Source organism: Elgaria multicarinata, chromosome 5 (assembly GCF_023053635.1).
Source record: "Elgaria multicarinata webbii isolate HBS135686 ecotype San Diego chromosome 5, rElgMul1.1.pri, whole genome shotgun sequence".
NCBI classification, from domain to species: Eukaryota; Metazoa; Chordata; class Lepidosauria; order Squamata; family Anguidae; genus Elgaria; species Elgaria multicarinata.
In genome coordinates, this window is record NC_086175.1 from 82,029,683 (window position 1) to 82,173,861 (window position 144,179).

General features: G+C 40.8%; 1 protein-coding gene across 3 annotated transcripts; it reads right to left on the reverse strand.

Moving 5' to 3' along the window:
- Positions 1–27,844: 27,844 nt before the first annotated feature.
- On the reverse strand, positions 27,845–102,143 carry USP25 (ubiquitin specific peptidase 25). Of its 3 annotated transcripts, XM_063126750.1 has the most exons (26): positions 102,007–102,142; positions 83,717–83,794; positions 81,215–81,359; positions 76,571–76,694; positions 74,229–74,391; positions 69,316–69,402; positions 67,454–67,591; positions 65,154–65,230; positions 64,325–64,398; positions 62,570–62,718; positions 59,499–59,626; positions 56,231–56,326; positions 54,912–55,073; positions 53,292–53,497; positions 52,367–52,437; positions 48,470–48,698; positions 47,769–47,969; positions 46,948–47,081; positions 43,310–43,423; positions 40,063–40,158; positions 36,728–36,906; positions 33,751–33,829; positions 33,251–33,330; positions 32,252–32,375; positions 30,191–30,386; positions 27,845–28,455 (listed from the first exon to the last, which is right to left on the reverse strand). In XM_063126750.1, exons 1-26 carry the CDS (start codon positions 102,049–102,051, stop codon positions 28,283–28,285), a joined length of 3,348 nt encoding a protein of 1,115 aa, XP_062982820.1. In that variant the 5' UTR covers positions 102,052–102,142; the 3' UTR covers positions 27,845–28,282. The 3 variants fall into 3 exon arrangements, with proteins under 3 accessions (XP_062982820.1, XP_062982821.1, XP_062982823.1); XM_063126751.1 differs by lacking the exon at positions 43,310–43,423 and having other exon boundaries at positions 102,007–102,143; XM_063126753.1 differs by lacking the exons at positions 40,063–40,158; positions 43,310–43,423 and having other exon boundaries at positions 102,007–102,143.
- Between the last annotated feature and the right edge of the window lie 42,036 nt (positions 102,144–144,179).

A 144,179-nucleotide genomic window follows, 5' to 3' on the forward strand; every position in this document is an offset into this window, starting at 1 on the left:
TGAGGAGACACCGTGCACAGTCTGTCTGAGCATGTACAGGCCTACCACATAGATATAAAACAGGGTTGGGGAGGCTGCCATTCTCTAGCTGTTGTTGGACTACAGCAACAACCAGCCTGAGCTAGCATGATTAAGAATGATGGGAGGGCTCATCTGAAGGGCTACAGGTGCCCTAGGCCTACTATAAAAGGATGCCCCTTACAATATATTCTAAGAAAATAGATGTTCCAACTGTCAGTTCTCAACAGGTTACCTGAGGCCCAGCTGCTACTGCTTTTTGAACAATGAATTTATTTATATTTATTTATTTATTTATTTATTAGATTTATATACCGCCCCATAGCCGAAGCTCTCTGGGCAGTTTACAAAAGTTAAAAACAGTGAACATTAAAAAGTATACAAAATTTAAAACCATCAAAAACATAAAAACAACAGTATAAAAACAACAGTATCCATTTAACAACAACAACCTGGGATCGCTTTCCAAGATACCTGGGAAAGAGAAATACTGAGCACACCGCTGGATCCAATTGCCATAACTCAGCAGCTTGTCTGAGGCCCTGCTGCTACCTTTGGCTCCTCCCTCTTGGCTCTTCTCCTTCTGCAGTAGAAAAACCTGCAGTCTTGCTAAGAGGAGAGAAATGAACTATCCCAGAGGGGCTAGAAGCAGGCCCAATGGTATTGTCATTTTGTGTGTGTGCAAGCTGTTGGGGAACCTTCTGCTTCAAAAGACATGGCAGAATATTTTTTCTAAGTCATCGTATAGTTTCACCCACATGTCAGTATTTCAATAATGAATATATCTTTATTATTGCAGGTCTGGTAAATTATTTATGTGTCTTAGGGTGGTTTCTGTTTTGCTTTAATTTCAACAGGACACCAGAGTAAGTAATGAAGGGATCCCTAAGAACTGTAGCTGAGACCCAGTGCAGTATAATAGCTAGAGTGTTGCACTCCGAGTTGGGAGATCCAGGTTCTAGTCCCCGCTTGGCCATGGAAGCTCACTGGGTGACTTTCCGCCATTCTCAGCCCAATCTATCTCATAGGGTTCTTGCTGTGAAGATAAAATAGAGAGGAGGAGGAGGAGGAGAAGGATTTTGTATGCCACCTTGGGTCCTTTGGAGGAAAAAAAAGGTGGGATACAAATGAAATAAATAAAGAAATCTTTTTTGTGACCAAAAGTACACATTAGAAGCATTGCTAGCAGCTGCATCTTTTTTTTACTCTGGAGTAAGCACAGTGGTAATCCAAATCGAGACTGTAACTTAGTGAGCAGTGAGCCTTTAACCACATTTGAATTGGGGTGGGTGTGCTATACTTACAATTTATATATGCCAAATACTGATGCTTATTTGGTGGAAAGGAAGAGAAGAAGGGAAAGGAAGAACAAAGGAAGGCAACAATCATACATTCCAAATTCCAAATAAAAAAAATCAATAAAGTCAATATAACTTTGCTAATACATTTTACTTGTATTTGTGCTATTCACAAGTTGCTTGTTTTATTATGGTTTTAATTTTTGTGAACCGCCCAGAGAGCTTTGGCTATTGGGCGGTATAAAAATATAATAAATAAAATAAATAATAAAATACTTGTTTGAGTAGGATCTTGGGTTTCAGAGGATGTAGAGTTCCTTGCAGAGAAAACGGGTCTTAGAGGGTGCATCTCTGGATTCTTGTGGAGGTGTCACCAGGAAGACGGAGGGCAAAACCCAACACAGTGATGGAAATCTGGGAACAGTAAAAGTCACTGGGACTGGAATAGTTGAACATTAGGTACTGTTGACTATCTTTGGGAGTAGCCACACACACAAAAAGGGGGGAAATGAAATTCACATAGAGATTTCTTATTTTTATAAGTTAGTAAAACATTAATATTGTATTTATAAACTATTAAAAACCACGTGGCTTATGCCATGAATATTCAATATGAATATGAGCTTTTTGCAAAAGTTACATTTTAGAATGCTAGATTAATAAAGGACCATTTCACATAAGATGAATGTCATACAGAAAAGGTGACATGTTCCAAATCCCTCCAAAAATGCACTTGTCCACCCAGGCTTTCTCAGGTTTGCAATTAATTGCTCACACACTGCTCCCTGTTACTGATCCTTGTATTGGTTTGTATTCTATTGTAGTCGAAATGGTTTTAATAGTGTATTGTAAATGTGATTTTGTTTGTTTGTTACCATAGCAGAAATCGTTTTTGATAGTGGAATATTAATGGCTGTTTTAATATTCATATTTTAATATGCATATGTAAACTCTGCTAAGTCATTCTATTATATGTCAGTTAAAAGACTCATACTATCACATTGGAAGGACAAGTCAAGACCTCCCATAATGTAATGGATCGAAGACCTAATAACATTATCAACTTTTGAACGGGTGTTATATAGATGCAACTTGCAAGTGGATAAATATATGGAAACCTGGTCTGCTTTTCTTGAAACCTTTGTATAGCTCTCTCCCTTTTTTAAAATAACGAATGGTACACTTGATGGAAAATGGCGATAATCTTATATACGTAATGTGTAGGTTTCCCCCCATTTTCACTATGTATTTTCTGTTCTGTTGATATTCACAATAGAAAATTAAAAAATGTAAAAGAAAAAAAATAAACAGTACAAAAGTATTATTAAGAAAGAAAAGAAAAGAAAACAAAGAAAAGAAACCTCCCATGAGTGTGCTTGTTGAGAAGACATGCGCTCCCCACATACCTTTTTGCCTTCCAAAATCTTTTTTTGTTGCTGCCACCACCAATATAAGCAGCAGCAATTTCAGTGATGGCAAGGGAGGAGTTAGGCAATATAGCCCCCCCCCCCAACCCCTGTGTGTGGCCTGCTCCCTGGACTAAAGCATATTTCAGAGCATTTTAGAAATGTCCAGTTTTCTTTGCAGATTCTCTCCCCCCCCCCCCCTTGTGCATGTTAGTGGACATATTTTATTTGTAAGCATTTGTAAGCATGTCCAACCTCAAATTGCTTTCAGGTCTGTATTTGGGTCTGGGAGGTAAAACCCATAAAAAGGAAAACTCAGTCTCAACCATCCCTATATTAGACTGGCTCCTCTACATTATTGACCTGGAAGCCTCACCCCCAAATTCTTGCCTTCTGATTTGCCGACATGTTTTAATGGTGCCATTACACAAGCAGCCTGTGTCAATGTGGTTGAAAGAACAGAAGATTTCCATATAGCATTCCATACACATTCATCCCCATTTATGTCACATCTGGTTTCCGTCATAGCCTGGGTGACAAGCATGCCAATGAAAGGTTTGATACAACTGGGAGTTTCATAGCCTATAGAATAACCAATATTTCACACCTAGGTTGCAGAGAAACTATTATAAAATGGATATTGACAGAGACGGATTGTAGACGCTGTAATATAATCTCACGGCTTTGATGATCTCAAACCTCTTGAGCATCATTTCACAGTTTATGGTACAGTATCATCACAATCCTTCAAAAGAATTACAGCTTTGCAACTAATCTCTCCCTATCGGTTACACGATATGGAAGCCATGAAGCTCAAATACAAAGAGGCTATAGTATGAATGATGGCACTCAGGTCTCCCTCCCCACCCAACAATATTTGTAAGTCTGGGAGTGATAAATGGCACATGAGTTATAAACGAGCAACAAGGTCAGAGCAACTGAAAGGGGGAGTTCAAAGAAAAGTCACAATTTTACGGAGTTCAAGAAGAGGCCACAGACTGAAGTTGTTCAATGCTGCTTGATAAGGGCAGGAAGGAGGACACTAAATAATAAAAGACAGTGAACTGATGAGCAATAATGGCTTGTCACTGATAAATACTGCACAAGTTACATCCACGCTTTTCCTACAGAGGTAGACGAAAGAAAGCAAGGAATTCTACGGGTGTGCAGCATCATTTGAGAATACTGCTCATGTCTACTTTAACAGATGCATATGGTTGGGAACCCACCACCGATTGTACTATATACACAATCAAACAGACTCATGCAGAACTTTCATGCATGACAACGCACATGGGACTTGCTACTTCTGCTCCAATACTCAGTGTATCAATTGATATGCCAGGGATAGATGAATGATTCTATTTACTGTCCATGTCAATGTTGCATTTATTCAACCACTAGCTGATATACCTGGTGTTGCTCGGGCCTCCTAAGATATATGTCTGCGAGGTAATCATCTTAAAGTAGTAGGCCAGTGCTAGGCCTATGAGTTATCTTTTAAACTAATTTGTTTCTTTTTTTCCTCTCTCACCCTCACAACAACCCTGCAAGGTAGGCTGGTGCTAGGCTTGTGAGGTAACTTTGAAACAAATTAAATAGTTCTCTCTCTCTCTCTCTCTCTCTCTCTCTCTCTCTCTCACACACACACACACACACACACACACACACACACACACACACACTGCAGGCCAGGGCTACCTTAATGGCTCGCTCAACCATCTTCTGCTCAGAGCTCTTGGCAGGTGATGGGAAGCCTCCGAGGGTGACCGGGTTGAAGACCTGCACCTCCCTCAGCCTTTGCTTCTCACCCAAGTGCTCCAGCAGGAGGCCGTACTGAAGCGCCAGGGCCGGCAAGTCTGGTTGAGCCGGTCCATGCTGCACTGCGCTATTGGTGCTGGCCATGAGGGAGCCAGCCGGCCAGCTGACTGACAGTTAGCTTAGTCATTGCTGTTGGTGATAGGACCAGAGCTGCACCCTCCCACTTCCAATGGTGCCAAGCGACCAAGGCAGCCAGCCCCAGGAAATCTCCTTTCAGGCCCAGGATGGCAAGCCACTTCCAGATGATGGTCGCCAAAGCCCGGTAAATCTTCCCTCCCGCCCAAGGCATGCTGGGAGTTGTAGATGCAAGCCTAGCTCCCTGAATAGCATGTTAATCGCAGAACACCATCTGAGGTGTGGTGGGAGACAACTGGAGAGCAGGCCTTCTTCGTTGTGGCACCCTGCTGATGGATTCCTTTTTCCCAGGCTGGCTACCTAGTGACTGCATTAATTGCTTTCCAGTGCCAAGTGATTTTTTTCCCCCCAAGGCCTTTTAACTTGATGAGATTTTTTATGCGATGGTGTTTTTTTTTTCTCTTCCTGTTATAACTAAGCCACAACATTCCAAGACAGATGCAGGAATTACTGAATAAAGTTTATGATTTTTATGTAAAAGCCTGACTATAACATTGAAACAGAAGAGTGAACTGGGGAATGATTGATAGCTGAGGCTAGAATGGAATGGTGAGCAGGGTTGAGATAGTGACCTTGTTTGCTAACCCATACTTTATTTAAAATCAGCCACTCTACATGCCAGTACTACACCTCCCAGCATGCCTTTGGCAGCCCACAGGTGCCTGCATCCACTGAGACATCAATGTTGTTGCTGATGCTGCTCCTTGATAGAGCGCTGAGGAGTAGCATCGCGAAGGAGGGGAGGTAAGCGGCTGTCAGTGGATGCGCCCAGCTCAAGACAATCCTGCTGGGACTGCCTCGGCCTGCACTTCTCACCTATCAAGTGCTCCAACAGGAGGCTGTACTGAAGGATTCGTGTGTTCCAATCTATATATTAGGCTGAGGAAAACAACAACAGACTAAGGCCAGATCTACACCTTGTGCCAAGTCATTACGAATGTGGAATAAAAAGCAGGATATAACCCTATGAAAGCAGTATATGGAATGTGGATTGTGCCCCAACAGTTATAAGTGCACTTCAATACCACTATAAAGCAGCAGTGTAGATCTAGCCCAGTTGAAATTCTCCATCCATCCATATGCAGAGACAGAGAGAGAGAGAGAGAGAGATTAGAGAGGTACGAAATTTGTTAAATCCATTCCATCTGCATTTCATGGATTGTCAGGCATCTTTCATTCCATCATCTGGTCATTGATGGAATTGGATTATTTTTAGGGGTGTACAAGAATTTTGTTCCTGTTTGTAAATGTGTACTTACAAAAACGTGCACCTACACAAATTTGCATTTGGGCAAATCCCCCCAAAAGGTAAAACTGCAAATCTGCATGGGTCAGAAAAAGCTGGCCCACTGAGGAATCCACAGTTCAGATACATAGAAACTGGAACCCATTTCAATCTTTTGTGGATTTCTCGGATATCCCTAATACAGCTATAACAGAGAGAGACTTCCAGCACATAGAAAAGTAGAAGCGTGGAAAGAGGATCTAGCCTAGACATTGTCCTAACATATGTGTCGCGCAAATGTATTCATATTCCCATATATTGTCTATCAGAGGACAATATATGAGTTAACACTTCAGATTGTGACCTCTCCTACAAAACAAGTAATTGCCATTGCTTATGGCTCATAATTTTGGACTGTGCCTATGGTGAGATTAAAAACAGATTAGCAGTAAAAAGGTTTGATCCACCAAAAAGACATCCTTTGTAGGTCTTCACTTCACATACAGCCATTAAGAGTTGAGGCCATCTTTGTTCAGTACTCATCTCCCTCTATTATTGATCTTAAAGTCAGTGTGCAAATCCTTGCACACATGGTTATACAAAAGGCTATTCATGATGAGATAGAGGTAGGAGGAGACCCAGGTTCCATTTTCAACAAGGGCACAGTCAATTAAAAACAACTTCTGCAGAAGTTCTACACATTTAAAGGATAATTGTACAGAATTTCCCAATGAATATAACCCAACCTGCATGCTGACACGGTCATCCAACATCACAGAATCTTTCAGAAACAACGTCATCTGCATATTTCTATAATAGTGTCCCTGGAAGCTGGGTTACTCTCACCCCGTCCCACGGCTTCACAACATCTAACCCGGAGGTTCTCAAATTGTGATCCATGGACCATGGTTCATGAGCTCCTTTCAGGAGGTCTGTGGAAAGGTTACAAAACAGTTGAGAATATCTGCATTTGGCCCTGCATTATTTTTTTCTGTTGATGGAGATAAAGAGGGAATCTACACACAGTCTTCGGGGTGCCTGGAGTGCGGCTGCAGTGCGCCCCGAAATCGATGCTGTAGACAGTACCTTAACCGTTCCAAGAAGAGGCGGAGGAGGAGGAGGAGGAGGAGGCCCCGCATCGCCCCTTGCAGGGACGGGGTGAAGAGTTGCTGGGCCCGGCGGCTCCACCGGGGAATCGGCTGCGTCCTTGGTGCCGCCCACCTGCCCGCCGGCCTCCTGTTGCCGGCGAAAGAGCCACCCGGGCCCACCCGGGTCAGAGAGCTCGGCGGAAGAAGCTGCCGCCGGCTTCTTCCAACCAACAACCAACAACAACCACGGCCAACAACCACGGCACCATCTGGAAACCCCGTTACTTCGTGTTTGTTTTAACAGAGTTGGATTCTCCCTCTAAGGTAGAAGTTTCACGGGGGAAGGAGGAAGGGTAAGCAACACTGGTGAGACCCTTTTTGTTAACCCTCTGGACAAGTGGCTGTTAAAATCATTAACTGCGGAAGCTCCATGAGGTCTCTTATGCCTCCCACCCCACCAAGGGCTGCTGAAGGAAGGCGAGCTGGCAGCTGCTGTTTGCTCCCCCACTCCACCAATAAATCTTCCCTTTCCCTGACAAGAAAAGGAGCTTGGGGGGGGGGCGACCCAAGGCTGCAATGATACACACACACACACACACACACACACACACACACACACACACACACTCACACTCACCTGGTAGCAAGAGAGACCCATTGAAGGCAACAGGATTTACTTCCAAGTAATGGATTACAGGATGACACCCCAATCCTAGCCACATTTACCAGCAAATAAATACCACCAATTTCAATGTGTGGAGGGGGTGCATAGCTCATTTCCCAACCCAGTGCATAATTTCTATACAGAGATGCTAGCAGACCCTCCAAAGTGTGTCTGGGAATGCTCTCCCATCCTATACTCGCCCTGCAAGAGTATTGAAGTCTCTTTATTCAGTGTTGCGACATGGGGGGGAGGGGGGAGAGAGAAGCACTCTGCACCTGCTCAGAGGCGGTGGCATCTACCCCTGGCACGACAAAAAACAATGTTAGGGATAAGCCCATGCACAAATTCAGCCCAGTCCTGCCTGGCGCCCCCACCCCCAAATCAGTGCGTATGGAGGGCACCGGTTTGTGGTGCAGAATCATACAGAGATAGTTTAAGCCTGGGGAGCTCCTGTTACAGCCGCCACTCCCAGCATTCCCCCCTCCCCGCCGTGCGATTCCCACGGGGGAATCTCTGGTAAATGAATTTCTCTCGCTCCCCTCCAGGAGCCGCAACCGACCGTCTCCTCCGACACCTCCACATCTCCGGGAAAGCCCCCCGCCCGCCCAGGGCGCTTTGCAGCCTCGCGGTGCTACTACAAAAGCGGGGCGCCGCTCTTTTCAGCAGCTCTCTTGCTTCCCGGGATGCCGCAGGAGAGATCAGGGTACTGTCTACATCATCGATTTCGGGGCGCACTGCAGGCGCACTCCAGGCGCCCCGAAGACTCTGTGTGGACAGGCCCAAAGGCCATTTTGAGCAGGGCACATACCTGCATAAGATGGAATCTTCATCATTTACTACCCTCAAGTCCAAATACAGAAGCAGGATGGATGCTGAATCTGACCTGAGGCTAATGCTGATAAACATGACTCTTTATCTCTTTGCCCTTCCAAAGGAGGTTAGTTTCAAACTACTTAAGGATTTAGAATTAAGAATCAGACTACTTAATACCTGGAGAGATATTGAAGCAAACACCTTTCTACTCCTTCTATTTGCAAGGGTATTCAATGCAGCATTCCTCAACTTGGTGCCCTCTAGATGTGTTGCAACTACAACCTTCATCATCCCCAGCCATCATGATCAAAATCAGTTGGGGAAAGATGAATGATGGCAATATAGAGTGAGCCATGAGCAGAAGATAGATCTGGATCCAATGATGTAATCCTGGTAGGTCAGCAAGGATTTCGTTAATGAAAGGAGCAACAAAATGAACCCAATCCCCCTAAATTACACTGGTTAGGGTAGCTTAGGGTAAACAGGATTGAGTTCTTGGTACTCAAAACGAATTGCTGTGCTCAGAATTTTGTAATTCTAAGTGTATGTCTTTTGCATCGGGCTCTGATTGATGGATTGCTAGGCACTAGTAAGAAAACACCAACAAAGTAGGTACCACAAGTCTGAAGTCCAGCCACTCCTACTGGATATGACAGAATGCATATTGCCATTGAACCAAAACTGGAAAATAAACAGTAAGCAGCAGATGAGAAGAATTTAAATGATAAATAAACCACAGATATAACTATACTATGTGGGGAAAAGCTTGCTATACAATTTGTTAGTATGTGGTCAACTTCCCCTATTACCTCTTGCCACTTAAACGCAATAGAGTTTAAACGCAATAGATACCAGTTTCACAGAAGAGAGATTTTAAATCATCTGCAGGACTACAAGTATTCACAACAGACACAGACACATGCACAAACAAAAGGCTATTTTATAGATACCTCAGATGAGAAAGTTCACTGCAAAGCATGCCAATATATCTTCATGTAACCTTTTAAAAACTGCCCTTAAAGAGCACACATTGCAAATCCACCTGGAAATTCTCTCGGAGAACACTTTCTTACCTTGTGAGCAGCCGCTGAATTAAACCACAATCTGAGAGCCTCTCTCTATTTCTCTTTATAAGACAAAGTTATCCCCCTTTCAGTTCTGTACCTCTATGTTCTCTGCTGACCTAATTTTGTCTGTGATAAATGCCAGAGTTCGACTGGAGTCACTTGAGCTGCTGTAAGAGAAGAATGGAAGTCAAAAATGAATGCACTCAACATTCCTCCTTTGACAGATTGCTTGTCAAGAGGCTAAAAGCCTTGGAAAGCTGTAGGTGAGGTAAAGCATTATAATAGCCATCCTTTAGATTAAATTGAATTCCAGTTTTCAACTAATTACTCCAGACTCCAATAATGAAGTTAAAGCTCATTCAAATTGAAAGGTCTAGCATTTTACTCCAGCCTCAAGCATACTACATCAGGGAGTTGCCTTTTAAGGTGCTTGGAATAGATCCATGGAAGCCGCACAAAACCCATCAAGGTTCAGACTGTGGTTTGGGCCAGAGACTGCCTAAGTGGCCCTGGTCAATGCTCTGTGTCTAGAGATGGGCAGGGGGTGAGTGCGGCCTTGGTCGTTCTTCTGAGAATCTCAGCAACTTTTTGATACGACCGATCATCAAATCCTTTGGTAGGATGGTTGTGAGAGAGTGTGAGACCTCACTTTGGGACTAGATTCAGGCTTAATGTACACCAAGCAGGATATTGCACAATAAAAGTGGTGTGAAAGTGGTATATAAAAAGCAGGAGCCACACCAAGCAAGATATAGCACTATGAAAGTGGTATATGGTATGTATCAATGGGGCCCAACAGTTGTCAGTGCACCTCAATACAGCTATAAAGCAGTAGTGTGGCTCCTGACTTTTATATACCACTTTCATAGTGCAATATCCTGCTTGGTGTTGATTAGGCCCCAGACCCGGTGAATGCTGCTCTATTCCAAGGGAGGGCCAAAGGCAAAATAGGACAGGGCCAAAATGCCACCATATTTTAGCTTACAGAACTTACTACCAGTACCTAAGCTTTAGGAGCAGCCTTTCAAGCTTTTAGAATGGGGGGAAGCATGCAAAAGTCTGGAAAACACCAAATATACAGTGATCATGAGGATAGGATCATGGCTATCTGGGGAATACCGGGGTTGGATTGGGACCCCAGGCAGGCCAGATTTGACCCACAGGCCTGAAGTTCTGCAGCCCTGAAGGAGATTGTGTAACAATGCATTATTGTCCAGAATAGAACTGAAGTAGGTATTGCCTTTCCAGCACTTGCAACCTGTCTCATACCAGCTTAATTTCTCCAAGGTTGCTGCATCATGTACTTTCAGACCATACCCTAGTTACTAGGGGCTAGTATATAGAATGGGTGTCATCAATATGCTGATTTAATCTCATGGAGATTAAAACTCTTTTTTAATCTCCTGGAAGCCCTTTGTGGCAGCATACAGAATTGGCTGTGGGCTGAATGGTGGAGAATACATTGAAATTGAATGCCTGTTGTGGAAAGGATGTAGGCTGGAATGGTGGGTTTGCCTGTTCTTGACAGAATCACACATCCCTAAGGAATCAGGTCCATCAGCTGTGGTTCTGGGGCTTGCCTTGGAGCAGGAATCACAGGCCCTGGCACTTGCTAGTCAATGGTTTAACAACTTCAGATTATTAACACGCACAATTCCTTCTCTTCTCTCACTTCGGCCATCCAAAGGCTACTGTAATGTTCTCCATGCAGGGCTGCCTTTGAAGATGGTTTGGAAGCATCAGCTGAAGCAGAATTCGCTGGCCTATCTTATGTCCACAGAAAGCTTATTTGATATTATATGTACTGTCTGCTACTCAGCTTCTGGGTCTAGTTTATGATGCTGGCAATTACATTTGAAGTCCTGTTCTTTGAGTAGCACTGACGCTTCATGCCCCAAGCAATGCATCTAACAACATTTTTAATACCCTTCATAGGTGTGTGCAATGGGTGTGGTGGGTGTGCCCAGGCACACTCTAATGTCTCAAGCAATAAGCGCTGAATTGAGGGGGCCACTGAGTGGGGATCCAGAGGGGGATCCAGACGCTGCAGCAACAGTCTTCTGGCTTCCCTCCAGCTGCTCTGGCACCATGCTGAAGTACTACTGCCTTCGAGAGAGCACCTTGGCCCTCAGCAGCAGGAGCGAAAAGGAAATGCTTTGCTCGGCGCCTCTTTGCTTGGAGCTGCACTTCAAAGAGGCCAGGAGGAAGGGCCACGAAGGCTAATATCGCCTCATAAGCCCCTCCTTTGGCCAAGGTCACCACAAAGTCCCACCAATGCTGGGGCTTGAGGAGCGTTTCCTCATCACCCCCCTCACCAGAAACAGCTCCCTGCCTCCCCACCCCCGGCAGTCAGGCAAGCTGAACGTGGAGTAGGGCATCAGTGCCTAAATGAATAAAAATGTCCTTTATGACTGAGTATTCAATAAATGTTCACCTTCTTTAAAAAATATATATAAAAATAATCCCTGGGTGCACACCCTAATGAGATATGCTGCACTTTCTGTCTAAAAGTAAAGCTTTCTATGAGGTTGGGTAGCACCTTCTGCCTTTATTCTGCTGCAAATACTGACTTGTGATGGATTTCTTTTTCTGGATTTGGCCCGTTGGTTTTATCTGTTTATGATTTGATATTTTATTGTACAACGCTTAGAAAATTTTAAATAAAAAGTATATAATATATACACTTAAAGTAAGCTTTATTTCATTGTTTCACAGAGTGCTGGGACACACTCCAAAGGAAAGTTTCTTATGCTGCCTTCATTATTATTTTTCCCACCCAATATGAGCCATGAGCAGAAAGAATGGCACTGGGTTTTTTTCCTGCTGCATAAAGAAATGCTACAATCTCAGTTAATCAAAATATATCCAAGTACTCAAGTGGTAGGAAACACCTTTTCCAAAATGTCAGGATGTAGCTGGTAGTCCATCAAGCCATTACAATTCTAAGGAAATTGCTTGACAGGAGTCCCAAAGGGGTTTTCGAGGCCGTACTCTGTTAGTCGAGGGTCTATCTAGTATAACTCAGATAAGAAAAGATTGCTCCTCAATTCTGCACCAACATTTACATTCTAATCTGAAGTTGATTCTATATGTTTATCTTATTTATAATCCACCCACTTTGAAAAATGACACATTTCCAAGTCAACTTACAAAACAAGAGACTGTGCTACCCATGTGGTTTGCATACACCGGCTGTACCTATTTGGCATAACAACGGAGGCTCTGCAACAAAATGTTGCCTTTGTGTAACCCTTCTTTCTCACACAGGAAGTTGCCCAGTTATGGGGCTTGAGGAAGGATTTCTAGGCAGCCTTGAAGGTACAGATCAGGGTTAGGGTTAGGGTTAGGGTGCCCTCCTTATGCTAGCAGGAACCACTGTTAGCTAAACAGGAAGCTAGGACTTGATAGCACAATCCCGGAAACTAGTCCAAAAAGCTTCCAAAAGCGCTTCCTGTTGCACTAGTGGTCATTCCCACTAACACAACATGATTGGGTTGGCAGGCTGCCAGTGATGGATGCTGCTTCAGATCAGCTGTCAGCAAGCCTGATCTACAGCTTTAAAGCCCTTTCTTCTCAGGCAGAAGGTTACCCAGAGCAGGAAAGCCTCCACACCTGAGGAAGGACAGTCCTACCTGTGTTCTCCCCTTGCTCCTTGCTCCTCCTCTGTCCACTCCCCAAAACACACATGGGCAATATTCTGTTTATTTGTTCTTTTTGGGTGGTGGTGGCAGTGGTGATGTACTTCTCTAAACTCATGATTCCCTCTTGTGTGTGTGCCTGATGCCAATATGGCTACATAAGTATTGGCACTCAAAAACTGAAGATTGGAAATAGAAGGAATGATAGCATAGATCTATGTGTGCAAAAGGATGTGCAAGTTGATCTGTTTCCTTCATTGAAGCTACTGGGGTCCTTACCATAAGTCAACTACCAGACCTGAGCAGGATATACACTACTGCTTTATAATGGTTTATAACAGTGGTGACAACTGTTTGGGCCCAGGACACATTCCATATACAATTTTGAAACTGTTTTCAAAGTGTTATATCCTGCTTGGTGTAGATCTGGCCCTGGTTTAGGCTCTGATCTGACCCATAAGGCTGTGCTTAAACACCCCAGTCAGGTATCCGCATTTTTGATGTCACAAATTTGCAGCCTTACTAATTACCCAGGGTGAGAAGAAACATACTTAAAATAAGAAGTTTACATAGGCAAGTCTGCAAATCAACTATAATGAAACAAGGTCAATCGAATATTGGGGCATTAATTCCTCCTCACAGCTTTTAACATTGTGAAATGTGTTTAGAAAGAAGAGTCAACTCACCCAAGAGAGTGAATTTGCAAGTTTTGGGGAAGGTTTGGTTCTTTGTCAATCTTTCAGGTTGTAGTGTTTTGGTTGTAGGTAGCATTTTTTTAAATAAAAATCACCAAATTATGAATTGACAAAGAATTCACCATATATCCAGCAAAATATTTCTGAATATTCTCAAACATTCTCAAAGGGTGCATTCAGAGAGATATTAAAATGTCAATATTTAACAAGACGTATGAATCTTCACCTTCAGTTTCATAAGCACCCATTTCTTATGAAAATCAATATTTAAATGTATTACAGGGCAATAAAACATTGGCAGTGAGATCTGCAAACAGTTATTAAAATAGGCACATCCATTAAACTGCAGGTAGATTCATGTAATAAAGATATTTTTGAATTAAAATACGTTGCCATAAATCACGGTCTTCTTGAATGTTGGGCAAGCCTAATAGATTTCAAACGCTTATCTGGCTCTTATAATATTTTAGATAAGACTTAAAGACTCCAAACAAGCCAGTGAAATTAAGAAATCTGTGAAGAGAAAACAGAATTTACTATAATTCTGTAGAGGGGGAACTAGAGTCCTTATTTTTACAGTGTGATATGAATGCATACCAAATAGTGCATCAAAGCAACTACTGCAATGAGATGTTACCATAAAACCATTGAGCTAAATGTTCATTTATATAAAAAGAAAAAACTTGATTACAGGAAAGATACAATGCAATTCAAATGAATATCTCTGAATGTCTTCTCCAATGTAGAAGCATGGACGCTTTCAAATGAAGCAATATTCAATCTTCTAAGAAGTTTATAGCAAACTCCTAAGTTCCCCCACCCTCACCCTCTCCAAAGTTCAAGGGATTTTGAAGCAGGAGTGAATGCATGAACCACTGCTGTAAGACTTCTTATATCTGCCTCTCTGGCACTTGGAAGGAGGTGACATGAGGTAAGGAGTCTAACTTGGTACCTTTATGACCTGGCACTGTCAAGGGCCCATAGGTGCCAACACCTGTGTCACCCCCTGCCCACCTATCCTCCTAGCTTTGTTTTCACCTCACACAGAAGGGACCTGTCAGACACCTGCCATTTTCAATTTCCAACAATACCCCCAGAGTGATGCTACATGGCACATTGTGAGCAATCTAAAATGGCAACCATCTCCTTGCTGGCCACTGCTGTCAGTAATTCCTGTCAGTAAACACATGGGGATTGGGATGCTGATATCAGGGAGCCAGCAGACTTGGCAGGTGGCACGTGCTAGCCCTGGCTGTGACACCTTCTATGCTGCAGGTAGGAGTCAATTGTTGCTGTAGGAGCTGGACTTCCAGGGTTAGTTCTCTTCCCAGGCTACAAGATTCACGTAAACAAACCAAATCATTTTGGTTGTGTATCATTGGGACCCTTTAAACATTATCAAAGCCACATGGGAGCAATGCGTAGCTGTAGTAACACTTAAGGCTGCATTCCTATATACACCTACCTGGGATTAAGGCCTAATCTACACCAAGCAGGACATTGCACTATGAAAGTGGTATATAAAAGGCAGGAGCCACACTAAGCAGGATAAACCAGTATGTGGTATGTGTCAATGGGCCCCAACAGTTATCAGTACACTTCAATACCACTAGAAAGCAGTAGTGTGGCTCCTGCCTTTTATATTTGGCTTTCATAGTGCAATATCCTGCTTGGTGTAGATTAGGCCCAAGTCCCATCAAATTCAGTGGCACTTTCTTCTGAGTAGACATATAAGATTTTACTGAAAATGACCCAAACACATGGGTGGGGTCAGGGCCGGCGCTACTATTAGGCAAGTTAGGCAACCGCCTAGGATGCAGACCTCAGAGGGGCGGGGTGTGTGCGTGTGCACGTGCACGTGCGTGTTCGTAAAAGCAACACCAAGCCCGTCTGTGCCGGTAAGATATAGATTTGAGGCTTGGCTGGTGTCCCTCCACTGGGTGCACACACCACACATTTGCCATTTAATTAGGTAGTGCGCTGCGCAGCTCACCCACCCCTTGCTTCCTGGAACCCAGCAGAAGGTCAGGCGTGCTCAGATCCCAGCAAGCCAAGGCAGTGGTAACTGCTCCGGCCCCCTTTCAGAGGCGGCAGCAGAAGCCGGAGAGCCCTCTAGGGCTGTGGAGGGAAAAGACACGCCCACGCCCCTAGAGAAAGGGTCCCTGAACAGAGCCTGCTGGCTGCACAGGCTTGCTGCTCTTCTGGCCAAGCTTCCTGCTCCTGCTGAGGAAGGCTGTTGCTGTCGTGTTCCTCCCCTCGCAAAGAACCTAGCTGCCCACCGTTGGAAACAGTCCTATCGGGCAAGGCAGTTCTTAAGAATAGCAGCCAAATTGCTCGTTCCAAAAGGGCGCCATTCTTCTCCCTGCCAGAGGGTTCTGCGCCTCTTTAGTCCGCTGCAGCTGCCAACCAGCCCAACGGAGAGGGGAGCTGGTGCAAATCCATCCATTACCTTCTCAGATTCCAAGCCTTTGTCTACAAAGAAAGAATAAAAAGAAAACTTTTTTGTTTGGCTTTTAAAGAGGGCTTTGCTTCCTCCCTCCCCTCGGCTTTGTGTGTAGGGATTGGGGGGAGGACATTGTATGAATGCTGATAGTACAGATTTTAAAATATAGACACACAAAAATAATAGTTACTTTTAAAAGAATCCATTCAGGGGTGAAGAGGGGGATTCAGCAATTTATATGGAAGTCCATCAAACCAAAGAAAAAGGCAAATATCCATTTTTCTGTACTAGGTCTCTCAAATTCTCAATGTAGGGCCTATGCTTCAAATAGGGAAGACAACCGTTTCTGTTTTTAAGCAGGGGATGGGGTAGGAGGGAAATGTAGAGCCCCCCCTTTCCCTTCTAAAGTGTTGGAGGAAAGGCACCACTATGAAAATGCCCCCAATATTTTTCCTGAGAGGTGCAACTAAAATGATTAAGAGGCTGGAGCATCTCCCCTACGAGGGAAGGTTACACCAACTGGGATTGTTTAGCTTGAGAAAAAAAGGAGACTAAGGGGAGACATGATAGAGGTGCATAAAACTATGCATGGTATGGAGAATGTGGATAGGGAGACATTTTTCTCCCTCTCTCAAAATACTAGAACCCGGGGTCATCCCATGAAGCTGATTGATGGGAGATCCAGGACAAATAAAAGGAAGTACTTCTTCACACAATGCATAGTTAAATTATGGAACTCACTACCAATCTGGATGGCTTTAAAGGGGGGGTTGGATAAATTCCTGGAGGCGAAGGCTATGAATGGCTACTAGCCCTGATGGTTGTGTGCTATCTACAGTAAGCCTGTGTGCACCAGTTACTGGGGAACATGGGTGGGAGGGTGCTGTTGCACTATGTCCTGCTTGTTCATTCCTGGCCGACGGCTGGTTGGCCACTGTGTGAACAGAGCGCTGGACTAGACGGGCCCTTGGTCTGATCCAGCAGGGCACTTCTTATGTTCTTATGTTTCAAATTTTGTGCTTTTTATTTTTTCTACAAAACATCTGTTCTTAAAAATCAAAGTTGGCAATTTTGGGGGGAGTGTGTGTGCAAGTAGCTCGCCTTGCCTAGGGCGCAAAATATTCTGGCACTGGCCCTGGGTGGAAAGACCCAGGCAGCTTGTGGGGGTAAAAAAGGACAGTGGCTGCTATGCGGCTAGGATATAGATTTTAATACACCACCACCACCCAAAAAAAAAACTTGCCTAGAAATGTGTAGAGAGCCCCAGTAACAATAGCAGCCTCATAATAAATAGCCATTCTTTAAAGAATTAAATTTAAAGAATGCTGTCTTCACAGTTAAGGCATCAGTGTATACAAATATGCACTCCATTCAAAATGTGTGGGACTTGCCCATATGTAAACTGGGCATTGGCAATGTAAACAATTAAGTAAGCAAATAGTACAAAATATCTTGAACACACAACACACTTTCAAGCTGATTAAAAACCAGTGAACCATTAACATTTCCATATAAAAGTAAAAAAAAACATCCCAACTAACTTTTGTATTTTCAGCTGCGTACACATTGTGCATGAAAGGATTTCCTCAGCACTCTGGCTAAGCATTTAATGTTTCTTTTCAATGTAATTTTTGATTTAAAATTGGAAGATAATAGTAATAAAAGAACAAGCCAACCTGATAACAAAGAATGCTCTTTGCTCCATGTCCTTGGTATCCCCACCCCCACAATATTCTATTAAGCCTCAGAAGTCCAAGACAGAAGCTGAAAATAACACAGCGCAAAACAATCTTTACAATCCACTGCACTGACACTGCAACCCACAGCCATGTGGTAGTGCTTAAAACATATTGACAGTCTTCTAAAGCTTTTTGCCTTCTCCTGTATATATATCACACCATTGATTTTTCTCTTTTACTGAACACCCTCCATCACTTTATAATGAATGGGCATGAAATCCTGTAGGAGTCAAAGAGAACATATTTCTGCTAAGGAACAGACCTTGGGCCACACCCTCGGCCCTACTAAGAGAGTGGGATGGATGTCAGTGGGCCCAACTGGAAGCGCTTTACTTTTAAACGTATTAAAATCAATTAAAGGCTGGATTCTAATTTCCATTAAAGATATATCATTGAAACAGCTCTCTCTAGCACAGGGAACAATGTGACCAATTATTGATGATGATCTATACCTCATCTCCATGATAGATGGTGAAGAAACAAATACATTTCTAGCTCTACTTCACAAACAGATCTTTATAGCACATACTTGTAGATCACTTTCCTGGGTGGAACAAGCCATGACATAAATGTGGCTATGGTGAACCATGTATCAGTCCTGTCTCGTTCCATGAAGAACACACACAGTACCTGCGATGCCACGAGCAATCAGACATTTGAGATGGTTCTCAAATACATCAATGTCGACATAAACATGACATGCTAGACCTTTGAATAGGCTAGTGAGAAAATACAAAAGCCTGGAACTCAGGGAAGCAGAGGGCAATCACCCTCACCCTCCTGCTCAAAAGAGAGAGCCGTAGGGCTGGAATCAAGACAAGAACTGGGACAGACTACGGCTAAGTGCCAAGGAGGTGGATCGGAACCAGACATAGGTGAGCACAATACATTTCATTAGGGAGTGTAACCAAGGATTTCTTTTTCTTTCTTTCTTTTTAAGGTGAACATTTATTGAATAATCAAGACACTGGTGCCCTCCCCTGCATTTGGCTTTTCTGTCTGCAGGAGGGACATTGCAGGTGGGGGACGGAATGAGAAGATGCTCCCCAAGCCCCAGGATCAGTGACACTAGCTGGATGAGGGGCTTATGGGGCGATACTAGCCTTCAGAAGTCCGCTTCCTGGCCTCTTTGAAAAATGGCTCCCAGCAGAGCAATTTCTTTTTGCTCCTTCTGCCTGCTTAGAGGAGTGAAGTCTAATGTTGCTTAAAGAAGCCTGCATTTAGTGTCTTGGACATTTTCCCCCCAAGCAGGTCTTCTAGCTATGTACTCAAAGATTCACAGTCAAGACCTGAGACCCCCAGACACAGAGAACAAAGGAATGTTTTGTGATATCTTGTCTCCCCCACAAAAGGTAAAACAAACAAACACCCCAAACCTTCTGAATTACAATATCCACACAAAGGATAGGTAAGGCTAAGTGTGACTTACTGTTTACCACAGGGTTGAGCAGAAGATAGATCTAAATATTATTTGGACTTCAACTCCCAGTATTTCTGATGATTGGCCATGCTGGCAGGGGCTTCTGGGAGTTGAAGTCCAAAACATCTGAAGATCTACCTTTTCCCCAACCTTGGTCTGCAGAGTCCTCCCCCACCACCCGCAAAAAAATCATGCATAAAAATGTAAGGTAACACCATACTTCAAAGACTGTCAACCTATTTTACATTTAGAATCTCTCACTCACTGACATTAAATAGGTTTAAAACAAATGAACAAAAGACCAAAAAGCTTTAGTTTAAAAACAAACACACACCAAGGGCATGTCTAAACCAGCCCTATAGCCTGGGATCATTCCTGTGCATCCAAATGCCACACAGGGGATCCCAGGAGCAGGCAGGGACGATCCCTACATTTTCCTAGGTTAACTCTTAGGTGTAGAAAGGGCCCAAACTTCTCTACCAAGGGTGAATTGAGTGTGGAAGCAAACTTGCAGAGTTGTCTCCTTTGGGATTGGAAGCCTCGTGCACAAAATCCAGCACAGAGTTCTTACAGCCAGATCTTCACATCCATCACTTGGAGCTGAGCACAGGCTTCCTGCTGTGGCTCATGGGTCATGTATGCAGTGCTGTAACATAAGGTCAATGCTTTCAGCTTTGCCACTGTTGGGTTATACTGCTGTTAGGGTAGTGACTAGCAAGTGGGCTAAATCCAGAGTTCCCTTTTAACCTGTGCCAAGTATAGTCATAGCTGACAGCCCCAACCATGTATTGGGATTATGGAAGTGTGCAGACTCTCAACCTGCTAGCACATATGGAATGTTTGGATTGGGGCCCGCAACTTCAAAGTAGTCCAGACTTTATGGAGTTGCTGCAAATCTTAGACATTCAGAAGAAATGAATATGACATTTCAGTTCTTTTGCACATATTTAAATGATGCTTCTGAGAGCCACTTCACTTACTACAAGTAAGAAGTGAAAGATGCACACATCCTCTTCCCAGGCATCAAGCCTAACTATTGAGCAGAATGCAACCCAGCTAAATTTCACAGGGGCTTAATCGTGGATATTGCTGTCACACATCTTCTTCGTGTGTGCTCTCTCCGTGTGAGCTCTAACTAAAGAAAACCCTACTTTTGGAAGCTGTCTCAGTGGCCACTGGATGTCAGTCTTGTTTCACATAAAAGAGCTTAAAGAATATTTTCATCAAGATCGGATAAAGGTAGACAAACAATTGATAAGATGTGGTCCAAGTGCACATTGAAGGAAGGATACAGTCTGTTCCCACTATATTGCTTTGAACTGGGTGTGCCTTTGAACATGGAGTGCCTTCTTTCAACTTTGGTTGGTGACCCAGCTATGCCCCTATCTGGGTAGGGATAACCTGGCTTCAGGTTACCTCCAAGTTAAATTACTGAAATACACTCTATGTGGGGCTGCCTTTGAAGACGATTCATAAGCTGCAGTTTGTGCAAAATGCGGCAGACAGATTAATAACAAAGACCAAGAGGTTTGAACATATAAGACCGATTCTGGGCTGCTTGCATTGGCGGCCTGTATGTTTCCAAGCCTGATTCAAAGTGCTGGTTTTAACCTATAAAGCCTTGGGAGCACAATACCTGACGGAATGTTTCTCCTGACTGGAACCTACCCATACAGTATGCTCAACATCTAAGGTCTGAGGGAAGCTCGGAGGACGGCAACAAGGGAGAAGGCCTTCTCAGTGGTGGCCCCCCAATTATGGAATGATCTACCCGACGAGGCCCACCTGGCACCAACATTATTATCTTTTTGGGTGCCAGGTCAAAACTTGTCTTTTGTCCCAGGCATTTAACAGCATATGTTGAGTTTTATTTGACCCCAGATCTATCTTCAGGTCTGGCCTAGAGCTCAAAGCTGTTTTGAAATGGATGTTATCTTTGTATGTTGTCTGTTTTTATGTTTTTAAATTGTGTACATCGATTTTTAAGGTTTAATGTTTTAATCTTTTGTAAACCATCGAGAGAACTTTGGCTATGGGGCGGTATAGAAATCATCATCATCATCATCATCATCATCATCATCATCATCATCATCATCATCATCATCTAATGTTCATTTAAGTGTCCAGCTCCATCTGCTTCCAATTGGTCACAGGTCATGAACAATAAGAGGGGGAATAGTCCCAATATGTCTAACCTAGAGGGATGTTTCCTTTCCTTCCTTTCCTTCCAAATTTAATTTTTTTAGATCTCACTGCTCTATGTTCACTTGGTGGCTTACAACAATTTTTTGTAACCATACCTGCCACCCCAAATACATATATTTTAAATCAAATATGAAATACAAGTTTTAGAGCACAATGCTATGCATGTTAGCTGGCGAGTGCTGAGAGTTGTAGGGCTTTTTCCTCTCTAAATATGCATAAGATTATGCCCTAAATAAAGGAAAAATAAATAAGAAATGCTGGGAGTTATAGGACTTTTTTTTCTGTCTCAGCATGCTTAAGATTGTCCCTTTAAAATATTTTGCGCCTGTCCAGACAACTCACTAAGCTATAGTCGGGCCACTAACTCTTTTGCAGCAAATGGACAGAGAGAATGTTTAAACTGTGCTTATGTAGCCACTATGGTTAGGAATGGTTCACGAGACAAGCTAAGCCATAATGTTTAGCTCAACCATGGCTTAACCACTGTGGCTTAGCATGTCGTCTGAACAAGGTCTTTATAATACTTTAAAATGGTATGAAATCTAGGCTTAATTTCCCAATGCCTTCCAGAAAAACTAAGGAGAGGAAAAAGGAATTACAAAGCTGAACATCATTTAGGACATAGTCAAACATTTCAAACCCAGGACCCCCTTTACCCCCATTGTGACACAAGACCCCTTTTCTGTTTTTTAATGTACTTATTTCTCCTTTCTATTGTGTTTCCCCTCTTATTACCCCATTTCCTTATCATGAAATCTTTAAATAAAAAATAAATAAAAATGAAGTGTGGTGATAGCTTTGATGCAATCCTTAGGTTGTGACCCTGGCAGCCAAGACTCCCCCCTCCTGTTTTATTCTAGAGTAAGTGAAGGATTTCCGAATTGGATCAAGACTATGGTGTTGAGGACAAGGGGGTCTATAACCCTTTGCCCTCTGTTGTGGTCCCAGTGTGGGCTTGCAATATATTGATCTATTTGCTATAAGTGATCACAATTTGACATTATAAATTACAGGCATAGTGGACTCTAACTGGATTGGGACAACAGCAAGGGAAAGAGACTCCACTTCTCCCTACAACCAGTGTTTTGATCCAGATCAGGAGCCCTGGGAAAGAAAGAAAGACTAAAGCTTGTGAAGGAAAAAGGTAGGAAAAGATTAAGAGAATAATGAGTCCAAAGTAGAGAGTTTGCTGAAAGAGAAACTAGAACATGCTCTGTCCCTGAGCGGAGGCAAGGTAGTGGCCACAGAGGCCAAGACCCAGGCAAAAAGCCAGGATCTTTAAAAATAAAGAAGAAAGATTTTGCCATCTTTAGTGGAACACAGATAGCATCCAAGGATTAGTAAAATATACTTTCTTCCATAAAGAAGCACATAAAAGAAAAATTAAGGCATTGCTAAGCAAGCCTTAGTAATTTGCTCAAGAGAAACTTGCCATGATTCCTTCAACCAAATTCAATACTGTTTCCCCTCGTCTCTCCCTTTCAGGAGTAAAGTCTGTGTGCAGCTCCCTTGTGCCATGAGCCACCCCAGGAACTTAGTCTTTGTTGGAGGAGAAGGGAGCCTCAGAACTGAAGATCCCAGAGTCTGCTGCAGGTTCAGGCTGGCAGAGCTGAGAGGAGGTGGGTGGTGGCCTGCTAGACGAGCCACACAGCAGAGGTTACAACTTGAAAACCCTTCCTGCAGGAGGGGTCCGGTAAAGGCCGGTCAGGCATGGCAGGAAACCATCCACGTAGTTGATAGGCAACTACCTTGCTTTGTTTGAGTAATTAAGCCTAGAGGATAACTCCTAGCATTCATAATCCCTTAAGGTGTGAAGAGGTGTCTACTTACTGAATTAAGCTTTTTGTGGATTGCACAGCAGACCTCTTTATTGCATCACATCTCAGTGGGAGGGCTTGGAATCATGACAAGTGCATAGTTAAACTATGGAATTTATTTATTGATTACATTTATATACTCCCTGGAGAAGGCTATGTGCTATTTCTAGTATCAGAGGCAATATGCCAATGGGCACCTGTTACTGGGGAACATCGGTGGGAGGGTGCTGTTGTACTCGTGTCCTGTGGGTGGGTACCTGGTCGACAGCTGATTGGCCACTGTGTGAACAGAATGCTGAACTAGATGGACCCTTGGTCTGATCCAGCAGGGCTCTTCTTATATTCTTAGGTTGGGACTGTAGGCTGTGGCCCTAATCCAGCTACAATTAAGATTAAGTCCAATAGGTCTTTAGTTGTTCACTGATTGTCAACAGATGGGACAACTTGACAAAGAATAGGTTATTCACAGTTCAAGTCCCGTTGGACTTGTGGTTTTTAATACATGTTATTTAAGCTAAAATGAGCACACACAAACTCTAATTTGCCATAGTGTTGTACATCATACACAGATCTGAATGTATTTTAAAGGCCACAATCACTGTATCAGGAAGCGAGGAGTCAGCGCACCTCTTTGCCAAAGCATAACGAGGTAGAACATGTGGCAGGGCTTATCAGGTATCCACCTTATTAGTATCATGAAAGCAAGGGAACTGGCTGGCTGGATTCAGGAGATAATTCAAGCCTTGTTGTGGGAGGCAATAATCTCAGCCACTTTAAAGGAGCCAGTTGTGTGTAGTGATGGGGGCAAGCTTTTAAAGCAGTAATGCTCAAATATGGGGACACATCCACTCATAAACAGAGCCCACCTCAAACAGGCCCAAACATAGGCACTGTTTAGACTCCACTCCTGTCCATCTTATCAGTGGCCTTTTCTAAAAGCTAAAAAGACTTACCTTGGGGGAAGGAAGGAGGAAGCAGTAGTTGCTCCCTTCAACCTATGTCAAATTTCTTTCTCACCTGGAAGTGGACTAAAGTTCTACATCTCAGCTCCTCTTTGGCAACAAATGTTGCAGATCTTCATTTCCCACTGCAGATTCTCACAGGTCCCCACTGGGAGAAAACTAGGTATGTCAAGTAAAATCCGCAAAAGAGTTCGAATTTCTATAACTCTAATCTGCAGATTCTGCAGTTGACCAGCTTTTTCTGAGTTGCACGGATTCCATGGACTTGCGGACCAGTTTTTTACTTTTTGGAATTTTATACAAATTTAGTTATAGAAAAATATATACAATTAAAAAACACCAGCCAAAATGCGCACTTGCAGGGGAGGGGAAGAGGGATTTGCGCATTTCGCAAGTGCGAGGTTGTGCAAGTTCAAGAAATTGGGAATAATCCAATTCCGCCAATTGGCAGACGATGAAATGAAAGGCACCTGACAATCCACAAAATACAGATGGAACAAATTTTACAAAATCCGTACATCACTAGAGAAAACGCTATGCAGGTCGATGAAAATGCCCACTACTGCTTCCGATTTCTCCTTGATGTTGCATTTTGTTTTTTGTTTTTTAATGGGGAAAATGGAAGATTAGCATGGCAGCCAAACTGAGGCTATTGTGGGGGGCGGGGAGGAGTAGATGGGCATTTGCTAATCTCTTGTCAACTGTGTCCATCTGGACTACAGTATTGTAGCAACTAGCAAATCTCCCCATTTGGGGCAAGTTTTGAGTAGATGGTAGCTGAGAGGAGTCATGGTTCAGGGTGAGAGCACAGGCTTTGCATATAGAAGGTCCAAGGTTCAATCCCTGGAGATCCACTGCCACCCTGTATAGACAATGCAAAATTAGATGGACCAATGATTTAACTTGGTATAAAGGAGCTTCCTATGCTCCTATTTTGGATTTGCAATGTTCTCTCTCAGAAATGGCTGAGGATCCCATTTGAGCTTTGTATCACTGCCTATGGAATATTTAGGTTGCTTCCGCATTATAGTCCTTGAGCATTGTTGAGATAATGCTTTTCCATAATGAGGATTAAAAAAACAAGGTTCCATCTTTCATAATACAGCACTATATTATCCACATAGCAGAGAAATTAGTATATTTTTTACTCAGAAGTAAGTCCTATTCAGCAAAGGTTATTCCCTCTAAATATTAAGTTAGTTTCCTATATAAAAAAGAAAAAAGAAAGCAATAATTAAAGACCACTGAACCTCGCAAGAACAGTGACAATAAAGAGTAATTAAGAGAAGTTAATCAATGGAATTAACAGGCTATTAAACAATAATCCCATTGCTTCAAAAAAATAAAGGGGAAGAATCTGCTAGGTAGGAAGTTTTAATTAAAGATACAAGAGCCCTGAAAAGCCTCACTAGCACATTTACTGTCCACTGCAAACAGTTTTACTGTTGGCATTGCAATTACAGTTCAGGTTTTGAGAGTCACAAATCAGATATGTGAAAAAATCATGACAGGAAAATATTTCAGTATAGTGAATTGTGAAGAACAGCAATTCCAGAGAAAAAGGCTACTGTGAAAACAACCCTAGTGTCTAGTCTTTGGTCAGACAATAAAACCTATAAGGCTCAGAGAAAAGCAGGGATGAGCCCCCAAATATGTGTGTGTGTGTGTGTGTGTGTGTGTGTGTGTGTGTGTGTGTGAGAGAGAGAGAGAGAGAGAGAGCACATGCTTGTGCATGTGTGTAAAAGTGTCAGATACAAGAGCTGATCACAAGCCCAGAGTTCCTTCAGAGAAGTCAGTTTTGCAAATCTAATATCTGTCTTTCTATTCATGTTATTCTCAAACCTCTAAAAATTGAAGAACAGATTCTGTAAAGTAAGTAAAGTGATTCATACCTATTTTGTCCCATGGGGCAAAAATAAAATAAAATAGATTTTTATTTAAAGAAGGTCTTTTCCTTTCCTCAAAATAGCAATTAATGTATTAGCGTATATAACTTGCTCATGTATATGGTCCCACCATCTTATCTCTGTTCTTTATGGAGAAGAGAGATTTTTAAATTATTATGTGCTTACTGGTATGTTTACATCTTTAAAAATATCAAATGCTTTGAATGTTATTGAAGTGTTTCCCCATTGCATAGTTTCCAAGTATTCGACACAAAATCCTAAGAGCAGAAGTGATTTGCAGATGTAGTCCTTGTACTCTCACTCTCTCTAAAGAATAAATATTCTTCATAATGTTATATGCTAATGGTAACACTTTACTTCTAAATTAAAAACCCAGACAGTTTTTCTGACTGAGGACTCCCCAACCAAACCTCAGCTAGTAAACTTCTGGACCCTGACATCTAGCCAAACATTATTGGCAGATATGAAACATTTTTAACTGACTGAGTGTAATGTTAAATAGAAACTTTTTTGCATAGGAAGAATTGGGAGTGATTGCAGTTATGAATGGTGTATAGTTTACAAATTTAAAACATGACTTAAATAGGAAAAGTAGTATTTTACTATATTGTGGAATCCATAAATTCAGAAACTTACAAAATCTCTATTCAATTCTTTATCAATTTACATTTTTTTTCTTCAAATAAACCTTATACCTTATACCAGGTATATCTAGAAACCAGTGAGAAGCCATTAAAATACCCTTTAGGTGGTTTTCTGTGATTACAAAGGTGCAAGATAACTTTTATTTCAGAAACTAGGTTTTTCCTTTACCGCAGCCCTGCAATGAGGACACAGAACGTACACACAGTGGGGAAATTGGGGTAATTTCTACTGGTCCTGCCACCTGCCTGATGTTTGTGTACTGACAACATTCCAATGTGGTTCCATTGTGCATTGGACCCCTCACAAACTAGAGACCATTTGGATTAAACCCTACTATCCGTATCTACACGCCTAACCACTCCACATTCAGATGCCATTTGAAACATGGACATCAGGCAGGTCTAGGGGTGGGACCACTCTGGCAGGGCCAACCAGCATTAACCTGATTCATTAGCCTGCAAACCGGTTGTGTTGTCTACATAAGATTTCAGCTGCTGTACTCTTTAGCAATCATTACCAGAATGTGACTTTACCAGAATGTTTACATTACCAGAATGTTACTAGAGTGTGACTTCTCTAGAGAATTGCAGCAGCCTGCAAACATTGTAAACTGGAGACACTGGAGTATAAGAGCCTAAGCCTTCTACATGCCGACATACTCCCAAGTATCCTACCTGTACATAAAAAACATCCCTAATTCTCAAAGGAACATGCCTACATTCCACCTCCTCCCTCCACGATATCTCATTATGCTGTACCTTTGTATCTAAAATATACATCTGTAATTCACAAATATACCTCTATTATTCACAAATATACAGTTCATTTGCAACCAAAGTAGCCATAAATAAAACCTTTTTTATTCTTTGATGTAATTTACAAGCTACCAGGTACCATGTATTTTACACTGGTCACGTTAAAATTGCTGCAGTGACAGAATGGCCTAGATTGAACAGAAAGCTGTTGATGATGAAGTGATCTTAAAAGCAAAGTAATACTGTAACAGGTAAGTGGCAAAAAAGTAGGTTTGCCATAATAAATCAGATTTGTAATGATGCATGAGTTCTGGCTGATAACAAAACTGAGTGCCATGCGATTCTCAGCATTATTGCCTGCAGTCTGGTTAATGTCTGTACAGTCCTCTTTCTTATCTTGCAGTTATTAAAATGAAAGAGTTAAAAACTATAGCAGCAACAAGCAAACCCTGTGACAGGAAGGCAAGGGTTAAGAACTAAAAAAATGTTTATACAGTGTGCTTAAGGAAGGTCTTCAGAGTTTATCTTCCATCAGCTGGAGTTCGACTGAGTGACGACATGATTCGGACAAATCGTTCACACAGTTCATGGGTGGAATAAGAAGGTAACTTTGGTGGGTCATTGAAACCTTTAATTTCTGTAGAGCAATCTAGCAATTTTGGCAGGAAGTCCGTCAGCTTTTCTTGCAAGTTAGCTGTAAATAAGATAAAACATTTATTTTATTTATTTGTAATTGGTCAAATGGACTTACATGTTTGTATGTTGTGTGTGGATGCAACTTTTGTGGGTTTGTAGGCAATTACAAAAAAGAAAAGGAAACCTGCAGTGAAAAAGGCAAAAACCATGTTGGGGATCATTAGGAATGGAATTGAAAATAATATTGCTAATATCATAATGCCCTTATACAAATCCATGGTGTGACTACTTTTACAGTTCTGCTATTGTAGAGTTGGGAAAAGTGCAGAAAGGGACTACCAAAATGACAAAGGGGCTAGAACAACTCTCCTATGAGAAAAGGTTACAAAGTTTGGGGGGGTAGCTTGGAAAAAAAGTTACAAAGTTTGGGGGGGTAGCTTGGAAAAAAGGACAGTGGGGGGCATGATGGAGGTGTATAAAATGATGCATGGTATGGAGAAAGTCGACAGGAAGAAAAGCTAGAACCTGGGATAATTGAATGAAGTGAAGTCAGAGAGATTCAGAATGGATAAAAGAAAGTACTTCTTCACATAATACATAGCTAAATTATGGAATTCCCAACCCAAGGTGTAGTGACGGTCACCAACTTGTATAGCTTTAATGTGGGGTGGGTTGGAGAAATTCATGGAAGGTAAGACTATTGATGGTTATATATTTATCCCCAGTATCTGGGGCTGTTTGCCACTAAACACCAGTTGTGGTGGGTGGGTGGATGCTTTTCCATTTGTGTCATGCCTGTGGGCTTCCCATAAGTATCTGTGGGGACAGAATGCTGGAATAGATAGGCTTTTGGCCTGACCCAGCAGAAGTCTTCTTATGTTTACTATCTTAACTCCATTTACTCTTAACTAGCAACAGCAGCAGCAACAAAAGGTCTTAGTAGAATTGTAGGATTCACAACTGATTCTTGTTGTAGCTGCATAGGTATTTCAAATCAGTCTGAAATGAGATTACTCTTTTCTGAATAAGGGTCTCAGAGACTGCAGCCTCAAGGTCTTGTTACTTAAATTTGGGATTTAAGATAGGATGCACCTCATATGTACATGTAGTAGAGCTACTTTTCTTTGATGTCAGCTCATGTGGTTGGGGGTACTGGTATGAATAAGGGGCAAATGGTAGGAATATTTCCAATTTAAACAGAACCTTTCTGGGAGGAATGATGCTAACTGTATGGTAAAGAACCATACAATAGGCCCCATGCATGTGGTTGCATCATTCACACACATCCCCCAACTGGGGAGGACAAGCTAATGTCACAAGCAAATCAAAACATCATAAAGGTAATGCAAGATAAATGCATAATACAGGCTTGGGCTGCAATTTTGAAAGCACAGCTGGAGAATATTCAAATGTAGTTAGTGTGACTATACCCAAGGTAAATAACTTGATGACTATATGCAACAGCTATCTCACTCAGGGCTTGACAACAATGACGTTAAAATCAATCAACATGCATTGCGTCTTATGATTATGAATGAATAATCTAGTACATTTTTAAAGGGGGTGTCACAACATGTATTAATAAATTGGTTTCAACCACTCAACTTATCTTCCGTTGTGCCATTTATCAACTTCATTGATATAGGCATTACTACCTGATGGGGGGAAATCCTCACTTTGCATTTTAATTGATATGTGAAAATACAGAAAATGCAACTTATTCAGATTTTCCATTTTAAATCATCTCATTACTGTACGTATGAAAGCAACAATACAATGAAAAAATGACTTACGCTCCATTTCTTGTCCAAGATATGAACACCATCGGTTTCTCATATCTTCTACAGCAACAATATCCTTTTCCTCTGTTTCATCCACCAACAACAATGGTAGACATGGGACAATAAGCTCATTCATAATTTCGAGCCCTTTATTTACTTCTTGATCATTTCCAGACTCAAACTGTGCAGCAGCACACTCATTTAACTTCTTCATAAAAGATAGAGAGAATTTAAAAACATAGTATTCATACTGTGTCCAAATCAAGTCAATTTTTCAACTGAATTTCATTTTTCTAAAAGTACAAGCTACTTGTCTATGAGAACCAGGAGCACCATAAGCAATGTATTTTCTATAGCCTAACTGGAAGCATCATGTGATTGCTTATTTATGTAAAACTGTGTTCTTACCAGCTCAGTATTCCAAATAGAGTGGCCATATGCAAAAAAGGACAAGATTCCTCAACCTTTGATAGTTGGGTAGAAGAGGGTATTTCAGCAGATGTAGCTTGTCATGCAAACTACACCTGCTGAAAATTCCTTTTCTACACAATTATTGAAGGTATGGAAGCCATGTTCAATTTTGCATCTAGCCAACCTAATTTCAACTAAGTCTGTCTGGATGTGATAGAATTCAGCAACTACTTTAAGCAAGCTAGCAATAATCATTAAGTACAGCTTCACACAGAAAGCCCTATCCTGTCAAATAACCATGTACATTGGCACTGAATCCTCTCAAATATCTTTTAGTGTAATAGTTCCTCAAATTCTATCCAGTAGAATTTTAGGATACTTTTAGTATGCTTTTAGGATGTTTTTATTTATTTATTTATTATATTTTTAAACCACCCAATAGCCGAAGCTCTCTGGGCGGTTCACAAAAACAGTGTAAACTATGTTTTAAACAGTGTATACTATGTTTTTAATCAGTATTTTATGTATTTTATGCTTGCTGTTGTTCCCCGCCTCGATCCGATCAGAGAGGTGGGTAAGAAATATATTATTATTATTATTTCTCTTTTCAAATCCTTGCAACAGGCTACTTCATTTCACATTGTGGCTGTCCTTTGTCAATATCGTAAGATAATTCATTTGTATCTGTTCCTTGTTACAATTGGTTTTGTTAGCCATATAGCACCAAGGCTGCACATCATTGTAAATGTGGCCCACTTAATTCTCTATGAAATACACAGCACAGGATGCACAGTTAGTATGTGCTGAAGTATGATACATTGGAACAACTGTAAGAGCAAAATCGTTCTTAGCTATTGAGTTGAGAATAAATGGCATGGTAGTATTAATTATGATAAGATGCACTTTTAAAGTAAGTTAAAAAAAAATACTATTTTTATTGATTTTCAAGTAAGGACAAATACAATAAACACACAGAGTAAAAGAAAACACTCAACAACAATATAAATGTTCCCACAGCACCACTATAAAAAAGCATGAGTGTTCATTCCTTCAATAAGCACTTGGTACAGAAAAAGATGCAGGTTAAGTTGGAACCTCTGACCAAAAGGATTCCTGAGTCATTGGGGGTCTAGGTTCGCCAGGATTCATATTAATAAATGTGAAAAAGTCCAACCAGTTTTCCACAAATGTGTCTGATGTTATTTCTCCTCTTGCTAACCTGCTATGTTGTGTCAATTTATCATTTAAAGCTAGTTTCCAAATCTTATCAAACCAGCGTTGATGGTCAAAAGGTCTGTCGCTTTTCCAGAATTGGGCAATTTCCCACCTGGCTGCAACCAGCAAATGGATGACCAAGGCTTTGGGAATAATGTTTCTATTGGCATTCCTAAAAACAGGAAGTAGAGCCAGTGCTGGATCAGTTTCTACTTCAACATGGATAATGTTTGTAATGGATTGGAAAACCCTTGACCAAAAAGTTTTGACCTGTTGACATTCCCACCAAAGATGAATATAAGTGCCAGGAACTGAGCAACCACGCCAACAGAGTGGGGATATATTACCACTAATATGGTGCAGTCAAACTGAAATACTGTACAGTATTTCAATTATGATGCAACAATATTGGCAGTATTAGAAAGGTGTTTTATGGATTCTACTTACTAGCAAACATTCTCTTCTATAATGGGACATCAATTCTTCATCATGCCCTCTATACAAGCCTTTTGAAGAGAGCTCCTTGTTCTTATGATAAGCAGAAATAAGGTACAGCAAGGCTTCCTTTAAACTGGAACACAAATTAAGGAAACAAAACATTTTTTTTCAAAGCACTAGCAAAGTCAGACACATCTGGCATCAGGAAGGAAAAGTCCACCTTTGAGTGTCTTGATGACAACAATGATTTTAGACGGAACTCAAACCCAGCCACTCTGCTTGACAAAGCAACACACTCTACGAGTCTACGAGCCCTGCAAGTGAGCACAAGCCTAGTGCTTGCTAGCTCTTCTATCTCTCCCCTCCCTACTTCCAGAACAAACACACTGGGACTCAGGCAAAGACAATCCACACCTAAGATAATGTAGTTCCAGATATCCAGTCACTTTTATACAATTTATATTAAATACCCATCAATATCTTAGTAATCAGCTTTTTGTAAGGAAAAAAATATTGTAGACTGTACAACGGAGAGAGTGATAGTTCGAATTCCTGGATCCGAGGTGGGAGACAGTGCTCCGACCTTGGACCCAGGAATCTGAGCTCCCTGCCCCTCCCCCACACCTGGTGTGGTTCTCTCTGCACAAGATGCCATTCCGAGGTCGCAAAGGAGACCTCAGAGATGAGGGGGGGGAGGTTCTGAGGGTGGGTGGGGGGACTGGGGAAGTGGGGATATGAGCTATCTCCAGCCTGCTTCCCTCCCCTATGTAGAACTCCAGCTAGAGGGTCAAGGACTGCATAGGATGCTGTCAGCCTTTGAGTTCGGAGGCTGACAGGCATCGGGATAGGATTGCACGTTAAATGGAGAATTCCAAAGTGTACCCGCTAGTCGTCCTCACACACTCACATCATTATTGATTACTCCCTGTTGTCTGTGTATGCTAAATACGCAAGCTCTGTAGTACTTATTTTGCTAAGACTTAAGAGGTGACTTGTGGATTCTCTTACTTCTTCTTTTGAAAGAGCTCCAATCCCACCATGAGATACGCAGTTGTCTCTCTGAAGTTTCTGTACTCTTGATGCCACCACTGCATGTTAAAGGAGAAAATGTGATTATGAAGGAATACTGAAAAACAAAACTTTACTCCTGTCATAGTGCAAGTTCAAGATAGTTTTGCAAATGCCTCTTTTAGACAGACAGATGAGAAAACCTCATATATAACTCTGGGTACAGAAATGCAACATATCTTGGATTGTTCAGTGCACCCTGGCTACTGACTTTGATTTTCGTTCCCCTTTTCCATCAAATATCACATTAAACTGCTCACAAGCTTAAATCTAAACGCTGAAGTTCCAGGCAACTGCAAATTCCCCATAAAATTTACAGATTCCGAGCACAAGATCATTGACTGTTGTTTTTCAGGGATTACTGTCTTTGATGGATTATAAAAGAGAATCTTTTACTTTACAGTATGTAAGAGAATATGTTTCAGACATAAAATACTAGCCTCATAATCTTCCATGCTGACTTCATCTGGCTTTATCATTTCAATTTTGGCTTGGGCCACTTTCATAATGTTGCGACACCTTAAGAAGAAAAAGAAAAAAAGGCATTAGTAATAAAAATCACCCTTTGTCATTCTTCAGAGCAAAAACATGACCTTTCTGGGTGGTAGCAGTTGTTCTAAAGTGGTAACGGCCACTTTCCAGAGATTTCCATCACATGGGCCTACCATCTCCTGGAAGGATTGTTTTTTTCTTTTAAACAGCAGCATTTCAAATAACTTTCAAAGTGATTTCTGACCACTTCGGGGCTTTATGTAGAAAGCAAGGGAGATGGGAATTCTCAGCAGGCTGCTGTTCCAAAGAAATTCATGTCCCCTTTTTTTCCCCGAAGAGTAGGCTTCATGCAGAAAAGAAAAAAAAAGGATTTGAACCTAGATCTTTAATGTTTATTTGCTTAGCTTCAGCAAGTGAATGGCCAGACATTGATTATGCAACATTAAATTAGTGCTGGTGGATTTCATTTATATGGTTTGACGTTGTGAACTAGCCTAATGCATTGCCTGAAACTCATGCTACAAGGATTGCAGGACCTCAGATGAACTGTTCTTGTATTACACTAGGAATGGGAAAAATATGCTATGTTTCCTTTTTTAAAACAACAACAGCAACAGGAACACATACATTCTAAAAGATGTGACTGGCTACGAAATTCCAGCCTTGGACAAGTTTCCCTGCTTAACAGATGTTTATGGCACTGATAGCCACTGTACCCCTTTCCCCACTAATAGGAAAGCAAAGAAACCCTCGAGTTGTTGTTCTTACACTTTCCCCAAAAACTGTTTGACTTTGCACCACCCGATTTGACTTTGCTTTTATTCTCTCATTTCATTTTTCTTAATTCTTCCATTTTTGTTACCCATCCCTCATTTTAGGGTCCTTCATCTTGAAGTGTTGCTTACTGTGAAGGACATAGCCAGCCTTAGAACAGATTTTAATTATCTGCTATCTTGTGATCACAAACTTCACAAGCTATTTAAAGCCCTAAACGGTTTGGGGCCAGGTTATTTGAAGGAACGCCTCCTCCCATATGTACCTACCCGGACCTTAAGATCATCTACAGGGGCCCTTCTCCGTGAGCCCCTGCCAAAGGAAGTGAGGCAGGTGGCTACTAGGAGGAGGGCTTTCTCCGCTGTGGCACCCCGGTTGTGGAATGAGCTCCCCAGAGAGGTCCGCCTGGCGCCTACACTGTACTCCTTTCGTCGCCAGCTGAAGACCTTTTTATTCACTCAGTATTTTAACACTTAATTTTAACTTAAATTTAAATTATACTGTTTTAACTCTGTATTTTAACCTTATATCAATTTTGCTGCGTGGTTTTATCCTGGTTGTGCTTTTTATATTGTATTTTGTATTTGTATTTTTAACTTGTTGGTTGTTTTATGATGATTTTAATTTTTGTGAACCGCCCAGAGAGCTTCGGCTATTGGGCGGTATAAAAATGTAATAAATAAATAAATAAATAAATAATATTCTCTGTTTAGTGATCTAAATCAAGGCATAGATTTGTATTTAAATGTACATATTATATCATATGGGCCCCACAGTCCCATCACTTTGATGAAATCGTAATACTTGCAGTTATAATGAAATATCACAAGGTGGAGCTAAAGCACTATTTTTAAGATATTATCCTACAGAAAAAATTGTGAGTTCTCCTTTTGGAAAACACTGATTCAGGTTTGTTCAGAAATCTATAGTTCAATGGCAGGCACATACAGTATGCTGATAGTTGTGCACTCCTGGGACGCACAATCATGTGAATGCATCTTTAGATACAGAGGCCTGCTTGAGAATGGGGTAAGAGAAAGTTTCTAGTACTACAAGAGTGGAGAGACTGCGGGCTTGAGTACTCTTGCTATTTCTTCAGGTTACAATAATTCCACTTGCCATGATGGAGCTGACAATGCCTTCTGGCTAGCAAGGTAAGTCACTGGCCACAGAGGGCCAAACCCAGGAAAATCCCCCCCCCCAATTCTCCTGTTCCTGAGCAGGAAAGGTTCAAAGAAGAGTGGACATTGTTGACTAAAGGTGCAGGAGGTGCCCACTGTGCAGCGGCGCCAAACCAGTTTCCATTGGGAAAGGTGGGCAGAGGAGGAAAACTAGAAAAACAGCCCCATTCCTACTGTAATACAGTAAGAGTTCATCTGAGGCTCTGCAATCTTTGTAGCATTAGTTTCAGGCAATGCACCACACTGGTCAGAGAGTGGGCAGATGCATGATTCTGCTCAGGGCCACTTGGGCGCCTCTGACCAGCAGCATGGAACTGGCTGCTCTCAATTATCATCCTTTCCTGTTGGGAAAGGCTGGCATGGGAAGGAGGTCCTCAGGGTTACTCTAACCCTTGTGGCCCAACATGCTGCTATCTCACAAGCCTTTCTGCTGTGAAAGGTCAGCAAGGGATGGGGATGGGACTTTCCCAGAGGTGCAACTACAATTTTTAGCTTGGCCAACAAGCCTGCTTGCAGCCTGTGGATTATGCTCCCTGGTCGACTGGATTCTTTGCTTCTAGACCAGTGTAGAGCTCAGTAGCTCTTCTTTCATGCTAGAAGTGTTACTCACCATTTTCCACATTTGCAGAAGGAAAGAAGTTGATTCCTTCAGTGAGTGCCAGTGCTGATGACGGCAATCCTGCCTATGGGAGTTTGTCATTTTGGCCGATTTTAAAAGGCTCAGAATGTGAAATAATTCACACACAAATGGGCACCCATAGCATAAAAATCTACAGCTAGAAATCATTGATATTGGTACAAGTCTGTTGGTGTGGGGGAAGCTATTTTTACAGAATTATCGTAGGGGAAAAAATAAGAACATGAAGAAGGAAAAGAACACACACTGAAGCTAATTTGTGTCGATAACATGCAAAGAAAAGGCTGAACTTCTGTTTAAAGCATTTTGATTCAGAGACGCTTACAAAATTACCTTTCGTCAAAACTCAAATTGTGATCTGCAAACTGCTCCAGCAATGTTCTCTCAATTATTTTCTTAGGGGCCTGATTTTGGATGAAGTAGACAATTGCATGATGCAAACGGTAATCACACTCGGGTGGCGTGTCTTCTTGGGCCAGTTTGAGCAACCGTGCATATTCTGATTTTATTGCCTAAATATGAAATAATGAACACATTAGCAATTAATTTCTAGCAGCCCAATTAGGGAATACCATAGCACATTAAAAGTTATAGGCCCTTCACAATTTAACTTATATATCAGTTTCAGTAATAACAGGAATATTCTCAGCCAGGACACTATTTAGATTCAAAAGGGATGATTCCATGCCCCCAAAGTATCTTGAGACTTTACTTATGCTATACGTCTTGCAAATAGGAGGAGGGATATTTTAAAGCTAAATAAAATCATGTTTTTAGAAATTGGTTATAATACGTGTCAGCATTTAGAAAAATGTCAAAATATATTTTAAGGTGCAAGACACAATATTAAACCATTTTGTGTGTGTGTGTGTGTGCTGTGTTCCCCTGAATTGCATTAATGATCAAAAATAATTCTCTCTAACCAACATTAGGACAAGCTGCATTTCCATTGTACTTAGGAAGGGGTTATCTGCTAGCAGTCGGTTGAAAAATGGGCAACAGAGCTGGGTTGAAAGCTTAAAATGGGTTGAAAGCATACAAAAGTACTTTAATATTTTTGAAATATTCAGTATTTATTTATTTAAAAAAATCTATTTTGATGCTTCTTGCCTGTCTCACTGGGAGCTTCAACATTTCCCCACTTAGATTCCCTTCCACAGGCTACCACATGGCAAATGTGTACTGATTGACAACCACAAGAGGAAGTTTCACTTAGCGGCCCAGTTTGCAAATCACAACAACCCATTTTTTAAAAATTGTGAGTTATCATGAACGAGGCAACGTGCTGGTATATGCTGCTCAATGGCTCCCGCCCAAACACGCAGCTAAATGTCCTAACCACGAACTCTGATTTGTCTCTCCCCTGACAAGCCAGAGGCTAACCATCATAAGCTATAACCTGGCTATTAATCTGGCTTGTTGGGGGAGAAAGAAGCCAGAGATCCTGGTTCACATGCAACATCAAGCAAACCACAAATGGAAGATCTGTGGTTTATTTAGCTGCTCCCACCTGCATTTTATCTCTACCCTGACAAACATGCTACCTCATTCACTATAAGCCACAATTTATTGTGACGTGCAAACTGGTCCAATGAATCAACACACACCCAAGCACACAAACACAATTTCATTCGTTTTCCCCTGAACTTTATGTTATGTGAACCAGTTTTAGAAGACACAGTTTTAGGCTGGGGAAAATTTGAGATTTGGAATCTGGATAGGTTGCCAACTTCAATGCAAACAGTGGACAGGGAGTCAGGAACATTGCACTAAAGGAGACGAGCCAATGGCCACTTTCAGATGATCATATCTTGGTTCAATACGCAGATCTATGAACAAGACTTTTGGCTCTGCACACAGCCCCTCTGCAGAAGCAAACAAATAAATCAGCAAATTGTCCATTAACTATGGTTTTTCATTTTGTCTAAACCACTTCAGTAATGGCTTCAAAACAAGCCAGGATGCAAAGACATGATTTGAAGTTGGTTGATACCCTGGCATATTCTAAGCCATTAAACATAGTTTCCTAGGTTGGACATAACCAGAAACTATAATTAACTGGAAGAGATTTTGGTTTGCTTGCTCTTGAAAAGGGGCTCCAGGCATGACCACGAGGTTCATTCATATCTCTCATTTATTAAGCTGAGACAGGCTCATCCAAACTAGCTCAAATATAATTGTTCCTGGAAGCAATATTTGCACTAATTATCATGTTTAGTACCCATTTGATATATTTTGTTTAAATCTGATCCAGATTTTAGAAAAAAATATAGGATCCATAGCTAATAATGAAAAAATGGCAAAACAATTGAACATTTGAATGTGATATTCATCACTGCCTATAGAAGGGGATGGGGGAAATTCCTTAAGTTAATTTCTTCAGATCCAAACCATGATCTTTATATTTCAGTTCATGGAGGGAAAGTTTCCCCATCCTCTCCTCCCCATAACCACCTCCTTTCACACATTATTCAGAAGCTTTCCTTCTGTGAATTTCTTAAGAGTCCAAACCTATGCATTTAAGATCATTCCAGAGTCTTTGGTTCCCTTAAAACAAGAACAATCCAAACTAGCATGTTAGAAAGCTACAGCACAAATATGGATTTTGTAATCCAACTTCCAACTCTACAAACCTCAGTTGAATTAATTGCCCTTCCACAAGTTACTTTATCAAGACATTTTAAGAATAAAGATTATTTTTTCATTGATAGAATAAGGAAATACATGCCAGGAAAGGGAAATATATCACAACGTGGCTCCAAGCAATAAAGCATGGATCTTTGCACCATGTGCCCAGTAAAGCATGGTGACTAGAAAGGAAATCGGAGTGGGGGCAGATATAACAGCTGGAATTAAAATTACATTATATCTTCTTCAGAGGGGCGGGAAGACAGCTGTAAGCAGGGAATTGTAGTACAGACCAAACAAGGGCTATGGTCCTGTCTAGTCATGAGCAGTATGACTTAGTAGCCATAACTCTTTCACTTGGCAGAGGGCAGCACTGATGTGCTAAGCCATCTCATAAGATTTCCTGTACCGAGTTCTTTTAGACTAGTGTGGCAACCGTCGAGCCCTGATCACACTTTTGCAACTCAAAGTGAAATCAACAGTGCTTCCAGACAAGGGGTGTGTGTGTGAGAGTGAGTGTGCAATCATGGAATTTCATTCATGGAATTTTATGGGAAATCCATACATTGTTCTTCAATTTGTAGCCCTCCCATGTTTTCCCATTGCCACTTCCATGTTTTTTCTTTCCAGAAAAAATAAATCCAATAAGGAAAACAACACCCACCCTCCCAAATAAAGAGCTGCACAATGTCTTTTGGTTGTTAGTGCTAGGAATCCTCCATCTGAAAGCACACTTAATTCACAAAACCAGGCACGATTTTAGAGTGCAGTTTAATCAAGGCACTGGCTGGGCTTGTAGAGTCTCCCACTGCATGTTACGTTTTTATCAATTTTATGTGGGAAAATTGATTACATTTGTTAAAGATTACATTTGTTAAAAAAATGCCTTCAAAAATCTTGTATGTCACCATGTTAATTTAGTTATCACTCTGGACAAAACACGTTTAAAATTTGGCCAGAACAAAACTGATCAGTCAAACTTGGAATTAGAGTTAAAGTACACAGACAATCAGAGGAAAAGTTGAAACTATTCGTTGTACCTGAAAGAACCCTGCTTCTGGGCCACACCTGTCATACACATTCGTGGCTTTACCTATTGCCATGATAATACCTTGCATGTTCGGGGTCAGCATGACCTGTTATAGGAGATTTAATATAGATGTATATTGAATGAAAAAAAAAATGTAAACTCGTGTCAATATGTGCCTTTACATACTCATGCCAGATACAGCAAGTGCATGCCTACGCTGCAATGACAAGCATTTCAGTGTTAAAATTTGTGCCCCCCAAATCACAGCACTCTTGGCCATTTTCACCACAGTAATTCTGTAACCTAGATTTACACTAGAATAATTAGCGGGAATATTTCAGGCATTTAAGAGGGGGGGGGGGGGAAGAGTTCAAAACTTCACAGACATGCAACACTGAGTCATGAAAGAGAGCTGTTGCAAAGTGAATTAGTAAGTCACACTTGTAAATGATCATTGGCTTCCTAAACAAGGTATGAAGTGGCCAGTTCTTCTTAGGTTAAATATGATTTCATAATTCTTATACTTGCAAATATTTATTTATTTATTTATTTATTTTATTACTTTTATATACCGCCCCACAGCCGAAGCTCTCTGGGTGGTTTACAACATTAAAAATAATAAACATTAAAAGTATACAATTTTTTTTTTAAAAAAAACAAAAACAGTATAAAAACAGTATCCATTTAAAAATAACAATTCTGGGGTCCATTAAAAACAAACTTAACGTTGTTAAATGCTGTTAAAATGCCTGGGAGAAGAGAAAAGTCTTGACCTGGTGCCGAAAAGATAACAACGTTGGCTTAGTTAATTAGTAGATTTTTAATGTGTATGCCTGTTAAACCACAATGTCAAAGGTACTTTGTCCTAATTTCATTCAAAGATAGAGCACTGAATACAGAATACATAAGACTATGACCCTATTCAGAAGACATGGTAGTTAAGCCAGAAAGCCAGGCTGTGTTCAGAAGACACCTTAAACCACAGCTTTAACCATGGTGAATAAAGCAAAAAGCCTTATTCACCGTGGTTAAAGCCATGGTTTAAGGTGTCTTCTGAATGGGCCCTATGTAGGATATGGCTATAGAACCATTTGATATAGAAGTAAAAAGCAGCGGAACACAAGATAAACCTGATTCAGTTCTATTTCAGAATCCAGTTCTTAACACAGGGAAGTGATCCTCCCCCATAGTTTATCTCCCTAGGATATTCCTCTGTCTGGACTGGAGGATTTGCTCCTTAGTTGTATCCTCCTCCATGGCTAATTTCTCACCCACAGGCTGTATGGAAACACATGGCAGGTCCTTGTTTATTCCGTTAGCTGACAGAATCTAGTAACCTGTCCTTTCCCTGTTTTTCTACTCAGCTTGTCTGTACATGGGAAACTCACTTTACTAAGTATCAGTGGACACTGAGGAACAATACTGCACAGAGCACAGCAAAGTTTTACACAGAGTCAGATAATTGGTCCACCTAGCTAAACACTGACTGACAGCCACTCTCCAGGTTTTCAGGTAGGATTCTCTCCTAGCCCTAGAGGTGCTGGGCACTGACCATGGGAAACACGTTACTTTAAAATGCTCATAATCGAATACTAATCGGCTATTTGGGTCTCTGTGGATCCCAGAAGCTGTTTGAATCATTTGCAAAACTACTTTTTAGCAGTCCTGTATTACACCGCTTGCCACGTATGCCTTAACAGTTATGGATTCAATTGTCCTGTGGCGTTTCCCCGCCTGCTGTTTTTCAATTTTTAAGAAAGTGATGTTTGCTAAGGCTATCAGGGTTCAAGTTATCCCTTCTGAAACAAATGTGTATCCCAACAACTTCTCAAGATAGGATAGGAAATATAACGTAACATTTTATCTTGATCATAAATTCAATTTTTTTGGTGGGTTATACCACTTTAAGAGCACTGAAACAGATTTGTTCTCTTTTTGTAAATAATTTTCTGTATGGGGGAAAAATGTTTTTACAAAGCACTGCAGTATTCTATTGGACCCCAAGACTACATTGTATTCTGGAGGGTAATTCTGCTCCAAGCTGGCTTTATCTTGATATAGGAATTAATACTCAGTGTGTCATCAGACGAGCATTTTATAGAATGCTCGTTACTGGGCATTCACAGAGTTTTGCGGGTCCTTTTCACGATGTCATCCGCCACTCCTTCTGCTCATTTTCCCATCACAAAAGAAGACCCGGAAAATCTGGCGGTTTTGGCTGTAGCGAAAACTGCCGCCATTTCCTGATGTGTGCAGGAGAAGCATTGGGATAAAAACATCCACTGAATGGACCACATGGTCGTTGTTTGCTTCCTCTTTCTTCCCCATGTGAAGAAAGAGGAAGATGATTGACCCTACTGTGGGACAGAAAAGCAACGGTCGGGAACCACTATTTCCCCCTGATCATATTGTGAACTTGAAAAAATGATTTCTTTTTCTAATGTTCCTCTGCTAACTCCCCCACTCTGACCCATATTAGTCTAGTGGGATACATTGGACTCCTTATTTACTACAAGCACAGTATTTCACCTCTGCAATTTAGGTTTCTGTTTTGCTTGCTCTCCTTCCCTCTCCTTCCCTGATAGCCCAACAAGGATCTTAATTTAACATTATGTAGTCCAATCTACTCATTTTTGTATTAATGCTTTTGGAATGCAATACCAATAAAATCTATTTTTTAAAAAAATAAAACGAAGTAAGCCATGCTGCTCCATAACAACAATTCCAAAATCTGCAGTCAGGCAATACCTTTTATTAGAACCAACCAAATATGCACAACATAGTGGGGAAGAGTGGGTTTTTTAAAAATAAAAAAATAAAATCTTGCCTGATGAAAGGATCTGGAGATCTCAAAAGTTTGCCCACAATTTTGTGCATATTTCGGTGGTACTAATAAAGGGACCATGGATTTGTTTTATTTTTTTATGTTAAACCAGAATAATTTTAAATCAATCATATCTTTGTTTCAAGCTAGAACCCAATAGCAGATTTATACTGTCCAAAAAAGAAAGGAAGAAAAGAAATTATGTGTGAGGATGACCGTAGTCAAAGTTAACTTCACACCATGCAAAAACATGCCATTAGGAAAGGTAAACAGCATCTAACAGTACTTGCTTTTTCAGAGCACAGTAAATCAGCTCAGGGAGGTGTTAGATAGGCAGAAACTAAAGTGCCACCATGTGCAAGCATGCCAAATACAGCAGCTGTCTTTAGCACATGAATGATGCAGAAATCTGTGATTAAGGTGAAGGTGGTACCTCATCATCATAACCCCCCTCCTCTGACTCAATCACGTAAGTCCCTACTTGAGGAATTGCCACCTCTACAACTTTCTGGTTAGGAGCTGTTGAAACTGGGGCACTATCAGAATTCTGTAGGGAAAACAAAACAGAATATGAGGGGGGAAATCAGAAAGGCGGAAGACTAATCAGACTATCAGATAAATTGCTGTGAAAATAGAAACAAATATTACTGCTGCCTTCCTTTTCCCCAAAAAAAGCCAAGAGCAAGGGGTGGAAATGGAGATATGTCTTAGAAAATATTTGTTTTTGCCAACGCGTTTTGGACTTATGAAGTCCTTCCTCAGGGCAATTCAAGTAAGAGTATAATTTCAATTTTCTCCCTAACCCTAAGAGATCATTTTGCTCTGGAGAAACGCCAGCAAAAGATTAAGACTATTGAAAAAGTATCGTTACTCTTCTTTTTGAATTTTAACATCGTGTATCCATATTCAACTCCTGAAGAAGGATTGTGTATCCGAAACGTTGAGCTTTTTAGATACATGCTTTTCATAGCACCAGAGAATGTCTCTCTCCCTTTATTTGCCTTTAGTTGTTGTGAACCAGCCAAAGATCTTCGGCTATTGGGCAGTATAGAAAAGAAACAAACTCAGGTTGTACAAGCAACTATACGGATTTAGAGCAAGGCAACTTGTTTCAACAAGTTGCTTTTCGGTATAGCATGAAGGCTTGAGTAATTGGTATGACCAGTTATTGCTGCACCTGAAGTTACATTGACAGTTCTTCACCTATAACCTTTGAAATATCAAAATGACATCCCATCTGGAATGAAGGTTTTATCTTACGATGGGCATTCAGAGGTAGATGCTTCAGTGTAAAAATGGCACTCTGCCTTAAATTTGCCACTTGAAACGCTACTTCAGTTTATGGTCAATCCTAATAATTTGAATAAAATACATACATAAAAAGTAGACTGTTTGTGCGGCTCTTATTTTCCTAATCTTATCTAGTATTTTGTAGGGAAAAGTCTCAAGTGGAAATAAGAGTAATTAAACTGGAATGAAAAAGAAATTAATTTGAGACTTAAGAGCAAACGGGAGGGTGTAAGCCAGGTCTTTTTCATTAAATAATCAAGAATAAGGCTGCTTATACTGAAGTGTTTGAATCATTTTTACAATGTATTTCAGGTGTACACTTCACATCTATTCTTGCACTAATAAAAATGTTAACCATCCATAACCAAGATGAATTGTTTCAAAGGCTGTGTTTCAATCTCAGTACCTCTGTGGTGAATAGTTTGGAGCTTTTGTATGGGATGGCAAACATTTTGGGTTTAGAGTACTGCTTACATACCTTTAAAATTGGCTACATCATTATATGGTCTGCTGCATGAGTCCTCCAAACAGCAATATGCCTACATTAAATCCACAAGTTATCTGTCCTGTCATCAGTATTCAAATTGTGATGTGTAGCACTTGCACAGCGGTGCAATTTTTGAGGACCAGTGCTTCCATGTCAGGGCTGGCATGCATTGTTGCTATATGTGCAACCACAGAGGTCTATAAGGGCTGCTCATGTGGACATGTTTAAGTAGATGCCAGTAAAGAATAATGGACCAGCATTTATTCAGCATTACCTATCAGGCTGAGTCCATGTTAGCAACCTGGTTAGCAATCTGAATGCTTCATAGAAAAATGAGTGCGCATGTGTATATGTATATGCATGTGTGTGTGCATATGTATGTACGTATTTATGGGAGTTGGGCATATTTGCCTGTGTCTGTGTGCTTTTTAATCGCTGAATAAGCTATGCATCATTAAATGAATGTGTTTTAAAAGGGAAAGCATTCAGCATTCCTCACTGATAGCAAAATTTCACAAAAATGTTAACACCATGTGTGACATAACATTTTGGCTCCTTCAGAAAATCTGGATAATTTGATAAGCATCATGAGGAATTGCTCCTAGACAACATTCTTATTTGCTTATAAAAAACCAGCTCCAAAGCAACATGTAATGTCCCCCCCACACACATATCATTACTTTTCACAACCTAATACAAGCCACCACTGTTGAGCCACAGATAGATGGAAGGATAATGCTCTCTCTTTATAGGCAGACAGTCAATTAATGATCACTGTGGTCTATTTCTTGTGGGAACTTGGAACAATGCAAGTAACACAGTAGCAACATTCAGATTTTACAACAAAACCATGGCTTTGTTGTGCAGAGAATGCACCACAATGAGCCTCGGGCCTCCACCCCCAGCCCCTCCCTCAGTGAATGAGGAGAGGGAATTCAAAGCGGTTATTAAAATTTTAATACCAATCCATTTGTCATTTCTTTTAAACTAGTGTAAAGCCCATGTTGCCATGGACTCTAATAGTCCAGCTCCTTTCCTGCTTTTTTGCTCCTCAGTCCCCTTACTACAGAGAGGCTCATGCATAGTTAATCCCCCCTCTGAAATTTTGCATGTGGCGTGACCCCACCCCTTCCCTCCCGTGCCGATTGGGTAGAAACAGTGTAACTGCATGGTTGAGCCCAGGGCCTGCCTTCGCACCACACTGATTGGTCGAGTAGGGCTGTCCATAATCTCACTGGCAGAGAAGTAGCTCTGCCTGTTTGGCTCAGATGAAATTAATTGCTACTAAAAGTCAAGCTTTAAACTTTTCAAATTTTCAAAATTTTCTGCATGTCTACACTGCTCAAGCTTTAGTTTAAAATAAAAATAAGCAAAATTGGTCCAGTAGATCTTGAGTAATAACCCTCATGCTACCGTATTCTTATATAAAATATGGGTGTACTGCTGTTTGTACACACCAATAATAATTAACAAAACAGGTCCTGCCTACATTTGGAGGAAAAGAGAAATGAATGTGTACCAAACCTCCAAAAGGAAATTTTAAACCTTCTCCCCTTGTCCATGAAGGAGGGAGGAGGAGAAAGAGGAAGTGTACAAATCCACAGTGCATTCTAATAACAAAACATGGCTTGCTATGATGCCTGAATGTGATGCCTGAAGTTTTTTGTTGTAAAAGTAAGAATGATTCAGAGGACTGTATTCAAACAGACCCTCAAAGACTTCCATCAGCAAAAGGGGAACATCCCCCTTTCTATGCATACCTTCAAGAATGTCGGGGGACCCTCTTAAGTAGAGAATGTCAAGGTATTATTTCTCAACTTCACAGAATCTTACTGGATTAAAGACAACAGAGAACAGTTCCCTGGATTCTTGGATTGCTTAAGCAAATATAACATCATGGTAGTATGAAAACTATAAGAATAATTTTACTGCCAAAGTTGTGTTTAAAACATTAGAAGTAAATTAAACATGTAGTTATGGAAAAGTTCAGATACATATGATGTTTTTATGATTATTATGATTATAGGCAGTGAAAGAAACATTGTGAGAATATTCACACGAGCAATTTCCCCTGCTAGTTATCACATGGATATCCTCTGGAATGATGAAGTTGAATGGGCTTCAAAATATAAAGAACATGACAAACTGCAGTTAACTAAAAATTGAAATGAAAGCTTTTAAACTGCTCCTCCCAGCTGTGGGGGAGGAAATGGGGTGAGGTGGAGGAACTCGCTCAGGCACATCATGCTAACAGCCAATCCAAATAAAGGACACACATATTTTGCATTTTTTACCAAGTTCATAATGGCATCAGGACTCTTATCTTCTTGTTCAGTGAACGCTTTTGTGATTGCACGTATGGAATCTTCTTTCAATTGCTTTGAGATATCAGTCCTTGATGGTTGTTCCAAATATTCTGGTTCTTCTCCTTGAATGGTGGGAAAGGGAAATACAAAAGTGCAATGTCTATTAGGGACCAGACCAATAAGATTATTGTTAAGAAAATGTGCTCAGCAGGGATCAAGTTAGTGCAAATAGTTCACATGAACTTGTCCTACAAGCTCCTGAAACAAGTCCCTGTTGAATTATCTTCTTACACAGTGGGAACTGCTGCAGTGAAAACAACAAACAAAACTTTGGTTTTATTCCCACATTTAAGAATTGGGTTTTGGGTCTTATCAAGTGCAAAAACCCCAACATTATATAGCGCATCAGTATGCAACACAGCATTTTTATTATGTAACCATAGTTTTTATCTAATGTAATTTCAAGTGAAATTTAATAAGAGGGAGAGAGAGAAGCTGACAGCTCTATATTTCTGACCATACCTAGCTGCAAGTATAGAACTTAAGCATTAAAACTAAGGCTAGAAAACTTCTATTTTCCCCCAAAGTCATCTCAATCTAGCTATTTTTAAATCTTCTATTGGAAGCAAAAGCTGTACAGGGAGGAGACGGACAGCAGCCCTACATGTCAGGGTACAACCACAGCACTATCGTATTGGCATTAATTGCTTAACAGATTATCTATACTCTCACACTCCGATTCAACCAATCACAGACTGGTGTCTTGATGGAGAAGGACGAAAGGGTGACATAGTTATTCCCGTACTGACCTTGGGCAGCTGAAGGCACAGGCAGCCTGGGTGCCTGGGATGGTAATGCCTTTTCCTGTTGTGCTTTCAGAGCTATCTGTGCATCCCATTCTTCTAACTCTTTTCCGAAGCGCTTATTGTCTTCCTTGACGTAATCTTTTAAATCAGGAGGTAATGTATCCATTCCAACAACCATATGACCCGTTTCCTTGTTGAATTCCTCTGTTAACACCACAGAATGTGTGTGTGTGTAATACACATTAAAGAACATGAAAGGGGAACATGCACACAAAACTGGCCTGAAGTGCTTAATCTTGCTCCTGGCTTTCAATTTCCTCTGCAACCTGGCCTTCTCAAGCTACTTTCCTCTAGCTGAAGGTTCTTATGTTTATTTGCTGGTCAAGTTGTGGGGCAAAGTAGCCCACAAAAGTGGGGAAAGGTTTATACACTCCTCCTCACCCACCACTACAAACCCTTAGCAGAACCTTTTGGCATTATTTTTACATATCTCCATTTTTATACTCAAGAAGCAAGAAGATACAGGCCCAGCAAAATAATTATACGAATGTGTCCAAATTACAAAGCAGTAGTACTTTGTTGGCACTCAGGCCTACGTATGTGTCAGGAAGATATTAAGAATTATAATGTCATTTACATATTCACCATTTTTAATAAAACAATTCACGTGGAGACAGCAGCACTGGTTCATTGCATAGTATTACCTTGTATCAAAAATGGTTCTTTATCATTGATATACATTAAACAGTAAGCGCTCGCATTTCTATAACCACCAAACGAGTCACGCTCAAGCTCTTCCCAGGTAGATTTCGTCACAGAAATATCGTTGTACTTCATCCACCTCCTTTGGTAACTGTCATAAATATATGCCCAGTAGTGTCCTGCATTAGCCTGGCCTTCGTGAACTAATACAGCATGTAACCGATAAGGAACCTAAGTCAAATAAAACCAATGGATAACGATGAGTAAGTTCAGTGATAATTAATAAAAGGGCAATGAATAGAGAAGAGAAGAGAATGTGGGATTAATCAAACGTATTAGATAGAAAACATGGCTCATTGTAACACTTTAGTTGCATTTCCTTTCTTCCACTTCCCTAAAATACTTGCTCACTCTACCTGGCTCAGCTTTAGACAAAAGAGTGACAATTATCTTTTTCTATTGCCGTCCGGAACTTTTGACACAATTTAACCAAAACAACTGACATTTCTACATTCACAGCTCAATCTTATAACTGTCTAAGAAGTAGGACCTAGTGAGTCCAATAGGACTTAGTCCCTGGTTAAGTGTGCATAAGATTGCAGCCTCAGACAACATAATTTTAAAGTTTCTCATTGGAGTATGCTAATAAGTTATTCTATCATGTTGCAGAATTGCAAGGTAAATTCTTCAAGTGGCTTTGAAGTAAAGTTATACTCATCTGAAAAGTTATCTTAAAATACATCTACTGAAGTGTGTTTGTGCACACACCACTCCCTTCCCAATGGAAGTAAAAAAAATGTGTGTGGAAAGTTGTTATGGCTATGTATGATATAGGTTTTGGCCAGTGCATCTTTACTAGTTGGATGATACAGAGTTAGTTTACGCATAAGCTCCAGCATATAGGTTATACATGCAATAGAGCACAGGTTCAGGTTTCAGGCCTATTTGTATTTCATGTTAACTGTGCACCACAAATGTTTAATTGTGCATTATTTGGTGGAAAGACAGGAAACAAATGAAACAATATATAAAACAACTAAACAAATTGGGGACTGTGACAGCAGATCCTGTTTGTTCTATCAACAAGGGGAAAGGATTGGACAAAAGTGTCATGAATGGGGTTTACTTCTATAGGCATTTTCATATCTAGAAGTTGCTAAAAATCTTACACCTAGAATGTGTTATAAGGCGGCTAAAATCTTGTTTAAACTCTCTGTGAAACTCTGTGTTTAAACCCATTGCAAAGAAAGCCCATTCATATAACCATTGTTGTTTTGTAATATTTACTTTGCGTGGCCTCTGACGCAATAATGTATCTGAGTAGGCCTGAGATCTTGCTGTGTAGCAGTTTGCTTAGTGATGTTCTCAAGTGGGAGAGATAATCACCTTGAATATTGTTAGATGGCCCTGGATCAGATAAACAGACTGGCTGGGGGTTCTAGCTATGTGAAGATGGGCAGGTGAGAAAGGATAATTCAGGAATTCACAGTTAGGGGTTGAGTGAGTCTGTGGGCCTTCTGAATGGGAGAAGATCTGCTGGTTGTAGGGTGACCATATGACTGGATTTGCCCAGATTTGTCTGGTTTTTTGACGACAAATCCGGGAGGGGGAGGGGAAATCCGGATTTTTCCAATCTTCCCCAGCCAAAGAGCAGCTCTAATGGGAATTAACAAAAATGCTTATAACTCCATCATTTTTAAAGATAAAGACATGAAACTTGGCACGATGGCAGCACTTAGGTAGGACTTCAGTCATACCAAATTTGAAACAGTTCTGTTCATCCATTGAATTTTTAGGAATTTTTTAAAAATTGAGGTTTTAAAATTATTTCTTAAATTGTCATTTTTAAAGATAAAGAAATGAAACTTCGCACCATGATAGCTTTTAGGTACAGCTTTAGCCATACCAAATTTGAAACAGATCCAGTCATCCATTGATTTTTAGGAATTTTTTAAAATTTGAGGATTTAAAATTATTAATTTAAAAAAAAATGTTATTTTTAAAGATAAAGAGATGAAAGTTGGCACCATGGTAGCTCTTAAGGAGAGATTTAGCCATGCCAAGTTTGAATCAGATCTGTTCATCCATATATTTTTTTAGGATTTTTAAAAAAGTGCAAAGTTTTAAAATTATTGTTTTTTAAAACTGCTGGAGCCATATCCTTCAAACTTAGGTTGTCAAACCTCCTCTTTGGAGTGTTGCACATTGAGCATTTTCAGCCCTTGGCATTAAGGGGATCTCCAGACTTTAGGTAAGAAGTCCTGGGCAAGCAGGGCACCTTTCCTGTTGTAGATTTGGTGTGCATTCGGGTACCTGGAGCTCAGCAGAGGCAAGGCATCCACAAATCAAAATGTGGGAAAGAAGAGATCAGTCAAAGCAGCCCACAGGGCAAAACAGAATGGGCCAGAGGCCTTTTTCTCAAATTTCCACATCATGGGCGATGAAGGGTCATCTTTAGAGAAAAATTCTCACAAGGTGCCAGTAAGGTGCCAGTCGAGAAAGAGGCTCTCTTCTTTGTGGATGCCCTGTTGCTGCGAATGTTGGAACCTGGCATATCGTTGCTTTGCTTCACTACCACTTCCCTTCCACTTCACTTTGTACACTTGTGAGCTAGGCTCTGACTGCACTGCTGGGATGCAATGCAGAACATTTGAAATGCATACCAGAGAAAAATAGATAGATTTGTGGCTTTGGCTGGCTGGCATATCTCTTAGAGACAGAGTTAGACTGAAGCCACAACTCAGAGATGGCTGTAGCTGAGCCCTGAGAGGCTGCTGTACCACACAGAGCCTTTTTAAGAGTGTCTCAAGAGTCCAGTTTTGGTGCAGGCAGAAGCGGCTGGTGGTGGAGTTTTTTAAAAAAACAAGAGTCACCGGATGCAACCAAGCCATAAGCTGTTGCCCTACCCCCAGCCACAGGGTACAAGTGCACAGCCTGGCCGGACCGTTGAGAGACTCTGGCAGAGAGAGAGGGGGGTGGGGGATTATTTGAGGCTGGAAATGTTGGCAGGCTGGCATAAGGCAGAGAGAGGCTGAAGGAAACCCAGACACACCTATAGCTTGGCCCTGAGGCTGGCTTGCCACTTTTAAGAGTGCATCAAAGTCGTGCAGGAGGAGAGGAGGTGGAGGCGGCTGGTGGCAGAGGTTTTTAAAGTATTGGGCAAAAGGCAGGATATAATAATAATAATGATGATGATGATGATGATGATGATGATGATGATGATGTAAGAGTCACCAGACATGACCAAGCAATAATCTACAATAAGCAATATCCCAAGGCACAGGTGTGTAGCCTAGCTGGACCATTGGGAGACTTTGGGGGGGGGTGGGGAGAGAGAGAGATTGATAGCCTTCTCCTCCAGGAATTTATCCAACCCCCTTTTAAAGCCATTACAACTCAGATGAATGGTAACCCAGTAAGACAACAGGTGGAGCTCTGGGAGTCAGAAGAAAACTGTACCCAAGAGCTGGTCCTGATAGTGAATGTATTTGGCTGGGGTGGAGATTTAGTCAATTTCGCCTGAAGCGAAAGAAGTTATTAAGTGATTGGAGTAGCTACAATGTCTCCTTAAAAATTAACACTAAACAATGTTTTGGAAAACCTTCAAAGTAAATATTCGTAATCCCTTTGTGTAAAATATCTCTATAATGTAATAGTTCATCTGGTCTTTAGTTTTGATGCCCATCTCATGCTTAAGCCTCTTACATCAGGCTACTAAGAAGTTTTACAGTATTCTAACAAAACTGGTGGCAGCAGAAAATGTCAGCTTGTAGAACGCTGAGTTATAGTGGTAGAGAGTTCCTTAGGCACTGAAATATAAGCATTTGCTAGAAATAAGAAGTCCCATAGGTGGATGCATGACCCCTCCCACTAACAGATCATATGGAAATTGTACTTACCTGCACCATTGATTTGTCAGAGTACATTAGTTCAATTGTCCGCTGTATTCTAGATATGCTTTCTTGCAAGTCTAAAGTGAAGGAAATAAAGTGATTTATAAGACTCCAAGCACTGTCAAACTTGCCCCACATATAAAACATGAAAGTCTAACTAAACAACAATCATACAAATACCGTTTCCCCGAAAATAAGACAGTGTCTTATATTAATTTTTGCTCCCAAAGATGCGCTAGGTCTTATTTTCAGGGGATGTCTTATTTTTCCATGAAGAAGAATACGGTACACATTTATTGTTGAACAAAAAAAAAGGTCTTATTTTCGGGGGGATGCCTTATATTACAGCGAGAGGCAAAACTGGAAGTAGGTCTTATTTTCAGGGGATGTCTTACTTTCGGGGAAACAGGGTAGCTATATTACTTCAACATTTAGAGGTTTGGTCCATGTTCATGCAAGTGTTTACCTACTCCTGCCCTTTCCCAATGTATTAAAGCCCATTAAAGCTAAAACACAGAAATTGCTGCCATGTGATCAAAGCTTCCATAATGTTCAGTAAAAAGAAAATAGAAAATTGAAGTGAAAGCTTCAGCTAGGGGTCCATGTGTTTTAGCTAGCTTAGTAAGCAACCAAAATCTGGGCATGACAACTCCATCTCTCTGCTGAGAGGAGGAAAGAGACGTTGTCTGAGGATTAATGAGACTGTGCAGTTTAAGTCTCCTCCCTTACCCTTTTCAAAGTTGGGTAAGGAAGGAGATGGATCGGCCCTCTCATCCTGAGCCTTTCCAAAGTCAATGAAAGGTCAGTGAGTGTCCTTCTCCTTTTCCCAGGCTGCAAAGAAGGGTGGGGTCTTTTAATTTTACTAGTTACTCAGTCCAGCGGCAAGTACTTTTGTGAATTCTTCGCCTCAGCCCAACTTCCCAGCCAGTACCTCTAGTGTCATTTTCTACTTCCGTCCTCCAACGATGTAAACAGCCCTCTAGCACTGAAAGCTCCTCTTCCGTTATGTGTCTTGGTGCTGGATGCATTGGCAGATCTGGAGGGATCCGAGATTGTGTGAATGGCTTATGGATTACCGACCGTTGTGCAGGTGATGTGCTTTGTGTTTCTGTCGAAGGCCCCTGTTGCTCTGTTGTGCTATATTTGTTAAAAATGTGGAATGTTCAACATAAGCAAATAAATCAATACATCATTTGAAAAGTTACTACATACTGATAAACAGGCCTCTGAATTCTGAAATGACTGCGAATGATTTACAACTGGTGGGTATTTACAAATACACCCTAACAACCCTGAAAAAATGCATAGAACTTTCGGGTCAGTCTTTCAGAACCTCACGTTCCATGCAGTTCTCAACAATGATGAGGTTTAAATTGCCATGTGGTGTGTCAGGCCACCCCCACCCCTCCTTAATTTAGTGACCCATTCATGTTTTTATTCTATGTCAATTCCACTCCTATTGGAAAACTGGGGGAAAATGACACATATATTGTGCTTGGGGTTAAAGTGACCCTACCCAATGCTGCTTAAAATGACTAGTTACTTGTTTACTTCACCCAGAACCTGTTCTATCTATTTTCTATTAGAAAGGAGTGTAGACGGAGAAAATCATCGTGCTTCGATGGAAAAGACGACATGCTTAATCTTATTTGTATAGCTTTCTTGGAGTACATTTGATCCTGATATCAGACTGATAACAGACCATTTTTCTACTGATGGAGGGTTTAAAGGTGTACCTTGAGGAGTACAACGTTATCTTGCAGACTGCAAATTTGGCTATTGAATATTGGTGAGAGGAAGCTACAAGACAGACAACCAAGGACACATTTGTGTGTGTTTGTGTGCTATATTTATCTATTAAGCTCCCACTTCTCACATAATTGTGACTAATGTGTTATGAGGTGCCTGACAACTGTTTTTTAGTGAGTTAGACAAAACCACTCTGTGGACAAAAAGGTTCTGCTCCAAGAAAATGCCTCTACCTGATTTTGGGGGTTCTCTCTTCCCCTGGACCACAGTTCAAACCATTAAGCAGGGTCCCCAGTCAACTGTGTTTTCAGGAGGCTGGAGGGTGTGCTTTGGGAAGGAAGGGCAGAGAAGTCCACTTCTACCAGCCCACACACCGAAAAGTGGATCTAACTCTGTGTTTTGGTGCTTTTGATACCAAATCAGTGAATCAAAACCTATGTCTTGTGTATTGTGAAAAATTCTTATTCTTATTTATCAATGAATTTCTGGAATACTCAGTAATATAACTGCAACATTTAAAAAAATGCATTTAAGGAAAGGGGGGAAAAGGACACAAAACAAAAATAGTGTAAAACTTCCATATTTGAAGAGAAATAAGGGTTTTCTTTTCAGTGAGATTCTAGGTATCGCAAATGGATTGGTGGTACCAACAATATAAGGCAGCACATAACACCAAATTTTTTCAACTAAGTTTAAATAAATAGATTAAAAAACTTATACTTGGGCATTTAGTAAGAAACATATCAACTGCAATTAAGCAAATTACAACCAGAAATATTGAACACATACGAGGCATTATTACCTTGGTATTGCCTGTGTTGACAAAGTACCACTAGGGAGAGCACTAGTATTAAGATCCTCAATAGGAGACGTGCATACCGGCTTACTTGATGCAAACTCCAGTGCATACTGTAGGACATCTACCAAGGGGAATCGTTTAGGACCGGAACCATAGCTTAAATACCTGCCAAAATATATTAACACTCTCATTATACAAAAAATACTCCCCAGCACATTAATTATATTTTATAGGCAGTTCACGAAATTGTAGTTACAGAGAATAAGGCTTACTTAACACACTACACTGGCAGTGTGGTTGTAGTATGTAATAGAAGTCAAATAGCTTCCAGGTAAGTGCTTGAGAATAGCAGCTGCAGTATACATGTATTGGTTAAAATTGGTCTGAACCACTTGGGAGCCAGTGCACATAAATACATTGCCACAAAGGAAGATACCTATGGATCCAGGATAATGTGTGAAACTTAAATATGATTACAGATGTATTAACTAACATTTATTCAGACAATATCATATCATTGTTTATCACTAGGATCTCCAACATGGTGGTACCTTGTGTACCAATGTATCTGCAGAAATCTCTCTTGGCGCTCAAATATGCCCACCAACCAAAGAGGTTGGAGTCTATCAACTAACATCTGTTCAGGGGAAGGGATGTAGCCCAGTGGTACAGCATATGCTTTGCATGATAAAGGCCCCAAGTTTAATGTGCAGGTAAGGCTGGGAAAGAATCCTGTCTAAAATCCTGAAGAAGTGCTGTCAGACAACATTGACAATACTGAGCTAGATCAACTGAAGATCTGATGTGGTGTCAGGCAGCTTCCTATGTTCCTAATACTATAGCCCTGTTCAGGCATTCTATATATGGAGGTTTTCCACGTGAGCCAGAAAACAGTTTTTCCAGCGTTTTGGCTTGTTTGGAAAGCCTCCACAGAGAGCAGAAGCTCTCCTCTTTAGAATGTTGCCCTCCATGAGTAGAGGGTGAGGGACGCAGAAAAAGAGTGGGATGTGAATGGAGTACTTCTTCTTGTCACATTTGGTTTATCTGCATGCAGAATGCCCAAACAGAGCTAATGGGAAGCCCTGAAAGAATCCTGTAGAGCCTAAGCTCATATACTCTCATAACAAAACAAACTAACTCCAACTAAATATCACCTAGTCTAAATGAATTTTAAAAATACAGAATAAGTAAAGTAAAACAACAGAAAAGTAATACAAGTTAACATTTGGAGTGGAAAAAAAATACACAGGGGCAAAACAGATTTTGAATTTGTACATCTGAAATTCCCCATGTGTTGCATTTCATATCAGATCCTATATTACCGTTCTAGCCTCTGCTGCAATACTGTGAGGTATTCTTTAAGTCTCTTGATTTCATCCCGTTTTATTCGTGTGATTTCTCTGTTTTTGTGCATATATCTGTCAAAGCAAGGAGTGGTAGAAAAGTGATTGATCATGCATGTATGTGTGCACAGCCCTTAAAATTGATTAACAATATTATTTTGTTCTTCTATACCTTCTTGAAATAGGTAGTGAACATTCATAGCTGTTGCATACTGTCCAAATAATGCAGAACTTTATTTTGAATTGGCCAGTAGAAATGCAAAACCTGTGCATTTAGTGAACTTTCTGAAGCTGATAGAAGGCACCCCTGTTAACCCATAGGCCAGTGACTATGAGGTGGAACAAGAGTCACCCTGCATCACCTTCTGGGTACATCCTTACAGAAAGGACTTGGACTCACTGTAATACCATGCCCCGCAGTCCTATCTTAGTGTTGTGTCCCAGAGGAATACCATGGTTGATGGCGTTGAAAGCCACTGAGAGGTGTAGGAGAACAGGGTGGCACTCCCCCTTGCCCATTCCTTGGCGTAAGTCATCCACCAGGCCGACTGAGACTGTTTTTGTCCCAAACGACGCCAGATATGTGGAATTGATAAACCACATTTTCCAGGATCATATTCAAGAATGGTGGATTAAATACAGGGTAACTATCCAGAATCAAGGGATCCAAATTTCATTAAAAATGTTTAACCATTGCCTCCTTAATTGCAGTGGGAGCCACACCTTCCTTCAGTCTAGCATAAACTATCCATATGGTCCGGATATTAAGCCCAGTCCTATCAGATTTTAATATCAAGGAAGGGCATAGTTCCAAAGAGCAGGTGATGGGTCTCAAAGCACCAAGTAATTTGTCCACATCATCAGGCTGCACAAGCTGAAACCTATCCAGTAAAACATGGCTAAGTGGAACTATGGACACATCCATCTCTGACTCTGTCAAAATGCAGGTACCCAAATCAGAGTGAGTAAGAATGACTTTGTCTGAAAAATGTAATGCAAATTTGTCACAGCAAGCCTTCAAGGGTGCCTCCTGCTCTCCCAACCCTTCAGAGTGCAACATTTTCACCACTGAGAACACCTGTGGCATTCAGTAGATGCAATGGTAGATGCAATGGTGCCAGAGAAGTAAAGTACCATCATCACAACAAAGTAAGCCCTAAGCTGATTTTTCACCTATATTCAACCTCCCTCATTATAGTTATTTTTTTCTATTTGTGCTCTAGTTGTTGACTCAACCATTTCATAGCCTTCAGTTCCTCAGAATACAAAGGAAATGATACGGTTCTATGATTAGGCTGAGAACACTTAGAAGAAACCATATTGATGGCGCAAGTCAACTTCCCATTCCTAGCAAAGGCCAGGGCCAAGACAGAACTGCCTCCTAAAACTATAGGAAACTCCAATAGGCCTCAGGAAACCATTTGGATACATCAGCCTTTGCGGCTAGCCTTTAGAATTGATCCACTACCCATGTAAAGATTAAGAGTGGCCAACAGGTCACATTTGGTCAGATAATGAGCCGCCCATGACAATGGAGCTATTACTAGCTCCCCAACCCATCAGTCATTGTCCCGTAAACTAGTACAGAAAACCAAGTCCAATGTTTGTTCTTTCAGGGTGGATATTAATTAAGACAATTCTATGTTTGTCATAGTAGTTACGAAATCCCAAGCCACCCCAGACAAGGTGGCCTTGGTATGTATGTTGAATACAACCCTTGGGGTCCTCAAGACCACTTCCAAGACCACTTCTGTCAGCTCAGGATGGGAGATGGTTAGGCAGCGGGATGGATGGTACAGCAACAGAATCCCTGTCCTATCGAGTATGGCTGACTGTTGGACAAGGTAGTTGATGAGCGCAACATAATCCTTTTACCTCCACCCTGCCCCTGAAGCTGAGCTTGATGCAGTGCCTGATAACTACTTTAGGAATCACTTTTCTGGAATGCATTACTACATACTATCCAGCTTATGTTAGAAGTGGCTTTTAATCTATCATTCTGTCCTATCTAGAAGGTTCAAGACAGCCAACGTTACTTTTCTTTAATTAGCGTACTCCCAATGGATTTAATTCTGACCACTGGAGGGTGCCTAGCAGGGGATATGGACAGTATTATTTACTGTACCTTTCCTGAAGGAGAATTCATGAGACATAGTTCCAGCTCATCCAAAAAAACCTTTCTTGGCCAATATCACATCCAAACTATTTGTCTCCCTAAAGCACACAAGTTGTACTGAGAAATCTGAAGCTTTATGAAGACAATTTTAAAGTTTACACTCTAGATGTAAACTACACATGAACTTAGCTGTGCTAGAAATGCAATTATAAGTCATAGCAAAGATGGGGTGAACAAAGTTGTATTAAAACATTTACAAGAGTTATCTTTTATTTACAGATTTTAAAAATATCTTACATTATTGCCATTAAAAAAACAACCCATTACTCAAGCTTAAATATTATGTGTTGGAGCAAATTAGCCCCTCACGCCTACGGAACAGTTTCCAACAACAGAACGGGGAGTGGCATTAATTCCCGCTCCCCACTGCATCTCCTAAAATCTGCAGAACGTCCCCCAAACCACTGGAGCAGATTTTGGGGGTGTACAGCATGAGAGAAATGAAAGACACATTGCAGAAGTCCACTCATGCAACACTGGGTCTCGCTCAATATTTTTAAAAAAATGTGAATTAAGTTTCACACAGGGAAAAGAAGCAATATCATCATTTTCACCTAACCGGTTCTGGGAGTCATATATAGTAAAATATGTTTTATTTTATTATAAAACATATATTTAGCCTAATTAACACATTCTTGGCACACTTTTTATCGTTAACCTTGATCACTGAAAGTTCATTTCATTCGGAATACTTGCAATGCTTCCAGAAGAGCCCAGAAGCTCAGGCTTTGCCAAGTTTCTGACAGGAAAGATTTCCATAACTTTGAGAGGCTACTAAGTATACCTCTGAATATTCTCTGACTCTCAATATATATTAATTTTTGACTTTGCAGTGTCCACATTTAGTGATTTGCATCATTTTCACAAAGAAAGCTGATTTGTTTTAAGTGTAGAAATTCAGAGGTTAATATCAGTATTTGTGAACCGCCCAGAGAGCTTCGGCTAATGGTCGGTATAAAAATGTAATAAATAAATAAATAAATAAATGCTCTTTGTTAGTTCGTTAGTACTCTTTGAACATTAAATTCTAAATTATATCGTCCAGATATCAAATTATACAAGGTTCTGTACCTGTCCAGGTATAAAACTGGAGGGAATTCCAACTTGTTGTGTATCTTCTCTGGCCTTCCCAAAGCCTGGTTGAATTCGAATCTTGAAAGCTCAAATGTTAAGACAGGAGGAAGCTCAGTAAACCAGTGCTGAGAAAACAAAACACAGAACGATTGCATTTTAACCATATTATCTGTAAAAGAGCATAACCTTTCAACTTTATCATCCGAGTAAAAAACATACTTCAGAGAATAAATCAGCATAAACTTTCCTTGGCACATCATCTTTTACATCTGTGTTTCAAGTTAAATAAATAAATAAAATAATAAATAAATAAGATATATTTGCTTTCAAAGAATGACTCATATCTATTATTAATAGGCTCAATTTTCAATAAATGTCAGAAAGACAATTAAATACATGCTTAGAACAATGTTACTCAGAGGGTTCATACAGATCCAGAATGTAAAAACCACACAAGTTTAGTTACATTAAGGCTTGTGTGACTAATACATCTTGTACACTTCACACCACCGACAGGGACAAAAACACTGCTCTTAGGCTTTGCTTCTAAAAAGGTCTGTTATCTTTTTAGCCTTCTAAAGATCAGAATTATTTTATACCTCATTTTATAAGCACCGTAGTGCTGCTATTGTATGATTACATTCACATTAGTATTTAATCACATTATCCTTTGATTTTCAAATCAGATGGCATCTTGTCTCTGCTGGTAATTTGTAATTCTACAGCAATGAATTTCTACATTACAACTAATGATTTCCTTGTTTATTCTCTAATATTGAATGTAGTGCAAACTCCCTTTTGTTCAAAGATGAAAACTAAGTTGATTAAAATGCTAAAATAGCATAATATTTCTATCTTGAAATTTGGAAAAGCATTCCATACTTTTTTCTCTTTGCTTTATTCACGTATTTAATCCAAATTACTGACCTTGGAATATAATAATCAAAATGTGTCAGATGCATACAAATTTCAATTTTGTAGTGTCTGCTTTTCTAGAAAGTGAACAGATCTGCTCTCTTTATTCCAACTCACTAGGCTGAACTTTGGATGCAGTAATTGCACTGAGAAACTCTTTGGGAAAGATGTTATCCTAGAACCTTAGAGAAGATCAGGACAAAAAAAAAATGAAAAATGAAAAACACAAATGACATTATCTACAAAGAAAGCCCAAGAACTGTGGACAGATCTCTAGATATACGTGAGAAGCTAACTCCTATTCATAAGGGAATCCCATTAAGAAGCAAATGTATACATCTTCTCTAAGCAACAAAGGGGTTTTTTGTGTGGAAAAAAAAAAGGTTGGGTCGGAGAGTTCATCCAAAAAGATGTTTTGTTTTATTATTAAAATTGAAAGTGTCCATCAGTCTCAAGATGCCAGCATGATTGCTTCATGATACTGAAAGTACCTTTCCACAATTCAAGTTAAGTTTTGGAAGATACAGATGCAAGAGACATTTCCATGTCTGAACACATAGACAGGTGTAAAGTACATCCTCATAGTTTGTCAGTTTGACACTATAAAATCTAGAATTTTAGGGTCTGATGCTAGGTCCTATGTATTACAAAATGGTAGATAACATTTACTCATGTATGAACAAGGACATGACTCCATCATCTGCAAAAGATAAATGTTTCAAACCCCCTAATGTTAACAGCAACTTTTCTGAGATTATTATTATTATTTCATATTGGAGAGAAAGATGACAGTAACAAGTGGAGGATCCTGCTTAGCACCAGAAATAAATAAATATCTAGTTTTTATAACGCATTCCTACCTGGGCAACCTGTGCCTAGCAACAATCTCTTCCTGAAGATGACACTCATCAGGAGTGCAGAATCACTTTCAGCCCAAGGGCCAACTTCCATTTTGAAGAACTTTTGAGGGCCATATACCAGTTGTGGGTGGAGCGAAAAGCAAATTGGGCAGGGCTAAAATTCCAAAAATGGCAGCACAGTGTAGCTTAAAGCTCTTACTGCCAGTAAGCAAGCCTTAGCAGAGGGATTTCAACCAATGGGGGGACGGGGATGCACAAAGCCAGGAAAGCACCAAATGCATGTAAAGGGGCGGCCAGGGGAAGAGCATCCCTGAAGGCCAGAGTGGACACCCACCCACCCCAAAGGGTTGGATTTAGCCTCTGTGTCAGAGGTTCTGCACCTTTGCTCTAAATTGATAATGAAGAGCAAGCCATCTTTCCTACTTACTGGACAACATGTATAATCTGCTCTTTACTTAGACCAAAATAATTAAGTCTTTAAAGCATAACGTTTACTGTGTTGGCAACAGCTAATGTCCAGTCATCGCTCCAATTCTATTGCAAAGATAAATGGGATGAGAGCTGTACACTTAAAGTGTGTGTGCTCTAGAAGTTATAAGAACTGTAAACATATAGCCTATCCAGCACAGTTTTGATGTCTATTGACATTTCAAACAAACAGGTACAGTTTCATTTGACTGCTTCTCAATCTATATGGATAAAAGCAAACCATGGTATTCCACTCACATAATAAAAGAAAAACTATCCATAAAATTGCTAGGTGGCTATTATCACATTTGTTCAACGCAATTGCAGGTATTCGATGGAAAGAGACAATATATGTTCAACCACTTAAGATGAAAGAAACAAATTCAAAGGGAAAAAATGCCAGGGGAGGTGGATATTTCACATAAGCCTAGTACAGTCTCTTCCCCCACCCACCCCGAACATTTCCTCTCTTGAGAACATTGCCCTGCTGATTTCATCATTGCTTGAAAAAGGGTCATGGATTAACAGCCCAAGAAGAGGTATCTCAACCTCTGCTAAATATATCTTTTAAAAGAAAAACAAAAATGGAAAAAACTTCCCATTTAGAGCTCTGTTCTCTAAATATATTTTTTCAAATCAAAGGTGATCCAAATAAATATGTAAGAGATTAAACTTTTCCTTTGGGCTGAAACAGCATACAAGCCTTATCAGAGTAAATAAATGACCTGCCAAAACATTTTGCATTTGTGTCATCTATATTTTAAACTATGTCAGCATCATGGAAAGGATTACAGATGTCTCCAGAAGTCTAACCATATTACTCACCTCCTGGCCGGACTTCCCAGAATTTTCTGAGTGTAAGGATTCAATTTCCCCTTCAATCATGGCAGCTTCTAGGCACTCATGCAGATCTTTGAAGCCATTAACCTGAAGAGGGTACTGGCCAAACATCTCTGTATTTTCAAATTTCTTCCCTTATCAAAAAAGGGAGGTATTAAGATTTTAACAGTAAACATTCATATATGTGCACTATGAAAATGCATATGATTTCAGAGCAGTTTCTAAATTATCAAGTTTTAAACAAGCTGGTTAATCCAGGATACTTTTTGTTAGGGTCTCAAGTAGGTCAATTCCCTCTCTTTTCAATTTATAAAGTTATATATGTCTGCATACCTAGGCATTCTCCCCAAGAATTAGAAAGCACTACCTTATATTTGGATTGCTCTGTTTGGCTTCCAAACTAATTCTAAACAGACTCACCCACCTAAGTTTGCTATTAGAGAGAATAATGGTTCCAAGCTGATGAAGGCTGGGATCCACATATCTACATTAGGCATACTAAATGGATTGGGTATACCCAGTGAGATTAACATTTTCTTCTTGCTGATAACTGTCTTTTTGCTTTTTTCTGTTCTCAAACGATATACTTTTAGCAGGTTTCTGCTATACATTCCAGTTATTACAAATCACATTGATGGTACCACATAGGCTACCACAACATTGGTGTGAGGATTAAAAACCAAACACAGAGACATTTATCAGCCCTTCCTCTTAGCCATTTTCTTTTTCTTTTTTGCCTGTGTAACACTTGTATAGCTAGCTAAAGCTTTCAAACCTAAGTTTTTCTGAAGATACAATGAGAAAGAAATACTGAGCTTTAAAAGGTGCAATCTTATGCGTGTTTAGGCAGAAGTAAGCCCTATAACACCCAGCATGCCCCCATTCTGGTTGGGGCATGCTGAAAGTTGTAAGGCACAGGATTGCACCCTTAGTAATATAAAAATAACATGCATAGGATTGCATCCTTAGTAATATAAAAATAACGTGTTTCAATACCTACTGTTCTGAAAGTCACAAAAATCAATTATTAAGAATTGAGGGGTGGAATGAGGACGTAGGATATCTCAGTGATATAGCACATGTGGTTCATGCTTAAGTTCCTAGATTCAATCTCTACCACCATATCTAGTTAAAAGGATTCACAGCAGGGCTGGGAAAGCCTTCTGTTAGAGACTTTGGGGAGCTGTTGCCAGATAGACAGTACTTGCCTAAGATAGATGAATGGCAGCATATGGGAAATATTTACCCAGGTCCAGCAGTAAGATATATATTGAAGTCCCCAGACATAAAATCTCCACACATAGGAAAGCTTCCCTGCTAACTTCAAATGGGAAGGGCAACATTGGAGGCATAATGATAATATTTAAACAAGGATTCCATAAATCAGTTATGAAATGTTGACAAAGAACATTCTGAAAGAAGCTTAGGTCAGCATCCAATGTGACACCTACTAATGTAAATTATATTGCACTAATGTGAATGACTTCTAGCCCAACATCATTTGTGCACTGGATAGTTCCCTCAGTCTTCAGTTTAAACCATAAACTGCAAAACATTGTTCTGCTGGGCTTGCATACAGCTATCTGGAGTATAAAACATTTCCCATAGATTATTTTCAGCTTACTTTTACTCTAAACACGTACATGTTTTACTTGTACAAGCTATTTTTGTTCATCATTAAAATTTTGGTTAAAGAGAAGACAATTTAGCTACAAGAAAGTTCCCCCTCTAGAACAATACCTTCAAGAACTCCAACTGCTAGAAATCGCCCATAAAACAGCTCTACCATCGGGTTCTTTGGCTTCTCTCCATCCCTAAAATACAAGGAACATATTACGAATATAAGTGTGTAACACACACACACACACACACACACCTAGAGTTTCAAGAGCAAACTACTCACCACAAGAAAATGTTCATCAATACATCTTTTACTCTTTAAAATGCTTGCATTCAATAGAACTAACTTAAATCCTGTCTATTATACTTTAAAAAAACACAAAACCTTAAGCTATATTTAAGATAGCAAATAATTCTCATCAGATTTGAGGTTAATCTTTTTTAACAAACTTTATTATTTATTTAACCGATTTGCATTCAGATTTTCAGCCAGAGTTTATAAAATGGCATGCAACATCCATAAAACACAAGTACCTTAAAAGTATTCCATTTTAAGCAAGCAAACAATAACAGTGGTAGTCCTCCATGCATGGAGAACGTTTTATTCTTCTAAACATGGGGGACTGGAGCAATAGAAGTTTGGGTCACTGTATTTGTCATCAAGGAGTAGGTGCACCTGAACTGCCCTAGTTCGCTCTCTCTCAAGGCAGTTCTTACACAGAGGATGTGATGTAGGAGGGGAAAGGATATCATGGTGTTTCTGCCTATTTGCCCACCTCTTGGTTCTCTCACAGCTGCATCAACAGGATATTTCATCAGTACTACCCGTGTTGATATATTGTATCTTACGGAGTCCACTTTAGAACACGGAAAATGAAATGCTGAGGGGAAGATAAGACGAAAGCCAGATACCAGGATATACTGCTAGATTTTCAAAATGGCTACTTACTGTTCCTCTTCAGCTTTTATTTGGAAGGCATCTTCTAACCAGTCTAATAACTTATGTGTGAATTCACTGACATCTTGCTGTTGAAAGAGAGTGAACAAACACACATTTTAAAAATATTTATTATTTTAACATGGTTGTTTTTATTCTGCTGTTCACCACTCCGAAATCTTTGGATGTGAAACAGTATACAAATATTATAAATAAATTAATATTCTATGAATATTATAGCCATTATACTTGTGGAAGAACCTGATGCCACTAGGGCTAATATAGAGGAATCAACATAGAAAGGTTTTACTATCTGCCTGGGAGAGATCACTGCATGGCTTGCAAGTGTGATGTAATTGCCCACTAATCAAAAGGAACCATAGCAATCTCAAGGATAGCCTATGCCTATTATTTAAATTCTGAACAAATGGTAGTGTATGGTGACTTTTTCAAATATAGTGAACATTGCCTATTTAAATGCTTATGATACATGGAATCCATGAGGAAGTGAAAAAACCCAAATATCCTGGGTCTAGTGTTGATCAAATCCTGGGCTAAATCTAGGGACATACCCAACTTGATTGAGACATCAAGAGAGGCAGCCTCAACTGAAAAGGCCTGCCACTTCTGACACCAAGAGAAGGGACAAGTATTATCTGTGTGGGTGATGCAACCACAGAAAATTGTAGCAACAATGGGCCTCATGTAATTGTTTTGTCTATTCAAATGAATGCTGTTGTGAAATGGGGTAATTACACATTCTTTACTCACATAACGTGCATGCCATAGTTGCAAATTGGAGAGGAGCTGTGGCTCAGTGGTAGAAGGTTCGATCCCTGGCATTTCCAGGCAGGGTTAGGGGGAAAAATCTTGCCTGAAACCCTGGAGAGCTGCTGCCAGTTAGTGTCAAAAATACTGGACTAGACAGATCAATGGTCTGACTCAGTATAAGGCAGCTTCCTTATTACTGCCAATTCACAGCTCATGATTATGCTATTATGTAACCATTATGCTTATGTATGTGTGTCAATAGCACAGTAAGTTGTTTTAAGTTTTAAAAATACTGGTTCCCTCAGTCTTCAGTTTAATTTTAAAAATTAGAACCCACCGACTTTGCACCATGGATTATTACTGACCCTAATAATCTCTTTGCAAGTCATTGTTTTACTGAAAAAGGAAAGTTCTCAATGAAGGCTTTTTAAAGAAAGCTTGCAAATAACATCAAGCTTAATATCATTCCCCAGGTGTTTTATTGTTATGGCTTTCTTGAAGTACATTTAACCCCACAATTGGATTGATACATTATTTGCTTTTTTCTATCAATGGAGGGTTAAGATGTCATCGCCCAGGGGAAGAGCACATGCTTTGCATGCAGAAGGTTTCAGGTTCAAGCCCCGGCATTTCCAAGCAGGGCAGAAAAGAATCCTGCCTGAAACCCTGGAGAGCCACTGACAGTTCGTACTCACAGTACTGGGCTAGATGGACCAATGCTCTAACCCAGTAGAAGGCACCTTTCTGTGTTCCTAAGAGAGAAACCATGGAGGTTTCAGAAAATAGAAAATGCAGATTACACCAGTGTTTCAGTTTCATTGATAGCCTGATAAGATGGCTACAGTCACCCACTCTCTAGAACAGCTTTTCCCAACAAGGTGGCCTCTAGATATTTTTGACTACAATTCCTATCAGCCCCAGTCAGCATGGCCAATGATAAGAAATGATAAGAATTATAGTCCAAAACATCTTGAGGGCACCAGGTTCAGGAAGGCTGACCTAGAGAGTCCATTATCCTATTTTTTTAAAATCTAAATATCTAACAAGATAAATATCAACTTATTGCAAATAAGGATACAGGGATTTCATTGGTTGAGTAACTATTTTTTCCTCCTTGTGCAACGTAAGTATCCATTAATCAAATATCATTTAGTCTTGAAACCTTACGTCTGCTATTTTAAAACTACAGAATGTATAATTTTATTTATTTATTTTTGACATTTCTATAATGCCTAATAGCCGAAACACTCTTGGTGGTTTACAGAAATTATTTAATTATTGTAATAAGCTTATCTTTAAAGGCAAATTGTATTTCAGATTAAAAATAAAATAGTGCATATGAATTCCACAATGCAAAGAAAGGTGCAAAGACCATGCAATTATTGCAGAACTGTGTGGAATTTTTCACAGCAGGTAAGCATAGTCTATCTGATATTTTAGTGGACTAGCAGAACTTGCTATAGTTATTTCTCATTTGCATCATTTGTTCAATTATAATTTAATCATTTCTATTCAAAGTAAGACAGAAAAGGTAACATTACCTGCTGGGAGTCAGTAGATTTGAATGCATCTTTAAGGATTTCAACAGCTCTTGAAGGATCAACATATTTTCTTTTTGAGCCAGCAAGAAGTGCAAATAGGTATCTTAGCTCACGCATAAAAGGCAAATTTCTATTTTCCTGTATTTGAAATAAATTTAAATAATTAAGTTATTTTGCTTTTTCTGCTACTACATTATAACTCCTAAATTACTGAAGGGAAGTAATGGAGAGAAAGCACCAAGAATACTGTCCTATACCACCAACCATATCACCCTCTCCAAAAAGATGAAGTATGCTCTCAGAATTAATAGGATGAATAACTAAGGGAGCACTCCTATGGCTTTTAGACAGTAGCTCAGTTCAGACATCACTTTTCTCTATGCAGTGGGAAAACTCCACTCATCGCAACAGAAAACTCCACAGAGCCCAACGCACAACACAATGGCTGTGCAGTATGCAGTAACTCTCCTCTGCACAGCGTGGATATTCAGGATGGAGTGTGTGTGTTTTTTTAAAAAAAATCCATCATAGGGTAGTGTTGTTCCTCCAGACAACACATTTCTCAACGATGGTGTAAAAACTCTACCGTAGAGTTCTAAAACCACTGTAGAGGAACGTGTTGTCTGAACTGAGCCAGTGTCTGAGGGGGCATAGGATATTTCAGATTCCCAGCTCCAAGGTGGGAGTCTGAGGTCCAATCTTCCTCCCTCTTCCCCTAACTTGCAACCGGTTTGGAAAGAACCATGTTGTGCCTATTGGAAAGAACCTCTCCAATGTGGGGAACTTGACCTCAGGGAGGGGGAGAAAGGAGTAATTTCAGTGGGCAGAGAGAGGAGGAGACCGGAGAGGCCAGGATACGAGCTATGCTGGGGACTGTGCAACCTCTTTCCCTCCCCCTTTGAGATGCTTTGCAGGGTAGGAGGAAAGGGAGGCAAAGATCCCCTCCATCGCTCCTCCCACCCTGCACTGAATGTTCATAAGCTTCCATAGGATTACACCTTAATAGTAACCAATATTGAAAACAGATGGATTATTTAAGGTCAATTCCACTTCTCTTCCATAAAAAGGGTATCAATGGGCTGTGTAAGCTCAGCAATATCTATACTGTCAACTACTAAGTTCTAAGTAGGGCTGCATAACAACTGTAGGACCACAACTCCCCTCAGCCCAAGCCAGCATAGTCAATGATCATAGATTACGGGAGCTGTAGTCCAAAGCATATATCTGGAGAGCCACAAGTTTCCCATCCCTATTCTTCCTTAAGGAAATGCCCCACCTTCCCCTTAACTGCCTCAGGACTTTCATCTCAGGACTACTAGTTAGTTATACTACTATTGACATCTTGCAAATGTCACCAATGATTTGCACGATATCATTTAACAAATCACCAGCAGTGATAGAAAGAAAACTCAAACCTGTCTCTCAACCCTTGAAGTTCAATTCTGTGGTCTATTTTAGCTGCTGTGACACAGAGGCTTATTTGTAAATACCAATCATGGCATCTTTTCATAAGACAAATGGTATTAGACAGCTTTACCTAACTTGCTGTTCTATGCAAGGTAAAATGCCCTTGCTAGACTTCCAGCCAGCACAAGTTTGCACCATATCAGGACTTCAACAGACACTATCCAGAAGTTAGGATATACTCTGTTGTCTATACCAGGACCTGAATGTTAACCCAAAATATTAGCACATAGGGTAACTGAGTATAAGAATGGGATCTTAATCTTATTTCATAGATCTGACTGTTTCTCTGCCATTTCCTCCTTTCAAACTTTTCCAGAACTGGGAAGAGACATAGTGGGGTTTTAGGAATCAAGGCATTATATTACTCTATTGGCCGTGTGTATTTTTAGTTATACCTTTTGGTTTCGGGGCAAATCTTGGGCACTTGCAGGAGGACTATAATTCAAGACGAGCCTTCGGAATTCCAGCAGATTAAATAATGACTGAAAAAGAAACAGGAACTCTGTAGTACCTCTTTTAAAAGTAAACAATTGCAGCAACATACAGTAGATGTACAGATCTGATTTGAGGGTTGTACCCCATATGGAGTGCCTTTTACATTTTTGCTTTATTTTGAAAAGCTCAGATATCAAACTTTGAGGTGCAGATTGAGTGACTGGTTCAATGAAAGAACTCAGGCAAGTGTGCAAAGGACAGCAGCCTTAAAGAGTGAAGTGGTAGTGGTACTGACAGCTACTTCAAACATTACATAGACTTGCAGTTCTCCTTTCCTACATTCTAGTGATGCAAGGAAATTGAGACTCCCATCTTAATGAACTATCTTGAGGCCCACATGGTTTTTGAATCTCTACATGGATAAAGCCAACAAATTGCATTTCAAGTACTACAGAAGATGCAGGAAAGAAAAGGCATATCTTGCTCATGCTTTTGTCTTCCATGCTTTTGAGTGTGTGTAATATCCAAAGTGAATTCAAGGACACACAGAAGCAGCAGCAGCAGCAGTGGCCGCCGCCCAGTGACAATGTAACATTTAACATTAATATGATTGCTGCTGGATCAATTATTGCACATGCAGATATATTATTATGTTTTATTCAAACAGATCATCCAAACAATTTGCAAATAGGCAATCCTGCAGATGACATCAATCAAGGAATCCAACCCAGGTCACCACAATATTTTCCAGTTAAGTTATATGGATGAGCCATATCAATGAAATCTTTTCACACACATTTGATTACTACAGAATCTATTCTACTGATGCTTAACACAGCCTTCCCATCAGCCTCAGACAGCACAGCCAATGGTCAGAAATGCTAAGAGTTGAAGTTCAAAGCATCTGCAGGGTACCAGGTTGGCAAAGCCTTAATTAACATCTCACAATCCAAGCAGTAGAGGAATATAGTAATAAAAGGCATTTGTCAATCTGATAACTTTTTATTTTAGTGAGCAGTAAAGCATATTTCTTCCAGAATCTCCTAATTTACCAACACCCCATTTCCTTTCTCTACTACACCCTCTGATACTTTGTTGATATTCTGTTAAGTAAAAGATCATGGCTATTATGGGTTAGGGAAGGTGTATATATGATTGATTCACTGAAACAGTACAACTTTTTTTCTTTATATTTCTTATTGTAGAAACAAACATTCTGCCCAACAAATATAACATGCTTAATTTTTATTAAACATATCAGTGACCAACTAGTTCAGCTGCACATTGTACTCTACTCATCCTTATGTATAGGGCACCAAATTGTCTAGAAATACTGATTCATTCAGAACAAGAAGAATAAGGCAAGAAAGGGGAGAATGAAAAGTAATCTAGCAGCTGAGTGATGATCAAACTGGGCTGCTTACGAAAAACACTGCTCACTAGAATAGGCACAAACTTATATAATAGTAACACAACCCTGGGTAACAACAGCTTGAGCCTTGAGTATTAGAGATAACAATATGGACAGATGTTTTAAATATACATTTGTTTTCCTGACTAGTAAACAAGGCATGCCTATTCATATCATTACAGTTGTACTTTAATAACTGAAATTCAACTGAAATATTTTCAACTAATGGTTAAACTGAAATATCCTATTTAGAAGGGACGACTATTATTAATAGTACTTAGCATTTAAAATATTTAGATATTTCCTTACATCCAAGGGATTCAACTATGGTCAGTAGTTCCACAAACTAAAAAGGGAGACGTTAAGCACACTCAAAACCATGCTCCCCAATATGATATAGCTAGGCAGGGTAAAAGAGCTTCATGGGAACCTATGCACTACTTAGCAGGGGAAAATAGCCAACAAACTGTGATTCATGCCAGATGTTATATGCTGTCAACAGAAGATGAGTCACTGTTGTTAGCTATACAACTATGTCGGATAAAAAAAGATGAAAGGCAGTTAGAGATAGTCTAAATAAATAATAGAAACAGCTTTAAATCTCACAAAAGTTTGGAAGAATATTAATATAACCTATGTAAATTATCATTTTCGAACTTCATATTCAACACTATTGCTTATAAGGCATATTGGTAAAATGGAAAGAGTTGGATGTGGGATTACAAAACTCTACTCAGCTATGAAATTGGCATGTACAGAAGCCACATGGGATTAAGTTTTTTTAGAAGCAAACTTTTCATCGCACTTATTTCTGTTACCACATGGTGTAACAGAATGTTGAAAGCAACTTTGCTTTTCTGGCAGATGAGAATCTACTGACTGAACAAAAATAAACTTTTGGCTCAAGTTGCAAATGGTGAAAAACAAAGGAAACGATTCATAAAGCAGATATCAATAAAACAACACTTCCATTAGGACAAGTTTCCAAAGGGGAAGCTTGTAACAGTAGTGTAAGATTTGTTTTCGTTTTATCTTCGTACTATTCCACACAGTACGTCACTGATTAATGAAGGCAACATTACACTTTGCTGACCTCTATTTAAATGTGTCAGGTTTCAAAAGACCCCTAGGGAAAGCATGAAATATTGTCACACAGTTGATGCAACCTAAGGAGCCCATCAATCCTGTGGTTAAATAAATTCTGTAGGAGGTAATGTCCAAATTTATCCCATATGAAGTAAAGTTAGTTGAAATATAATCCACCCTGGTTGGCAAACAAAAACAAACATAAGAATCTGTAGTTCTATCACAACAAACTTGCAACACTAAACTTTTAAAAAATATTAGCAAGTTTCAGATGATAATTCTGCTTCAAATCTTTCCTATTTATGTGGTGGATAGCAGCCACTACAATGACTCTAGAAAGTATAAAGTTGCATATTGGTTGTAATTAATATGAGATCAAGATGTGTTTTCAATCCTCTGGGCCAAGATTCAGTTTCCACTTCTTAGAGATGCCCATAAGAGTATTTGAAATTGATAACTATTGAGGGCATTAAGAGAAAATAGGCTTTGAAAAATTCACCATCACAGGAGAAAAGGACTAAATTTCATAATGGGGCGGGGAGGACACCCAATATATCTACAACAATAGCAACTGTAGCATCACACATACAAGTGCATGCTGCAGTTCTATCGAAGAGTTTAAATAATTGCAGCCCAAAGTGGATGGAGAATAGGCCTTTACAAGAGTCCTATGTGATTTTCATAGAACAACCAAGTCATGTCACAGTCTGGTTGAAGCTACAGTCAAGCTACAACATTATGGTATGCAACAACAAAAAGTGCCTTAGGCATGTTTAGATAGGAAGAAGTCCTACAACTCCCAGCATGTGCCAGCTAGCATGGCTGCATTCTTAGAGTGTTATTTGATTATATTTACTATTTGTAAATGTATGTTCCACTTTAATAGATGCTCCCCAGCACAGCTTACAGCAATTATAACATACAAAAATTCTACTTTTAAAAACAATGCAGAAGTATCCTAAGATGGGAAGAACTATTTAAAATGGGAAATAGTATTTAGTTTCCAGTGGCTGACAGGTCAAAAACCCAGCAGAAGCAAAACAATTTAATGACATTCCTAAAACATTCCTTCTGAGCAAGTTGTACAAACCAGGAGCCACCACTAATGATGGTAAAACCTGACACAATAGGTGAGTTTGCAAATCACAAAATGCACCCCACCCCACCCCCCAAAATAAGTCAAAGCTACTCCTGACAAAAGGGATATTGATCCATATTGCTGAGAAGATAAAATAAAGTAAATAGTGGATAGGCGAATGTGCACACTTGCACATGACAGGAAAAAAACAAACCCCTTTGGGTAATGCCAAAGCACTGAAAAAGAAAAAGGTGCAAATGGTTTACAGACATTCCCAAGTGTCATTTCTGTATCAGTGGAGGGCAGACAGCACTGACGAGGGAGGAGAGAGGAAGCAGTAGCAAAATGGCAAAGAGTAGCCATGTTTTAAGCCGTTCTTGCTGATGGCCTTTTGGGAAATACCACTCACAATCCATTATTCCGGTTGGCAAGTCACAACAAGCCACCCTGAACAAAGCCATCCTGAACGACCCTACAACTAACCATGGGTTCCCAAGGTGGCTTGTACGTGGTTAATAAACAATGCTGAAGAAACTGCACCACTTTGGATGCCTTGATAAGCTACACTGAAAAAAACAAGGGTGGTAACCCAGCTTATCATGTCATGCGAACCAAGTCAATGTCAAACATAACAGGCCTGGGCTTCATGGAAGCTCTTCTCAGTTTAACATGGTCCCATCGCACATGCAAATAATCTTTTGGCCTTTTCGACCTTAAAAAAGAAATATTGTGTATGCTTTAGATTTTAACTGCCACAACTACTTTGGCATGAATCTTAAAAATTCTCACCCCGGTTGTGGAATGAGCTCCCCAGAGAGGTCCGCCTGGTGCCTACACTGTATTCTTTTCGTCGCCAACTGAAGACCTTTTTATTCTCTCAGTATTTTAACACTTAATTTAAATTTTACTGTTCTAACTCTGTATTTTAATCTTATACCAATTTTGCTGTGTGGTTTTATCCTGGTTGTGCTTTTTATACTGTATTTTGTATTTGTGCTTTTAACCTGTTGGTTGTTTTATTGTGGTTTTAATTTTTGTGAACCGCCCAGAGAGCTTCAGCTATTGGGTGGTATAAAAATGTAATAAATAAATAAATAAAAAAAAAAATTCAAGATATTGTAGGTGTAAAGAGTATGCCACTATTTTGTTAAGTGTACAAAATACAATTCTCTGCTTTTTCACATTCATCTCTACATATCAATATCTGTTTCAAACACTTTTTATTCATTATCTCCAGTATAAAGGTGCTTCACAAAAAGCAAAATGCAAATATAAAAATATATAAGGTATGAATTTACCTGTATAACTGCACTGAACCAGCATGTGTTGCCAACATTTTTCAATCCCACAGGGCAATTATCTTGACGTTTTCTATCATATGGATTTGGAGAGTCACTCCACACTTCTGGATGTGTCCTTTTCAGACTTGCTTTGTTTTCTGCTATGCTGGCTTCTAAAACTCTTAGAAAGCGAATAAAATAATGAGGATATAACGAGGAAAGTAAAAAGCAGCTAAAGAAATATTAAGACAATATCGTAAAAGGAAATACAACTGGTCTAAAAATGAGGATAGATTTTCCCAACAAATCATAATTTACGTATTGAGCTCATGATGAACAATACAATTATTTAGTAGAAATGCTATAGTCAAATCTGGCATTCTGACGGGTACTGCTTTATCCCTTCTCCAACCCAGAGGTAAGAATGGTATGTGTTTTGTAAGAGACGTTACAGCACCGTAGCTCACTTTCGTAGGGTGGGTAAGAGCCACCCTATTTTTATTTATTTATTTATTTATTTGAGGATTTTTATGCCGCCATTCAGCCAAAAAAGGCTCTCACGGCAGCTTACAAAAGTATTTCTTGACAGTCCCTGCCCACAGGCTTACAATCTAAAAGACATGACACAAAAGGAAAGGGGATTGGGAGAGAGGAGGAGGAGGGGGGAAAGGAAAGCAAATTCAGGCACTACAATCTTAGTTGGAAAGTTCAGCAGTTACAGGTGACAGCAGGAGGGAGGGGGCTCTCAGCTGGAGCTGGACCCAGGCATGGTGGAGAGGTGCCTGGCTGCTGCTTCCTCCCTCACTGGTGGCCTCTGCAGAGACAGTTGACAGCAGGAGGGAGGGGGCTCTCAGCTGGAGCTGGACCCAGGCACGGTGGAGAGGTGCCTGGCTGCTGCTTCCTCCCTCACTGGTGGCCTCTGCAGAGACAGTTGACAGCAGGAGGGAGGGGGCTCTCAGCTGGAGCTGGACCCAGGCATGGTAGAGAGGTGCCTGGCTGCTGCTTCCTCCCTCACTGGTGGCCTCTGCAGAGACAGTTGGTAGCAGGAGGGAGGGGGCTCTCAGCTGGAGCTGGACCCAGGCACGGTGGAGAGGTGCCTGGCTGCTGCTTCCTCCCTCACTGGTGGCCTCTACCCTACCTTTCCTTCTTAAAGCAGCCCGCTCTTAAAAATATTTCCTAGAGGGGTAGCTATGTTAGCCAGCTGCAGCAAACTCTTGTGGCAGCTTAAAGACAAACACATGTATTAGCACATAAACCTTGGTGGACTCTAGTGGTTTAAGGGTTTAATATAAATGTCATCATCCTTTAATTAAATTCTGTAAATTAATTGAAAAAACAGTTTTGATTTAAGTTAAAATTAAATTGCAATATTAATGTACTCAATGTTAACAATATTCAGAACACATTAGGAAGTCAATGCATCATAGTTCTTTAACACTTCTTAAGGCAGGACCATCAGTAATGTGTCAACAATAGAAAAGTATAGTGACAACTCAGCTACCTGGTGGTCTTAAAAGCAAACTAGGAAAAAAATAAAGCAACACTGGGGCAAATGGCTCTCCTGTTCACAGGATTATCTGTAATGTATACAGTTGCAAATTGAAATTCCCAAGTCCTATTTTCCTTTCATAGAACTTACTACTCCCCTTGAATATCATCTTACTTATAACTTAAAACAAAGCAAAGAGATACTGAAATTCTTCAGAAGAGTACATCAACACTCAAGCAGTATGAGCATAAAAGTGCAAGTTAAAGTAAGTCTGAGATGAACACAAGAACCTTGGAAAATAGGTAGAGGTAGAAATACCAAACAGATGCAACACACAAACACTGATAACAGTAGTCACTAGATGTTAGTTATTTCAGGAGCTATATACATACAGAGAAGCAAATTTCACACAGGCTGCCCATTGGTTTTGTTTGTTTAACTCTGCAAATATACAGGACAAATTCCTAACTCATTTGCCTACTAGAAAGATTTTTATTTTAAATTTTAGCAATATCAGTATAAGAATGCACCTTCCAATACATTCATATTTGTAAAGTGTAAACAACTGTGTTTGTTTTATTATAGGTATCTATTATAAGAACATCAAAAGGGCCCTGCTGTGGTTTGGTAGGGAGGAAACTTTCCATGAGCAAAGACCTTCCGTCTATTCAAGGCAGATCCTGGCTCCATCTCATAGTGCTTTCCTTGTCAGATGACTTGACTGCATAGGTAACCTGGCAGAGAGCAGGGTAGTTGCATGTTCCAGAGATCTCTTGTCTCTTAAGAGTGTGAATCACTCCCATGACTAATGTACGTTTTCTATATGTCTGTTTTACATGTATATTTCTCTTCATGAAAGCTGATTGCTTACCTGCTAATGGCTTGTTCCTCATCTGTTATTCCAGTCTCCCTGAATGCTCTGTTTGATTCCTCCAAACTGAGGGCAATTGCTCTCTGAAGATCATCTTTATCATCCCCTGTGAGATCAATCACATCTGAAAAGCAAAAACATCTTTCTTAACATTAAAAATGAAACAGAATGAAAGCAAGACCCATTGTGCAGATGACTCAATATCCACCAGCTTCTTCAGCTTATCAATATTTTTTTCTTGTCCCTAGTACACTAGCCTTTTATTCTTTTCCATGACTTGATATATTGGCCACATTTGATGATCATCTATGAATTCATAAGCCATGGCGCCATGGCTGTGCTTTCCTATCTTGCCGTACCTGCCATCACACACTGGCTTGAGCATGATCATCTTCATTTGCACTAAGCCAAAGTTCTGCATTACACCCAAACCAGGGAACTCTGGCTTAATGTCAGCTAAGAAACCAGGATAATAAGCCTGGCTTAGTAACAGGAAACTCTGCTCAGAATCTCCATGCTGAATCCAGAATGCAATAGCAGGAATGAATCGGAGGGAAAGACAAAGGGAGGAGTTCACCATCATAAACCATGGTTTATAAAACTGCAGATAATTATCTAAATGTGAGCATTGGGGGCAGGGGCAGGATTCATTGTATAAATGCATTTCTTAAAAAATCCCATGAAGTGATAAATCTGCTTTAGGCTGTGACTCTGTTCAGACATACATACCTCTTATCTCATTATGTAAAACAACTTCAAACTGTGGTTTCAAATAGTAATAAACCTGGTTTAGTCTTCATCTATTTCCCATCATTAGTTGAATATTTTTGAAAAGACATTTGTCCATATTTTAAAGCTTTTAGCAGGTCAATAGGTCTAAACAATTCTGGTTTCAGAAAATCCTTTCCTTGTTTTGGAGCTATAATTATTTTTGCTTCTTTCCATTTCTTGGAGCGTATTTTTGTTTTTACAGAGATTCATTTAACATATTTAATAAATGGGTGTACAGTATATTAATAACAAACCTTTATAATATTCTTCAGTAAATCCATGGTTCCCTGATGCTTTATTTTTTTTAATACTATAATTGCCCTATGGTGTTATTCCATGGTAACAGGACCCTACAGGAATTTAATATCTTGTGCAATTAACAAAACAGAGGCAATTTAAAGTAACAACTAAAATTCCTTCCTCAGAAGGTTTTTCTGAAGAATACTACATTATACTATAAAATACTGGGGGGAAATCTTGAAATTTATTCACTTCATCTCGGAAAGTTTATAATTCTGTCTCTATCCTTAACTGTAAAAATGATATTGCTATGTGGTTTTTGGTTTTTTTAAAAAAAATGGGAGAATAAATTCCTATTGGTTTTATTATTTTTAAAAGGTTTGTTGCTTTAAAAAATAAATGTTTTTCTATCACAATGCAGTTAATTAGATCTTCTTCCTCAAAGCTTCTAACTTCTTATAAATTATCTTGAAATCATGGCCTCATCTACATCAAGCTGGATATTGCACTATGAAAGCGGTATGTAAAAGGCAGGAGCCACACCAAGCAGGATATAGTGGTATGAAAGCGGTATATGGTATGTATCAATGGGCCCCAACAGTTGCCAGTGCACTTCAATACCACTATAAAGCAGTAGCGTGGCTCCTGCCTTTTATATACCGCTTTCCTACTGCTCTCATAGTGCTATATCCTGCTTGGTGTAGATGAGGCCCATGTTTCCTTGTGTTTCTGCTGCAGCACATGAATCTGTGCATTAAGTTTTTATATTTTCCCTTCTTTTTCTTTAGACAAGAAGCCATCTGGATAAGCTAAGAATGTTCCTGATCAGTGGTAGAGCACCTGGTTTGCATGCAGAAGGTCCAGGTTCCATCCCTGGCATATCCAGCTAGGGTAGGAAAAACTCCTGCCTGAAAACCATGGGGAGCCACTTCCACTCAGTGTCGACAATACTGGACAAGATGGACCAATTGTCTGACTCGGTATAAGGCGGCTTCTTATGTTCTCATGTACCTTAGAGATTTTCTAAATTGTAGTTCGACTAACCTCTCTAGATCTATTAAGTTACCCCTCCCCCCCTCAAATCCTCTAATTTATGAATTCGATCCTGCCTTACTTCATAATTTTGCAGTATCAAATTATCCAAGTGCCACCGCCATCCTGATGCCTGCCTTCAGATCCTGCTTTGTTTAGAATCTGGTAACTAATGTTTTGCAGCTCAGACATAATACAAAATAATTCTAAGTTAACTTAGGAAATCTTTAAGCATGGCATTCAGAGACCTGGTTTGCATAACACAGCACACACCATAGATTAATTTCCCTGTGGGGCCCGTTGCATCATGCTGGGCACCATTTTTTCATGGTGACAAGCTTGCTGTGGGTTGTTATGTTGTGTGAACCCAGGCAACAGAGGTTATTTGAGGTTTAGACAAACAGCCTACAGATGGAAATGGTGGCGTGGGGATGGAGTGCATGGGAAGAAGGTTTGCATATATTTTGGCTTAATGTGTCAAAATCATACATCCAAAGTGGACCACATTACATGGTGGACACAAAAAGCCAACATAGCTGCTCTGACTACATAAAAAAAACTGGTCATGTGCAAGCTCTGGTAAGCTGAATAGGGTCATACTCTCACAAGAGGGTCGTACTCAGAAATCTGAAAAATTGTGAATCATCAGGTCACCATGTAACCAGAAACTGCAGCTAACCAGCTTTTCACATGGTTGCAGCACTTCATCCATTTAGAGCCAGCATATAGAACTGCTTTAAGCAGCTAAAGCCACATAGTTTCAGTGCTTGTCTATCCTAGCTGTGTTCCAAGGAATTATTCTTTCATTTCCTTTATTTTAGCAAGAATACTATCACTGGAAACCAAACAATACTATCCATTGTTAAACATGATGAATCTGCCAAAATGTGTCAAGGCTAACCTTGACTGGCCTTCCCAACACATATGCACTTTTTTTCCTTTCCTTGTTCCTGAACAACAAGTTTTTCTGCAAAGTGGAGAAAAGTAGCCAGCGTTCCCACACCTGCTGCATTTTATCATCATCAACAACATTGACATGTGATAACCAAATCAAACAAAACAAAACCCCACACAGTTGAAAGCCAATTCTGGATGAACAAAGAGGTCTGTAGTAATACTCAGAACCAGATAATGTGCCGTGTTTCAAATTAAGTTAGCACTATATATGAATGAGAAAGGTCAAACTTAAACATTGTTGCATCACCATTACTCAATACTATTATAGTTTTGTTCAATTCTAGAACACATTAGCTTTCCTTTGAGTTTTAAATCTATGTAGCAATATTTGGCCAAATTGTCAGTTTTATATTACATAACATTTGCAAAGTTGAATACACTTGTTTTGGGACATAAGGATTAAAAAAAAACTACAGTTGGACTTTTTTATATGGATTCCTATTTCACTGCAATGAAAATGGGCCACAAGTGAGTGAGCCCATTTGTACCTGCATGCAGTAAGTCTTTTTATTAGGTGCCTAGGTACAAGCAGCAAATAGATAAGGGATATTCTTCAAAGGAAGCTTGCATATACACAATCACACACGAAGTAACAGCTGTGTAGAAAGAATGCCACATGTGACTAGGCCCTGAAAATGCAGCACAGCTATGTATTTAGATGACTTGTGATTTTTTTAAAGTTTCACTAAACCAAAAGTAGACTAAATAATCATGCTTCATTGCTTAATGTTTTAAAATAATTATCAATTTGAAGACATCTAATAAAGTATACAGATTGAGCTATAAAGATATTAGCTAAGTAATTTTTTTAGGATAATGAAATCCTAACTATCTAAATCTTAATAATTTCCAGAATGAGAAGTAAGGAATAGGAGTAGTTACCACTACTAATTATGGCACTCTTATGATTTCTTTGATTTCTTTTTTTTTACTTATTGCATTTATATACTGCTTCATAGCCGAAGCTCTCTGGGCGGTTTACGAACACCAGCCAACAATAGAGAACAGTAATCCATAGATGGGAACGTATTCCACAGTCATGGGGCCATGGCTGTAATGGGCCTTCTCGCTGCTACTTCTGTTCTCATTTTGTTGTATAGATCAAGGGTAGCATCCAATGGTGCCATTGTGCTAGTGGGAATGGCTACCAGTGCAACAGGAAGCTAGTTCTTCTTACAGCAATCTGAAACTAGCATTGCCAGGATGGGAAAGGTCAGCGGAGCTCCTTTCTGTGAGTTCATCTGACTTGTTCTGTTCCAGAAGCACTAATTTGGGCTACTTTCCAGTTACTGTAGCAAGCATGAGCTTCCTGTTGCACTAGCAGTCCTTCCCACTAGCATGACCTGATAAATGTTGGTGGACTGCCAGCACTGCATAGTGCCCCAAGCCCAGCACCTTGGAGGAGGCTTTAATAGACAGTCATTGTATTATCTATAGCATTAGTAAATTGTGTTTTCACATGAAGGCAAGCTTAAACAAAGAACTGGTTAAAATAATTTTTGCAAATAAAACCTCTGAAATTTGTAAGCATTTTTTTAAAAAAAACAACAACACCCAGTTCATCAGACCAGAGTGACAGCAAGGTTGTCTGACCAAGCTTTTCGTTTGGTTGGCTCTTCAGTTATACAGAAAACAGACACTTACTTGTATCTGCTTGGCTGCCTACACTGATGTATCTGTCATTGCCAGGAAGTGATGTTTGATAGTAGGTTGTCTCTTCTTGCTGAGGAATCTTAGCATTCTTTGCAGTAAGGAAAGCTACTGCTAACTCCAAGTTTCCATTGCTGTCCTTTAAATGTAACATAATAAACCATCAGTATGTCATTGTTATGACCAGCCAGTTTGTACGTGACCAGACAAGTCCAGAGAGATCCAACTGCCTCCATTGGCCTGTGTAAGCCAGGAGAGAATCGCAAAAAGTCACAGAACAGCATTGTTCTGCCATCCCATCCCACCACATTTTGCCCAGACTCCTCAGAGCCCAGAAACTGACATTCTTGCTTTGCCAAGGCACAAACCCCTTTTAAACAAACATTTCTTTCCTCAGAAATGGGTTACTCAAACCCAAGGGCCAGGTATCTTTCACAGCTCTATCCTATTTTCAGACGGCCTTCATCTACAAAGGGTGGTCTCCTATTCTCTATTCTCTTCTTTTATACTGTATGTTGTGTGAGTGTGTTGCAATGTGGTTAAATTTTAAACCTTATTTCTTTTGAGCCCAGCTACTTCGCACCACCTTCCTCTGGTCGACAAGTGGGAGGAATTGCTGCTGGGGCTTCCCATTGTTTCCTCTCCATGCCCACCTCAGCCAGCCAAGTCTTCTGGAAGATTTGGGCGACACATCTGTGATATGGAAGAAATGCCTTATTGCCTCCTTCAGTGTTGCCCTTTTCCTTGAGAGGAAACAGGAAGAAGCGGTGCATGCTCAAAGGAGATAGGAATTAGTGTGTGTGTGATAGCGATAGGTAACCCTATCTGGACATCTCCTTTTGTTCTTGTAATTGTACACCAGGACTACTCTGGTTTCACCACCTGCTGTTATTTTATTTATTTATTTATTACATTTATGTCCCGCCTTTTTCCCTCCTCTCCATTTTATGAGAAGACTCCATGAAACTCTCTCCTCCCACTCTTGCAAACTCATCCCAAACCTCTGTCTCCCCTCAATATTGTTAGGGCTCCCCATTTGCCAAGCCCCTAACTCCGCAACCCCCTCACACCCCTTCCCAGCCCATCTACACATATCTGTGGTCTAACCCAAGCACCACATCCCTCTGCTTAAGCACCGAGAGAACCTTATCTCACCAATATTCACTCTTGATTGTATCTAGTGGCTTGTTCTAAATGTTTTCTGCCAATATTTTTGAGATTTCTAAGCCTGTGTGTGAAATTGGGTCCTTTTGGCCAAGATACACTATTGCCAAAGTGAAATGGGTGAGTGTCTTGAGCATGCGTTCAAGTTGGTACATGAGTCTAGAGGACCACATTCAGTAACACTATTGCATACAAGTTTCTTGGGTAAATAAGAAGAATTTAAAGCAAAATTCAATGGTGAATAAGTATCTGAATTTTAAAAAACAGTTAAACAAGGTAGAAAAACCCAAACCACACACAAACCTTTATATCTTATGCAGGTGCTTTAGATTTTGATTCTACCTGGCCAAATTGTATAAAAGAGCTGCCTACAAATTATTCTCATTACTTGGAATCTGAATTTAATAATATTTATTAACCTAGTGCAAGTAATACTTTTAAAAGGTAGCTATATCTTCTGTCACATGTTTGGTCTACATGTGATGAGATTGTTGTTGTTTTCATTTTCACTTTCTTTCTCAAACAGTAGATCTGAGACTGTAGCAGTTTACAATTAACAAAAAAGAACTTCTGAGCAGCAAGGGCTCCCAAATGCTGAAGTATAGAGAGCCACCAGGCAAGATTTCTCCCCCAAGCCAGCCACACAGGCTGTAGACTTACACTTATCTTCCCTGTCCTAAAATCCAGTAACAGTGGTAAGAAAAGGTGCTGCCCACAACCAGACAGTGGTAGCAAAGTCTTGAGTTTAATGCTGTGTGTAAGCGGGAAGAAAAGCAACCTATCCATCATCTAATCTCACTGCCAAAGAGCTCTTTTTTGGCCAGTTTCACCTTAGAAAAATGGCCATGTGGAGACAAAGGCCAGCATCTCAGGTAGCCGGAAGTGATCATAATATCAAGCAAGCACTCCATAGCCTGAGAGATATCTAGCAATGGACACAGGAGATGTGGGTAGAACCACAGAATTTCTTATCCATGTAAACAAAACGCAAGCCAAAGGTATGTATTCTGAATTTGCATCTCAAACCACCCCTGACAGTATAGGTAAGAAGAGTTAAAAGGAGGAAGAAATTAAAAATGTGAACTGCAGCAAATGGCACATTCTAAAGTTGTCACCATTATATGTTTTTCATTATAAGAAAGTATTTTAGGGGAGTATTTGCATCAGAAGCATTTCCTCAAACCATGTCAAAGGACCCTTACATTTCACCATTCAGGCTCAGCCATTCAAATTCATCATATAATCTTAAAACAATTATACTAAACACTGCCAGACAAATACGTCCTTATTTTAGACATGGACAAACACAGTCATGTTTGAAAACCACCATACCTTCAAGGCTTGCTGCAGTACTTGGGTGTCATTGATACCAGTGATCTCTCTCAGCTGATTCAGAAACGTCTGTTGGTGCTGAAGGATTAAAGAGCTGGTTAGCATTGAAGCCAGTTTACAACAAAACTTTTGGTAGCAGAAAAAGAACACTTGGGTGGAGTTTTTAGTTCCTCTTTCAAACAACATTATCAGAGGCCATCCTGGGCTACAGGTAGTGAATATAAGCTGAAGGTAAAATAGAGGACTCCCTTGCATGAGAACTTAGGAATTAGGATAGAACAATAGTCAGGGCCAAAAGACTTTAAATCCGTATCCAACAGCTACATCTTTTTTCTTTCAGTTTTACCCATTTTTTAGAATAAGCACAGGGGGTCCTAATACTGATAAGGAACCTAGTGTGGTGGGTAGGGGGCTTTAAGAGCAGATTAGATCTCTGCCACCTACTCTAAAGGAAAAAAATGAAGAGAAAAAGACACCGTACCTGCTAGATACAGATTTAAAATAATACCTGTTCTGAGCATTAGTTTAATGGAATACGGTTCTATTCAGTCTTCCTTGCTCAGTGTGATAGAGCACATGCTTTGCATGCAGAAGGTCCAAGGTTCAATCCTTTGCATCTCCAGGTAGGACAGGAAAACCTCCTGCCTGTAACCCTGGAGTTACACTGATTGACACTGCCAATCAGTGTCAACAATACTGGGCTAAATAGACCAAGGGTCTGACGCCGTATAAGGCACTTTTGTCTCACCAAAGCAAGAAATAGTATAATATAAAAACATTTCCCACACACTTCCCTGCCATGATTGCAGTTATGGCTGTAGCCTATGCTATCAAATCACGGTTACCTCAAGATTTCCAAATTCTTATACAGAATGTTCTTGTCAACCCATCACCATGCATGAACTTTAATACTTGTATAGAAGCTGCATTCCCCCCCTAACCCCATGATAATACTAGAACCTCCTCAAATAGAAATACAAAATTATGCAATACAAGATTTCTAATACATATGTTTAAAACAGCAATTACATAATGTTACGGGATGAAATAAAACATGGTTAGCTGACATGCAAGCACTTAAAATTCGAATTTGTCTATCTTATTTGTAGAATTGCTTGCCATTTTATAGTACATTTTAAAACCTCATGTTTTGAGCAAGATAGCTCACATACTGGCCAGCTGCAATTTTTGTATTAGGCAGCTGATGTCACCAAATAGCCAGTTCTGGGAGGGTGGGGGGCAACGCTCACCCTACAGCCCTTATAAAAAGCAACTACAGTTAAGGCACTATGTGAAATACTCACTTAGTGTTAGGTTCTTACCCAAAGAATATCCGGCCATAGTGTAAGCAGTTCATTAACATAATAGCAGAGCTTAGCTACAATCTAAGTCCCAGAACCCAAGAGTTGCTGGAGTCACAGAAGGGATTTCAGATAACAAAGCAGGATTTTTTAACCTTTTTGTCTTTTGATAGGAAAAGAAAAAGGTTTACAAAGCAGCTTGCTACTTGATAACAGTGGTGAAGTGGGGGAGCGGCTGTTGAGTAATAGGGTGTATTGCTTCATGCGGATCCAAAGAGCCTTGGGCACAGGGCTTAACTGCTTGAAACCTATGGTCATGCTACCTAGTATAGCAGGTGTCTAAACAGATTTACACCTCACAGCTGATTTCTCAGATTTATATGTTTCGCAATATGTAATTAAACAAGCTTTCATCTTGAAAGAACAACTTCTCTAACCTTATTTGTACCAGTGTTTGGAAAATGGACATGAGTGCTCTAGGTGGAGTTATCTTGAGGATTACTGAACCAAAAAAGAAAAAAAAATGTAAAGACTCAATGTGTTATTCTGATGTCTTGTTTACGTGCCTCATGTCGTTATCTTCTTCTGTTCTCTGTATACGTAAGCTTTCTGTGCTTTGTTTAAATCATTAGTTCCTCCGGAACTGTTAGTAAAGACTTTCCCAGCATCTAGGCTTGCATGAATAGAAAGCACACAGCACTGACTTTGCAGCTTCCTCATTTTCATAGCTTAACATCTAGCTTTTTCTTCTTTCTATCTAGCCATGGCATTCAACTGTAATCCCATCCCCCCTTTTTTTTAATGTAAGGGAGGACACTTTTTAAAAACAATATGCATGTTTATATACAGGAGATAATAACCATTACCTGAACTGACAAATTGGCATGCAACAGCCAGGTAAAATGTTGACACAGCATGAATGCACCCTATGGAGTTCCATTCTCCAAGCTCAATCACTCTGCTGCCAACAAAACTCTGATTGTAGCTGTGGGCTGTGTAATGTGGACATTTATCGCTTCAGAACTGGAGGTACTCCAAACTTTCCCACATAGGTTGCCAAAAGGGAGTCATTGGATACTAACAATTTTCATTTAGCCGCAGCATGAAGCAGGTTCAGGACAGAGATAGAAAATGCCACAATGTCTTTAGGGCCTGAGTGCAGACATACCTAACACTGGAATACCAGTTGCTGGGAAATGATGGCGATAGAGTGCTATTGCCCTCACCTCTCTGCTTGTAAGCTTCTCATCAGCACCTGATTGGCGACTGTGGGAAACAGGATACTATACTAGAAAGGTCTTTAATCTTTTCCAACCAAGCTCATTTTATGTGCTTAACCTTGTACAAGTTTACTTCGATTCAACTACAGAAATAATAATGTCATCACTTTTAATTAATAAGGGAAAATAATTGAAGCTTTCACATATATAGAAATTTCATTATTGCATCTTCTATGCCATGATTTTAAATATATACCATTCATTGCAGCTGCATGTATAATATCTGGATAGCATTTTTTTTAATTTCCCCCCTCCTTGTGAGTATGGCAGTTTCTATGGTAATACTCTTCTGTCATTTTAAACATGTTATTCATGGTCATGTTCTGGAAAGATGCAAATGCAGTACAGTAGAAGAAAACTCCCAGGGTATGTGTGGCTTTTGGTGGATCCCTTAAGTATTCAAATCTAGATATCCTGTTTCATGCCTGCTGGGCACCTAGTCCACCCCAAAGAAAACCTATGTGACCTCTCCCAATCCAAATACAGTGATGCAGCTATAAGAAATTCCTAAAACATGAAAAATCAAATCAGTATGTTGATTTCTATCATCTGTCAGTACAACTGATAAGAGGAATTAATTGGAGTATTAATTACAGTTAGGTATCTTGGGGGGGCAATTAATGCAGTTCACATTTTAATGCAAATATTACCCAATTTTGCAATTTTGAACTAAGACACAGACTGAATTATCCTTCAAAATTCATACTTTTCCAAATTTTGCAATGCAGCTCTCCAATAAAAGAATGCATACACAAAATTAGGGGAAAGTGCATACATTTATGAAAATAATGCTCAAAATGCATTATATTAGGAGCATTATTTGCCAAAAAAAGGGTATATTAGTCAAAATTGCATACAAATATGCATGGCGAAATGTAAACAAAAAATATGTATGCATTTTCACAAAAACTTTTTGAAAATCCCCAAATATGGGAACAAACTGGAAAAAACAGGAACTAAGGGCCTTGCTAGACAAGGCCTTAGCGCACTTTGAGGCCCGGTTTCCCTGCTGTGCGTCCAGATGTGCGTCCTGAGGCCGGGGCTGCAGAACGTCTAGGAAGGTCCGTGGCTTTTTGCGGCTACTCACTTACCCGCGAGTAGCCAGGAAAAGCCACGGAATGGGCACAGCACTACGAGCGCTGTGCCCATCGGGCCGGGGGGATCCCGGGGGAGGGGAGATAGGGGGCGGAGGGCGACACACGCGACGGCGAGGGGGGCGGAGGGCGACACACAGGAGGGCAACACACGGGAGGGCGAGGGGGCGGAGGGCGACACACGGGAGGGCGAGGGGGTGGAGGGCGACACATGGGAGGGTGGAGGGCGAAGACGGGGATGGGAAGGGAGGGCGGATGGGGGGCGTAAGTAAAAAAAAAACCTTACCTTGTCCGGAGTCTTGGGCCACACGTGGCCCCTTTAACAAACAAACAAAAATGGCCGATGCTGCAGGGCTTCCGTAGTCCCTGCACGTCGGCCGTCTAGGAGGCGGGGCAGCGTGCACTAAACTTAGCGCGCCGTCGCCCCACCTCCATGCCGGCTTATCAGGCTGGGTCTAGTAAGGCCCTAAGTGAAACTTACATTGTTAGTCATACATCCCTAATTATAGTAGTCCACTGCACCCAGAAAATGAAAGCAGCTTACAGGTCCTCAGTACCAACTTGGGCCCACTGACAAAACGTAACAGGCAAAACATAGGTCAGACTTAGAGATGTGAACATCCCGGAAAAAATCAGAAAAAAGCAGGAGGTGGGGCATTCTCTAGGACCATTTTTTCTTTTTTAATTAACTTTGAGGCTTGTGTCTATAGAATTCACTGCCACAGTTTTTAATAACATTTTTACTTAGTCCTCACCACTAGGAAATGTGCCCCAGCTATATATCTTTTTAACTGCTGCCATTAGAATAACTTTTCTCTACTTAAAAGTAACTCAGTAGCCTGGTTCCTATGGTGTAGGCATGGGATTGACACTACTACTAGAGACAACTTTCAAAGTGAACAACGACAACAAAACAGATGTTCATTAATAGAAATAATTTACAAAAGTGAATACAATGTCACTCTTCCATTAATAAGTTTAAATTTCTTAAAGGATCTTAAATTAAATATGATTTCTTACCATTCCTAAACTGAGTCTTCCCTGGCGAAATAAAATTTCAATAGCTTTTCCTTCAGATAAGTTTTCCCTAAGCTGCACCCCATAAACATATTTAGGAATTTCCTTAAACTTCCTTACAAATAGGAGCAGATGCTGTACACCCGTCTTCCTCTGTCTCCAGTTATTCCTGCTTCTCGGACAATTCAGATTACTTTGTCAGACATTAAATAGGAACCTAAAATATGTTTATCTTGGTTTGCTCATAAAATTATCATGTTTGGTACATTAAACGTAAAAGTATAGTTTATTCAGAGAATAATTAGAAATTTATTAACTGAGTTTACTTTTAAAAGTGTTAAAACATAATGATATTTTTTAAGAACAAACCAAGTTGTACATAAAGTAACTTTAGGAACATAAAGGTTGCTTTATGTTCCCAAAGCAGCCCTCCCCAACTTGGTGCTCTCTAAAGTTTTCTCAGTATATCAAATCATTTTCACTTCAAGCATTTTGTCAAATTCCAATTTCACACTAAATCCTTGTTGCCAACGCCCAGGACATTTTCTGCAGGGTGACTTGTTACCCACACAGTGTGACATATTTTTCTCAAAAAAGCCACCTTGAAAACCCATGGTTTGTTGTTGGGGGTTTCAGGGCAGTTAACAAGCCACCCTGTGTGATTAACAAGCCACCCTGTAGAAAATGTCCTGGGTTCAGACAGCATTATAATCTATGGATCAAAAAACAACCCAAGGTTCAGCGAACAATCCACACTTAACCACTGTAGTTTAGCATGTTGTGTGAACAGCCCCTAAGAGTGGTTCAGCTTTTACATCGTTTGAATGAGAACTACATCTTCCCTGCTACAGTAGGACTATGAGCAAACACACAAGCCTTCTGGTCTACAACACCTTCAGGAAATATCAATCTCTCAGATTAGCCTACTTCAAGAGGTAAATAAAATGTTAAAATGCAACACTGACTATCTACCCAAGTCTGTCTATATTTAATAGTGCAAAGATGTGTGCCACATACTATTATATAATGATCAAGCTTGTACACGCTGTACAAGTAACAGTATTCCCTTCAAAGCTGAAAGCTCTGCAATACTAGTTAGGGAGTGAATGTTTTACAGAGACAAGGGAGTTGTATGGTATTCACTGACTTTCATTACTTATGGTCAAGTAAACAATTGTAAGATTACTTTAGTGCACTATCTTCAGACACAATCTTAGTAAATTTAAACCACACAAAACTGCTGTATAGGATTTAAGGCATAATCTTATACAGAACTGCTGACTAAGAAATGCTGGGAGTTACAGGATTTCTATTGCATCCTTAGTGAATAATATCTGTCATTTTAAATGTTCTTTTAAAATATGTAGTTCTTTAAATAAATGTAGTTTAAACTGTTTCTATTTTTGGTTTTGTTATGAAAAGTATTCTTGAACTTCATTATACTGAAAACTTCTATGTTCTGTTTGTATTAAATACATAAGAGTCTAATAGTCTGATTTAGAAATGACTATTGGTAAAAGTAGCATTGTTTTGGTTAACAACCGATACTTTAGGAGTGCAAACAGATGTTTACGTGTTAGGATCAGGCTTGGTCTCTCTGGCGTATAACCCAAATCAGACCTGGAGCTTGAAGAAGAAGAAGAAGAAGAAGAAGAAGAAGAAGAAGAAGAAGAAGAAGAAGAAGAAGAAGAAGACAAACCAAGACAGGAAATAGGGGAGGAAATTCTCCAATACTCTCCAGGACTGAAGGAGGAATCTTCCCAGGAGCCTATCTAACAGGACGCCCAGGCTCAGAGATCATCCTGCCCCTCCCTGGGACCATTCTTTGTTGAAGAAGAGGGGGCTTCGGATCTCATAGTCCACCACAGGGTCAAGCGGGTAAAATCGAGACGAGGTGGAAGGCAGTCCACTAAGCTGGCCACTCACCAGAGGTTACACCTTGAAGACCCCCCTGAAGGAGAGGTTCAGTAAAATCCTGTTGGGCACGGTGGGAAACTGTCCATTTAGTTGATAGGCAACTGCTTTGTTAAGCTTAGAGGATAGCTCCTAGCATTCACACTCCCTTCAGGTGTGAAGAGATGTCTATTTACTGAATAAAACTTTGTGGATTTCTTAGCAGACTTCTTTACTGTCTCACATCTTGGTGGAAGGGCTTGGAATCACGACATCATGGTGTTGCAGGTATGGCTATGTCCAAAGTAGGCCAAGTTCAGTGGAACCTCCCAAATAAAGCCCATTTGCCAATCAAAGGAAATACAAGTTCTTTACTAATCAAAGCCCCAAATACATCATACCTCTGGTAACGAATCTCTAGCTATTCACACAGTTTTCAAATACACCAGCCTGTTGGTAGCTCTGCTACCATAAGACCCAGACCACAGACCAAGCATGACTGTCAGGACTTAGGATTTCACAACCTGATCTTACAAGTTATTAGATCCGGACAGTGGCTCACCCTATTAGAATGCAAGTTTACAATTTGCATGTTCTGCATTTTTTAAATCCAACGCTTCAGCGCACTTCCACATATGTAAAGAGGTAAAACTAACCTCAGGATGTGTCCAAGTCACAGCACAAAAACAGAATGCAAGAAGTGTGTCGATGAGAAGGTAGGCCAGCATTATTATTTTGGTGCAAGTTGGAAAGGAAGATGCTGAGATTGAGAGGTAGTGGCCGACCTAGTAACATTTGACAAGTTTACAGATGAGCTAATTTTATCTTTCAATTCATAGTTCAACCAACTGTTTTAGGGTTGAGAGTTATCTAACCCTCAAACAATCTCTGACACCTGAATTTGCATGAAACGACAACCCATCCGGCAGGTGCCATGCAAAAGTGGCATCTACAGGTGCCCAGCACAATGCAACATTCCCCATTGGTAACCCACACTGGGGGTGAACCAGCCCAATATCTAGGGCAGCATTACCCAATGTGGTATAGTTCAGAACATCTGGAGGGCACCCTGTTGGGAAAGACTAGGATCTTTTAAAACAGTTGCTTTGTTTGCACATCACTTTAAGCCAGGAATCCACAATTATTAAAGCATAAATTGAGCAAGCTATCTGCTAGTGCGGGGATTCCTGGCTTAAAGTGATGTGAGATGGTATACTCCCCATGATTGGTCAAGAAACAGGTAAAGCCACAAAAATACTTTCAGTAGAAAAAGTCAGGGCTATCAAATTCTACAAAGAGTAACAGTATGATCCCATAAATGCCTGTTCAGAAGAATCTCCCACTGAGTTCCCTCAACAGATGTAAAGCATGGCATCCTAGATCAAAGAACATGTGGGGAAACCCACCATTCAAAGGATTCTGGAAAATAAAGATACCATTTTCATAGCAGGGACCACATTAAGTAAAAAATACTCCTATCAAAATCAAACAACTTTCTGCAGAAAATCAGCAAGCCACAACCAACAGACCAACAAATGAGGACGAGAGAGAGAGAGAGAAAGGATGAATGTTTTCCCCCTTTCTTCCTTTTTTAAAAATGATATTTTAAGAAGGAAGCAAAATATCTCCAAGTACTAGGAATAATTTAAAGCCTTACAAATCTGATCAGTACACTTCTAAATACAGACTGAATAGTCACCACTTCACCCCATTATGGCTACATGCAAAATTAAGTTTCCGGTAATCATGTAGCAAAAGAGAATACAAACTTTTAAAAGATTTTGTTAATGAATACACTGTGATGAACAAATGAGAAACCTCTTTAAAAAGGCACTCTCTTTTGTACAGGTAGTGTGAAATGAGATGGTGATCAAAGATCTTTCCCTATTACATTTCTGTCCACAGAGATCATGATCTCAGCTTCACATCAAGATGGTATGAAAGAAAACAGTGAAAACACACACACACACACACACACACACACACAAAAATCACACAAACTGCCACACTGGCTCCTTCCTGATAAAACTAGTGAGGAACTGTGCACTTCACAAAGAAGAGACAGTTTCCCATGAGCCTTGTCTTGCAACGAATGTGACCAAAGCAAGACAGATTATAAGCATATTTTGTCAGGGAAACCTGATGATTCACTAGTATAATTAGATAGCAGGATATGTCATGGCCAAGAATGAAATACTTCCAGTGAGAATCTTAATCAAATCCTAAACTTATTTTTAATAACATGCTGGGAAGACAGAATCACTCAGAATCACTCAATTAAAAGAGAAAAACTACTGCTGGCAAAGGCCTTGTAGGAAAACTGACAGAGCCAGCGTGGCATAGTGGCTAAGGGACTCAGGAGATCTGGGTTCTAGTCCCCATTTAGCCATGAATGTCACTGGGTAACTTTGGGCCAGTCACTGAATCTTGGACCTAATCTTCACCATGCAGGATATTGCACTATGAAAGCGGTAAGAAAGTGGTATATAAAAGGCAGGAGCCACACCAAGCAGGATTTAGAGGTATGAAAACGGTATATGGTATGTGTCAATGGACCCCACAGTTGTCAGTGCACCTCAATACTGCTATAAAGCAGTACTGTGGCTCCTGCCTTTTATATACCACTTTCAGAGTGCTTTCATAGTGCAATATCCTATTTGGTGTAGATAAGGCCTCACTCTAACCTTCCTTACAGGGTTGTTGTGAGGATAAAATGTAAGCTACCCTAGTTTCCTTGCAAGAGGAAAAAAGGCGGGATAGAAATGCAATAATATATGTACTTGCTTTATTCGCATTCATTTTTTATATTATTAAAATCTGGAGAGAAGAAACACAGCATCCAGCAACAGAATTGGCCCAGACTAGCAGTACTCCTCCTGGAATAGGAGCCCTGTAATGGTAGTGGAGCTTAAGGAGCAGAAGCAGTGTATTTTCTGCCCCACCCATGATATTCATTTCTCAACTAACATTTATCTCTTGGCTCTTCCTGGCTGAACATGTTCAGTTCTCAGTGGGGTGGTTCCCTCCACCCCTTAATATTATACACTTAAAAAAAAAAAAAACTTCATACTTCTGCAAATCCCAGGGTTTCCCCAAGAATGCTGATATTTATTTTTATTTTTCAGTGCTCTGGTTTTGGCTCCGATTCTGTTGGCACTCACCACCTGAGATTTCTATTGGAGAGAGTGATGACAATGATTATATCCTAGTGAATCATATATCGTTGCAAAGGAATTCTATACTGACAAGGCAGAAAATCTGCGACTCCACCTCTGTCAAATGACTAAATGAGAAAAACCAGTTAGAAGCAGAAGTTGGCATGTGCAGCCCTAGGAGAGGTGCTTGAAGCGGATGTAGAATTCCAGGTTTAATAGTGGAGAAAGAGAGCTTATTTTATGGGATCAGTTTCAGTTGCTGCAGCCTGATGACATGGACAAGGTCCTTGCAGCAATGCAGCCAACCATGTGCCCTCTTGATCCCTGCCCCTCCTGGCTAAAAATGGTAGCTGATGGGGTATGACTGGGTGGGTCCAGGGTGTGGGGGATGCTTCTCTACAGGAACGGTGGTTCCTACTGCTCATAAGGAGGCAGTAGTGCAACCACTCCTGAAGAAGCCCACTCTCACTCCAATGGTTTTAGACAACTACCGCCCAGTTGCAAATACACCTTTCTTAGGGAAAGTATTAGAGAAGGTTGTGGCGGAACAATTGCAGGGGCTCTTGGAGGATTCGGATTATCTAGACCCATTCCAGTCTGGGTTTCAACCTGTTACGGGACTGATGGATAACCTTTATTGAGAAAGAGACAGGGGGAGTGCAATCCTGCTAATTCTTCTTGATCTCTCATCCATTTCACCTATCCATGGATAGGGCGATTATTAACAACAATCACTCCTCACAATGGTTTGCTATAATTAAAAACAATCAAGGTATTTAACAATCATTACTTATCCACTCTTAAAGGCCTTCACAGAGTTAAGATTTAAGCAGAAGCCACCTGCCTATTTGGATGGCAGGTATTTTCACATTCCTGTAAATTACAGATTCTGCATTTGTAGAAATGGTTGCATGGAGGATCTAGTGAATTATTTATTGTGCTGCCCAGTGTATGCCTGACCCACAGAGTACTTTTTTGTCATATCTCATACCACAATATTGCAGGTCAGCTCAGAATATAATTGTCCACCCGCTATCTGACAAGCAGGAGTATGTTTCTTACAAAGTTGCATTGTATGCAATCGCAGAAAAGAAAATTAGAGCAAGAACCCTGAATGAAATGGCAATATATTGAAAAGTGATGGGGGGGGGGGGTTGTCAATTATTTGAAAAGCTTTTCTTTCAGAGTAATTTTTCCAAATTTTAAGGTTCCTTTTAAATTTGAACATTTCTAAACTGAACGTTAATATTATCTTAGTTAGTCCTGTCTTAGTGGTCATACTGGTGGTGATTCCATTGTCAGATTCAATTAAGTAATTGAATTAAGATTTAAGGTGTATTTTAAATGTGGATGTTTTAAGTTGTATTCCTCAATGTGAATGCTTTTATATGGAATGTGTAATTTCTTCCACCTTGTTTATATCTGTTTCTGTTCCAATAGATGTTTTTGCATCTTGTTATTTTGCAATGGCCTATGACTAAAAGCAGTAAACTTAGGAATAAGAATGATTTCTCATTGGCTTTTGATACCATTGACCATGATATCCTCCTGGATCGAGTTCGTGAGATGGACATTGGAAGCACTATATTACAGTGGTTCCAGTCCTAACTGCGGACTAATTTCAGAGAGTAACACTAGGTGATTATTTCTCATCCCCTTGGCAACTGAGCTATGAGGTTCCTAAGGCCACTATCCTGTCCCCAACATTGTTTAATATCTATATGAAGCCACTGGCAATGGATATTAGGGAATTTGGAGCCAAGCTGTGCAAGTCCTGGATCAATGTCTAACCTCTGTAATGGGCTGGATGAGGGCCAATAAACTGAAATTGAATCCTGGCAAGACAGAAGCCCTGTGGGTGAGTGGTTCCTGAAAGGCTCATTGCCTGTTCTGGATGGGGTTGCACTCCCTCTGAAAGAACAGGTTCATAGTATGGGGGTACTCCTAGAACCATTACTGTCGCTGGAGACCTAAGTGGTCACAGCAGCTCAAAGTGCCTTTTACTAGCTTTGGCTGGTTCGCCAGCTATGGGCTCTCCTGGACAGGAATACCTTGGCCACAGTCGTACAGGTGCTAGTAACCTCCAGACTGGATTACTGCAAATGCATGGGGTTGTCCTTAAGGCTGCTTTGGAAGCTGGAGTTAGTGCAGAACACAGCAATTAAGGGAAATACACTGGCTGCCTATTTGCTATCAGGCCAGGTTTAGATACTAGTGTACAAAGCCCTAAACAACTTGGGACCAGGATACCTAAGAGAGCACCTTCGCCGTTACCAACCTGCCCAATCACTGAGGTTATCAGAGTGCATGCTCCTGGTGGTTCAACATGGGCCTATGGCCCAACTGGAATCCACCTAGAGAAGAGCCTTAAGTGTCTCCCTTCCTATGGAACTCTCTGTCTCTGGAGGTCAGGCAGGCACCAACACTGCGTTGTTTTCAGCTCCTGCTGAAAACAGATGTTTTCCAAGAAGGCTTCCTTGGTTGACCATCCTCGGTTTTACTGGCATTCAGCACAACCACTGAGAATGCAACAGATGTACAAAAACTGAAAAGTGGAGTCATCGTATCCTAGTATGGTCACCTCCCTTCCCCCAACTCCAGAATTCTTACATTCTGTCAGAATGTAAGCCTATGTGGCTATTTTGAGGTTTTACTATGTACAGCACCATGTACACTGATGGTGCTAAATAAATAAATAATAATAATTTGAATGTGGTTAAAACCTTTCCTTTCTGACTATTACTGGCAAGGTGCTTTGATACCTGAATAAGTATATTCCAACAACCTTGCAGCCAGCACATAAAACTAGCATTATTACATCTTAGAAATGTTTCTACTGAGTCTGAAAACAACACAAATATTTAGCATTCCACCACTAGGATCAGAAGTATTGCATCTGCACACTCCTCTTCCACTCAGAATCAGTTTTGACAGAATATTTTGATAAGAGATACCAGTGAATAATGATTTCAAGAGTAACATTGTTGAAAAACAAAGATTTTGTGGGTCTGTATTGCCTCTTCCAGTTTGTGCCCAGTTCCTCCAGAAGTTGCTTGCAAAGCACTGATTTGCAAAAGATGCTAAGCCAAAATTCCTCAGAATCTTGACTTACCATTTATGAGCAAGAATGGTAGCGCACACTTGCCAATAACTCCCACCTGGCTCCTCCTGCAAGTGGGAAGACCTAAATCAGGAATTTGACAGGGCAGAAAAGTTTTGTGTTATATCAGAACCCGAATCCTGGCTTGTCACTTCTCTAACATGTCTAGATCTGGAACCAATTTCAAACCCTGGCTTCAAATTTTGGCTTGTTAGAGAAGTGTCAAGCCACAAGACCCAATTCAGATGCAATGCTACATTTTTCTGCCCAGACTAGTTTAACCATTCCTGCTTCCAAGAAGAGTCAAACAAGAGCAATCAAGCAATGTTCACTAGTATGCTTGCTCATGAAAATAGTAAAATGCAGTAAAGTAAATATATAATAAATATAGTAAAATATTGAGGATGTAAAGAATGCTAAAACTAAGGCAGGAAATAGCAGAGGGGGACTCGTGTTAACAATTCATAGCATGATCACTTCTTTGCAAATGATGAACTTTAAAACAGCTTAATTTATTTATTTATTTATTTTATTACATTTATATACCGCCCCACAGCCGAAGCTCTCTGGGTGGTTTACAACAATTAAAAATAGTAAACATTAAAGGTATACAAAAAATTAAAAAACATAAAAACAGTATAAAAACAACAGTATCCATTTAAAAACAACAATTCTTTCTTAAGGAATTCAACTGAAAAGAGTCCTATACTTTTTTCTACATTAGCAATTTAAGAAGACCCTTGAAAAGACTTTAACTTGCTTGGTTAAAATTTGAGCGTTTTAACAAAACTTCCTAAGTTGCTTATGTGCTCTTAACAACAAGCTACAGTTTGTGTTTTTATGTCCCCTCTTAAGAGTTGCAATAAGTATAACATGAGAGAGATGACACCATAAGGGGAAAAATCACTGTGTTATCCTATGAAATCCATTCATATGAAAACCACAGATGATATACATCAACAAAGACAACATTATGCAACTGCTAGAAGAACTGTGGTGGTACATTATGTAATAGAATTTTTAAATGCTTCAGATGTCAAAATATTTGGATTTTTAAGAAACATTCTCCCAGAGTACAGTGTACATCACTCCCATTGTTTTTACTATAGACAAGGAGCCGCCGCCACCCAGTAATTATAGTATTAATTAAAGTAATTAATTATACCCTAAAAGACTGAAACATCATGTATTTGCATCTTCAATAATTAAAACATAAAAGATAGAGATGAAGAGACCCTTAAAAAATGCTTTTTAGGGTCACCTGCTTTTGTTATAGGTAGCCAGCGAGGGCAGGGACTGGAAGATTGAAATATGGCAACCCTTTTTACGTCCTCCACAGTCCTGAGACTAGTCACTTACTTAAAGTTCAAATGAAGCTAGTGCCATTTCTTGTGAATAAGGGCTATCCTCTCTTACACATTCCCTCAACTTGGGAATCCCGTGTGTGTGTGTGTGATTCAACTGTCTTTAATTGTCACATGGAACTAAACATGGCTGGTGTCAGATGTCAGCATGGTCGGACACCTGCTGAGAGCCGAGGGGCTCAGAAGGGCCCATCATCAACTCTCATCAGGGCAACTAGCCAGCAATCTTGCAGTCCTGGCTGCCCCAATCAGGCTGCTATGGCCACCAGTCACTCATCTCCTCCTGGACATGCTCCACAGCAGTCAGAAGGTGAGACAGATGACCTTAGACTGCTGAAATTGTGGGCAATCTAAGGTGGCAACTGCTGCCAAGGATCAGACCAGATTCAGAAGTATCACTGCCCACTAGGGAAACATGAATTTAGTAACTAGTGGCAGCAGCCACGACCGCCATGCACAGCAGTAGGGACTCGCAATAGGGCAGCAGAGCGAGACTGGGCTGCATCAGGGAGACCATGCCAAGGACCCACTGAAGCCACAAGCCAACCTTGAAACTGAAACCTAACTTATAATATTATTTCAAATACTTTTGACTACACTTGATGAGACTTTAATGCACTAGGTGACCTTTTAAAAATTCTCAGTGCATATCTATAAAATTACAACCTATATTAAAACAATCTCCTTCTCATAATTTAATATTTTGCTCCAGCTGCTTATATTACTGAATTCTACTTCTATCACTGTCCTTTACACACAAGACACTCAATACATATTAGTAGGCCTGAAATTGACTGAGCAGTAGTACCTGGCAGGTTCCTATATGCTATTATCATATATATGATAATATGACAAGAACCAACATTGTTTCAAATAAACATCACTTCAAACATTAGACTTATCACCATTTAATCTGTAGCTTTTCATGATCATCATTAAATAGCTGAACAGGTCTCAAATCTGCACTTACACAGTTCACCAATGCAACCGTTTCCAAAGTATTTGCAATTCCTATACAGAATACTTCAGAAGTTAAGTTTGGTATGAACACAGTATTTTTTTGGGTTTTATTCCAGATGTAGAAATAAAAGACCATTTACAGTGCAATCTTATGCACATCTACCCAGAAGTAAGTTACACTGAGTTAAATGGGACATAGTCCCAGGTAAGTGCGTATATCATAGTATATACACACTTACCTGGAGCCTTAGTATATCATGAATTTCTTAAGAGTTTCTATACGACAGATTAGCAGATCAAAGCTTTTTAGGTTATGGAAAGGGGAGAGTCTATCCTATCAAACTGCAGTTCTCATGGAAATAGCCCTATCATCTAAGCACCACACTTTCATAAAAATGTATGCAGTTTACATTACAAAAGATACAGTGACAACCACTCGTAGCAATACATATTGGACTACATTCTTCTGTGGGAGTTCACTATGGGAAATAATTAGTCAAGCTGTTAGGGCCTGGTTCCTGAACAGTGTATGCTTATAAGGGCAGGTAATTAAAATATGAAGGACTAACATGAGTAGCAATAATTGGAAATTGCCTGGCTCTGTTTTTAAACCAGTAATAGGAGTAGCTCTTTTGCTCCCTGGCAAAACAAAAAACAAGCCACTCTCCCTATACTACTTTAATTTGGGTTGTTTCATCTTGTCTTTCTCATTTCAACACATGCGGGTTGTTTACCTATCCAACTCAAGGAGGTGCATTTAACGACTCACAATAGCAACACAAACATGATTCTCACCAACTTCAGTCTATACAATATTTCCCATAAAGTAACGATCCCTTTTATTTCACAAGATGAGCAAGACCATAGCAAATATCAATTACAACAAGGGAAACATATTTTTAAGAGAAGCAAGAGGTGGGAAAATGAAACAGAACAACCATGCTGGAAGACACCAAACTTTGTCACAATAAGCTTATTTTGGCACACACACACACACACACACACTAAGCATTCCTATGACCACTTCCTTCTGGACTGAAGAGAAATATGACTATGGGTTTCCAATGTCTAAGCAGTAGTTTGAGCACATCTGTTTCAAACATCCCTGTGAAAACTGTGGCAAAGAGACAGTTCAGACTGTCCTGAAGAACAGAGTAACAATCATACTTCCTGGACACTGAACTGAAAGGGTGAACTTTTCAATGGAAGTATTTCATATTTCCTTACACAGTGCATGGAATATGGGATATGACCACCAGCCAATTACTTTTCATCATGGATGCAAAGATGAACAGCTGTCATCAAATGCTTACTGGAGTGCTAACAGTTCAAAGATGAGGAGCACAAAAGTGAAGCATTTGACTGCTGAAGTACTGGAGGAGAAGAAGACTACCATTTCAAAAGCTGGTTAATGCACAAGAACTGATTACTGTAAACCTTGCATTTTATTAGTTATCTTCGAAGGCATTTGGAACAGACACAAAAAATGGGATTTGCAAAAGGATGGCACAGGAGAGTGGAAAGAAGTACATAAGGAAAAAGCAGGCAGGTTAGCTAAGTTACTAATTTTGTAACATGTAACAAATTCAGTGGGGTTGCAGGAGGACATGCAGCATCTCTGCAAACCAAATTAAAACTGGAACTTCCTCATTCATCTCACATTAGTCAATTACACTCAGTTCCCATTTTTAGTAGCCATACACACACATGCACATGAGTCAAACAGAGTGATGAATTGCAAAGATTCCATACCATGCCAGATGATCATATCTGACTCACCAACATATGTCAGACTTCTAAAAACATCAATATATAGTCTTACAATGAACACTTTCATACCATATCATGATATAGCAGAGAGGCTATTTTGATCAGACCCAGGGACATAGATTCAAACCTCTACTCAATCATAAAACTTACTGGGTGACCTTGGGTCAGTCATCATCTCTGCTTAACCTACCTCACAGGAATTTTAAAGTAGAAGTAAAACAGGGAGCAGGACAAAACCTTGTAAACCACCCTCTCTTCCTTGGAGGAAGGGTAGTATTTAAATGTACTATACAAACTTGGACCGTACATTCAAGGGTGGCAGTTTTACATCAAAAGGCTCTCAAGATGTTAAAAACAGGAACGACTCTTGCATACTGACAGACGACTTTACTTGGGGCATGTAAAGTTTACTTGAGGCAAGTTTGCTCAGATGCTTTATATAAACGTGAGATAACTCTTCTCCAAAAGTGGGAGTCATACCTCAAAACAAGTAGATACACACTTGAAATCTACTGTTACTGATAGTTAGCCAAGCGTCTAAACTTAAGCTATCCTCCCCTGGCAAATTCATGTTAAGAACTCCTGTGTCCAACCATCCCTTTACCATGTAACAATTGGTTCTACTGGTCAAAGATTAATAATAGAAAGAAGAAAAAGAAGCACACCACTTCTAGAGTGATCCGTTTTTAAGGATATACATTACTGATTTCTCTGAAAGTCTTAAACTAACTGCACCAGCTACCATTTTAAGGACGCAACCCTCATATTTTTGTTTACCCATCCTCTCGGACAATTACAGGACTGGTTGGAGCGCTGACATGGTCAGAACAGAGGCGTGTCTCGGGACACAAGAACTGGGGGAGGATGAAGACGTCAATCTCTCTGTTTAAAAATAAAGTGGCATCGCAGTGAAGGTGAATTGGGGATAGAAATGCTGGATCTCACCCCCCAACACACACACGCACCGTGGGCACTTCTTTTGACAAGGTAAGCGAGGAGGCATGATAAATTGGGGAGAAAGGAGAAGCGGGGAAACGGGGTGGGGTGAAGGGGAGACGTGAGCAATGATGACAAAAAGGGGGGCAGCTCGGAGCTGCTTCACAAGCATCCCCTTCCCTCACCATGTCGGGAGGAGCAGCCAAACCCGCGCCTGCCCCTCTCTCTCGACGCAAAGGTCACAGAGGAAGCAGGCGAGGGAGGACGCAGACCCGCTTCGGCTCCTCGGCGGCGCAAGAAAGCCAGGCCCTGGCGTGGCGGAGCGGTCCGCTGCGAGGAAGCCACCTGCAGCGGCCTTAGCGGAGCAGCCGCCTGTCCTTTCCCCGACACCTACACCCAGCTGGCCGGGTTCTGCCTTACCTTCTGCGAGTTGGTCTGCTGCAACACATTCTGCTCCACAGTCATGGCCCCTTCCCGACTTGGGCTTCCCTCCCCGCCGGCCTCAGGGAGTTCAGAAAGGGAGCGGAGCTGGCAACGGGCGGGGAGGGCTCGCTGGAAGGCAGCGGGGCCGGAGAGTAGATGCGGGCGGCTGCAGGAAGAGGCGAAGGACGGGGCCGGGGCGGGGGGAGGCCTCCGCAGCCGTGACGTGACGCGCCGCCCAGGCAAGCAGCAGCAGCAGCCCCGGGAAAGGAGAGGGCGCGCTCAGGCCCGGCGCCGTATCTGTCGCTCGCTTACTGGCGTACGCGCCCCCGCCCGCCTCAACCAAGCCTGCCCGGCCCTGGAATGCGCTTCGGCTCCTCCCATTCCTCCACACCGCTTCCCTTCCGGACGGCACAGAGCGCGGTGCTGTACATGCCTGCGCGGAAATAAGTCCTGCCGAGTTTAGTGGGGCTTCTTAGGCCCAGGTCAGGGGGGCTGGGATTGCAGCTTCGGCTCAGAGAGGGGCGAAGCAGCTGCAGGCGGAACGCGGCAACCTCTTTCCTGGGGGAAAGCAGCCGACCAGTGGCTAGTGAGGGGAGACGGTGGCGTGGTCGTTTTGCTAGGGAGGGGAGACGAGTCCAGATTTAGGATGCAGTCCTAAGCACGTTTAGACAGGGGGTGAAAGGCCTGCAACTCCCACTGTACCACCAAGAGGAGCAAATGGATGAAAGAGTGGGAGGATGAGGTGGCTGATCCTTCCATGACCAGAGAGAGGGGGGGAGGAGTGGGCATAAGGGGCCTAGAATAAGACCGCTCAGCTACAATCCTAAATGTATATGCAGTTTACAAGCCACAGCAGTAGGACACATTTAGGGTTGCGCTGCATGAAAGGGAACACTTCTGTGTAAGAAAGGAGACTGTTCCTTGCACTGCTGTGTAACTACATCCCAACTTTGGTATTAGCACTATTCAGGTGTTCTGATCTAGTGTACATTTTGTAGCCTCTGGATTCTCTTAGATCCTGCTCTATCAGTGGTATGAAGTGCCTGTTATCAGCTTCAGCTGATATATCAGTTACCACGCGACCTAGGCAGAGATAGACTGAATACAGTTATCAGTGTACTTGTAAACTCCTGCATAGATTACTGCAGTGCATTATACGTGGAGCTACCTCTGAAGATGGTCTTGAAACGTCAGTTAGTGCAGAATAAAGCAGCCAGGCTGCTTATGGGGAGTGGCCATTTCAAACATACTACTTCAGTGCTGCCTCAAGTTCACTGGTTGCCAGTCAGTTTCTACGTGCTGATGCTGCCTTTTAAAGCCCTAAACAGTGTAAGTCAGGTGTGCCTGAAGGAACACTTCATTGCATATGTTCTGTCCAATTATTAAAATCATCTTTGGAGGCTCTTTTCTGGGTTTCACTAACCACAATGGTCCAATAGGCAGCTACCAAGGAAATCTGCAATGGCCCCCATTTGTGGAATGCCCTTCCCAATTAGGTTCATTTAGACACCAGACTAAAATCTTCCTCTTCCAGCAGGGATTTAATTTTTAATTCATTGTTTTTATTACCGGTTTTACAGCTGGCTCATTAATATTTGTAAGGCTTTTATAGATTAATAGTTTGATACTTTCCCCAGCTGTATTATTGTTTTGGTTGTTATTTTATTGTTGCTTTGGAATTTTAGAATTGTAAACTGCCCCAAAGGTATGTGCCAGTGGGTCAGTATATAAATTTAATAAATAAATAAGTGCATGACAAGAGGGAAGCTCCCGTCAGAAAGAAGAGAGCGGTGGAAATGGGACTTCTCTAGGCAAGTTTGAGCTGTGGAACTTTTTAGAATTGTAACAATATACATGTGTATATAACTTTAGACTACAGAGACAAGATGCAGTAAATTAATAGGGATTTGCAACAACAACAACAACGGTGTAATCCTATATATGTTAAGAAAGAAAAATGATCTATAGCTCCCAGCATGGCTAGCTGGCGGATGCTGGGGATTATAGGATGTTTTCTGTCTAAGCATGCATAGGATTGCACCCTAATTGGCTCTGATAGTGAGTCACCTCAGTTTGGAAGGTTAGACTGACATCACAGGTGACCTCAGAACTTAAGCAGAGCCTCACCTCGCTTTCTGGAGCCTCAGAAATTATGCCCATTGCCTACAATAGGAACATCAACAAATGGCTATAACATTGCGGGGGATGGGGAGGCAGAATTAGATGAAATTTGCAGGGAGTTTTCCGAAAGTTCAGCCTTTAGAGTTTTATGTGTGTGTGGTTGTTTTTAAAGGAACACTTTCCCTGTTCCCTCCCCCCACCGTGGTGTTTTTGTGGGTAATTTGCTGTGTTCTTTATTTACACACATACAGTGTCGAGTGGTGCTTGGAGGAAACTATAAAAACCTATCTGGCTGTAAAGCCTCAACAACATTCAAGAAGAAATGGGATGTGGGTCCTTTTCATTCTTTGTTTCAGAGTGGAGAAACCCAGCTCATCACTGTGGATTACATTACGGAGCGTAAGAAGAGCCTTGCTAGATCAGACCAAGAGTCCGGCTGGACATCAGGAAAAACTTCCTGACTGTTAGAGCAGTGCGACGGTGGAATCAGTTACCTAAGGAGGTTGTGGGCTCTCCCACACGAGGCATTCAAGAGGCAGCTGGACAACCATCTGTCAGGGATGCTTTAGGGTGGATTCCTGCATTGAGCAGGGGGTTGGACTAGATGGCCTTGTAGGCCCCTTCCAACTCTGCTATTCTATGATTCTATGATTCTATGATCCATCTAGTACAGAATTCTGTTCACGCAGTGGCCAACCAGTTGCCTGTGGGAAGCCCACAAGTAGGATGCAAGTACAATAGCACTCTCTTGCTCATGTAAAAGCAAGCATGCAACTATATATCAAACTCTGAAACTTTCCTGGCTTGTAAAACCCTTCCTGGCTTAAAACATTCCTCTCTTATTCTTTCAAACAGAGGGGAGGTGTCCTTCTAAAACTCTGTTTCAGAGCCAAGAATGTGACTTTAGATTAAGAGAAGTGTAGAGGAGGGGCAGCACATGCGGCCTTGTCTCCTTGCTGGCAACCTTATTATAAGTTGCTAGCAAGAACCATCTTTAGCAGGAAAGTGGTACTCTGTCCTACTGGTAGTGGCAGCCAGGGAAAACCTAATGTGGGAACTTGAATCAGGTTGTGGGGACTTGGTGGAACTTCATCCACTAGATTGGGGATGTGGTATCAGCCACCTAGTGATCGGCAGCAGTGAGGAGCCTTTAGGGATTTCCTACTTAGTAGTGATTATCAAGCCATTCTTGGGAACCATGAATGCTGCTGCTGCCGCCACTACAGCCACAGCCACAAAAAGTAGTGAAAACGCTGGAACAGTTTCTGATTCATTCCTTCTACATCCCTCCCAGAAGTTGTTTGGGAGTAAAACAGTTTCTGATTCATTCCTTCAACATCCCATTCGAGACCAGTTTGTCAGGTGCAGCTCGGGAGTTCATGGCATCCATGACAAACATGGGCCTATCCCAACTGGTCTCTGGACCCACACATTCCACAGGTCACACCCTCAATGATGTTTTCAGCTCCGAAAAGATGGATCTGTGGGCGGAGGTGATAAATATCTCTGTGTTGTCACGGACAGATCATTTTCTGGTTAGGGTTAGTATCACAGCTACTATCCACCCCTGCAGGGGTGGCGGACCTATTAAGATGATCCGCCTTCGAAGGCTGATGGATCCTCTTGGATTCCAGATAGCCTTAGAGGGTTCTATGGCTGGTGTCATCGATGATGCTGTTGAAGCCCTGGTCAATAGATGGAATCAAGACCTAACTAGGGCTATCAACATGACCGCTCCCAACCATCCTCTCTGACCCGCTTCTAACCGGGCACCTTGGTATACTCAGAGAGTTGAAGCGGGAAGGACGATGACTAGCGCGCCAATGGTGGAAAACTCAACTCATATCCGACCTTTGTGCCTAGTCTGGAAACTTCAACTAGTTCAAAATATGGCAGCCAGGTTGGTCACCGGTACACCTAGGGGTGACCATATTACACCAACTTTAAAATTACTTCACTGGCTGCCAATCAGTTTCTGGGTGAAGTATAAAGAGCCCTACATGGTTTGGGTCCAGGTTACCTGTGGGATTGCCTTCTCCTGTACAATCCGCCCCACGCACTCAGGTCCTCTGGGAAGGGTTTACTCCAGTCAGCCACAACTAGGCTGGCAACTGTTACCCAGAGGACCTTTTCTTCTGCCACCCCTAGACTGTGGAATAGCCTGACAGAGGAGATTTGTCAGCTTAAAGCTCTCTCTGAGTTTAAGACAGCCATAAAGACTAGTCTCTTCCGGCAGGCCTACCCAGATGAATTTTAAACCTAAGAATGTTAAGATGCTGTGATTGTTATTTTAATATTGTATTGGTTTTATATGCTCTTTTAACTAATTTTATGTATTATTTTGTGTTTGGTGTTGTTCCCTGCCTCGATCCAGAGGGAGAGGCGGGTTATAAATTATTATTATTATTATTATTATTATTATTATTATTATTATTATTATTATTAGAGAGCCCTGGTAAAATCATCCCCTGGTTGCAAGTTGCATCTGTTAGCCCCAGAGCATCAGCACCTCCTTTGCTGGTGTTTTTCCTTTATAGTGAAGCTTGTGGGAGGTTCCAAAATGTATTAAATTGGCCAGAAACCATAAAACCCAAAACACTATTCTAAATCTGTAAGACAGCTCTGAAAAGTTGGGTCCATCCTGCCATGTATTTGGAAATGATCCAAATGCCTCCGAATCAGGGCTGTTTCTCTCTGGATCATGCTTTATCCACTTCTTTTTTGTTTTTGTTTTTTGCATTACCAGTTGATTAGCTTTTTCAGCTGCACCAGCTCCCGATTCATTTCTGAGCTTTTTCAGCTGCACTGGCTCCCGATTCATTTCTGAGCTTTTTCAGCTGCACTGGCTCCCGATTCATTTCTGAGCCCAAGTTCTTATTATGGTCTTTAAAGCACTAAATAATTTGGGTCACGGGTACCTGAAGGATCACTTACTTCCATAAATTTTTGCCCACCTATGGACATTTTCATAGGGTTCTGCTCCACATCTCGCCTTGACCTAAAGTCATTTTAATGGGTGTATGATTTTTTTTCTCATGCATAGTCCAACAGGGATAATTCAAATAATCAGTTCATAAGACAAAAATGAACTTTTGTTGGGGAAAAGTATGGTGGTTTATGAAATTCCTGTGTGGAAGTTACTTATTGAATAGTCAGACGTTTCCTTTCTGTTAGCTTCCAAGGTGGCTTAAAATTGTCTTTCTTGTGTAAAGCAGTATTTATGTCAGGATAACGAATGCAGTATCACATCACTTTCTTGTTTCATGCTCCACTAAGTATATAGTCAGGAAATATATTTGCGAACAGGCCTCTCAAAATGTCATGTCAGGAACTTCTTCATTAATGCTTTGATTGTAAGTGCTTTATTAAATGAAATACTTTTTGGCTACAGTTCTAAGCAGACTCACATGGAAATAAGGAATTTGGTGCAGTGACACCTTTGGTAAAACAACATGAAGGAAAAAGCCATATATATACACAGACACACTCCGTATTGCTACTTCTTCCCAAAACAAACACATGGCAAAAGTGATTAAGCTCAGTGAGACTTACTTTCAACATGGTTAGGATCTGGTTAGGAGCATAGCAGAATGAGTGCAGGACAAACAGAATCACTGTTATCTACCTATATGAAACAGAGATAAAACTGCATAAGGTCAGTATTAAATGGCATATGGTCTATTTTATTCATCTTTTTTGTACAAAGAAGTCCTTCTTTAGAATGAATATAATTCCCTTGTTAATTAGCTCTTCAGTTCTTATATCTGACAATGTTGATTTCCTTGAAAAGCTAGGAGAACAGTAGTGAGTAGGTGTGTGAGAAAAAGAAGCTATTTGTTCCCATCCTTTAATTGACAATAAAACAGCCTTTACAATGATCACAAATCAGGGTTCATTTATGCTTTTTTGTGCAGGATGTTTCTGCCACCTGTTTGGGGTAAGAAAAGCTGTGTTTAATTTAAATGGAATGAAATCGCATTCTGTTTGGTAAAGAAATGGGTAAGATAATTGAATATGGTTTTGGAGGGGGCAATGCATATGCAGACCCCTATTCTCATCACTTGTGTTCATGTCAGGGAGCCTTCCCGTGGATAATCTGCACTGATTAGATGCTTACATATTCATGTTTACTCAGAAATAAATCCCATGGAGTTTAGTGTGGCTTACCCACAAGTAAATATGCATATATGATCATAGCCTTTAGCATCTTGAGCTGAACTGCATGTGATTTTATCTACAGGACTGATCACACAGATACTGTGTTGGGTTTCAATACTTTTTAAGGCTGCAATCCTATGGTGCCAGGGAGGGCATCCCAGAACCACAAGATATGTTGGATTCTCTCTACCCCTCCTCCGGGGGCGGAGAGTGAGAGGCCTGGCCTCAGAATACTCTCCACCCCACCCCCCTCCTCAGCCAACTTCTGTGGCTGGAGCTTCTGTAACATCAAAACTCTGATATAGCAGGTCCTGGATTTTTCTTATTGTTGCTTATTCATAAATTGCTTAGAAGGGGGTTGGACTCAATGGCTCCACAGTGGTGCTGTGTTGTTTATATGATGCAGAAGCCACTGTGGTACCATCCAAAGGCTTTCCCCCAAAAATCTGAAATTAAAATGTTGGGGACTTACCCTGACTTTTTCCTCTGCAGTGAGGAGTGATGGCACCTCTGCATCTGTTGCTGTTCCGGAGTTGTGGCGGGGGCCATAGCTGAGCAGATGGCAACCCCTGATTGGTCACCATCTGCCGGGACTTGGGGTAGGGGGCTGGCCAGCGAGCCAAATGGCCACTGGAATGCCTCCATGTTTCTCCAGCAAGGGGAGAAGGGAAAAGGTAAAAATTAATGTGGAAAAGGTAAAAAACAACAACACAACAACTGTGAAGGGGCATGGATGTGCAGTGGATGTGCAGTGGTGCCCATTTGCATGGCAGTGCATGGGTGCAGTGTTGCACAGGCATGGCAACGGTTCCTCTGACGCAAACCCCACACTCACTCTTTAGTGTGGGGACAACTCGCAGGAGCGCAAGCATGAGGTTTGGGGGACTCGTGGTGCTAGTGTGTCGTCGTGAAGACAGTCCCCGGGTGTAATGGGGAAGGCAGTGGATCACCTGATCTGTCCTCAAACCAGCAGCAGAATTATGCATGCCCTGCAGCTGGTGTAAATTAATTAATTCCCACTGAAATGAATTGATCCCTCCCATTAATTCCCATAAAAGGAGGGCAGCCAAAACATCATTCCACCCTCCCTTTTGCCTCTGGTGGCACAGTCCCAGCAGGACTTTGGGATCTTTGGTTCCTCTATGTCGTAGATGAGCCCTATCCAGCAGTGTGCTTGCTGTGTTAGTAAATTTAGGTTAGTGGCAGTGCTTCAGTGCCCAAGGCATCAACAAGTCAGTATCTCAGCTTCAAATACCCACCTGTCAAATGATAATAACAAAAGTCTGTTTCACAATGTGGAAGTGAAACACTTGAAATATATATGTAATAAGTTGAGCTATATTTGGCCTTCAACTATTCAGATAGTCCAGAGGGAGCTAGGAGAGTATAGGGATGAGTGTGAATTTTGTTTCAGTTCTTTTTTCTTTTTCTTTTAAATTATTTTATTTTAATTCACAAACTTTAGATGTGAAATGGCCATATATGAGAATAAACCAAGATGGCTGCCTCTATCACCCCATGTTTGGACTTTATTTCTCAGCCTCATCCCTCCATCTTCAGTTTGGGAATAATAATAGTAATCTTCTTGTGGTATTGTTACTGCTGAGTTAAATGTATGCAAAGCACTTTATCATTTTTAAAAAGTACTAGATGCCATGTATTCTTTAATGTACATACATCAAGAAATGTCTTCGGTACGTGTGTGTGTGTGTGTGTGTGTGTGTGATTATAGATATAAAGTGTTTATTATATAGAATATGTGTGTTTATTATATACGTATAATATATTCAATATATTGAAAAGCAGGCTCTTTAATTAAACAATTAATAGGTACACAGAGTCTTCAGCTGTGGTCACAAACTGAAATCCATCTAAGAGTAAATTTTGTTTACTGACCTTCACTACTATGGTATCCTAGATTTGTAGGAGCAAAGTATTTAAATGTTAAGTCATGAACAGCTGGGATGAAATAGTAGACTTAAACAGAGACACATTGCATAAACCTCAGCTCCAATAGCATGAGCTGAGATTAAATAGTAATGCTTGTCAAAACTGCATGACAAATGTCCTGGCAATGTTTACCCTTTACATATCCCAGTCACTGACAATCCTTAAAAATTGTAGTGCTATCTCTATCTCGGAAATATTTTATATTGAATGTTTAATCTGAGAAAAGGGCACATGTAAAAGTATAGGAGTTGCCAAAGTCCATTCATGGTTGTAATAAATTTATTCAAGTCTGATAGCAATTGTGAAATTAAAATCAGATGGGTTGAATGGCATTTAGTGGGTCTATTTAAATTTAGCAGTCTTTAAGTTTCTTGGTGACATTTTCTTTGGACTTGGATTACATCTGGGTTAATTGTGTAATGTCTTCATTTCTTATTAATGGAAGAGGACAAAAGTTGAATAACAGCGGTGATGAATTGTCCAACATTAAGCATATTTAGGGATGTGCTTAGGGCACACCACTTAGGGATTTAAAATATATTAAGCAGGATAAAAATATTATAAATAAATAAATTTAACACATTAACACAGAAAACATTCTTATTGGTGGGTAAATACTACTTTGACTTTTATTACTGACAAGGGAGAGGTATTATGCAACTGAAGCTACTATTCTATGTTACAAATACCCAACTGGCAACTAATACCATCTACACAGGATTTTAGAAATGGAAGGTTCTGGAAGGTCATCTAGTCTGACCCCTTGCTCAGTGCAGGATAAGCCACAAGTAAAGCATTCCTCGTTACTCTCCCTGTACATCTGCCACACAGACTTTTAGCTAGTCTCATAATCCTGACACAAAAATCCTGTATGCCAAGTTTCAGATCAGTCCATTGTGTCTTATTCATAGAACCTACTGCTCCTCCTCCCTCCAATATTTGGTTTTAACAACAGAATGCTATTCAACTAACACACCTTTAACATAGTGTTGGAGATGGCCAAGGGGGTGTTAGAGATGTATAAGTATAGGAGGTCTTTTTTCTGTGTCTGTGTGTTTCTGCAAAAATGCCCTGTGCACTCTTGCAGTGTCGCTGGGCTATTAGCTGAGCGGCTTTCAGCCGGCAACACTTCCTGAAATGCCCAGGCGACCATGTGATGCCGTACAGTCTGCTGAGCATCAGGAGGTGCTGTCGGGCTGAAAGCTTCTGTGCAAAGGGCCCTGCAATGCTCTGAGCAAGAACAGGGCTTCTGCAGCTTTGTGGGAGTGGAGAGCCTTCCTAACACTCTTTCGCTGGACTATTGATTTCATCCCCACAATTTGCCAAAATGAAATATTTGAAACATTCGGCACAGCACTAATTTATTAACAGTATTTATATGTCACTCAGTGACAGTGTTCTTTTGGAGGCTTACAAACAATAAAATATTTATCTATATAAATAAAAATGAAAAAGACCGTTCGTTACTGTCATTATATCTCCGAAAGTTCTTCACCGATTGCTTTGAAATTTTGACACAGCGTTGCGTTCGAATACGCGAGCGTTGTTATGTAACTATGTTCTCTATGGGGTCAAAGGTTTGTCTTAAAATCGAAGAAATAGGCCTCCTCAAAGCCAGTCCTGCTGATCGTTGTGACATCACCAACCAGTAGGCCAATCCGCTGCCTCTGCCTCCTCTCCTATTTGCATGTACTCTCGCAATTGGCTGAGTGAATATAGATGTCACACCTGTGACAGTTACACGTTCTGAAGAAAGGTAACTGCCAAGGGTTTCCAGTAACCTCCTCACCGTAAAAACATGCTTTTATATCTCCGAAAGTTCTTCACCGATTGCTTTGAAATTTTGACACAGCGTTGCGTTCGAATACGCGAGCGTTGTTATGTAACTATGTTCTCTATGGGGTCAAAGGTTTGTCTTAAAATCGAAGAAATAGGCCTCCTCAAAACCAGTCCTGCTGATCATTGTGACATCACCAACCAGTAGGCCAATCTGCTGCCTCTGCCTTCTCTCTTATTTGCATGTTCTCTCGCAATTGGCTGAGTGAATATAGATGTGACACCTGTGACAGTTACATGTTCTGAAGAAAGGTAACTGCCAGGAGTTTCCGCTAACCTCCTCACCGTAAAAACATCCTTTTTTAAAAACCAAACAATTTGCTTTACTTCATCCCAATAATGCCTCGCAGAAGATCACACTTAGGTCGTCGTACTCGCGGAGCGGAAGCACTGCGACGAGAAATTGCAAATCAGACTGAGGAAGAACGGGCATCAGCAAACGAGAAAAAAAGAAAAAGAATGCCTCAAATACGTGCCAAGGAACCTGCCAAGCAACGTTCAGCCAGACTTGAGGATGCACGGTTGCGAGCACGGCAATCGCGTTCTACAGCTTCAGATCTGCTTTGTTCTCAACAGAATGAACGTGACAGGCTGAGAGCGGCTGAAAGACGTCAACGAGAAACAGCACATCAGCGTCAAACACGACTCCGTGGTAAACAATCACACGATTACAATCGCCTTGCATTCCGGTACAACCCAGCTGATGATTATAGTTTGAGGCGGCATGTTCTCATCGGCACTGTGACTGAAGTGTGTCCTTATTGCAGGGCTCTTAAATTTAATGGAGAAACAAAAGGAATGTGTTGCGCTGCTGGAAAAATTAAACTGCCTCAGCTTGGAGGACCACCAGAGCCATTACAAACTTTGCTTGCCGGATATACCGCAGAATCAAAGCATTTCCTATCTAACATCAGGAAATACAACTCATGCTTCCAAATGACATCGTTCGGCGCAGAAATCATCACAGCTCCATTTATGCCAACTTTCAAAGTCAAACGACAAATTTATCATAAAGCCGGCTCCTTCCTTCCGTTTCAAGATAGTCAACATAAATTCCTACAAATGTATTTCATTGGTGATGGCAATGATGAATTGAATGCACGCTGCGGAATTTATACCGGCATAAAAAGTAGGGATGTGCTCCGCTCCGATTAGGAGCGTAGAAGCAGTATCGGATTGGCCTGCTCCGCCTTACCCAGAGGCGGAGTAGGAGCGGACCGCGGACCCCCTAGAAGCAAGGCGAAGAGAAGCGCCCATTTTTCGGAGCTCCGAGTTCAGGCGGAGCGCTCCGGTCGCCATCTTGAAAACATTTCGCCATAGGATTGCATTGCGGCAAATAATTGCGCATAACTACGTTGTTTTTGAAGCTATCATTCTGGAAATTCTTGTGCACAGAGAGTCATGGATGGGGGTCATTTTGAGACCACTCTCAACTTTCTGCGTTGTCTGGGTCGCGGGCTATATTTTTGTGAAAATCGGGTCAACCGCGCGGCTCAAACTGCGTTTTCGGCTTTTCGCCCATAGGATTGCATTGAGGGAAAGAATCGGGGATAACTGGGGGGGGGTTTAAGCTATCGTTCTGGAAATTCTTGTGCACAGAGAGTCGTGGATGGGGGTCATTTTGAGACCACTCTCAACTTTCTGCATCGTACGGGTCGCGGGCTATATTTTTGTGAAAATCGGGTCAACCGCGCGGCTCAAACTGCGTTTTCGGCTTTTCGCCCATAGGATTGCATTGAGGGAAAGAATCGGGGATAACTGGGGGGGGGTTTAAGCTATCATTCTGGAAATTCTTGTGCACAGAGAGTCGTGGATGGGGGTCATTTTGAGACCACTCTCAACTTTCTGCATCGTACGGGTCGCGGGCTAGACGTTTTTTAAAAATCGGCGGGAAAAATACCTTTTTCAAAGGGCTGAGGGGCAGAGTCAGCTCCCGGTCATGATGATCCCAAAGTTGGAGGAGGGCATAGGCAAAACAGGTAACTTGGGATTCTGGGAAACTTCTCTTTCTTCATCTGAACGGGCTTTTCCCCGTGTTTTTTAACACAGTAGCCCCACCAAATGCACAAACACAACCTGAAATCATATACTAAGCCAAGAATAAGAGATAGAAACACAGCACTGCTCCTCACCCTAACCTTGGGGAACAACTGAATCGATGTGGTGCAAGGGGATGAGCTCCCCTAGGGCATCTCATCGTGGACGTGCCCCCACTCTCTCCTGCACTGGAAGGCCATTAGAGCCTTCCAAAGAGAGTAAAATGGTGGAGCAATGCCTATCATGAGTTGAAGTGAATGGTCACTTTTCAGTGGTGGAGCAATGCCTGTTCTGAGTCGAAGTGAGCGTTTTACTTCTTCTCAGAGCTGTGGCTGTCAGTGTCTTGAACTGGCAGCTACTTCCCCCTCCCCCGGGCACGTCCCCCTATTGCTGGTAAAAGACAGATATAGCCTTTTAAAAAAAGTTCTTCTTGTTGTTTATTGAGCAACACTGCTGCTTTTAATTCCACCCCTCCTTTGTTTATTGATTGATTTATTCCATTTTATATGCATTACTGGCTTATCCTTGGCTCACTTCCTTATGCCCCCAGAAATGCCAGCTGCATGCCTGCCTGCCTTCCCTCCCTCCTCCCCTGCCCACCTCGCAGGGATGTTGTGTGTGGGGTGCCCGATTTTCAAAAATTCGCCAAAAATCAGGGGATGATGGGATTGCTTTGAAACTTGGCATGCGTGTGTATATCCCCATGAGGTGTCATGGTGCCAAACATGAGGTTTCTAACTTGAACAGAAAAAAAGTTGTATAATTTTTTAGCTTTCAATGCAAGCCTATGGGGGGGGGAAACGGAGCTCCGGATCCGGATCCGGAGCTCCGGGCGGAGCGGAGCGGAAGTGGGCGGAGCGGGGGCGGAGCGGCCCGATCCGGAAAATGGCGGATCTGCAAGTGAAGCGGAGCGGGGGGTCTGTGCACACCCCTAATAAAAAGGTCCATCGTTTCAAAACTGCAACAGCTACTTCACGAAAAAAACAATTTAGTACATTTGTTCAAAACAGCAATTGACATGATGCCATCTGATACACACAAGATTGTTATTCATGCTGACAAAACGCCTGCTGGAGAACATGTGCGAAGATTCAATGCTCCAACTATAGACGAAGTGGCAATTGTTATAGTCAGAGATCAATCTTGACAGGACCTTTCAAAGGTGAAGATGTCCTCATTCCTCGCATTCCTATGATTCCAACAGATATGCCATTTCAATTTAAGGGATTGCAATTCCCCATTCGATTGGCGTTTGCAATCACCATCAACAAAGCTCAGGGCCAATCTTTAGAATTGTGCGGTTTAGATCTAGACACAGATTGCTTCTCACATGGACAATTATATGTTGCGTGTTCTAGAGTCGGCAAACCAGACAATCTCTATATCTACACAGACAATGGAACAACTAAAAATATTGTATATCCACAAGCATTGTGAAATTAAACATATTGGAAACATCCGCTTTGTCTTTTCTTTCTTTTCAATTTAACCAGACTGAGCCACAGCAACGCGTGGCAGGGTACAGCTAGTATAAAATAAAATAATAATCACACCATAAAAACATTAAAGGAGTATATACAATCCATAATAGAAGCTCAAAAATGTAGTTTCTCAGAAATAGATCCTCAGACTGTAGAGAAGAGCTAAGATGGGATCCTGTGAAGATGGGATATTCACAGGATAATGTTAATATTTATGGGGTTCCAGCGTTAGACGATTAGTCTATTTACAAAATCTTACAGTCAGGGATTCACATGAAAGTGTTGAAAGGGGGAAGTAACTAGGTTCCTTTCATGTATTCCATAGGCTAGAAAACATGATGCAAATCACGTCTAAGGAATCTCCACATTTGAGTATTAGGTATGTTGGTTCCTTTGAAAATGAAACTAGCAATGGAATTTTATAATGTCTTCTCAGAAGTAAATCCTGTTGCGTTCAATGGGGCTTACTCCCAAGTAATTAGGAATAAGATTCCAGCATGAATGTCTCAAAAGCTGCAGGCAGAAATGTGGGTGCGATTCTGAATTCCCCATCCTTGCGTTCATTCTGAATACCTGAACAGGGCTCTAACTGAGGCCTTAGCTAGACCAGGCTATTTCCTGGGGCGAAACCCGGGATCATCCCTGTGCATCCACATGACACACAGGGGATCCCGGGATCAGGGAGGGATCATCCCTCCCTTAACCCAGGATACAGCCCTACACTTTGGGCTTGCTTTTTCCATGGTCTCGGGCTGAGCCCAAGACCGCGGAACATGTGGCCCATTTCCACGGGTTTACCTGGCTCCGTGCGATTACTCGCGTGGAGCCGGGAGCTGCACCCATCGGGGGTAGGATGGGGGGGGAGCGGGAAAATGATATGAAATTTCAAAAAACACATACCTTTGCGCATAAAAAAATGGCGGGCATGATGACTCTATTCCTGAGGTCGTCGCACCTTATGTGTAAACGGGGGCGAGATCGCAACGCAAGGTCTCCCCTCCTCTCCCCCAGACTTTCAGGTAGGTTTAGCTAAGGCCTGAAAGTAGTTGAAGCAGTTATATGAAAGCACAAGTCTTCGTAAAAAGAATGGTTTAAAAAATCCCTTAAATTTTTCCCTTTAATAAATGTTCAGGCAGATTGATCTTTAGAGTCCTGAAGTATATATTTGTTTTTGTTTGCTTTTTAGAAAATATTTTATATCAAATGGAAATTATGAAAACTTGTAGTTTTGTAGAAGCAGTATAAGGTGTTTTTTAATGTGAGAAATAAATTCTATCTTTGATCTACTAGGATGGGATTATTTCTTTTGATCTATTAACAACCTCAAAGGGACTTTTCATTCCGAATGGCTTATTTAATATTTTAAGTATAACTTGATTTTTTAAAAAATGGGTAAGTCATAAGATAATCACTAAACTTCCATTCTCCTTGAAATAAATCAATTACTTTTCAGCATAAGGTTAGATATGTTTTGGTTTAGAGTCTTATACCAGACAGATATGGTGAAGAAGAAAAAGTTATGAAACTCAGAAAAAGTGAACATTGTAAATTCACTCTGAAATGACAGTGTGGGTTTTAACATCATCAGTATGGAGAAGGTATTCCCTAAAATTCTTGCAGTGGAATTTCTGGTCACAATTTCATGGAATTATATAGTTGGAAGGGACTTTGGAGGCCTTTGTAATAAACTTTGTAATAAATAAATAAATCTAGTCAAGGGATGGTCAGGAAGTAGAAGTTTTGGACTTCAGCTCTCAGCATTTCTCACCATTGGCCATGCTGGCAGGGGGTTGGGGGAGTTGAAGACCCAAACATCTGGAGAACTACTTTCTATTGGCTTGATCTGAGCCAATCAGATGCTGCCTTTGGAGGGTCAGCCAATGAAGGCCACAGGAGCAGTGAAAAGGGCATCCCTTCACTGCTCCTATGCCCTGGTTGGACATAACCCCCCCAGAGAATATAAATACACTTTTGTTTGTGCTGACAAAAAACAATACTACAGTATTGTGCACTATTTCGGTGTTCTCTCTCAAGATGTACTGATGATTCTGTGATAACAAGATTATTTGTTGAGATTGTGAGTTTGCATGTTTGTGACTGGATAATTTGTATAACAGCAAACAAAACATCAAAAATATTTTCTATCAACTATTCAAACCGGGTTCTGCTCTGGCTCAGACGTAATCTTAGAAGTAAAACAAAGTTTATATATACTTTATGTAAAAAATAGTAAGCCCAGCTTTTGACCAATGAAGGGTTAACCAAAATCCCAGAGGGCCTAGCATTTCTGGGAAAGGTTGAACTGTTCCTAACCTTCTTCTATCAGGCATACTCTAATTCACTTTTCAAGCCTCTGTTTTCATAAACCTTGGCCTTCACAGAGCAATCTGAAATCTAAACTCATTGCTCTGTCAGCTTTGGTAACTTGCATCCAATTCAGGCAACATTTTTTTAAAAAATTTCAACCCCACCAGTTCCACCTAATTCCAGTCTTCAAGTATAATAAAATATCCAATCCACATAAATAGAGCAGACACAAAAAAACAATGTTTGAATGGAGTATATAAAGGATTTTTAAAAAATAAATAAATAAATCTGCAGCAACAACCATCAAGCAAAACCCTTGTAGAATATAGAGGTTTAATCAGCTCTTTAAGTCCTTAGCAGACTTCCTTCGGGAGAAAGGTTCATAGAGAAAACTATTAATCCCTCCTTGGGATTCGAAACACCGTCATTTGTAGGACTGAGGAAGTGAGGGGGTTCAAATGGGGCATGTGTTACTTCAAGCCCTTCACAATGTGCACTCCACCAAGACATGTTGCTTGTCTCTGTATAATAGAAAAATATAATGTTCTTCAACCTCACAGCAATGAAGTCCTATTCGGAATCCCATTGCCATTCTAAGTCAAATGGATAGCCACAAGTTGCAGGGCATTTGTACTTATGGTTCAATCTATCTCAAGTACTTTCTCATCTCTACCTTGGCCTCCTACACTTGCTCTTTGTTTTTACTGATCCATCAGCCACCCAAAGGTCCCCTTCCTCCTTAAACAACTCCATTCCCTTGGAATTTATTACTAGGACACCTTCATCAGGGTGCAGAAGTAGATAAGAACCCTCTGAATACTGGGTGATATAAATGGGTGTGGCCATCCCCACTGACATCAGCACCCTACCAGGCATTTTGGCCTTCTCTTCACTGAGAGAGGCATGAAATTCTCCCAGTGCTGGGAAAAGGAGCCATTCCTTCCAGGAAGAATGATATCCCTGGCTTGGGATGGTGCACACCACGCAAAGCTTGGAGGCCAAACCATACCCCCTGGGTTCAAGGAGACACCACAGGCCAGATACAGAAACTCCATGGCCCAGATTAGACACACAGGTCAGAAGTTCCACATCCCTAATCTACATAATGCTGCCTCTTTTTCCTCCCTTTGAGGAATAGGTGGTAACTCCACAAGGTTTTCCCGCTATTCCATTTGCAACCCCAGCTTTCAGTTATAGTATATTAAGGCCCAATACAGCACTTATTAAGCCCCTTTCCCCATAATAATGGTCTTTTCATTCTCTTTGCTTCCACAAACTATCTCTTATTTTTTAGTCACTTCTGCGACTTTCATATAATTTCTCAAACCCCCACTTTTCCATATAGCCTCTTGCTTAGGCCTGTCTTCATTATCATTCTCCAATGAAGCTAATTCTTTCACTGTGACCCCTTGCTTCCATCTTTCTCCCTTCTCTGTGTTGCATCATGCTTTTTTGAATTGTAGACTTCGAGCGCCTTGGGACAGGGACCACAATCATTATCATCATCATCCGTAACAAGAAGCTCCATCATTTTATAAGGATCATCAGATCCAAATGTGCCAGTCACCTCTGGCGCCTCTTCTCATGGAAGGGCCATAGTTGGTGTCAGAAGGGATCCAAGCTGTCTAGCTCTGCTCAAGGCCCCTGGAGAAGCTGATCTGAAACAGTCGCAATTAATAGAAGGGTGGGCAGAGTCAAGATCCACCATTCAGGATAGCAAAGCCAGGTCAGACCAGGCATAGGCTGTCAAGACCTTGGGCAGATCTATACCGTTTGGAACTCACTCAGAGAACACTGTTGTTGGGAGTGTTGAGTGGATGCCTTCCACTATGAAGAGTATAGTAAAGCCATATCCTCTGGCCTGGAAGATCCTATGATAATGGATAATGGTTCCTCTGCCTCAAAGTCATCCTCTGAGCTGGCAGGGAGGAATCAAGGTCAAAGGTTATGACAACAGCCAACAAACACCCTTAAATACACCAGAGTCAGGAAAACCTGTTGTTTAGAAAGTCTCTGTCCAGGTATGAAGCCTTTTGCAAGCCTTCCTGTCCAGGAGAGTCTAATGACCAGCCTGGATTAGTTGGGCATGTTGCAAGTCTGAAAATGCTTCACTGCCCTAGAAGAGAGTCTAAATTGCAGCTATGGTGGGTCCTCACACAAATTTCTATTCTCTGGTCTAGTAAAGATAGAGGCTATGAACTTAGCAACCAAAGAGAAGCTAGTGGGCTTGGCAGACAAGACCAAAGGAACTGTTGTATCAGTGACTGCCTGTTGTATCAGAAACTGTGGCCTCATCTGCACCAAGCAGGATATAGCACTATGAAAGCAGTATGAAAGCGGTATATAAAAGGCAGGAGCCATACTAATGCTTTATAGCAGTATTGAAGTGCACTGCTAACTGTTGGGGCCCATTGACACCATATACCGCTTTCATACCACTATATCCTGCTTGGTGTGGCTCCTGCCTTTTACATACTGCTTTCATAGTGCAATATCCTGCTTGGTGTAGATGAGGCCTAAGGCCAGATCTACACAAAGCAGGATATAGCACTACGAAAGCAATATTAAAGCAGTATATAAGAGGCAGGAGCCACACTACTGCTTTACAGTGGTATTGAAGTGCAATGACAACTATTGGGGCCCATTGACACACACCATATACCGCTTTCATAGTGCTATATCCTGCTTGGTGTGTCTCCTGCCTCTTATATACCGCTTTCATACCACTTTCATAGTGGAATATCCTGCTTGGTGTAGACCTGGCCTAAGAGTCTATATAGGGTCTGGAGACCATGGCTCTCAACAAGGCCCTGATCTGGGCTTTCCCCTCCTCCCAAGTAGTCACATAGAAAAGGGTGGCATCAGGCAGCTAGCTGGGCATTCAGCCAGGAGCCCTGAAATCCATGCCAGGCTTGTTGCCTCCTCTGGTTCTGCAGTCTTGAGTGTGTTGAAAGAAGCCCAGGATCTGGCCGCTAATGCTTCAGCTTGAACATTCCAGTGCTGGAATAACAGGCTACTTGTGATTGCTGGTGATGTCTCCTCATTATGCATTTATTACCAGACCTTCTACTTTTGACTTTCAAAATGGTGAATGACTTCAATTATTCTTAGATTAAGAACCCTAATCAGATGTTCTGAACCTGTACAGAACAAAAGTGTGAGGAGAAGGAACGCAACAGCCTTGGCTTCCTCCATCTTTGCATTTGTCACCTTCAGCTCGTTGAGGGGCAACTGCCTGACACGAGCCAGAACACTCCCATTCATATGTTTGCTCCATTCAAGTTCAGAAATAGGGCTGAAAACAAGGTAGAGTTTGAAAAGTATTTCAGATGACAATTCACATACTAGATTTCATGGAATCATAGAATAGTAGAGTTGGAAGGGTCCTATAAGGCCATCAAGTCCAACCCCCTGCTCATTGCAGGAATCCACCTTAAAGCATCCCTGACAGATGGCTGTCCAGCTGCCTCTTGAATGCTTCTAGTGTGGGAGAGCCCACAACCCCCCTAGGTAATTGTTTCCATTTTTGTACTGCTCTAACAGCCAGGAAGTTTTTCCAGATGTCCAGCTGGAAGCTTTTCCTGCTTATCAGGCAAGTATTTTAATGCTCTTTTATTCCGAACTGAAGTACAACCCTTAACATTTGTCAAAATGTGTGACGTTTCATATGTTGGTTGCAAAATAAAGTTGGTGCTATTTTATAAATGTGCAACTGTAAGAAAACAGAAAAGCTTCAAAACTAAATTAACTGTGCAATGTAATGGAATGGGCCATGAAATGAAAATTTTAATCGATAGTATTCAGTTGCAAAATCAGCGAGGTTCCAAATGACATTTAAGACCTGTTGTTCAGAACAGTCACTTAACCTCCCAATGAAATAGCATTGTGTGGAAGAAATCAAGTGTCATTAAAATAACATTTTAAACTATCTATTTGGCTCTCCTAAGAAAAGGTTTTAGGCATGTCCCAAAAACTGAATATGGATTCAGTGCTCTTGAATTCTGAAAAGGCAACAGGCAGTTTCCAATGCGACATTGCATTGCATTTGCATAAACAATCTTTAGCACAATACCACCTGGTGCACCAGGTTTCCCCAGAAAACCTATAATGCCAGCAAGTGTTGTTGGTATTGTCCTAGAGGTAACGTACAGTAACGCAACATAATTTACTTTAGTAGTAGTGTCACATTGGATACTGTCCAGTAGTTCCAAACCAGAGAAACTGTCAAATCGACCTATCATGGGGATGAACATAAGAAGTGCCCTGATGCTGGATCAGACCAAGGGTCCATCTAGTCCAGCACTCTGTTCACACAGTGGCCAAGCAGCCGTCGGCCAGGGACCAACAAGGCAGGACATGGTGCAACAACACCCTCCCATCCATGTTCCCCAGCAACTGGTGCACACAGGCTTACTGCCTTGAATACTGGAGATACCACACAACCATCAGGGCTAGTAGCCATTGATAGCCTTCTCCTCCAGGAATTTATCCAACCCCCTTTTAAAGCCATCCAAATTGGTGGCCATCACTACATCCTGTGGTAGTGAATTCCATAATTTAACTATGTGATGTGTGAAGAAGTACTTCCTTTTATTTGTCCTGGATCTCCCACCAATCAGCTTCATGGGATGTCCCCTGGTTCTAGTATTTTGAGAGAGGGAGAAAAATGTCTCCCTATCCACATTCTCCAAACCATGCATAATTTTGTACACCTCTACCATGCCTCCCCTTAGCCTCCTTTTTTCCAAGCTAAACAATCCCAGTTGATGTAACCTTCCCTCGTAGGGTAAGTAGGTAATTTGACACAGAGAAGGGAATCATTCTTTCCTGGGTCTGTTTGTCTGAATGTAATTCCCTGTTTTGTCCAGAGCAAGGTGGTGGTACAAAGGCCGAATGTCCAACGGACATCATTTAAGGCCCAATAGGACTTGAGTCCTTTCAGAGATCCATCGCACCAGCGATTTAGTGCACTCTCACCATGCCTGGTGTGTCCTTTCAGAGCTCCATCACACCAGCGATTTAGTGCACTCTCACCATGCCTGGTGTGCGAATTTGCAGTATGGTACACACATGCTGACACCCTACCTCTTCCCCAGCCTTTTCTAGAATGCCTAAAGTCTAGATTATTTTCCCTAAGTGTGTTTTCCTTTGTTGGTTGTGTGTGCTGTGACAGGAGCCTTGCTGTTGGCTTGAATGGATTGCATCAGGTCCTGGCAAGGAAAAGCGATCTCTCCCAGCAGCCAGCTCCAAGTCTCAATAGAAAACCCAAACCTTGCATCCCAGGCTCGAAAGCATTTTTAAAAATCGTACAATACCCGAATCTCTGCAGAGACAGGATTGTACTCCTTTGATGCCCCCAAAGAGCCAGACTAAAGGGTCATTCCATTTTTTGCTAGGAAGAAAGGTGGTCTGGTTGAAGTATTCATCTGACAGGACCTGACTTGTTAAAAGTGGGGGGGGAGGAGCAACCAATGAACTGGAGGGAGAAGGAGAAGGGGCAGGGTGGAGTGGAAGAGCAAACAAGTGAAAGAGCATCGGAGGTTAAATAAAAACACGTGGAGACAAAGCAGGGTGGGGGAATTAGGTGTGATGGAGCCCTCAGAAGGAACCAAAGAGACCCATGAATGCACTGGTTGGGTTTTTGTTTTTTTAAAGAAACAGTAGCTCCCATGTAGTGCATTTGGGACCTGCTCAGAAACTGCAGGGGGAAAGTTCAGAAACTACTTTTGATATGGCACCTGCTCTTCAAAAAAAAAAAAAAAAGGACATGAAAAAGCTCTACTACCTTGGGACTGAATGCTGTATGTCTTCAACAGCATACCATCACTAAACGGTAAAAGATCTATTCTATAGACAAACACTGACACCTTCTGGACGTTCTACAGTGGTGTAATTCTGCCCAACTTGATGCTTTGAGGATGGGCTTCCAAAGATCACATTGTCTGCTCATCATTGTAGAGAATAGTGCAAATTTACTGATCATGTGGCGTAAAGATACCACACATACTGTATTATCATTAAGGCAAGTTGCAAACCTTTTTGAAATAAGTGCTTAAAATTAAAATGTTCGTGGGGAAAAAGGCCCTCTTCAAAATATGTGCATCTATATTTACCAAAACCTACAGACATGTAACAAAAAAGTTATGAAAACCACTCAGTTGTATGAATACTGATGAACTGGGGATGGGGACGTTTTGGGGCATGCTGTCATACCATTCTGAAAGATTCAAACAGTCTCACTTAATTTCATTTACATTCTCCCCACACTCCCAACCCCACATATCAGGCAGATGATATATGTAGTTGACCACTAGAGGGCTCCCTTTTCTTTTAAAAGAAAAGGCAAGATTTAAAATAAAAAATAAATGTTGGCATGTGTACTATCTAAACCAAAAAGGCTGCAATCTTTGCACATTTACCTGGGAGTAACCACCATTGTACTCAGTGGGACTTAGCTCTGAGTAGATGTGCATAGGATTAAAGGGTAAGACCTCTAAACTGCCCAGATATAAAAAAGATAGACTCCAGATAAGCTACAAATACTCAAAGGTTGGATGAACTGAATTAATGAATTCCCAAATAAATTTTGATAGAAGAAGCTTCTGGTTCAATTAACCAATCTGGTAAGCAAATTTTTATGCACTGATAATCTCACTGTCTTCCAAGACCTAAGCTGAATTTGATAGGACTGAATTATACATAAGATGCCATGAGAAATTAATTTTGGGATATTTTAGCTGCATCATCCAAATATTCTCTTGTGTTTAACATAAGCAAACGTTACATGTTATTTGTTCTAGAGAAACAACTCCTATCCTCAGTTACATCCTGACTTCTCGGTACTATCAGAGAGCCAATGTGGTGTAGTGGCTAGAGTGTTGGACTGGGACTCAGGAGTTCTGGGTTCTAGTCTCCACTCAGCCATGAAGCTCACTGGATGACTTTGGGCCAGGCACTTACTCCCCGCCTAATCCACCCCACAGGGTTGTTGTGAGGATAAAATGGAGAAGAGGGTGGTAATGTATATCACATAGGTGAGACCTTAAACAACAGAGTTCCTATTAGCGCCTGATTTAGCACTAAAAGACGGCATTTTCCCAGAAGACAGGGTTCTTGCTTTTCAGTCAGGGCATAACGATTATGGAATTATGGATTTTTATCTTTCAGTTATGTTTGTTAGCTTTGGATGTATTTATCTTTTTTATCTACGTTTAATTTGTTCACTTTTACTTTTTTAATACATTAGTTATTTTCCTCTGTGATATTGTGATGATCTAGTGTTATAAACAATAATGCTGAATTGAAATCTTCGCCAGTGTAACATTGGATTTCTGTGGTGCAAGGGAGTTGGTTCTGATCCTCTCCCACTCAGTAGTGGGAGATGGGTTTTCACCATGAGACTCTGGGCATGTCTACATGGGGCAAGATCCTGGGGATCGTCCCTGTGCATCCACATGATACACAGGGGATCCTTAGAGTAGGGAGGTAAGATCCCTGCATTTCCCTGGGATATTTTCCCCATTTTTCCGCGTGGTCCTAGGCTGATCCCAAGACCGCAGGATGTGTGGGCGGCTGTCCCAGTTTGTCCCAGCTCCTTGTGAGTAAACACGAGGAACTGGGAACGGGGCATGGAGCTCTTCAGGAGCTCCGTGCCCATTGGGGGAACGGGAGGTTTTTTTGTGTTTTACCTTATTATTTTCGATGGAGCACTTGTAGGCTCCAGCTCTTCTTTCTTTTTTGAAAAAATAATGGCTGCCGTGACAGGCGCAATGCCTGGGATGTCATGCGGCTGCATGTGGACTGAGGGGGAGGTTCTCACAATCAGCATATCGTGAGATCCTCCCCCTCCATCCCCCTGGTGTAGACATGCCCTCTATCTATCCAGAGAGAGATCTATGTATATATAGATGTATAATAATATAGTCTCATTTACCTGTTGTCTAGGGACTACCCCAAATATTTGTTTATTAATCTGGATACACAGAAGTATTATTTAGAGAAGCCCTATTCAGATATTATTACTTACACCAACATCCACGTACCAAGTAGCCCCCAATGTTATGTGCTCCATTTAGCCCTTCCCACTGGCAGTGTGGATGTCTGAAGGGAGGTGGCCTTTCCGTGGACAGTGTCTGAGCAGAAGCTTCCATGCCAGCCAGAATTGTCATAACTCTGGGTTCTGGCTGACATGGCGGCCTCCACTTGAACAGCTGTACATATGAAGGCCTCCTGGTAGCAGACGTCCACGCTGTATATGTGCATGCCTGAGGGTGAGGTGCTAAATGGCGTGCATGATGTCGGTGGTATAGTGACTCAGCATGGCCTCATCCCTGCTCACGAGTAGGTTTATCTTCTGACTGCATTGCTTAAAGCATTAATATCTTTAATGCAATAAAGATGCATCTATGTCATCCTTATAGGAAGTCAGAGGACAGGGATGATTCAGAGCTTCTGATAATTAACCAAATGCCACAAACAAGGGGCTTTATTGTTTTCCTAAAAGGGTAGTAACATATGAGACAACTTTACTATACTGTAAGATAACAGACTTACATTGGTTGATGCATCTATAAGTAAATGCATGTGGGTTTGTGTTGTTTGTAGGGATGGCCAAACAAGCAATGCTTTAGATTGTTAGGATTCTCCAAACATCATCTTGCTGCTTGTCTCAGGCCCGATTCCTGCTTGTGTTTGCAACTGCAGCTCGCTTTACACGAACAGGAAATTTGTGCCAATTGAGCAGCAATTGAATGTCCCTTGATTTGCACAGATTTCCTCCATAGACTATAGTGGGCTGATTCAGTCTACTAAGGAAATTTGCGCAAATGGAATTGAGACTCAGGAATGAGATGAACATAAATAAATGTTCAAATATTTTCGGCAGACACGTGCTCATGCTTGCATTTGGTGCTTTGAATGGGACATGCCTGTATGCTTTGTGAGGAAAAATATGTGAGGAAATATAAGTGAGTTGGGGTGGCTATGACTTGGTTGGAGGGGTGAGGGAGTGTTGCTTGGTTGATCAAACTTGCTTTTCTTTTTGTAACTTTGTCAACACACACACACACACACACACACACACACACAAATGCACACACCGTAAAACTTAAATAATAAAAAAGGAATGATATATTCACCATCTACTGAATGTCCTATTTGGTTTACTCATAAAAATAGGCCAAAGATACTAATGGTTCATTCATATTCTAATATTCTGGAGTACAAAAAAGACTTCTTATTCAGATGAACATTCTGTTAAATCATACCTTTCCTGAAATATCACAGGAAATGCCTGTTGAAAGAACAGAACAATTTCTTCTTACTTTTGAGAGCAGAGAACAAGAACTACAAGCAAGTAGAGACAATTGTTTTCTCTCGTCCAATGGAATAGAGAGCCCATGTGTCTGTCTATGCCATGTGTTTCAGTGCTGTCAATTTTATGTTAAGGTGCAGCCATCTAAAGGGTAAAGTGTTAGATCGTGCTTGCCCAAGGGAAGAAGTATTCATTTCAAAATCTAGCAAAGGGTCTGCAAAGCTCTGGGCTAGTAATGTGAGAGTACCCAGAGCTGGGTATGTGCTTTGCCTTCTCTTATTAAGATTAATATATTCATGCCTCACACAACAGTTCAAGCAAAAGGGAGAGAGAGAGAGAGAGAGTCCAGCGAAAAGGAGGAATGGTGTTGATAAATTTATTTATTTATTTATTTATTTATTTATTTATTTATAAAAGATTGAAAATAATCATAATATCCTGATGTGTTATAAATATGACAAAATAATAGCTTATTTGAAGTAAGCCTATATACACCCCAGGAACTGGTGTATATAGGCTTACTTTAACTCTGGAGCTGGCCAACGTATTTTCCCTCTCATGGAACCAATGGGAGGGGAAATCGGAAACAAACAAACACAACCAGGAAGTTTTAAAAACCACCACAATCTCCCTTCCTGCCTCCCCCACCCTCTACACACACACTTTTCACCCTGTTGTCGCAAATGCAGCAGGACTCTATATGTGGTTGTTCTACCACCTCTCCAACACCCACAGAATTGCCCTGCCAAATGGTGGCTGGATATAGGGATAGGTTTCCAACAAAATCAGCAAGGTTTTCAGTCTGAAGAAGGGTTTTGATAGGGAGTTGTTTAGTTAGTGAATATGACTGTGCTTAAGGTACACTTTCCAGAGAGAAATAATGCTTGCTTTCACACATGTCTTGAATAGATGCTCTCACTCATTATCACATTTATTAGTAGGCCTGTCAAACAATGAGGTGTCAATGAGAGAAGATCTAAAATAATCTTGTTAATGAAAAACATGATGAAGGTTGTTATGAGGTAATTTGTTAAAAGGGGGAAAGAGAGTTACCAGATATTTGATCCTGAAAACTCTCTTTTATTACTGAAGTCCAATACCTATGTCAGACTGACATTTTGCCAAGTCAATAGGGTATGAGGTCCAGGGAGCACCATGAGGTAAATGCAATGTTGAGATATTGGCCAAGTCCGGACAGGAAGCTGATACACTTGTTTGTTTGGCCAAAGAACAAGCCTGGCTTTGAGGTTTTTATAGGGACTGGATTTTGTCACATGTGCTGCTTTGACCAACAGAAATTCAAAATGTTGTCTAGTCATTTTCAAAGTAAAGCCAGTTGTCATGTGCCACCTGCCAATGGGAAGACAACTACAAGTTCAGCCAACTGTGTAAGCTGTTGGTCCTTATTCAGAAATAAATTCCGTTCATGCATGTAGCAAGTATTTTGAGCGGTGCTGTACTCATTCTTACATGTCATTGAATAATTGAGCTCAGAAATATGTAACTCATAATTACAAATTCCTACTATATTTTCTGATTACAGAATCTAAAGCGTTTTATAAGGCAAAATAACTCTTTTATGTTAAAAAAAAGTGTGCAATTCAATTTTATGCTTGCCAGAATGTTGTTAAAATGCTGGTTTAGCCTTTCCCCTCACAATGTGAAATTGAACATGAGAAAATTACATGTACAAGAATATGCTGTAGAAAAAAAAAAGGTATATTTGAGCTGTGATGCAAATTTGTTTATTAATCTGCTGCAATATTTTGGCACAAACTACCAGAATTCTGAATAAAAGCAGTGCACCTACGAAAGGAGCTATGAAATTAGAGGGTAATTGACATATAGCTGAGATAAATGGAAATAAGTCCGTGAATATATGCTATAATTGGAGGTGTACTTCTAATCTGACTGAATTCTGTACAGAATTGTGCTGATTTAGGACAGATCCGAATTGAAGTACAACTCCTTTGAAGCAGTCCAAATCTGAACACTACTGAAGATTCAGGATACATAGAGATAAAGAGAGTATGTCTCCAAAAATTGACACATTTCTCCCTAAGCAATCGAAATAAGGAGAGTGGTGTGCCGAACTTCTAATCACAGTGAATGATTCTGCCAGGGCTCTCCAATCTCAGCACTTTGTAGGAGAGTTATATTGCAGGACTGATCCAGTGTTCATTTCTCTTCAAGGAACAGGAACTTTAAACAGACTGGAATACCTGAGGGTGCACTTCTCCTGGTAAGAAACTACCCAAACATTATTATTATCTTCTGAGGTTCTCCGTTTTTGTAAACCCCCCAAGCTGTAAAGGCTGTTCTTCCACAGAGCGGCCTGTATCTGTTCATCTGAAATTTGGCAGTTTGATACCTTCAGAAAGGGCAACTATCCATACAAATTTCATCCAATTCTGTCAAGAAATAAAGTTATTGGAAGTTCCCCCTTTTTTTGCGGGGGGGAGGAGGAACATAACTTAAAGGCACATTGCACAACCCACCCACCCCGCACCTATTTGTCTATGATTTGGCAGGCATAATCTCCTCATAAGGTTATACTAGGACTACATATTTCATCCAATTCTGACAAGAAGAAAAAAGTTATAGCCATTTGTTGATTTCCAGTTATGGTCAATGGGAGACATGAAGATTTGGATGTCAAAATGATATTCAGATTCAGACTTGAGTTGAGGTGGGTGACCTCTAAATTGCTCCAAGCTGAACCAGGATGTTCTTTGAATCACTGAATTGGGATCCAAACTGAATCTTTTGGTCAGTGCACATCTATAGCTGTAATCCATCATGAAGTTGTATAAAAACAGACCCAATGAAATTCATGTTAAGGCTCATGTACTTTTTAGTACTTACATGGAAGAGATCATTTCTTCAACTGCAAGTTTTTCCCCATCAGTGCAGTGCTCTGACATGGCAAGTTGCAGCTTCCAAAATTTCTAAACAAGTCCTCATTCTCCACTGCTTTGCACTTCTGATATAACACCTGGAACAGAGATGCATGAGCTGTACCCACAGCAGTGATACATGGATGAGTTCCTACTTGGAACATTCAGTTGGAAGTGTAAAAAAAAGAAAGAAAAAAGTGCATCTGTCACTTGTTCTTTTATTTTTGTTGTAGTTAAAACTTAACTAATGGTAAAATATGAAATTGTTCTTCATTAGAAATATCAGAAGATTGCTATTAAACACTTATATGACTACAACTTTGTCTGCTCTCTCTCTCTCCTTCTCCGTGTGTGTGTGTGTGTGTGTGTGTGTGTGTGTGTGAGAGAGAGAGAGAGAGAGAGAGAGAGAGAGAGAGAGATTGCATGAAAAAAGAAGGCAACTGAAGTCAGACTATGGCCATGGCTAGATATCCCAGGATTGTCCTGGGATCATCCCTATGTATCCAAATGACACACACGGGATCTCAGGAGAAGGCAGGGACAATCCCTCTATTTGCCTGGGAGAATCCTTAGGTCTAGCTAAGGCCTATGTATCAATTATTTGGTAAGGGGATGGCCCCTGGAAAGTACTAACATTTTATTTTAATGTCTTGTGAAACCTCATGATTAGGATGGTCATGTGTCCTACGTTGAAGGACAGTCCTCCATTCAAAAGTATTCACTATTTGAAGGGATTGCCCAGTCTAAGTCTGGTTTAAAAATGAAGAACCATAAGAGGGGAAAGTAGGACCCTTGCAGTTGTCCATCAACAGTTAGCACTTGAACAGCAGAATCAGAAGGCAATCTGCTCACCTCGTCACAGTCTTACCTACAACAGTGAGATGTACTGTATTTCTCTTTACAGTAATCCTTTCCAAATTTCTATATATGCATATAAATTAGCAAATGCTGATTTTATAAAAAATATATATGATTCTTTAATACACTTTTGTGGTGATGTATTTCCTCTTTTTTGTGATGTGTAAGTGGCCACCCTACTCATAATGGAAGAAAAGAAAAACAGATTGTTCCATCCTTTTCCACAGTTGACTTTCTTCCAGCTAAAGTTACATTTGGCAAACTCTGCAAACATAAGTTTAGAAGTACAGCAAAAAAACGCTTTGTGAAAGCAGAAATCTGATTATCAGGGCCCTCACAGAGCCGATCCTTGACAGAAGGAATAAAGCAGCAAAAGCGATCATCACCGAAATTTCCTTTTCTTAAAAAATCTATTCAAACGTTTATCTTTTCATACCATCGGCTAGCCATTAAAATTATTAAACTAGTTGCCTGCTTGCTGCCAATATATACTTTTTGAATGAATTGACTTTGGTCTTTTAAAGATATTACTGCATCATTTCCACAGTCCCTGACGTGCCTTAGAAAGTAATTTTTGCATTGTTTAATGAAGTTCCATAACCACTACTTTCTGCAAAGTTACTTGCTTCCTGTCTGATGCCACACATATACCTAGTGTAAGATATGAATGAACATGTGAGATTTCTTGAATGTGCCCCAAAAGCCTCTAGAAATTTAAAGCTGGAAAAACGTATCTCCTGCCTACTCTCATCATTGACTCAGAGTGTATTTCTAGTCTCAAGGATTGCGATTTTATCTTCGACTTCCCTTCCAAACCATGAACTGAGCTAATATTGGCTTTAAGATTGTGTTGAACCTTTTATAACCATTTGGACACTTCTAAAAGGATTATTGTTCAGTAATAATAGTGGAAGACCAGGGAGCTTTTTTCTTTCATAATGGATGGCAGAATTACTATCAACTCTTGATCCAGATAGCTTAAAGGAAGATTTTTGACAAATAGTAACAGCCCAAAAGGTAGGGCAGTGCCGGCTCCTGGTTTTTGAGGCCGCTAAGGCAAGACACTCTCAATGGTCCCCGATTCTCAGTGGGTCTACCTTCTCCATCCCATGAATGATGGGAATGCACAACAAGGGGGTGGGCTGGAGTATTCCTTCTCCGCTTGTGTTTAATTTCTACCAAATTTGCCTGACTAAGTATGTTCATAATATTTTGGTTGGTTAGAATATGCTCAGCTTTGTACTTCCTGCAAACGTTTAATCATTAGTCTGACTTTGTGTTTGTAATTAGTGTATCTGAATTCAAGTCCGTTTCTAGACAATACTATATAAATTGGATGGCCCCTTCAGAACTTCACTTTTAGCATTTTTTTAAAAAAAAATGTAACTTTGAGGCCATATTCTTGCACTACAAAATAGGCTTCTTACATAACTGCTAAAAGACAGCAGCATGCCAGATATATACATTAAATAAATACTGCTGACTCAAGGGAGAATTGAGTTATGGGTTACAGTAAGCAGACAAGAGTATTATTAAAAGTGAAATCAATGATTTATTTTTAACGAGTTCAGCCACTTGGCCCATCATCCCTCAAATAGTGCAGTTGTTAATTTAACAGAAGTGATAAAAGACATCCCATTTATCTTAATTGTTTTAGTCAACTTTAGTGGAGGGGGGAGGAGTTGCTTTTGCAACCATAGAGACAAACACAATATATTGGTTTCTTTAAGTACTTAGGGTTACCAGCACCAATAAAGGATAACATGTACCCCCATTCTGTGTGTGTGTTTAGTAGCAACAACACAAAAACTAATTTCTAACACCTCACTTTGGCAACTCTGTCGTGCTGTGCTCACTGTGGCCCTGTTCAGAAGGCACCTTAAACCACGGCTTTAACCACAGGGAATAAGGCAAGAAGCCTTATTCACAGAGTTTAAAGCTATGGTTTATGTGTCTTGTGAACAGGACCTGTATGTTAATGCCTATGCATGTTTACTTAACTGTAAGTCCTACTGATTTCAATGGAGCTTACACCCCTTATAAAGTTTTTACAATTGCAGCCTCACAGAAGAAAATATCAACCTTTCAACATATAAAAAACATGTTTGTTAGTTTGAAAAAGTGCAAAATAATATCAAAGGCCATGATTTTTACATTTCATCCTCTAAGAATGGCATTTCAGATTTCTGAACAAAAAATAAGTTTAGTTGGTGCTTTGCAGCCTTTAACATCTGACATGGAACTTGTCACCACTTTGTCAGCATCATTATCACAGTCTATTTTGGTGAATCAATTAATGTTAATGAGCAGAACTTTTGTAGAGGGAACATATCAAACCAAAAGTCAGTAATTGCATACAAGGGTTGATTTATTATAGAAGATAATATTTTTAAAAAAATCCTTGCATTTGAAGTGACATCTTGCTCTTTACTAGGGAATATTTTGATATGTCCTTACACATAGCTGTCTGATATATGAAGGCCAAGCCTAGGTTCCAGGCCTTGCACTGGACATTAATGATCTTAAAAGTGAGCAGTAAAAATCAAGAGGAACTGGGAGATTTATATACTCACTGCAAGCCCCTAATCCTCAGCTGAGTTATTGCTTGCAGCTGGATCTTCTCCTTCCTCCAGAGTAGACCCTTTTTTCCTGAGTTGACCCCAGGCCATAGATCCTTCTGGCAGCCAAGTCGGCATTCCGATGGAGACTCTGGGCTTCCCACCAGCTCTGTTGCTGCCTTCATTCTTGAGAGCTGAGGGAGTGAAGGGGAAGAATCCAAGGATCAAGGCAGAGCTCAGGATGGGCTTGGAGGGGTTGGGGGAGGCTAGTGTAGTGGAATACATACTGGAAGATTATTGTGATCCCAAGGAGGGTGCAGTAGTGGTGTATTTCAATGGTTCCCCCATGCCTCAATCTCCCCTCTGTGAGGGCCTTGTGCCTGAACATTCTCTTGGCAGAATTTAGGAAGGATGTTCTGGCCAAGGTATCCAGGTGAACAGATAACTTAATCAGAGATACCAGTTGTGCGATGTGATAGCAAATCACTCCTGAATAATGTATGTAACCTTGTACTATATAGTTTGCCCTTTCATAGGTGTAGATGATGATTAGTTAGTCACATAGGCATGAGTTAGACAGTATAAAAAGCCCCAGAGAGCTCATAGCAAAGAACTTCTCTGTGGGCAGAGATTGTGCCATGTGCTACGGCTGACCTGTTCTGGAACACACCTGTTACTGTAGTGGGGTTCTCGATAACGGAAGGTGTGTAAGCACTGTCTATCCACCTATTCCTTTCCATGTTCTAATATCTTGCCTCTGAATAAAATCTGGGAAAAGAAGGAGCCTGGTGTGTTTATTGCCTTGTTCGAACCCAAAGAATCTTTGCTTCTAGCAGAATGCCCAGGCAAGGTATTCCTGAGATGGGGCTCTTCAGGATGCCTTTGGAGCACTGCAGGTTTCTCCTGGTCTTCAGTGGGAATAGGAGCCCCAAGCCTCTTCCTCCACAAAGGTGTCTCCAGGGCTTGGGTCAGATGGGATCCTGATGCATGCACACTGATGGTGCTATATATAAATATCAACACCATCATCATCATCATCATCATCATCAGTTTGTGCCATGTTTCCACAAGATGGTGCCAAAAGCAGCTCACAACATCTCAAATGCGAAGTAATAAGTATAATTTGTTAAAGCATAATAATAAGTAGATACAAATCATCAGAGTGCCAAAAAGTAAACTAATTAATAAAAATATAAATCAATCCAGACAACACTGAATAAAACTATACAAATAAACTTAGCTAACCCAGCAGCTTAAAACTAAATAGAAGAGAATAAAGCCTAACTCAGAAATAGAAATACCTTACGTACAAGATTGAATAGATCTCCATTTGACAAAAGCAACAAGGGTTCTCCACAATTAACCTGCATGCACTGTTTGGCAGCCACACTCTCACCTGTGGCAGGCTTAAGCACATAAATGCTATGCTGGATCCGACCAAGGTCCACCTAGTCCACCATCCTGTTCCCATAGTGCCATGCCAGCTACCTATGGAAACCCAGAAGCAGGAACTGAATGCAATAACACCCTCCCACTCATGATCCCCAGCCAAGTGGTGAACATAGACATACTGCCTCTGGTACTGGTGGTAGCATATACCATCAGGACTAGTAACTATTGATAGCCTTCTCCTTCAGGTATTTGATTAATCCCCTTTTAAAGCCATCCAAATTAGTGATCATCAACACACCTTCTTTAATGATGTGAAGTACTTCCTTTTATCTGTCCAGAAGCTCCCATCAATCAGCTTCATGGGATAATCCCATTGGGTTCTAGTATTATGGGAGGGGAGAGAGAGAGAGGTTCTCCTCAGGGTGCCTACTCCAAGGGAAGCTTGGAGGGTGGCGACAAGAGAGAGGGCCTTCTCTGTGGTAGCCCCCCAACTGTGGAACAATCTCCCTGACGAGGCCCGCCTGGCACCGACATGTCATCTTTTTGGCAGCAGGTAAAGACTTTTCTTTTCTCCCAGACATTTAGCAATATGTAATGACCCTGGGTCTGTTTTTTGGCACATCGTTTTTAAAGTTGTTATAGTAGTTTTAAATGTATGTGTATTTTGCTTGTTTTTGTGGTTTTTAATGTTTGTATATTGTTTTTAAGTGTTCTATCTTATGTGAACTGCCCAGAGAGCTTCGGCTATGGGGCGATATACAAATGCTAATAATAATAATAATAATAATAATAATAATAATAATAATACCCTCTATCCACTTTTTCCACATCATGCATAATTTTCTATACCTCCACCATATATCCCCACAGAGCACTGTCTTCAAAGCAGCAGGCTTCATCAGGCCCCAAGGTGGTGGGATGGGGTGAGGTAGGTAGAAATTCTCAGCCCCATAATGTTAGTCTCTCCACCAAGATGTTTTCCCATACTTTCTATGAGGCCACAGGCTTTATTACTACCACCACCACCACTACTAACAGTAATAGTAATTACTAATTACTGTCAGTAATGGTAAACACTACTAGTTAGTGGTAATAATAATCACTACTAGTTAGCACTACTACTTCTGATAATACATTCAGTGTTAAAACCTAAAATCTGGATCAACAGAATGAACAGATCGTAATTAATTCTGTTACCTGTACTTTGAACTACATTTTGAAATGCAATAATTGAAATGGGCCAAAAGAGAGACACACCCAACCTTCCCCACAGTGACATTTACATTTCCAGTGCTCGTCCATCTCACCGCCGGAAAGATGTGCAACACATCCCTTTGGCTATTGGACTGGAAGCATGACTCACAGGGGTGGGAGTCAAATGCACACCTGCTTTTCCTGCCTTGATGTGACATCCAAAGCTACTCTTAAATGGAAAAGAAGAACTAGACATCATAATGCTCAATATGGTGGCAAAAATCTGCTGACCATATTTATATGGGAGCATGCTTCGGTTGCTTTGGTGACCTCCCTAATATATCATTTCTATTGTATTTTGAAATCAACATACCATTAAGTAAACCAATGTACAACAATATTCATCAAGCTAGTAAATCCATTAAATATTTTCGTTACAGGAGACTGGAACGCTAAGGTGGGCAGTCAAATGACATCTGGAATTACAGGTAAGCATGGTCTAGGAGAACAAAATGAAGCGGGACATAGGCTGATAGAATTCTGCCAGGACAACTCACTGTGCATAACAAACACTCTCTTCCAACAACCTAAAAGAAGGCTTTATACATGGACTTCACCAGATGGCCAACACCGAAATCAGATTGACTACATCCTTTGCAGCCAAAGGTGGCGGACATCTATACAGACAGTAAAAACAAGACCTGGAGCTGACTGTAGTTCAGATCACGAACTTCTTATTGCACAATTTAGAATCATACTAAAGAGAATAGGGAAGACCCACAGATCAGTTAGATATGAGCTCACTAATATTCCTAATGAATATGCAGTGGAAGTGAAGAACAGATTTAAGGGACTAGATTTAGTAGATAAGGTCCTGGAAGAACTCTGGACAGAAGTTCGCAACATTGTCCAAGAGGTGGCAACAAAAACATCCCAAAGAAAAAGAAAACCAAGAAGGCAAGATGGCTGTCTGCTGAGACACTGGAAGTAGCCCAAGAAAGAAGGAAAGCAAAAGGCAACAGTGATAGGGGGAGATATGCCCAATTAAATGCAAAATTCCAAAGGTTAGCCAGAAGAGATAAGGAATTATTTTTAAACAAACAATGTGCGGAAGTGGAAGAAGACAATAGAATAGGAAGGACAAGAGACCTCTTCCAGAAAATTAGAAACATCGTAAGTAAATTCCAGGCAAAAATGGGTATGATCAAAAACAAAGATGGCAAGGACCTAACAGAAACAGAAGAGATCAAGAAAAGGTGGCAAGAATATACGGAAGATCTGTATAGGAAGGATAATAATATCGGGGATAGCTCAGACGGTGTGGTCAGTGAGTTAGAGCCAGACATCCTGAAGAGTGAGGTCGAATGGGCCTTAAGAAGCATTGCTAATAACAAGGCAGCAGGAGACGACGGTATCCCAGCTGAACTGTTTAAAATATTGCAAGATGATGCTGTCAAGGTGATGCATGCCATATGCCAGCAAATCTGGAAAACACAAGAATGGCCATCAGACTGGAAAAATCAACTTATATCCCCATACCAAAAAAGGGAAACACTAAAGAATGTTCCAACTATCATACAGTGGCACTTATTTCACATGCCAGCAAGGTAATGCTCAAGATCCTGAAAGGTAGACTTCAGCAATTCATGGAGCGAGAATTGCCAGATGTACAAGCTGGGTTTAGAAAAGGCAGAGGAACCAGAGACCAAATTGCCAATATCCGCTGGATAACGGAGAAAGCCAGGGAGTTCCAGAAAAACATCTATTTCTGTTTTATTGACTATTCTAAAGCCTTTGACTGTGTGGATCATAACAAACTGTGGCAAGTTCTTGGTGGTATGGGGATACCAAGTCATCTTGTCTGCCTCCTGAGGAATCTGTATAACGAACACGGAACAACGGACTGGTTTAAGATTGGGAAAGGAGTACGGCAGGGTTGTATACTCTCACCTTATCTATTTAACTTGTATGCAGAACACATCATGCAACGTGCTGGGCTTGACGAATCCAAGGCTGGAGTTAAAATCGCAGGAAGAAACATTAACAACCTCAGATATGCAGATGACACCACTTTGATGGCTGAAAGCGAGGAGGAGCTGAGGAGCCTTATGACAAAGGTGAAAGAAGAAAGTGCAAAAGCCGGGTTGCAGTTAAACCTCAAAAAAACCAAGATTATGGCAACCAGCTTGATTGATAACTGGCAAATAGAGGGAGAAAACGTGGAGGCAGTGACAGACTTTGTATTTCTGGGCGCAAAGATTACTGCAGACGCTGACTGCAGCCAGGAAATCAGAAGACGTTTACTTCTTGGGAGGAGAGCAATGACAAATCTGGATAAAATAGTTAAGAGCAGAGACACCACACTGACAACAAAGGTCCGCATAGTTAAAGCAATGGTATTCCCCGTAGTAACCTATGGCTGCGAGAGCTGGACCATAAGGAAGGCTGAGCGAAGGAAGATAGATGCTTTTGAACTGTGGTGTTGGAGGAAAATTCTGAGAGTGCCCTGGACTGCAAGAAGATCAAACCAGTCCATACTCCAGGAAATAAAGCCAGACTGCTCACTTGAGGGAATGGTAGTAAAGGCAAAACTGAAGTACTTTGGCCACATAATGAGAAGACAGGATACCCTGGAGAAGAGGCTGATGCTAGGGAAAGTGGAAGGCAAAAGGAAGAGGGGCCGACCAAGGGCAAGATGGACGGATGATATTCTGGAGGTGAGACTTGACCTTGGGGGAGCTAGGGGTGGCGACAGCCGACAGAAAGCTCTGGCGTGGGCTGGTCCATGAAGTCACGAAGAGTCGGAAACGACTGAACGAATAAACAACAACAAGTAAATCCAGACACTTCCAGTACATTTTTGATATTGAGAAATGTGTTTTCCCTTGTATGTCTATTGATAAAATATGGTATAATGATTACCTAATGGGCACAATAAAATGACCTCATACATGAATAAATCCTCTTTGTTCTAATTTATATCAGTCCCTTACTTGCAAAGAACCCCTCGTTAATAAACACTTGCTAGGGAAATAAACCTCTTATACATACGATTTTAATCTTTGAAAGGGCATTAGATTGCATCAGGGATCTGGTGTTGGCATAATATGATTTGCAACAGTTCCAGACTGTGAAAGGTGCTTTCAGAAAATGAGAGACTATAAATTACTAGTTACATCAAATTACCAGTTGCCAAAGATGGGCTGTTTGCAATAGTGAGACGACATTAGCAAAAAGGTGTCTGAAATGTCAAAGGTAAAGCCTGCAAGATTTTTAGAGCAGTGGTCAACAAAGAAACAAAGGGAGAGATGTTAGTGGGTTTTTTTTTTATCCTTAGCTAGAATCAGGCATGTCGGTTTTCTGGGATGAACTCCCAACTCTCACAAGCTAAAGATGAGGCTTGAAGGCTCCTCTCCTTCCCTCTCCCTTTGAAAACTGATCTTTCAGCATCCTGCCCTTGCTCTGCTCCGCTTGACCTTCACTGAGTTCTCTGATGCGATTTCTGGTATAATGTGGCCACTGAAAACTGTTTGCTGGGAGGTCCCCCTTCAAGTCTTGGCTTAGCCATGAGCTCACTAGGTGGCCTTAGACAAGCTGTGGTCTCTCAGCTCTACAAAGCACTTAGCACCACATAAATGCTAAGCATTAGCATTGCTGTGCATGTTTTGGTGAAACTGTTCCAGTTTCCAGTGTGAGTACATCGGGATAGAGGTGGTATGCTACTAAATAGATAAATAAAGAAGCAAGCAAGCTAGTGTGGTGTAGTGGCAAGACTAGGGCCAAAGACACCCAAGTTAAAATTCCTACTAAGCTATGACGTTGATTAAGTGACCTTTGGCCGATCACTTTCTCTCTCAGCCTAACCTACCTCACAGGGTTGTGGCGAGGTTGAAATGAGGGCAGGGGAGAATAAGCTCCTTGGAAGAAGAATAGCATAAAATGCAAATAAAGAAATGTTCCAGGGCTGAACTGAGGCTGTCACCTCAATACAGACCAGCAGAACTGGAAAGGGCATCTTTGTCCTGGACTGCTGGCTGTAAATGGCTCATCACTTTTCCCTTATATCACACTATTTGTTGGTTTAGCAATGAATTGCTGAAGAACTGCATCTGACCTTAAATCACAATAATGTGATATTTTCTAATTTGCACATTTGATTTCAAGCAGTATACCTGACAAGGACTATTTTTTATAACCTACAAGGTGATTTTCCAGTTTCTTGTGGTGGTTATATAAATGCAGAAATTCTCGTTTCTCTCTCTTTATAAATTGATGGTGAAGGAAAAGAACAATTAATAGGAAAACTATTATTTGAAGTAGCATTGGGAGTTCAGTTGATTTCTCAATGTGTGCCATAGCTTTTTAATAGCAATTTAGAGCAAAACTGCCATGTTGACTATGGGGTTTATGAGTTCCTATAAAGGACCACATAAAGAATTGCATCCCATTCTTTTATTTCAAGTGGTGCTCTGCCTGATCCATAAGGTATTTCATGGGAAGCACTAGGATTTTAGCTAATTCAGTTCCATTACCCATATTTTTGATTTTTTAAATTCAGACAACTGGATTCAAGACAGAAAGCAACCCAAAGTGAAGGATGATAGAAGAAAAATGAATTTCTCACTTGCTTGATGCTTTGCCTTGTTTCCAAGTCCGAAGGTAGAGGAAGACCACTGGAGTGAATATTCTCATAATGAGTGATACAAAGATTGTTAAATTCTGAATATTGTGTCTTTTTTTAATGGCCCTTGCTCTAATGTCGTAATAGTAATACCGTATGGGACTGATTAGTTTTTAAAACATATTTGCTCTGACTGAGCATTTACATGGTCAGAGGCAGCAATATCAAATGCCCCTTCATGTGCAAATAGTTTAATATAGGCAAAACCATAGTCACATAGGAAGGTTTGGGGAGTCAAGTTACGGGGCAAAAGGTTGTGTAGAGTGAGGGAGGGAGGGCGGGTATATGTTATACAGCTCATGGACAAAGCTTGTAGGTAAAGCCTTTGAACCATGCCAGAAGTTGGAGCTGCCACTTATTATGCCTGAGAGATCCTGTACCTCAACTGAAAACAACACAGGAGGCACACAGATATGTTAAGAAATAGCAAAATGAGATCCCTTGTCAGAGTTTGGAATTGGTCTCTTCTCTATTATTCATGTGCTTCGTTTTTTTACAGTGACTTGCTGTGCACAGTGCAGCTAAATTATAAACATGGGAATTAAAACAAAAAACAAAACAAAAACCCTTTAGCTGTGAGCACACCAAAGAGAATTTTAAAAGTAAAGGGAAAAGCTTGTAACGGTGAAAGCTTGGAGGTACGGGGAGTTACTCTATTTTTACTTTCCATGTAAGTGTCTGGATCTGATGTTCTTTGGTTTTTCCAAAGCACTTTTGGCCATGCTGTGCCAACACTTACAATTCAACTTACAGTCGTGTATCTACTTGGAAGTAAGGTGTTGAATGTGAGTTACTCTCAGGTAAGTGTGTATAGGATTACAACCTTAGTGAAAATACAGGTTTGTTGTTTTTCAAATGTAACATTTTTGTGCCACATAAAGTGAACTGTCCTGCAGCATATTCAAGTTGCTGAGTAGCTCAGGGTGTGTGTGTTGTGGTGTTCCATCTAATTATGGTGCACATCTCTGGGTTTCTTCTTGTATTGGCACTTCGTTGATGTAGGATCTTAGGACGAAGAGTTGAATAGAATATATAGCAGGAGTAGGCAACCTGGTGCCCTCCAGATGTCTTGGACTAAAACTCCCATAAGTCCCAGCCAGCATTGGCCCAGCTAGCATGGACAGATATCATGGGAGCTGCAGACCAAAACATTAAATAGTTGCTTTCCTTGGCCTAAAGCATAGGAATTAGAATGAAAACAATATTTTACAAACATTTTGTCTTTGCAAATGTCAAGGTTATTTTAGTTACCCTTTCCCTATGCATAACCTTCACATGTTGTATGCAGGAAGGGGGTCTATATGTTGAAAGGAACAGAAGGGCCTTGCCCCTGACACCACTCTTGATGTCATCCAGCTTCCCTGGCTCAGTTATTCATGCTCAACGCATGTATATGAAGGATGGGGCCAGCAGCACAGCCCTGCTGCCTCTTTCAAAGCATGAAGAGGCTGAGTGACTCTTACAGTTCCAAACATGTTTTCTCTTTAGATGACCAGTATGTGCAATGATATAATCAGGGAAGACCAAAGTTGTCTCTTTATCAGACCATAATGGCACTGTGCTTATAAATGTGCCCAGGAAGAAACTGAGAGATGACATACTGTCATAGTTGCTGCATATGGCAAGTGGCACAGTAGATGTGTCTTCTCTCAGACTTGAGGAATGTAAATGGTACAGCGACCTGGCATCCGACATATTGGAAGAAACGTTGGCAACCCTATACTGGAAGAAACTCTGCGAGCAAAAGGCCACTGTTTGATTAATTTGTATTCTGTTTCCAGCATGCTGTAATAACATCAACTTCAAATGATAAGGATGCTGCTAAATCTGCTTTAATTAATGTCAGCTCTCTCAGTAATAAATCACTATTAATTCTCAAGTTAGTTTTTTGGAAATGGCTGATTCTTTTTGGCTGTCTCAGATTTGGCTGGAAATTGTCCCAACTATGGGATACTGTCTTATTACTGTTCTTCTGTTCTTAGCCTTTCAAGGTGAGTTTCCATCTGGCTTGTAGATATTCATAATCATTCAGAGGCTTTTAGCAGGGAGTACATCTATAATGGAGGTCCATCCAATTAGTTACAGTCAGGAAGAGGTGCTTATTACTATATATCCACCCACTTTTTTCTACATTCAGACAGAGAAATTCAACCATGGTTGTAAATAATGCAAGAGAGAGAAAGAGTCTGGCTTTGTTTTCTTAATATTGGTTAATATTAGTTGCTAAATGCCAATATAGATTTTCCCCCACATAATAAATGATTGATTATTTTGGATGAAGATATCTGGTGACAGCAACAAATGGATGGGGCATTTATAATGAATAAGATCATAGCAGGGCTTGAAGTTCTGGACTATTTGTGTGTGGTACCTGCAAGGAGGCTGGAAACCATGTGAACAAATGAACACCAAAGCAGGATGGAACCTAAAAGTATGTGATCTATAACCATTTCAGTTAAAGGTACCATCCTAAACTGAGGCACAAGGGATAGTCTCCCCAGATTTGGGCTACAAATATGGGGCAATATCCTGCACTGCTACTGTGCCTCCACTAACATTCCGCCTGGCGCCTACACTGTACTGCTTTCGTCGCCAGCTGAAGACCTTTTTATTCTCTCAATATTTTAACACTTAATTTTAACTTAAATTTAAATTTTTCTGTTCTAACTGTATTTTAATCTTATACCAATTTTGTTGCGTGGTTTTATCCTGGTTGTGCTTTTTATACTGTATTTTGTAATTGTGCTTTTAACATGTTGGTTGTTTTATTATGGATTTTCCTCTTGCGAACCGCCCAGAGAGCTTCGGCTATTGGGCGGTATAAAAATATAATAAATAAATAAATAAATAAATAAATTGCACCAGTGGAATGGACTACTAGTGCAACAGGAATGAGCAGTTCCTGAAATAACCCTGAAAATGATTGAAACCTCTCATTTCCAGAATGGGACAGGCCAGCGGAGCTGCCTTCTGTCACCTGTGTGATTGTGTCTGGGTTCACAAAATCACAAGGGGAAAAGAAGCCATTGTTGCTTCTCCCTCTGCACTTGCTCCACACACACCTGTTGCTTACATAATTATCTGTGTGTCATCGGAACCTGGCGTGCATGTGGTGGGGGTGGCTTCATGATGTGCAGTAGGGATTGTGGTGGGGGGGGGATATGAAACCACCTGTGTCACCCTGCATGAACAAAATGCTGGACTAGATGGACCTTTGGCTTGATCCAGAATGGCTCTTCTTATGTTCTTATGCTAACATTAAAAGCAAGGCCTGTTGTGGCCCTTACTTGGTTTGGTTCCAGAGGAGTCTTTCAATGTGTAATCACTCTGCCTCATTCCCAGATGTTTATCGGATGGAGGATCCAGATAATGACATTCCCATTTGTA

Bases quoted from the DNA above. Each gene is read 5' to 3' on its own strand.
- USP25 (XM_063126750.1), bottom strand. From the start codon at position 102,051: ATGACTGTGGAGCAGAATGTGTTGCAGCAGACCAACTCGCAGAAG. The intron at 53,498-54,911 runs GTAATAATGCCT...TAACAAATATAG, and splicing joins TCAACACAGGCAATACCAAG to CACAACAGAGCAACAGGGGC. The intron at 47,970-48,469 runs GTAATACTATGC...TGGTGTTAACAG, and splicing joins AGAACCATTTTTGATACAAG to AGGAATTCAACAAGGAAACG.